This window comes from Micropterus salmoides, unplaced genomic scaffold, assembly GCF_014851395.1.
Source record: "Micropterus salmoides isolate LMB-PRFRI ecotype aquatic unplaced genomic scaffold, ASM1485139v1 Ms_hic_scaffold_6, whole genome shotgun sequence".
Classification (NCBI taxonomy): Eukaryota; Metazoa; Chordata; class Actinopteri; order Centrarchiformes; family Centrarchidae; genus Micropterus; species Micropterus salmoides.
The window spans coordinates 5652994-5797172 of NW_024044348.1; the positions used below are offsets into that span (position 1 = coordinate 5652994).

Below are 144179 nucleotides of genomic sequence, written 5' to 3' on the forward strand. Positions count from 1 at the left end.
CAGTGAAAAAACGTTGCGCTGTGGTTCTACAGCCCTGTCCACTTCCTTATGTAAAGGTCTATCTCCTCCATGCTCTTGAGACTGTGCTAGGAGACTCCTTGGCTGCGGTCAAAGTCTTTTTATCTTATTTATTTTTTTGCTTGGGAAGGTTTCTAACTGAAGTGAACCAGAAGTATTTCTGTGGCAGCCATGATAAGAGCTGGTCACATTAAACTAACTCTAAAAGCTAAGGAAAGGTGCTTCGATGCTTCCTTTCATATCTCCTTTACGATAAAATCCATTGACCACATTTAGCAAAATCCTTGCAGTACAGATGATATACTTGAATAAGATGTTCACAATTTCTTTCCTCCTGGTTTGTTTTCTTGTGGCTTTGCTGTAATCTAATGCTGTTACAACACAATTTTATGTCTCAGATTGTTGTCGAAGTGTTAGAATTTTCTGCAAAAACTATGCCATAACCGAGACCCATGTGAGCTGTTACTAGTAAAATGATCGTGCCCCCCCCCCAGTGTCTACATACAATATTTGGGACTCATGTTGATAAATATGGGTTGGCAGGAGGTACCTATGCCTTTTTAGCTGTCTTGATTATATTTCAGTGTTGTCTACCTTTTTAGGTGGGTAGATTGATTGCGACAGCTGGTATGGATGTGCCGTACTGGAGGAGCTGAACAACATGTGCAACCTGAATGGGTTGCAGGTACCGCCTCAGGCTACCAGTAGTGACAAGGACACTAGCAAAAGGCAAAATTGGAGAACAATCGGTCAGGAAGGATAAGAGGAGAGAGCAATACATTTGTGGCCACCACGTGCAAACCATTCTCTTTTTAGCGGTTGTCTTACTGTTGCCTCTTCAGAGCACCTGTTTTCACTTTCATTTGCACCAAAACAGATGACGTTGATTCACAATCGCTTATCCTTCCTAACTGGACAGATTGACATCCATGAAGTTAAACTGACTTGATGTTATACTGTGATGATTTAGTGTTCCTTTTATTTCTATTAAGCAGTGTATATTTTTCAGTTCGGTAGGTAAATCTCGCTTCATTTGCCAACAGTCAAATAAAAGCTTTCTGGATGGCTCGCAGGGAGTTGATAGTTTGAGTGTGTTTGCTAGTCAAATGATTGTCTTGATGTGTGGAGCTCAAAGTAGTGAGATGTTAAGCTGGATTTTAGCGGCTCCTCAAGCAGCTCCGGGTGTTTTTCACTGAGCACACTGCAGCATAAGACAGCAAAACAATGCATCAGGACAGGTAAGTACACACAACATCAACACTGACGCTGCCACTCAGTCGACTGATTTTAAAGGGGTTGATAAAGTTTTTAGTTTAATCTCCAGTATTGGATTTTCATGGTCCTTCTGAGCCATTTATTTTTAGTAAAAAGTGTCATGTCTGGCATAAAAGCATTCCTTAACGCGGGCTGTAGTCTTTAATCTGCCTATTGTTGATGTCTGTGACCGCATTCATCTGCAGAGCAATAAAAAAGTAAAATTGTTTATTACAACACACAATAGCACAGCATGGTTCAATATGATGCTTTAATGTCTGTACAACAGAATACTGATGACGAACACTGGCACCTCTGGACTTTTCCTCCTCCTCCTCAGTAGTACTGTGTCTGGACTGGGCTCAGTGGTGGTGAGAAATTACCAGTACATCAACATGTCTAAAACCTGGCAAGAGGCTCAAAGCTTCTGCAGGTGGGTTTTACTTTTAATTCCTATCATTTATAGCTGTTAAAAGTTAGATTGTAGTTACAATTATACACAATGAGGACTGACTGTATCATTGGAAATTACACTTGTCTTATCACATTCACCTGAAAGGTGAAATAAAGCTACAGTGTCAAATCTGCCTCACTCAGTGGCACCTGTATAAACCTAAAGAGTTTCACTTCATCAGAACAAGACGAGTAATCCCGATGTTTAGCAGGTAGCATTTGCCACATTGGCATGCTTTACTTAATGGCAAAAGGTACTGATGAAGCTAATGGGATGTTCTCAGTTTAGCAGATATTTGCCTATAAACCAAAGTATTGGACAAAATGAAGTTCTTAGTTAAGTTACTACAATTTATCTTGAGGAAAACATAAGTGCGTGTATCAAATTGCATTATCTATCTAATGTCCAAACATTTCATTTAAAACCATTAATGACAATTGTGACGTATCACTTTGCAAATAAGCTTTTATTTTTAATTTTTTTGTCTTGTCCAAGCAGAGCATATTACACCGACTTGGCCACCATCTACACGCAATCAGATGTAGACAGTTGGAACTTGAAGGGTTATTATGCATGGATCAGCCTCTACAGAAATAGACCTGGCCTATACTGGTTATGGACTAATGGACAAGTTGATGACCAAGTTTTCTGGGCAGACGACGAGCCACGAGCTGATGAAAGTTGTGCTTACGTCATTTACAACAGCAAACAGTAATGGGAGATTGTTCTTACACTGTTCTAAGTACTTTAAAGTGTTTTTTGTTTGTTGTTTTTTTTTGTTTTTTTACATATAAGCAATTAATGATGTGTATTTAATAACATTATTTTTTTTTATATAGCACCTAGCATACATTCAATATTCTGAGTGTTCCTCTTCTACTAATTACAAAGGTGTATGTTAATTCCATTGTTCTCTGTAACTTGCAGCTTTTCTGTATTTGAAGTGTGTTTCTTAATGTTGGCTATGTGTTGTCAAATTGGGTGCATGTGTTTCTAAATTTGCTTGTCTTATGTCTATTTGCATGTGTTTTCATTAGCTACAGTGCACTCAACTCGCTCTGCCACCACGGGATTGATTATTTGATTTGGAAAGTGGTCAGCAGTAGTGCAAGCTTTTGTTTTTTGCAGTAAATAGGCTAAAACATTTTTAAAAAACTGTTTCCTTAATATGGCAAACACATATAAACATTATATATAGTAAGAATAATATGAATGTGTATTTTTCACATTTATGCATTAAATTCTTCCTCTTTTTCATTTTTTTCGTTTCTCTTGAAAGGTTTTATGGCGCCAATTGTGCACGATCTTTCTTCTTCTTCTGTAAGACAGGCAACAATTCCCTATTTATACCACAGTCGAAGATATGGTCTGACGCCCAACAGTACTGCGAGGATAATTACGATGGTCTGGCAACTCCCTACAGCTTGAACGCAGCTGTCATTCCGAATGACTTTCCAGTCTGGATTGGTCTGCACAGAAATGGTAAAGACAAACACAAGTGTATGATATATATTTTGTGAACTACACTGCTGTAATGCTATAATGCTAATAACCACCTTGTATCTCTTGAAACAAACAGAAGGGCAAAAAAACCCATCCCTGGGTGTTCTTTCCTATTTTCTTGTTCTTAATATTCCTGTCTTTAGCCATGAAACTAATAATGGGATCTGACAAACAGGAAACAGACTTTCACCTCCTCTGTGATGATTGCGTTTCAACCTACATTTTTCAGGGGAAACATGGACGTGGGGCACAGGCTTGTCAGAGTACAGAAATTGGACATCAGGGGAGCCAGGGAACAACAGCGACTGTGTTTCCATCTCCTCTTTGACAAAAGAGATGGCCACCCAAAACTGCTCTGCCCAGTTTCCTTTTGTCTGCTTCAAGGACAACCTGGTCCTGGTAAAGGAGAACAAGACCTGGGAGGAGGCACTTGAATACTGCCGAGCCCTCACGTCAAGCAACCCATACAACAGTGACCTGGTCAGCGTGCAGCCTGGAGAAGACCACAACGATGTGATGTACAGGGCCGCGGAGGCCGTCACTGAGAAGGTGGGTTAAAATTCAGTGACACGTAAGAAATGTTGACATGAGAGCTGTTTTAAAGGTGCTATGTGTTAAGGTGGGATTTCTACATCAACCACTGCTCTGCGGTGCAAATTTAGAGGCAAATCTGAATTGCTTTAAAGCAACAAAACAAAACGGGAAGACACTGCTCTGTTTCCAGAGCTAAATAGCCGTGTCCAAAATATTTCACTAGTGCACTATATTTACTATCTGGCCTTTGATGTGTATGAAAAGTACAGTCATGCAATATTACACCTACCATTAGTGATGCAATTACAATACACGTCTCACAATACAGAGTAAAATATTATGTTTTATTATGTAAGCAATAGTACATGGGTAAATGAGGGAATGCTATCAGACTCAACAAACAAATAAAATCTCACTTATGCCTAAACTAACCCTTATTAGAGGTGGTTAAATGGTTCACAACTTTAAATCGATCAGCTTTCATTATTGATATGATATGAAAGTTAAAGGGGGGGCGAGGCTTAGTTAACAGTGCAATAGTAATAGCCTACCTCCCGGTTCGCTTTCTGCAGCTACCAGCAGACGAGACCCATGTGACGAGGTGAGCTAGACATATTTCCCTACCACTATAAAAACTTTCTACGCTTAAGTTTCAAAAATTTACATTTCTCAAACAATATAAACATTAGAGTGACTTAAAAGAGCCAAGCCTGCATTATGCAATAGTTATTTAATATATATATTTAAAGCTGTTAGACTAATAGTCTAGTACTCAACCTCTCACAGTTCTTCAAAAAGAATGAGACTGGCTGGGATTCAAGCTGATTGTTGGGAATGATGTTCCCTCCCCAACCCTTCAGCTGCACTCAAAATCACTCCAGAGAGGCAAGGTGCCCCCAAGACGGTTAGTCAGTTGTACAGATTGAAGGAAAACGAATCTCTCTTACATTTACAGACATTTAGAGTTTCCAGTCATACAAACCAGCATGTTTGTGAACTGTGCGAGGACATCCACGAGGAAACAGGCCATGAAAATAAATAAATCTAAGGATGAAGACGTCACTGTCCCACATACATGGTTTGTTTGACACCATTAAGAATTGTGTTGCAGAAAAACCACAATTTTATTTCTTGCATCTCTATCTTATTTGTATTATAAGCAATGATTCTCAGACTCTGAGACGGTGCACATTTATTTCAATGAAAGCTTCTCATCCAGCACACACACCATAAAAGCCTTTTCTTTGGTTTACTTCTGTGTTGTGTAGCCCGCTGCATATGCTCATTAGCATCTCTCTTTCCCTGTGATCACCAGCCTGGCCCATGAACTTCACATTGAGATTACATCATGCACTAAATTGCTTTTATAGGCCCTCGGAGTTTATAAATATCAAACCTTAATGATTTGAAAATTAATAATACAAAGAGTTATAATTGGCCGTGTTTGCTCTTGAAGGTGTCCTGTGAACAGTTTTTTTATAATGGTGGTCTATGGGGAAAGTGTTTTGTGGACCGCAGGTGATTTATCTGTTGCATCTATGGAGGTTCATTAGTTGTTTCCTCTCCTTAGGTGTGGGTAGGCCTCCGATTCCTGGCCGGTCATTGGCTGTGGGTGAACGGGGCGGATATGTTGTACTCTGACCTGCCTGTCTGCCCCCTTGTGGGGCAGCACTGCGGATCCTTATCCGTGAAGGACAACGGCAGCGTGGAGACCACAGACTGTTTGGAGAAAATTAATTTCCTGTGTTACAGCACATGGTAATGACATCACTACCATCGTCTGAATCAGGGTGGTCCCGACCAGATTCCCATTGCACCTTTTCAAGGTTATTTTTACAGGCTGTTCAACTTGGTACACAGCATCTTCAGATGGTAGATATACAACTATGTGCAAAAGCTTTAAATACATAAATGCAATATGTATCACATTAGGGAATAACTTTGAAAAAGTTTTTTGAAACTATTGAAACATTTTTCTGAAATGTTATCTGTAAACTTTGAATAATGTTCTAACTCAGCTCTGTTTAGACATAGTCGTGTATCAGCTCAGTGAAAGTTATGCACCGTTTTGCTCTCTTTATATAGATTTAAAGGTACAATGTGTAAGATTAGGGCTTAGTTAAATTTTTTTTATGTTTTAAAACTATCATTTTTAACAGAATGTGAAGGAGTAACTGGGCCGGAATTTATCAAGCTTCTCAACGTGCCATCTTAGTGTGCTGAGAATTCATGAAATTTACCCTTACTTTTAAACTTAGGAATAAAAGCAAGTTATCAAATTTCTCAAAGCTAAGAATCACTCTCCTAGTTTTCTCCCAGTCCCAATTTAAAACGGCTCCAGAGGTCTCTCAAGTGGTTAGGAGTTGCCAGTAGGGCTTGTGATGGCACTGTGGAGACAGACATGCGGAGAGGAGAGGAAGAATTCTGACGACGCGCATTTAGGAAGTTTTGCGTGTCTGTAAACAACTATGTCTCTTCATTCTGTCCAGTTAAATATGGTGTGCCTCAGGGGTCGGTCTTAGGACCCATTTTGTTTTCCTTGTATCTGCTTCCCCTTGGACATATTATCCATAAACATGGCATTTCTTTTCATATTTATGCTGATGACACACAAATATACTTGCCCGTCAGATCCACAGACCCTGGAATGCTGAGTTCACTTAACAACTGCCTTTGTGAAGTTAAAAAATGGATGTCAAATAATTTCCTCCAGCTGAACTCAGACAAAACAGAAATCCTGGTCATCGGGTCCCAGCAGATGGCAAGGCGAGAGCTCTTCATGGTCTCTCGCCTTGTTATATTTCTGACCTTTTAGTCCCATACGCACCAGCACGTACCTTGAGATCCTCGGGCAGAGGTCTGTTGTCTGTTCCAGAGTCTCGACTGAAAACTAAAGGGGACAGAGCGTTTGCTGTCAGGGCCCCGAGGCTCTGGAACAGCCTGCCCGAGGAAATCAGGTCGGCTGAGTCAGTGAACTCTTTTAAGTCCCTTCTTAAAACATACTTTTATAGGAGAGCTTTTCCCGATCTTATTTGACTTTATTTTATCCCTTTTATTTTATTGTATTTTACTAATTTTATATTAAATTTTCATGCTCTTATCTTTTTTTTGTATTATTCTTTACACTTGTTAAAGCACTTTGTAACTTGTTTTGAAAAGTGCTCTACAAATAAGGATTATTATTATTATTATTATTAATAAGACGGGGTCGGACAGCGCAGGCGTAAACTTTGTTGGTGAGGGACGTCATGTCACCACTGACTTTACGCAGTCATGTGTTTTCAGTTGAATTGAAGATGGAGATGACTCTTCGTTTCAAACTGTCATGGAAACAGTTTTAGCACTTACAGCTCCACACACTGTCACGCGTTTCATCGACTTCCCAACACCATCCGTAATCTGACATAAGCAAACACAGTTCATGCAAATAGCCGGCAATACAGGAGCACTAGGCATATAAAGAAACTTTTTTTTAATCTTTCATTTATTAATGTGTAGGCCTATATCATAATGTATTATCTTGAAAATTCCTTATTGTTAAATGTGTGGTGAATATAAACTCCTCCTAAATGTGGATATAACACCTGTATGTGAAATTAATGTGTGTACAGAGTAAACTACATATTTGCAAATTGCACTGTATTTTTGTGGATATGACTTTACACAACACAAAAGTAAAAAATACATGTTTTGGGTAGTGAGATATTTGTGTATATTTTTTTTCTTCAGATCTCCGCAGTACACATTGGACAAAATTCCACAAATGTTTAAAAAGGAAGTCACAAATGTAACACGACCCACAAATTGACAGAAAGCAATCTGCAAATGTGCAAAAACTGTTGTGTGTAGAAGTCACTGTAGTTTTGTGGATATGATTTTACACATCACAAATGTAAAAATACATATTTGTAGATGAAAAGAAAATGGATGTAGAGAAATATTTGCTCATCATAGTACACATTTGTGGATTGTTTTCTGTGGGTTACAAATATTCAAGTCCAATAAAATCTTCCGTAGTCCTTGACGTGAAAAAGTTTAAGGACCTCTGGTATAGATTAGGCCTCTCTTATAGCTTTTCTAGTCTAATTATCACACTTTTACAAATTCAAGTTTCTGTTTCACCAAACTAATTGCCTTACAAACTCATCGTAAAACTCCACAGAAACAAAATTAAACTCACCAGAACCATCTTGATTAGTCCAACAGTCAGTTCCAACAATCACCAGCTCTGGTTTGGTGAAAATAAACCCTTAATTTATCGAGTTAGATGTGATCGCTGCCTCTCCGATGCTCGACCTCCGTCTCGCTCCTTTCCCACTTAACACCTGTTCTGTCCCCACCATGTCTTTGTCATCCCCGGAGTAAGAGTCCTGGTCAGCGCCACTGTAGTTCACCTCATACTAAACATCCTGTCATCAAAGACTGTGTTCGGTCTTGATCCTGCCCTGATCTTTCTATACTCTGTTAGCTACGGGACCCTAGTTAGCTCAGTTAGCTGCATGGCTGTACAAAAATCCTTTAAAAAAATCTATAAAGTAACTTTACTACTTTCGAAATGTAGTAAGTTAGTGTATATTATATTGGTGTAGTGCAGACCGAAGCTGCTCATTATATTTGCACAGCCCAACTGCAACTGAGAGGGGGTTTTATGTTAAAGGGTTAATTCACCCAAATAAGAGAAATCATGCACTTTAGTTGACTTTTTTTGCAAAAAACAAGTAATACTAAAGTATTTTCTGTAGTTTATCCAAAGGAGCCGTGACATTGTTTCTGGAAATACATGCTACTGTTCTCAAATTTTCAGTACTTTTACTGCTAACTAAATTCCATTCACTTCCATTATATTTTAGCCGTAGAGGTTTCAGAATAGCATATTAATCTGCTCAGTAAATCAAAACTGCATGTGCACAATGAACCTCTTAATAACGGTGAAAAAGGTAAAAACAACTAATTGGTCACATTAACCAGCAGCTACAAAGGTACAGGCCTCTGCAGATACAGTGGGTACGGAAAGTATTCAGACCCCTTTAAATTTTTCACTCTTTGTTTCATTGCAGCCTTTTTCCAAAAATCAAAAAAGTTCATTTTATTTCTCAGTAATGTACACTCAGCACCCCATCTTGACAGAAAAAAACAGAAATGTAGAAATTTTTGCAAATTTATTAAAAAAGAAAAACTGAAATATCACATGGTCATAAGTATTCAGACCCTTTGCCGTGACACTCATATTTAACTCAGGTGCTGTCTATTTCTTCTGATCATCCTTGAGATGGTTCTACACCTTCATTTGAGTCCAGCTGTGTTTGATTATACTGTTTGGACTTGATTAGGAAAGCCACACACCTGTCTATATAAGACCTTACAGCTCACAGTGCATGTCAGAGCAAATGAGAATCATGAGGTCAAAGGAACTGCCTGAAGAGCTCAGAGACAGAATTGTGGCAAGGCACAGATCTGGCCAAGGTTACAAAAAAATTTCTGCTGCACTTAAGGTTCCTAAGAGTACAGTGGCCTCCATAATCCTCAAATGGAAGACGTTTGGGACGACCAGAACCCTTCCTAGAGCTGGCCGTCCGGCCAAACTGAGCTATCGGGGGAGAAGAGCCTTGGTGAGAGAGGTAAAGAAGAACCCTAAGGTCTCTGTGGCTGAGCTCCAGAGATGCAGTCGGGAGATGGGAGAAAGTTGTAGTAAGTCAACCATCACTGCAGCAATCCACCAGTCGGGGCTTTATGGCAGAGTGGCCCGACGGAAGCCTCTCCTCAGTGCAAGACACATGAAAGCCCGCATGGAGTTTGCTAAAAAACACCTGAAGGACTCCAAGATGGTGATAAATAAGATCCTCTGGTCTGATGAGACCACGATAGAACTTTTTGGCCTTAATTCTAAGCGGTATGTGTGGAAAAAAACAGGCACTGCTCATCACCTGTCCAATACAGTCTCAACAGTGAAGCATGGTGGTGGCAGCATCATGCTGTGGGGGTGTTTTTCAGCTGCAGGGACAGGATGACTGGTTGCAATCGAGGGAAAGATGAATGCGGCCAAGTACAGGGATATCCTGGACGAAAACCTTTTCCAGAGTGCTCTGGACCTCAGACTGGGCCGAAGGTTTACCTTCCAACAAGACAATGACCCTAAGCACACTGCTAAAATAACGAAGGAGTGGCTTCACAACAACTCCGTGGCTGTTCTTGAATGGCCCAGCCAGAGCCCTGACTTAAACCCAATTGAGCATCTCTGGAGAGACCTGAAAATGGCTGTCCACCAACGTTTACCATCCAACCTGACAGAACTGGAGAGGATCTGCAAGGAGGAATGGCAGAGGATACCCAAATCCAGATGTGAAAAACTTGTTGCATCTTTCCCAAAACGACTCATGGCTGTATTAGATCAAAAGGGTGCTTCTACTAAATACTGAGCAAAGGGTCTGAATACTTATGACCATGTGATATTTCAGTTTTTCTTTTTTAATAAATTTGCACAAATTTCTACATTTCTGTTTTTTTCTGTCAAGATGGGGTGCTGAGTGTACATTACTGAGAAATAAAATGAACTTTTTTGATTTTTGGAAAAAGGCTGCAATGAAACAAAGAGTGAAAAATTTAAAGGGGTCTGAATACTTTCCGTACCCACTGTAGATACAGTAGCCAGCAGTTAAAAGGCTCAACTTTTAGGGAGTGCTACTGCTGAATGCTCATAGCATGAGAGAACAAACTCATAAACACAAATTAAATGTAAGAAACACAAATCAAAAAGCAATCGGTGTAACTGATTTTTGATGCATATCCCATTATTGACTGTTCACAACGTTTTGTCATATTTTGTAGTGATAATTTTAGTTGTCATACATTTTATTTGCTTTCCTTATTTGGACAGAATAAATTCCACAAACTGATCCTTAAACAAAAAATAAAATCTGTGTGATTCTTGTTGGCGTGGCTGCACTTTTCACACTGTTTAGCTAAGCATACATGGATAAAGTGATTAATATGAAAACAGGCCACTCCAAAAGCTCATTCATAACTCACTGTGAACCATGTTCATGTTGTAATGGAAACACTGGAGATGAAACTGATTCCTGTTAGTGATCCGAGTGTTGCTGTGCAGAGAAACATACTCTCTGTAAATCACTGTAGTCAGCTGGAAGACTGAGTATCAGTGTTGGCTGAAACACACACACACCCACCCACCCCAGGCGTGTCCAGCATAACAGAAGCGTCAGTCTGCTAAGAAGCTGCTGTGATTACTGTCCTGCTATCTTGGGAGTGAAACATCTGAGACCAAGAAAAGATTCTAATTTTGAAAACGGGTTTAAAAAAATAAGTAAAACAAGCTTGTGGATATTTGGAATGTATTAAAAATTGGATGAAGGATATTGTCATTAGTGTGATTGGATTTTTCTGTTTTTGTCTTTAACAGCTAATGCCTTACTGTATAATGAAGCTGGCAGTTATTCAGTCATGAATGTTTCACAGATGTGTCATGTGCTTGTTATGAGCGATGGCTGGAAACTTTTCCAGGAAGACAGAGTCTTTGAAACCCTGAGCGAGACGATGGCGGGACTTGTGTTTGGGAATGGGCCTATGAACAATGTCCAGAACCAAATGCATCATTTTTGTGTGAAATTGTAGAAAAGGAATGATTTAATGACTTAATTTCTATGCAGTCAGTAATTTTCAGAAATTGTACGAAAGTGTCATTTCTATGAATGTGTTTGGACAAAACAGTTGGTCCTGATGTGCAATTAAAAAAACAGGACTTATTAGTTAGAAAAGAATTCAACATTTCCAAAATATTTCCAATTGATCGTCAGTGCTTTCCAAAATAACACTATGCACATTTTCTGAAGAAAAAACTATTTACAAGTGTCTTTTTTTTAATGAAATGAATCACTTTTTTCCTCTGTGTGTGGGTTTTAACCTCATATGAAAACGATCCACTTGCCGGGTTTTTCTGTTACCTCTGATGGTGAGTTTGCCTTTTGCTATTTGAAGACTCCTTGTCGGATTTTCCGCAAAATCCATTGGCTGTGACTGCATGCCTGCACCTGAGCCCCTTGTCTACTGACTCTGCATTCAAAATCGGCGACACCGCAGCTAACGACATGGAGTTCCGAACATAAAAAAAACGACCGTTTCCCAGCAAAACAAACACAACACAAACTTCCGTGTAAGGATAAAAAACTGTTATATTGGACTGGTATTCTAACATTACTGCAAAGCATGTGAAATATATTGTGATGTTGTATTTTAGTGGCTCAAGTTAGATAACGTTAGCTTGCTGCCAGCTTAACGCCGACCAGTTCCTAACATCTTCCAGTGCCAAATACTATAGCTGGATGACTTTCCACACTACTTCACCAGCTAACGCGATCTATATTACTATTCGGTATTATATCAAAGTGTTGATTTTAACAGATGATGAAAGAAATGATGTAATGGTACTAAGCAACTGCAGAGCAATTTTATTTCAGGGGCAGGGGCCTTCCTCTTAAGTGTTTTGTGTCATCATTTGTCTTTATTCAAAAACATGAACCTGTTTTAGATGTTTATTTTAGAAATCAAGTATTATGTACATTTTCTACATAATATAGAAAGTAGAAACATCACATGAGTGGCATATGGACATGACTGGCTGGAAAGTAAGAAAACACATTGAAACATCTATGACAGGAAGGTGTCGGTAGTCAGTTGTCATTAGAGTACTGTTGAGTATTGTTCTAAATTATTAAGTTTCAAAGTTAAAGTGCTTATTCTGTGTGGCATTGTTGTATCTCAGTTCTTGCGTGCATCCAGTCTTTCATAAATGAATCTCTAAACATCATGTGAAAGTGGTGGATATTCCAGATATGCTGGTTGTGACTACCAATTGGAAAATATGAAATTTGTAAGTGCATTATTTTCAATGACAACATATATTTTATTATTATTCTCAGTAACTTGTAACTACAGGGTTCAGATAAATACAAAAGTACAAAATAGGATTAGAAATGCAGGAGAGTAAAAAAGGGTAAGTACCTTAGTTATTTGCTCCTGAGGTCACTGAGAAAACTGAGGCATATTTGAGAAGAACTAGATAAAAATTCCAACCACAGTTATTATAATTCCTTCTGAGGGGAACATGAATAAGTAAAAACCTGCTGGCAGCCCAATGGGAAAAGTCAGGGACTCACAAAAGTTGTTAGGTTTCATATCTGGACACCATACATTTCTGTACAAAAACATATTGCAAGTTAGCATAACTAAAAAGGATGTTGTGTGGGTGAAAACATATAAACATAAAGGGGGTCTGTGATAAAAGTCAATACAAATCATGTAAACTTAAAGATGCTGCAGGACACCTTTTGATTCCTGAGACTTCTTTTAAACTTAACGCACCTAACAGTGTTTTTTCAACCTTATGTTGCTAAAATGCTTTCCTTCCATCTGGTGAGTTCTTTTTTTCAACACTCTTCCTGTAACAAATTTTATGATTGCCTGAGTACTTTCGTGCATCAATCAATTGTAAATAGTCCTGAGGCAGTGTTTCCTTCCAAGCTGCGTGCCACCTCCAACAAGCTCCATCAACTTTAACTTTCTCAATTAGCTGTTGAATGCTCCTTCTTGACCTCACTCGCTTTGAATCCATTCCCTCATCTGTCTGGATTGGATCTGCAGCGGATGCATCCCTGCTCGTGACGGCATCTTTACAGGACAGCTGGCAACGTTTACTGCAGTGAGAGAGACTGACGGGGTGTTTGGACCCGAGCTGCAGCCATCCGAAACACAAGACGGAAGTTGTGAAATTGTACAGTGAACTTATGAAACAGTAACATGCCAGTTAACCTCACAGTGGACCGTACACAAACGGCAAAAACCTTCAATTGCACAATGAACAGAGATATAATGCAAAGGAAGCATGAAAGCAAACAAAGTCAATGGACAGAGCAGAGCCAGGGTCACTCAAGGTGACATTAACTGAGGAGATACATCTGCTTTGTCAACTTCCAGAGAGAAACTAACATGACGCAAAAAAATTTAAAGTTAGTCAGCCGGTTCGCTGAATATTTACACATTGTGTAAACTGATCCTGACCCTGTTGGTATTGTAATGTGTTGGAAATATATTAACTCGGCCGTGAGACTTAACCAGACCCAGACAATGACGACATTTCAGTAAGGTGAGAAACCTCCGCTAACAAAACCTGAAGACAGCTAAAAATGGGGAGACAATACTAAAGTACAGCTGTAGATCACCTGGAGTTCCACCAAGTAAAGAAAATGTAAAGCTACAGAAGGTTTGTGCTGTAAAGTCTATTTTTATAATGCCAGTTTTGCATTTTACCAGCTACTTGTAAAAATACTGGTAAATAACTATATATACCCAACATTGTTTTGAAAAATAAACCCCCAAAATAGTAAGGCCTAATTACGCTGTGCCATAGACTGCATATAGATACCCCTGATTAATACAGCAACTGTTGGAATACCACCCTTGTTTTATATCAGGTAAACAGGTAACTTGTTTTATGGTCTCTATTTTCTCTGGGTTAATATTGAAATATTTTTGTCCATACACAGTGCATTAACAGGTGAATATCACCTAAAACTGATCAAATCTATATGGATCATCAACATATTAAGGAAATAAGGGGAGCAATCAAAGATCTGTCAGCTAAGAGGTTTTCACAGGACATTAACACAGTGTGTGTGTGTGTGTGTGTGTGTGTGTGTGGTGCTGCTTAAGAGAGCATCATACATAACGAAAAAGGTGGAAATCATCTCATCATATAAATACTTGGGCACTCTTTTTGATGACCATCTTAAATTTGATATAAACACAGAGGCTATTGTGAAGCAGGGGCAACAGAGAATTCATCTTCTCCGCAAACTGAAGTCCTTCTCTGTCACGCCGCTCACAGAGTCTGACAGAAAGACAGGAGCAGCCTGAACAACACTGTAAAATCTGTTCTGAGTGAAACAGAGAGACCTTAATGCTTTCTGTAACCAACAAATCATCTGGAAGGCAGCAAGTACTTTAACCTCTCTGGGACATGACCTGGCAGGTGAATTTGCTGTGTTGCCATCTGGGCATCGTCATACACTACCTGCATGCAAAATGAACCACTACTCCAAATCTTTTATCCCTTCAGTGATCAGACTTTTAAACTCCCTGTAGGTTCCTTTATGGGGTTTCAAATGTGCACATCCTGGCTGGTTGTATGTTGTGTGTTTTGCGTTAGGCACAAACATGTTGCTCTTAAACTAATTGTCTAGTGGGTTGTTTGAATTGAACTGAACTGTGTGCGTGTGGGCGGCACGGTGGTGCGGTGGTTAGCACTGTCGCCTCACAGCAAGAAGGTCGTGGGTTCAAACCCCGGTTGCCCTGGCCTTTCTTTGTGGAGTTTGCATGTTCTCCCCGTGTCTGCGTGGGTTCTCTCCGGGTGCTCCGGCTTCCTCCCACCGTCCAAAGACATGCAGTCTAGGTTAATTGGCAACCCTAAATTGTCCTTAGGTGTGAGTGTGAGCATGAGTGGTTGTTCATCTATGTGTGGCCCTGCGATGGACTGGCGACCTGTCCAGGGTGTACCCTGCCTTGCGCCCGATGTCAGCTGGGATTGGCTCCAGCCCCCGCGCGACCCTGCAGGATAAGCGGTTGACGATGGGTGTGTGTGTGTTTTCATACTTTAAAGGTTCAGTGTGTAAGTTCTAGTGGCATCTCGTGGTGAAGGTTGCAAATTAAAATCCAGAGGCTCACAGTGCGTTCAAGTGCTGCTCAGATGGTCCCATCTTCCAGAGTTGTGAAGTCGTTCTTCCGACTTCAGTGTGTGTTCATTTGCTCTTAAGTCTGAATATGGAATCAACATGGACGCTACAAAGATGTGTTGGATTAGAATGATCAGAGCATATAAACAACACACAGACATCTAGATACAGTACCTCAATGTGGACAGCAAACTAACCGTTATAACCGTATTACAAATAACATGTTTGCAAAATATCTACATGTAATATGTAATTTTGCACCAATCTAAATTCTGCATACTTTGTTATGTCCTATTTACACATTATTTATGTTTTTGGATTAAAGATTTAAGGAGGAAAAAAGATTCTGATTATTCTGACACCACATGAATGCACCGTCCGTCACATCCTCACCCCCCCCCTTTCCAAGTGCCTAGGAGAAGCTACAATGGCCGACACGCTCTGTTGGCTTTTGTGCTAAATAATATGTGTGGGCCTCCATTTGTCCAAATTTCTCTTCTATCCTTACTTCTAATAAACCACTCTAGTAAACTACTAATACTAACATTACTTCTTCTTCTTCTTTGTACATATTCAGCATAGTGACAAAATGCATTCTTGTAGAGTAGTTTGTCCATTTAGAAACATGGCAGCGTCCACGTAAGGGGACCCGCGGTGTATGTAGATAGAAATGGAGATTTTCACAGGACAATAACTCTGTGTGTGTGTGTGTGTGTGTGTGTGTGTGTGTGTGTGTCTTGTGTCTTCATGCTTTAATTCTCTAAACTGAACTCCTCCTTTGGGGCATTATTGGAGAAAGTGTTGAAGCTGGCGGCGCCGTCTGTCACCATCAGCCTCATGCAGAGCTGTTACAACAGTCAGACTCTGTTAAGTGCTGTGGGAGTGTTGCCTTGGCAACCATTTTGTGGAGTGTTTGTGAGCGTTTCAAGCTCCTGCGGGATTTGGGGGAGTGGGCAAGGGAGAAAACTGTGTGTGTGTGTGTAAATGAGCGTTGGCTGGAAATGCCTGTGTGACCTAATGCACATCTGTGAGTGCTGGACTGATAGACGTAGAGTTTGTAAAGAGAAAAGTTACACTTCTGTCTTTGTTTTAAGAAGTAGAGAGCTGAGTGCCTTTTCCAAGTGTCTAAACACAAACAAACAAACAATCGATCAGACAGACAGCAGCCTGGGTGGTACTGAGCCCTGATGTGACGTGAGTATTTGGAGCTGGACAGAACAGATCAGCTTGTCGCCTCCAGCAGCTGCTCCTGTTCTGAGTTGGCATATCTTATTCATAACCTGCTGTAACCGGATCCAACACCCTCATTATTCTTTCAGTCTCATTCGCAGGCTGCTGCTCATATCTGCGTTTTATACAGTCAGAGCAAAGAGAGACGACTTCTTCTCTAATCTAAAGTTCTCATTTCAAGTCAGTTATGTTTATTATGTTTTTATTCATATTTCTATGATGATGTATTTATTTTTAATTTGTGTTTACCAGACTCCAAGATCCATTTCTGGTAGCTAAAATTCTTTTTTTTAATTAAACTGATACTTCTGTACCTACAGTACATAAAGAAAGATGTTGTAGCTGTTTTAATCTTACAAAAAAAAAAATCATATTATACTATTGGATCCTGCAGTTTTGGGGGACTTTTTTTGCAATAAAAAATTCTTAGCTGGACACAAATGTCGCAATTTATGGTTGGCAGTTATGGAAGAAATATTTAGAGCTTTTACTACAGTAAAGGTACCAATACAACAATGTAAAATACTCTATAACAATTAAAAGTATTGCTTAAATTGCAAAATATAAAGTAATCATCAAAAGTAAAAGTACTGGTTTTATATTATTTTTATATTACATATTAGATTGTCGATACTGATGCAATATCAGTGATGTAGTGCAGCATTTTTGAGTTGTAGCTGTTTGATGTGGAGCTAGTTTGAACTATACGTTTAGTGAGTTTAGTCCAATGGGTCCTAACCTAGTAGTTGTCACAAGGTTATAAGATGATTCATGGGAGAGGAAGGAAGAAAGTTCTGCTAGTGTTCAGGATTTTTTTATGGTCTTTGCTTTTTGTGAAATATTGAATAATTTTACCTGTTTAATCCACAAACACTCATTTAGAGGAAGCCATGTCAGATGTTTAGAGGGAAAATGGCAACAACTCATAGGAAACGTGACAAGTAGCTCCAACTAGACACTGTTTTGCTGGGGTCCATTGATTTAATCTGAAAAGTAACTAGTACCATAAAATAAATGTAGAGGAGTAAAAAGTACAAAGATGTTCCTCTGAATTGTGAAGGAGTAGAAGTAGGCCATAAAGTAGCAGAAAATAGAAATGCTCAGAAAAGTAAAGAACAAATAACTTTAAACTGAAGTTACAGGACTAAATGAAGTTAGTCACTGCACATATGCATTCAGCATATATACACATATGTTTTCAGCACTGATGGGCACCGGGCGCCCCATTCTGCAGGATCTTCTTAACATGTATAAGCATGCCACTGTTTTTTTTCTGATTTTGTTTTACAAGAGGATATTTGCTACCTTTCCTTTTTATAGATACTTTTCAAATTAGATATAAAAACACCACAGAGTGTCACCTGAAAAAAATATGTAGAAGAGAGAAACACAAAATAATAAGACACCCCAATCTAGTATGTCATGTGAATATTGAAACTGGTTGTGACCTTAAGTTGTTTTCCAGGTGTTCTCTCTGCTACTTCCACCTGAACAGAAATGTCACAGTGGTTGTTGCATTTTTAAAGGACTTTGACACAAGAAATTATTATTTGTCTTATAGTATGCTTAGCTATTGATAGTCATTAGAAAATAACTATATAAACACAGAACTACACTCACTGCCTCTCACTGTGACACTCCTCACAATATGAATATTTACAATATACATGCATATACTATTATCACCGATCCACTGTTGTGATATCATCTTTTCCCCTTGGGAGAGTCACATGACCCCTCTTAGTGTGGGTGGAGGGGAGGGGGGGGCGTCAAAATGCTTCAATGAAAACCACATGGAGGGAGGAGAGAGCAGCAACTAAACAGAAAGAGAGCGAGAGAGGGAGGCCAACATGAGCCATAGACACAGTTGAAGAACAACAGGAGAGCTGCTGTAGGAAAGCTTCTAGAACCAAGGTCAGATCTAGGACCAGAGGCAACACTGCAACTAGAACCAGAATAAGGACCACAGACCAGGGGCAGCCCAGTCCACCATGTCAGAACCCATCAGAAGAAAAAGCTCCAGCAGACAGCTCCTGCAGAACCTCATCAGGTGAGAGAAATAAGCTTTTAACACATGAGGATCGTCGGTTTGATAGTTTTTTCTTGCACCTGCAGGATGAAATTAGCAATTTGCTAAAGCTGTGTTCTATGAAAATTAGAGACTTTTTCAGGGAATATCAGTTGCTACTAAAGAGTAGAATGATTTAACACTTTCATGCAGTCATGAAAGTACGTTTCGGGGTAGGGATGAAGTTTGTCTGTTTCCAGTAAAAAAAAAAAAACAACACGATCACAGCAACTCTTGTCAAGAAAGATGTTCTTCTCTAGTACTGCAGTAAACAAGCATTATTGCTTGTTTTAATCTGTACTTCAGACTTCAAAGTCCAATCATCAGCTGACTCATCCTGAGCTTGATATGCATGAGCTACATAAATGTAGAGGGACCACAGACTGCAGAAAACACGACGGTAGTGTCGGTGCTGTCAAACATAATTACATCTTCTTACATTCTTTGTAAATCACTAAAGCAAGAAAATCCAAAGTGGTAAAAAAGGAGCTCGGGTGGAGTTTAAAAAATGGCAACCTTGACAGTAGAGTGTGGTGAGCTAAAACCTGTGTCAATCAAGCAAACCTGCACCAAAGCATAAAAAGTTTCAGGCCCCAAATCTTCACCCTGACACATATTATAAAATTAGCTGTTAGAGCTAAACAAAAATGTATTGACTCTTTATTTCTGGAAGAATTTAGGGTTTTCCCGGAGATAATCAGAGATTGGTGTATTGGTTATTAGAAAGTTGTAACTTAAAGCGTTTCTGCACTGGCTTCAGCATTAGCATGCAATGGCTGCTAATTGACAAGAGTATACTGTGTTCTCAAAAGACGTGGCCTTGAAAGTGTTAGTGACCCCGGATCAAACCATGTGGAACACCGGACAAAAGATGGGCAGAGAACAAACAGAAGACCTGACCAGACCATGGTCTACGATTCAGTTGAGACCACTTCAAAGCATGTTGTCATGGTTTTAACTGTTGTCATTTCCTGTGTTATTTTATTAAATCCTTTCTTTTTTTTACCCTTGCCTGCCTCTACACCTCTTAAGCTTATTCACCTTTTGTTTTGTTATTTAATCAACACTTATAACATGTACCTGCTCTACCTGGGGGTCCAAATCTCTTGCTCTCCTGTGTCTGCACTTGGCAAAACATTACAGAGATCAGTTGAGTTTAATAACTGCTGAAATAGGGCAACCCTCAACACAGACAGTTCACCATTACTAAGTAATTATTAACAGGTATGGCTAATATATGATTTGGCTCAGAGCTTCACACCCAGCTCTGATTAAACAAGTTGTTTTGGGTTCACTATCAATGAAAATAAATATTGTAAACAAAGAGTTACCCCCCCCAATATACCGTAGTTTATCTAAAGACTATATCAAACCAGGATGTGCTCTATGGGCAGTTAAGAATGGCCTGATTAAATTGTGCAATTTCATCACGTTAAAAAGCTGATGAATCAGTGAGAATTATTCGTTCTCATACTTTATTAGCACTAAATAACATCTCTCACTCTTTAAACCCAGTTAAGAATAATGGCGGAGGCTCTATAATTGGATCAAAATGTCTTCATGGTCAGTTTCAATTCAATTGCCCTTTGTTCTTTTTTGTCCCCTGTTACTATTTAGCTCTCCGCTTAATACTGTCTATTGTGATTTATCTCCTCTAACAAGCACAAGCGCCTAATTTATTGTGTTGTTTTCTATATTTGCATCTCTCTCCTAGCTACTGTGTTACTGTGTGACTTCACTGAAAATGACACTGAGCTCTGAGTTCAATGGCTTTCTTTATAGCTGCAACTTCCTTAATGACCATGACATCATCTGGCTGAGTCCTGAACCCCCTCCTGCACACACACACACACTCACACAAAGAAAATGCCGTTCCCCAGGCCTCCATTGCCTCATTGTGTAAAGGGTGGAAAAAGTGATGTGTGTCAGACAGAATTCTTCCATAATTTGCTCGTTTCACGTTTATGCTTCACAGCATCCTGTTAAATATCCCAGCAGACTCTGAAGATACCTGGAAGTACAGACTGCCCTGCAGAGACAATATCCTCTAACAGTGTGATTTAATCGGAACAGACATGCCTTATCTACAGTACAACTGCTTCAGTTAGTGATTTCCTACACTTCCCATAATGCCTGTTGAGGACAGTGACTTGTTGCCTTCCGCTATGGGTTTGACATGTAAACTGTCATCACTGTGCAGTAGATGGTTTTCCAGCTTTGTGTTTAGAGATATTTATAGAGCAGCCGTAGTCTAGAAAGATATATTTTTCTCATCTTGCAACCCTTGAGGGTGTACAAAGCTTAGGACTTTAACATCAGAGTCTGGGGTAGTTTGGTTTAAACTACAAAAGCACTGACATGTTAATTAACATGTTGAGTCTTAAGTCACTGGTAATGTTTTTTTGTGTTAAACCAAGACTATCTCACCGAACCTTGATAAAGTGCTTAAACAGAACCATTAAAAACTTTAATGATGCTGTAGTCACAATGACTGTATTGCAAAATCGGATATATTTGGCGGGAAAATAATGAATATTGATACGTTCAGCATGTTTTGCAACTTACCAGATATGTCCATTTGTAAAACAACATTTGCTCATTATGTTAAAAGAAAACAAACAGTTTTTCAGATGTATTTGCTGTTGCAAATTAGTTATAGTATATAAATAAAATTTCTCAGAGACAGGGTTAGCACAAGATATTAAAGGTCCAGTGTGTAATATTGAATACGTATGTTCAGAAAAGAATAAGAAGTATTAATATCTAGCAGGGGTCGGCGAATAAGTTTTGTATCGGAGCAGTTTCTTTTATTATTAGAGAGCATAAGACATACAATAATTAAACTGAATGATAGGGTGTTTGGTTTGCTCAGGTGCTAAAGTGCAAGACTCTCACCTAGAAAGCTGCGTTTTCAATTCCATGTTGGGAGAAAATTTTTTTCCCACCTCTTCAACAAATTGATTATGAAGTGACTGTTTCACATGCTCACAATAAAGCATGTGCAGAAGTGTGTGTGTGTTTCGGTGTTTGATCTGCATCCATCAACCTACGGACGCTTTTCCATTTCCCCTGTATCTCCAGGCAGAGGGGAATCACGTTTACTGACAGCTCTTTCAGAGGTGTGTCAAGCAGGCTACAGACTCTTTTTAATGTCATTCAGAATTTTTAAAAGTTAAAGCTCTGAATTTAACTCGAAATAAAGAATTGCTGTAAAAAAACGCTTTTATTTTGTAGGCAAAACTACTTAAGAGGAACTGATTATGTGAGTAACTGTTGCTGTTATGACAGAGATCTATTTCAGCACCGCTATCAAAGTATTTAGTTATCTTAATTTTTTGCTGCTATAAAAGCACCATAATCTGACCGCGGGCCAGATATTATTGCTGGTGTGCGGTTTTGCCGAGGCTCAGTAATCACAGAGAGAAATAAAGTGTTTTCTGTGTCATCGTTTGTATAAACTTTATTTATTAAGTGGTTTCTAATGGATTGTGGTGCAGAAACAGTGACAATGTTTCACACTTTTGGCTTACATTTTCCATGTTATCTGTCAGTTGCCAAGTCATAATAACATATGGTTTTACTGAATAATTGAGTAAATATAATTTCTTAATAAATAAGAATTAAATAATATTATTAATATATCTACCTAAAGAAACCTCAGCTCCAGACTACACAGTTGGTTGCAACCTCACCGCTAGATGCCACTAAATCTTACACACCTAACCTTTAAGTTTTTATCTTGTTTGTGCAAAATCCCAATATTAGATAATAAGATGAAATGGTTGCTTCAGTTGATTTTCCAGCTGATGTTAGGAATTAGGAGTAAAACATATGTGATATGTAGTTAAAACCTTTAAACATGCTAAACTTATATGGTCCTTCAAGGATTTCATACTCCTTCCCCTTGTTGGATTTTAGGCAGCAGTGACAATCAAACCTCATCCCCAGTTGACCTATTTCACAAACAAAATGGCCTGACTGAGAAGCCAAAGCAGCCCAATCACACATCAAATTGATTTACATCAAACTGAATACTGACTCTGGCCAATATTGCTTCCATTAAATCTCTAGTGAGTATTATCTTATGTAGGTCACTTTCCCACAAAAGTGACTGCAGCACGTTACAAAATCTTACAACTGTTCATGGCCAGTGTCCTCACCAACAGCCATAACCAATGACATTAGCATTATCCTTTTATATTTGATTTTTTTTGCACTTCAAAGACATTTTTTGGTGATGATTTCATTCAGCCAAATGTTTGATGAACCAAGGGGTTGACATGTTGGGGAAATTAATCATATTTTTGGGTGAAGGCCTATGAATTGAGCTGCAACTGGCCAGTACAAAGCTAAAGAGTCTGCATGTATTCTTTTAATGAGGACCAACAAGCTCAAGGCCTTGGACAGTTTTTCTTCCATGATGCTGCTGCAGTGTTGGGACAACATTCACAATCAGTTTTTACTGGCAGATTTCCCCACTCTTCCTTCTGTGCAAAGCTCATATAAGGCCTCTGAGTTAATAAAATTAAGAGATTATGTCTCAAAGTTACAACCGTTTTAATACAAAATTCCCTCTCTCTCTCCAAAGAGGGAATTTTGTACTGAAAAGAGTGTAACTTTGGAGGATATCCACTTGATAACACCAAGTAACACCAAGCAAAACCCGTTTCAGTATTGTGGAAACATTGTGCAGGAAAACCTTGTGCACACAACTACAGAAGTTGAACCAAGAAGTAAGTCTGCAAACGGTGATTGATGTTTCCAACAGACAGGTGGGGTAATAACTTTACCAGCCTTAGTTTTCTCTTTCAAATAGGCAGGGCTAAGTCTATGAGATATCAGCAATTCTTTGGTGAGTACAAAGTAATTACGACCAAATCTCAGAAAATGATCATTTAAAACCAATGACATCAGGCTTTGGAAAACTTGTTTGTACCAAACCAAAGTCCAACAACAGGTGATCTCTGGAGATGGGTGGTTTTAAACTGACATCCAATTAAATGTCTGGCTGAATATTTCCAAAGTTCTTCTTATTCCAATTTTTTGACAAGATTTTCTCCAGACCTCCACAAGTATGACGAGATGGAGCTAAAGGATTAAAGTCTCTCTCCTGCTCCTCCTCCATCTCTTTACCTCCTCCCCCCTCTCTCTCTCTTTGTTTCTCTCCAGAGATTGAAATTAAGTGAAACAGCACAGCAGCTGGCTCAAGCTCCACCAGATGTGCTTGGACAATAAAAAGAGTTATTGTTATCAAGTCCCGCCCACTGGAAACTAAAACAGATCAGACAGATGAACTGGATGAGCTTCCCATGAAATAAAAGACAAGCTACTTCTTACCTGAGAAAATCATCATCATACATAAACAGAAACCTTTCACTGTTAGTATGCCACAGAAAGTATGAATAATGTGTATTTGGGTGCCAAAGGGCCTAGTGGAGCACATAACATGTTTCTCGACTTCTACAGGATCTATCTTCCCAATGTAAACCCGTGTTAAATAGCCCTCTGTCCACAAATGTTTGTGTACTTTTGGACCTGGAGCGATAATAGTAATGTGCTTCCAACTTTGTGGAAACATTTGGGGGAAGGTCCTTTTCAACATGACAATGCCCTTGTGCACAGAGCCAGGTCCACAAAGAGATGACTTTACCAGTTTGGTGTGGAAGAACCCTGACTGGCCTGCTCAGAGCCCTGACATCGACCTCATCCAACACCTTTGGGATAAACCGGAACAAGCCAGACCTGATCACCCAACGTCACCTTTAACTAATGCTCCATCGCTGACTGGGAGCAGATCTCTGCAGCCAGGTTCAACATTTAGCAGAAAACCTGAAACCAAAGAAGTGGAGGCTGTTGTAGCAACTTGCGCAAATTAGAGTTGTTCCAACCACATATGGTTATAATGCTTGGGTGTCCACAGACTTTTAGCCATGAAGCTCATCTGGAACCTTTGAGCCTCTGGGGACTGTGGGTAATTTGGGGCAGATGCCCTCGAAGCAGGGGAGTAGACGAAGGAAAACCAACTTTATCATAGTCATCATACTCAGCATCTCTTTTTAAGTGATCATCAAACAACATAAAGACATTATTTCCATAACCATTGTGAAGGTTACACTTGAGCTTAAACCACTTACCTGCGTATGAGCCAGTTATATCAAACTCATTCTGTGTAACCAACAAAAATGACACCTAGAATGTTTCCATTTGATGGAATTGGCCAAAAGATTATGGGTTTTGAACTTCAAGTTCTAAAGGATTCTAGTGAATTCTTGTACTGAACGGAGTATTTTTGAGGTTTTTGATAGTATTTTTGAGGTGTTGTAGGATTGTGGTGACATTCTGTTGCTGTCCACGTTGGCTGCAGGGTGACGGCCCAGCGGAGCCAGGAGGACGCTGAGGAGGTGGAGCGGGAGCGAAGGAGGAGAGCCAGGGAGAAGGAAAAAGGAGAGAGGAGCCCCTCTTTTCCAGAGCCACCGCAACACAACAATCTCACAAACAACACAGAGTGAGTACAACAAACTGTTACACCACAATTCACTCATCTGTACGGCTGTAAATATCTACCAGCCAGACTAGGAACACAGAGCTACTGTTCAGCTGTAAAAGCTTGTTTTAATGTGGCTGTAGATTAATTACAATCTCAGTAAATCTTCATTTTTCTTTTATGAATCATACATAAACAATGGACAGGGAAACTGGAAAACTGGAACAAAAGACTTTCACATCACAAAGAACTCTGTTTTTATTCTCACCTAAAGTAAAAGAAGAATTTGGACTGTTGATATACTATTTCTACATAACCTTTGAATTGGTTGTAATAGTTTGACATTTTGGAAAATACACTTATTTGCTTTTTTTGCTGAGCATTAGATGACAAAAATCAACACTACTCTCATATGCGTATGGATAATGTGAAGCTAGAACCAGCAGCCACTTAGCTTAGCATAAAGACTAGAAGCATGGGGAAAAAGCTGTCTCTGTCAAAAGCTAAGAAAACAAGATGCATGTTAACACAACATGTTAATGAGCTGTAGAGGTTTCCCCCAGTGCTTCCAATCTTTATACTAAGCTTAACTAACCGGCTTCATATTGACCATATTGTTCTGAGAGTGGCATCAATCTTCTCATCTAACTTTACGAAGAAAGTGATGAGGCAATTTCCCAAAATGTGATAATATGTAATAAGGACAATATTTGGGTTACCAAGTGTAAGAAAATTCCAGTTTGGGACTGAGAGATTTGAGTCCTGTGTTTCTGCAATTGTTTGTGTTTATATCACAGATTTGATGGAAAACTGTCCTTGATGTTTACAGTTGAGTCTCCATTACCTGCAGAGCTGATTACAGTGGAAAAGACGCGTGTGTGCGCGTGTACTCTGTAGGTTCAGTCCAGTGATGCTGCAGGTGAATGAGCTGAGAAAGCTGCTGTCCCGTCTGTCCCATCCAGTTTCTGTTTGATCAGTCAGGGATGCGGTGTCAGAGCAGATCCCTCATGAGGAAATATTCTCCTCAGCTGAGACTGTGAGCTGTGCAGACTCATTTACAGCACAGTCAAGCAAAAGGCAGTTCACTCATCAAATACTGCACTTTTCATTGGTTCACTCATCAGCTTCCTGGAGATTTCCATCCATCCATCGTCAACCGCTTATCCTGCGTACAGGGTTGCGGGGGGGCTGGAGCCAATCCCAGCTGACATCGGGCGCAAGGCAGGGTAGGTCGCCGGTCCATCGCAGGGCCACACATAGTCAAACACCCACTCACGGACAATTTTAGAGACACCAATTGACCTAGCCTGCATGTCTATGGATGGTGGGAGGAAGCCAAAGCACCCGGAGAGAACCCACGCGGACACCATGCAAACTCCACACAGAAAGGCCGGGGCAACCGGCGTTTGGACCCACAACCTTCTTGCTGTGAGGCAGCAGTGCTAACCACTGCACCACCGCGCCGCCCCTTCCTGGAGTTTTGAGCATTGTAAATACTTTTAAAATTGAGTCTCTTGCTAGTTCTCCAACGTTCTCTACCGTAGCTTTAATACTGGACGATGAACTTAATTCTCATAAAGGAATTCAATTATTTGTATTTTGCTTTTGTGTAGCCTCTTGTGTCATCATCACTGATAATGATTCAATTGATTCAGTTGTTGGTGTGGCATATAAAAACCTAATTCAAATATTTTGGGGGCTCGCGTATTTTAAAAACCAAATATGATGATGATAGAAGGGAATTTTATCAAAAGCAAACAAATATTTATGTTGAACCAAGAAATCTATGAAAAAAGGCTTCTCTGCCTCACATTTCATCAATCATAAATGGCCTACTGATGGCTACCAAAAACTAATTATTCCTTCCTCAGCTTATGGCTTTACTTGCCATGAGATTTGTTGAGAACTTTTTGAGACATCCTGCTAACTAACAAACAATATACACAAGCTAACAGGACTGAAAATATTGGTGGAGGTCATCATAAAAAAAGATTGAATAACAATCAGCTATAGATGACATTTAAGACCGGTGGAAATTGTATTTAAACTGTTCAGTCAACAGTGTGATCGTAGGTGACATATTCCCTGTCAGCCTGAATTAAATGAAGGTTAAAAACACACAGCAAACAACTGGGATGTCGCTTGAAAAAATCTTCTTTCAGGTGTTTTGTCAGTGCTGATGAGGTCCAATCTGCAGACCTGGAGCAGGAGGCAACTGTGCCTTTCTGTTTATTGTTTCTATAGACACCGGCTCTGTTTCCATGGAGCCTGAAGCTGCAGGTCCTGTCTGCCACCTGTCGCCTCACTCAAAACGCTGCCCTGTCGGAAACCTTTGGCTGACATCAGAGACACTCGGTTACCTGGGAGGAAAAAAACAAGACAAACCCACATGCATGTAGCAAATTTGTGCAAATGAGATGGAGGAGATGGACAAACAATGAGTCAGACAAAAGATCTGCACACTGTACTGATTTAATTTAACAGAGCAACATCTCGATCTAACAGAGACATAACCATCACAAAGCAAACCAAGCGAAATATAGACACAAACACATTTAGTACTTAGGTGTTTGTGAACTGCCTGACTTAGCATCAATCTACTCTGACTGAACCAATCAGATCTGGATATTATGCATCTATGCATCAAAACTGCAAAGAAAATTTAGAAAACAACAAAAGCAAGAAAACCTATTCATATTAAAGTCTGTAAAAGTAGAGTAGGATCTGTTAATCACACTGAGAGAAAAGTTTTGTACCAACTGTAACCATTTCCAAAAAAATCTAACTTTAAGCCCTACATGCCTTTTCAATGCATCTCAGTGTATATGGATTGTGTTTATACAAATTAAAATGCACCACAAAGGTTATTTTGATGATTAAGTGTGTGATACTTTTATGCTCTGAAATATGTGTTTATTTCCTATGTAAGCCAAGCAAACAATTGCTGCATGGCAGGGTATGATACAGGTTGGGACATCTGTCAATTAAGCAGACATGGGTCCATCTTAAACTGATCTCAGGGTGTTGTTCAGTCACCACAAAACAGGAAAAACAGAAATATGTAAGAAAAAAAAGAAAGGAAACAAGCAAACACGCATTTTTTATTGCACGTTAACGCAGTTTTTATTTTATTATTATTAGTTTGAAAGTCCGTTGCTCACTGGCTCTGTATACATACAGTCAAACCTTGTAACGTCATTTCAAGTTTTTAACCCGTCATTTCGTCCATCCCGATGTTTCAATGTAGTTTTGTAGAAATCGTCCCAACCCTACTGAACAGACTGTTTCTGCTGCTCTCTGATAAAAGATACCTGATGCTGATACCAGTTCAGAAAAAAAAACAAGAAAACTGGACTCTGAAGGTAACTTGTTTTAATGCCCTGGCAGTGGCAAATAGCTTTGGTTTAATATTTGATTTGATTCCATTAATGTTTAAGTTGAGATTTACAAGAAATATTTAATTGCTACTGTGTAAAGGGAATACTGCTGGCAAAAAGCACTTTATTTGTTTAAAGTGTTTGCAAACCACGTTATTACACTTTTGTGTATATAGCAGTACATTTAAATTAAAACTGCGCGATACACTACTTTAGAATTCATTACTCAATTTTACACATAACAATGCGATTAATCGCGATTACTCGCAAGAAAATCATGCGATTAATAACGATTAAAAATTGTAATCGTTGCCCAGCACTACATATAATTACAAATAACATTATAAAACATCTGTTTTGTAGTTGTGCATTTAGAATACAGGTACTTTATGCATTTTGAAGGGAATATGTATAGAACATAAACCTAATGGCTCAAAAATAGAGCTTTGGTCCTACTAACTCAAGCTAGAACTTCTCATTTGGTTCTCAGGTTGGACAAGGAGCTGAAGCCCAGTTGCTGCTTGGTTCTGGAGGAGGACGAGGGCTTCAGCGACTGGAGTCACAGGTTGGAGAATCGTAATGAGCAAGAGGTGCCGGATGACTGCAGGGCTCAGGTGCAGGGACTTTCAACACCGCAGCAGAAACCAGAGCCTGAAGAGGAGAAACAGCAGGAGGATGAAGAGGAGGAGGGATGTGAGCCACAACAAAGTGGATGGTCAGAGGAAGCTTCAACAAGACCTCCAGAGAAGGTACACTGCCTGACAGAGGGATTCAATCAATACTAGGGCTTTCAGGTGGAGCTTGATATTTGGCACAATCTGTATTGTTCTGGATGTGTCGGATGTTCGGCCCAGTCTCACCACATCAGTGTTAAATCAATCTGTTTCCAGATGATATTACAATGCAACTCAGGGAAACTTTTTCTAGCATGCTGCAATGTATTGTTTTAAAAAGTGACATCCAACAGCTCCTCAGACATGTGTCGCTAGATTGTTTTCTGCATATCTATTTTCAGTTATTTCATTGCGGTGCAGATTCAACCACCAGGCCGTGACCATCTCACCTGGTTATTTATACATTTTCAGTCGCACTACCAGCTTGGCTTTTATGACAATGTTGGGCTGCCGGTCTACAAATTTGGTCCAGACTGAACAATGTACAACTATTGATGATTAATGAAATTCTGTGGAGACATTCATGGTTCGCAGATCAGTCAGTTAGCTCTGTCATTTTCAACTACCTTAGGAGGGGTCTTCCATTTTGACCATGGGACTTCCAGCCCATACTCATGGCAGATGTTCCTGTACACTATGACAGCTACCTGGTTATGGCGTTCCATGTACGAACTTCCTGCCTGCTGTTATGTGCTGTACTTTCTCAGGGGCATCCTTGCACAGTCTGCACCTGTGGTCTTGTCTGGTGTGGTAGACCTCTTGTACTGAGTGCCTGTTCTTGTGCTGCCATGTTTAGTGCTTCTGCCATGTTTAGTGCTTCTGGTACTTTGTCACTTAGCCTTGGCAATCTTGGTCGTTGTACTTTGGGCTCCAGCTTGGTTATGATCTTCAATCGTAGGTCAGTCGCCCTTATGTTGAGTGATTCTGTGCCGTAAGGGCTTGTTGTTATTGGGGCTTGGGACCCAATCTCTTAGTGTCGGGCTGATGATGATGACATCTCCCCGCTGACCTGTCGTCCTGGCTCCCCCTTGCCGTAGCATGTTTGTTGTACTTCATCAATCTCTAGTTGTGATAGCAGTTGCCGTTTGCGGATGTTTAGGGATGAGATAGGAGTTGTTGCTTGTATAGTAGCATTACATCGGATCCATATTTTCTGCTTTCAGCAGCCCATTTGACATCAGGTTGCCCTGGTTCCCTAGCACCTGGCGACGTCCGAGCTGGTATGGCTCTTGTATTTACGGTTTCAGTCATGCCTGAGGTAGGCTGGTAGCATTAACCACTGAGCTATCCAGGAGCTATCCAGGAGTTATATATATATAGATAGATTATTTTATTTAATATCATGCACAAACCTGGCATACTGCACATATTTGTTGTTAATTGTTAATCTTTGTTGTTGTATATTTTTATATTGTCAATTTAGATTTATGTACACAATACTCTCTGCCATTGCAATACGTCTTTCCTCTGCAAATAGTTGTATTATTCTTCTCTATTCTCTTATTATTCTTATATAACTTGCATTGTCTAATCCATATTTATATATTTATACATTTATTTATCTCAACTGTATGTTTGTCTACGTGTAGCACCTCATATATATATATATATATATTCGCAATTGTAACAGCATCAGCTAGATAAATAAATGTAATGTAATGTAATGACAACCACTGGATGGATTGTAATAACTGATCTCTTAATTTTTCATCTAGCACAATCATCAGGTCAGTCAACAGTCTGACAGAGCTGCTAGCATGGCTAGTGTCTTAGTGTTGTTTAAGAACATCATCACTAAAGCATTTGCAACTAAAAATGACCCTTGAACTAGTCAATCAAGCTTCAAACTTTGTTATATATGATTCCATGAAGATACTTTCCAACCTCACTTCTGGTGCATTCCTATACTTTCAGAAGCATATTATCTTCACTGCAGAGTGACATGTTATCTGCTTTGCTTCTGCTTCATTTTAGATGTCCAGCAACAGAAAGGAAGTCAGGATGTCATACAGCTCAACGATCTTCTTGCCACAGGACACCAGGCTGCAGCACGCCATGGGCCAACCAGCAGACAGGGCGTCCTATCTGGTGGCGGGGACAATGAGACCACGGTGTGTTTAGTTCATTGTCTAGTTTTATCTCCCTCTTTGTTTTAAGTGATGTATTTTTATAATCCTGACCGTTATCTCTTTTAGTTCAGTGTATGGTGTGTTTGGATCCTGGGATCTGATCGTGCTCATTTCTATAATCCATAAATTTACAGCTTTATTAATCAGTTAAATCATCTTATCCACAGTGGGGGGGCCTGCAGGTTGGATGGGGAGGTGGAGCGGGAGGATCGTAAGGAAGAGGACGATGTGCAGGCTGCTCTGCAGAGGGACTGGAGGCCAGCAGATATACAACAGAACCCCAGAGATGAAGACGATCAGGAGGAAGAAGAACTAAGCTTTACACGTGAGGAGAAAGAAGACTTCCAACTCAGAAGGGCAGAGAGTCATGGGGAGGAGGAGGAGGAGGAGGAGGAGCAAGAGCACAAGATGCCAGACAAGGTTAGCTTTCCAATAATACTACTGCTGTGCTTCTATCAATAGTATTACCTGTCTTTTTTGCCCAACTAGTGAGGAGACCGTCCATCTCACTCCACACCCTGTTGGAAACCACCACCCACATTGTCATGAAACTTGCTGTGCATATTCACGGTCACCTGAAAATAATTCCTAATTATTTTGGAGATTCCCTTTACTTTTTGTCAGGTCAAAATTTTTTCTTGACCAACCAACTTTAGTCCATAGTAAGGTATCTTTATGATGGATTGAGCTGTGGATATTTATGGTCCCCAGGGGATGAACGGTTTTGTTGACTATATGACCAATGCTCCACACCACACTGTCTATTTATGCATCAAATATAACATAATGTAATAGTGATATCTCTATTCTTTTTATTATAATATTTAGAGATAACATTCATGCTCCCCAGAAGAGGAACTGTTTCCTTTTTGTACACTCCTTAAGCATGGAATAAGTGTTATCCTCAGGACTAAGCTAAGTCAGTTCTGCTCAGAAGTTTCCTCATAATCTGTTGGAAAGATTGCCATTATATTTGTTGAGCTCATTCAGACTCCCAAGTCGATAAATGTTTTTGATAATGAAGGTGTCCTGTGGAGTTTTCTTGTAAACATGTGTTGCACACTAAAACACATGTGCATGTATTCTCAACAAAAAAACATGTTGAATCGATTTCCTTTCTCAAAACATTTGCAAAGCTGATTTTGTTAAAGTTTGAAACCCTATTTATATTTGTTTACTAGAAAGCAGTCTTTCTCTTCCCTGCCTTTACTGATGCATTGCTGTGGCACATGTAGATCAGTGGAATAGTGTTAAACCATCGGCAGGAATGTGTTTTACGTCACCTTCATGCACATGTGCGTCATTGTGTGAGTGGACGAGGACAAAAAAAACAGGGACCCACTCTTTAAAACATGGTTCATAGCAGGATACATTTAATGTCCACATGTAATTATCCAGGTGCCACAACTAGGACAAACTTTACATTTTTGCCTTCATGACAGTAGCGTAGGGTAGTAACAACAGGCCCCAGTGCAGGCTCTTATGATGGGCTCCACATTTACGAAGCACACGCGCACACACATTCGTGTCAAGAAGTATTATAGAAATTATAAGGAGCATGGCCACTGCTGTCACTGTCAAAATCCTGAAACGTCACCACGAACAGCTGAGTGCAGGAGGTGTCCACTGTGCTGAAATGACGCTGAATTTTTCAGGCTTTTCAATACAATAACCTCCCAAATTTACCGCAGACACATTCCTCTTCGATAGAGAGGTGAGACATTATGGTGACTAAGAAAGAAAAGTGGCCTACTCGTAAACAACAGCGTGTACTGAAAACAGGCCAGCTAACGTGCACACACGGTTTAATACCCACAAGCACATCCACACAAACAGGTGCTCAGCGGCGACCTGACCCCGAAATGATAACAGCCTTTTAAACAGCAGCACGGCAGCCACACCAAATTCACTTGTAAAGTTACACACCTATTTGAAAGGCATCCGACGGGCCTTGCATTGAGCGCAAATCTTTTACAATGTGCCTAGTAAAAAATCCAAAACAATCTACTATTTGGGAGGCTTTGCTACCCTCTCCTCATGTTCTTTTCTCTCCTGTCTCTTCTTAAAACTACTTTTATGTTTGAATGGCATGACTGCTCCCGCTCCCGTCACGGGCCCCCTGTATAGTGCGGTCCCCAGTGCAGCTGCCTGCACTGTCTGCACTGTCTATACCTACGCCCCTGCTTCATGATCTCTAAACTGCATGTTGTTAGTTATGTCCAACTCTTTTACATTGTGGGGTGTTATGAAGGGCAATTAGTAGCAATTTAGATTTTACTTTTATTACTCATACAATAGTTCTATTAAGCAGTAGAGTGCAAACACAACCCCAAACATGTTTCTCACAGTGTTTCATAAAAATCAAACACATGCTTATTAGAAAACTCACAGCTCATAGAATTTGGCTTCAAATCTGAAAGTAATAAAGTAAAAGAATGCTGCTTTGGCCCACATGGTGTTGAAACTAGGTGTGCAGGCTGAGCTATGATGTAAGATGCTGTAACAAATTCCTACGTTTAGCACCAGTGGTTTGCCAGTGTTTCATTTGTCTTTTGCCACCAAATAAATTATTCAAAGTTTTAACCATTCATCCTGGAAAAAGATGAGAGGAAGAAAATATATGACTTAAAGATGTTCTTGAGTTTATACTTTTTAACACGATAGGATAGTTAAAACACTTTTTATACTTGTTTTTTCTACCATTGATCAGGTTTGATCTGACGTCTGCCTATAAAATGGTGATGTTTGTTAACATTTGTATGTTGGTGTTGTCCTAGAGGTCAGTGGCAGGCAGGAGTGAGGAGGGGAACAGAAGATCTACAGTCTCTCTTTGCAGCAGCATCGAAGGCGAGGAGCCGTTAAACAGTTACGGTCCCATGAGCCCGACATTCAAGGTATCTCATCAAACCAAAGTTGACCTGTACAGAAATGTTTTCCAGACTCAGATACCACTGGAACATGCTATATGTCTCATTTTTGAACACCAGCATCAATAAGTAAAGATGACCGTGGTGGAGATAACTTGCAGTCTCTGTCTCACAAATTTAAGGAATTTTTATCGTAAAAAACATCAGGGTTGTGGTTTCAAACAACAAGGACGTCATTTTAGAGATGCCCATTTGTAGCAACATTAACAGCAAAGTTGGACAGAGTGTCTTTTGGTAATGCACTTAGTCTCTCCATATACAGTAGCTGAAATGCACAGAAAAATTTACTGATGTAGTGACAGATGTCCAGATCTGATCTGCATTTTTGTTGATAACTTAGTTACAGTGCACACTTGAATGTCAGTGAAGTTAGGGAGTTTTCTTCTAAAACTACTTTTCCCATGAACTCCCTTGTTTCCGGTTGCAATGAGGATGTTGCCCCTTGGCTCTGGAAGAACAGCAGCTTCTTACCATTTTATGTGATCTGGGTCAGCTTCAAAGGATGCCAGTCATCAAAGAGATGGTGTCACTAATCTCTCTAAATGAATGTGTTATTTACTTATTTTATTATTAAACCTTTATTTAACCAGGCGGGATACTTAAGAACAACTTCTTATTTACAAGGACGGCCTGGCAAGCGGGGATTAGCCTCTTGAGGGGAGGAGGGACTGGATACAACTGAATCATTGATGAATCACTTATGGTAAAATGATGTAGTGTTGTGTCATGTTAACCATGCTAAAAAGTGTTGTCTCTTTCATGCTCCCTGTGGTTCCACCAGAAACTCCTCATTCAGTTTTACCCAGTAAGTCCTGTGCATGTGTCAGCTGAATGTTTGCACTGAGGTGTGAGGTGTGCATTTGTGTCGCACTCTGCTGCCCTGATTTTACATTTGTTATTTGAAACGGGAGAAACGTGATGCATGTCAAAGTTGTACTGAAACTCATTCAGTTGCTGGAGGCTGTAGTAATCTGTATTTCAGCACACTGTGTCTCTTTACAGGATGAAGTGAACAGCAGAGTCTCAACAGACACTAAATGCATGGTGAGTGCTGCTGTAGACGAGTGTCAGTGACAAAGGTCAGCAGCTGCCATAAGATTAGAAATGTAGCAGGTCAATTTCTTCTACTCTGCTTTTGTTATTGTCTCTGTTTTGTGCATCTTTAAAGTCACTTCTCAAAACAGCACAGTATTGTTTCCCAACTTGTCTTATCTGTTTCATTTGTTTTATCATATATTATTGTTGGGTGTTTTATTCAGTTTGGTTTTGTATTACATTAAACTGTCTGATTGTATTTCTAACTTTGTTAAAAGTGCTGCATGCATAAAGTTTATCATTATACATGCATTTATTAAAATAAACAGGCTCATTTAAAACTCATTTTAATTTAGTCCATGTTCCAGATTTAAGGGTTTATTTCAAACTACCCTTAAAAAACCAAACAGCTTCAATGAAACATTTGTGTTACTGTAAATACGGTAATTTCCCAAGCGAGTGTTATAAGGATCGTAACCACTGATTGTCTTAATTCTTTCCTCAGATCATAGAGAGAACCGAGTCTCTGAGGAAAAGGTGAGTTTGTGTTCTATGAGATAGATTTTAGAAGACTTATTGTTGCTTTTTTATAATGCAACAAAACACTTTGCCTCGCTGACTGCTACAACACATCACAACTGCAGAAAACCTTTGTTCCTCCATGAATATCCACCGAAAGGATATTTATTTTTTATATTTGCAAACTTTTCCTCTGGTGCTCATGTGCAGCAAAACATTTAACACTTTTTTAGCACAACGGTGCTCTGTACTTTGATTTGTAACAGAAATGTATTTTCATCATGACTGACCTGAACATTTATCCATTGTTGTAAAGCACCAGCAACATAAAGAAGACGCTGCCACCTGCAGCTGTTTCCAAGATTGACAAGAAACTTGAGCAGTACGCACATGCTCTTGAGGTAAAACCCCACTGAGTTCCTCTCTTTTTCAGTGGGTTTTTCGTTTACTTGACAGAAGCAATGTAGCATGTATTTTGGTACTTCCACAAACTACATTTTAAGATAATATGAACAACTCTTACATCCATTTTTGGTTATTATAAGAATCCATAATGGATAACAAGCTGGTCAGTAACTTAACCATGACCAGAGAAGACTTGTGTTTTGGTTTTTACTCTAAAATGTGCAGGAATGTGTTGTGAAGCTTTGTAAATAAGCACTAACTGTGTTACTGATCAGAATCACATTTATTCATTTATTGATCAAGTATGTGTTCACATACAAGGAATTTGACTGTGGTTTTAAGTTGGCTTAAGCGTACTTTATTTTTTGCAGATCTCCTCAAAGGAAAGCAGATCAGGCAGCCAGGTGCTGCCGGACATGACGAGTCCCCCTGAACCCGTCTCCTCTAAGAAGAACCTGTTTGAGGCTGGAGAAGCCTGGAACCAAAACGCTATCTCAGTCACACCATCTAAGGTTAACAGATTAACTATGTTAACTTAAACAGTCAGACAATCAAACATTTTACACCATTGCTGATCAATAACTACTCCTCATTTTGCTCGATTCCTATGAGGAAGAGTTCAGAGGTTTGATTTTGCTGTTGTTTAATGGTGACTGTACCCTGGAAGGAAAATGTACAGGTGAAGTCTTCATTATTTATTATATATATCTATAGAACATAGAACGTTTGCACAGTAGTGTTGTGTAAGCAGCACCTGTGAGAGACCTGTATTCATGGTGACTGAAACAGCAGCTGCTCTGCGACTGTTGTCTGAACGTGCCTTAATCCTGTAATTCCCAACCAGGGCTACTTATACCCCAGTGGGTACTACTGACCAAACCTACTGGAAAAAAAGGCTAAGCCTTAACATTGACAAATACTGGATCACAATTGTTCTATTGTGTAAAACATATAACTATTTTTTGAGAGATTAATGCATGTTTTGTTGAGCACAACAGCAACAAAAGTAGCAGCAGCAGCGTGGAAACTAAACAAAACATGAATTCATCACACTCACTGCTGTTTGACATTTGCATGTTCTGCTACCTTGTTCAGGTATTGAAATAAAACAAATATTTAGGGTACATGAAATAAATGTAGGTGGACTTTATTTGCCGAAGAACACAAAACCAGGTATTTATTTTTAAGTAACGATGAATGTTTCTTCTTTTCTGTCTCAGGATGCAGATGGTTTGAAAGTCGGTGTTGCAGATCTCATCAATCAGTGGGTGAAAGGAAGTGAAGATGGAAGCAGGTGTAGCTCTCCCTCCAAACCAGGAGTATGTCAGGATTTTACCCTGAATTACCAGAATTGTATGAAAAAATGTCTCTTTCTTTTGCTATCTTGCTGTACGTTTGTCAACCTCTCCGCTGATCTTTTATCCAACAAGATCCAACAAGTTCTAGCTCTGCGACATGAAATTCATTCAACTTTTACTTCTTCTCAGTTTTCTCCTCAACTCTACCTGTCCGATAACTTCCTTATCTTTACTTTATCTCATGACTCTTTTCAATCAGGTTTTATTCTCTGTTCCTCTCTGCTTCATAATCTACTCAACTTGGAGCAGTTTAACAGAGTAGTCAGTGAAAATCTGCCTCCTTGTGGCTGCAGTGGCGTCATTCAGAGATCATAGATCATCCGAAGGCAGTACATCCCAAACTTTTTGGCTCTCGACCTTTTACAATAAGCCAATGTCTATTAATGACCCGCTGTCACAGATTATGGCCAAAAACAGTTGAAGAGGGAGTTTTCAGTCTCAGATTTTGTCATCTGGAAAAGCATTTGGAGCCCTCGAAAGGTAAAAACATCCACATTTTGCAAAAACTTGCAAACTTACAAAAAGTAGTAGAGAAATTAACATAGTTTTGTGCAGCAGATATATGTTTTTCTCTCTTATACCTTAATTTCCTTGTGATCCCTCAGATTTTCACACACAATTATTATTGATTATAATTATACTTCATTATTTCTCTATAATCTGCTGCTATATTGTAAAATACTGGATACAATCAGCTTTTCAGGACTTTAAAAACACTTATGAAGGATCATTAATTTGGTTTAACTGCTCACAACTCATGTCAGCCTTAAAGTCTTAAGCTCTGATGAAGTAATTTTTTCCCTTTTCCATCCCTTTAATATTTCTTCAGCTGAAAGCTGAAAGCTTGGATGTTTTGAGAAGAGTTCCTTTCATATTGTTATTACAATTGTGCTGCATTCAGTGACACCATGAGAGCTCATAATAAATAATCGGTTGTGATTTTTAGGCAGCAATAATAAATATTTATATTGCTGTTGACATGTTGTTCATAAACCATTGGATGAAGTTACATAGAAAATGTATGTAAATCCTGTTAATACTGTTTTATTCAGGACAGCTCCACGGGTAAAAGATATAAGTTTGTGGTGACAGGCCATGGCAAGTATGAGAAGGTTTCTGTTGACTACGGCTGCAGTGAAGATGCAAACTACCAGTCAGGTAAGACAGTCCTTCAGCTATCCTTCATTCTCATGAAAAGTATAGATGCAAAGAATGTTTTGGGTCTTTAATAATGTTATGCATATTAAAAAATGTATCTGTTGTTTAACTTTTATTATTATTATTATTATTATTATTATTATTATTATTATTAAACATATCAGTGAGCCACACTGTTGCACTGGATGACATGTTCCTTCATCACCATGAACTCACACTGTAGTTTATTTTGTCTCAACCCAACATACACCGTCCTGCTTTTCTGAATACTGACTAGAGCACCACATGTGGATTAATCCGCCTGTGAAAATAGTCCCCAAAAAAAATGTTTGAGTAACTTTTACCAAAAACCAAAGCATTGTGATGAAAAATGAGGCAATACAAGAGTTTCACATTCAAATTTATGCATTTTTGAGAATCACGCAGTAAACAAAAACATTTTATAGTTTAAGCGTCAGTGTAATAAATGGGGCTATGGTTAGCTTACAGGGGTAAAGTCCCCCTCACCTACAATAAATTCCACGTCACGATGGTCATCTTAGGGAAAACAACAATTTCCAAAACCCAATACAGAGACAAAAAGGGTCAAAATACATCAACATGCTTATATCTGCTACGGCAGCAGCAAAATCCTCCGAAGCTGTGAAACATCACACTCATCATCTAACATATTCTTCTTTAGTCCTCCTACAGCAGGTCTTATCATCATCATCATCAACATCATCATCATTCATTGGTCTTCTCTTCTACATCCTAGTTACAATCTAAACTCAGTAATAGTGTTCACAAGTCCTAGAAGATCCACCACAGAGCAGGAAATTACTATCCATCAACAGTGACTATGTTTATGTCTTATAGTGGCTGGAAATTTTGTTATCATATCATCAATGTCGGATGAAAACAATGGCTCTCCAACTTCTTGCAACTAAGGAAAACAGCCTTATACATATATATGCAAACATTTTAAAGTTTATCTTCATAGACTTTCCCCAACTGACAAAGGGCGTTGGAGTACTTAACATCTTTAAAAAATAATAAAAGTCAAGAGTTTTTACACAATATTGCTGATATGAAGAAACAAGAATTTTATTTTGGGATGTATTAGGACTTGGCAATGTATAAAGTGATGGTCTCAAATACTACCAAAAAAATCAATTATAGTCAGTTTTCACCTGATGTTAACAGTCTCACTGTGACAATGCTAGCATGTTAGTGTTTGACTGGTATAAAGTTTACCATCTAATACATGTTAAAACATGTCAGTCAAGACCAAAGTGGAGCAACCGACCAAAAGACACGACATTGCCACGTAGCCCATGTAACCCAGCCCAAGATGTACCAGCCTGTGTGGTTGTAGTTTCCTGCCCCGATCGAAAGCCCAGACATCTGCCGCTTCGTTTCCATCCATACGTGACTTACAGACACCTAAATCTGTTCTGACTGCACCTTCACATTTCATCGATCTCTGTTTTCCTTCTTCCTTCTATCTGCCCTGTTGTTCCAGGAATGTAAAAGCCCTATTTATCACAGATTAAAAACTGCCTACCAGCGCTGCGCACTAAAGGCCTTACTTTGTTTAGAAAAATAGAAAAAGGTAGAGCATGGCAATTGAAACAATCTTTTATCTATCAAAGTATCTACAGCACATGCATTCAACGCTACATCTATCATTAAATGAAAAAAGAACAAATCTAACCAAGTAGAGTTGCGGAGTATATAATGCTTTTTAATTTGCCTTGTCTTTTTTTTGTCAAATCCTTATTTGATTTTGTTAAAAGTACAAAGATGTCACACCTGTATAATCGCTGTATTATTATTTTTGACCATTCTTTGCTTTCTTAGCAGTTTAAATTTAAAGACCATGACAAAAGTTTTTGTTCAGGTAAAATAGATGTTGATAAAGCGGCAATCAATGACACTTATATATATTTTTTCTCCCCTCGAGGATAATTTTCCTCCTCACAGCAGCAACGAGTTATAAAATTAACTTCAGCTATTTTACTGCAGAAATCCATAAATAAACTATTTTCTTCCAGATTCTCTTTGTATGCTTCGTTTTCTCCGATTCTCCCTCACCTACCTGAGATCACTGCATCATTGTGTTTCGTGATGAATTACACAACAGAGAAACCGAACACATCACTTATCATTCATCAGCCCCAAACATACTATTGCATCAGTTCATATCTGTAGTTTTCGTCGAACCAAATCCTCTAGCTTTTCTGTTGAAGTCCTTATGTTCGTCTTCCTGACCTTTGCGTTTAATGAGCCCCCTTTCAAACACTGCTGCTATTTTTGTGAGCGGCTTCTCTGCCGCCTCTTTGAGCTTCCTGGCATCAAAGCGGGGGCTGTAAAGCAAAATCGGCAGCCGATTGACAAAAGAGGGAACTTCTGCTTGACTGTCTTTAGAGGCGTTTTTCTTGTCTGAATCTTTCTTGGTGGCGTTGATCTGGTGCATGATTCGGTCTTTGGTAGAAAACATCTGAAAGAGGAGCGCATCCCACATCTTCAATGCCTTGGGACCTTCTTTGTTCATAACTGCCTCTTGATTACCACACTGGTCTTCTGACAACTTATCACTACCACCATGATCTGTTGTCTCGTTGCTGCCACTAGAATCGACCTTAGATTTGATCTCTGGTTGTGGAAATTCAGGTTCCTCCGGCTCAATGACCATGTGTTTCTTGAGCCGTGTCCATCCACTGAGCTTACCCTTAAGACCTTTCAGTTTCTGGGCTGTTTTGGGCTCATTTGATGAAGGGGATGTCTCTGTCTGCATAATCTTCTTTTCAGTAGTTGAAGATGCAGTTGATGTCGCTGACTTCGTGGAGGGTTTGACTGCCGGAGCTTCCGTCGGTGCAGCTGTAGTTTTGGTCCTCAGAAGGTCCTTGTCTTTGAGTCCAGTTTTTTGCTGAGATGGCGGTGATGTTCCTCTGTTTGGGGATGGAGCTTTGATTGAGACTGAGGCCTGAGGCAGAGAGGCAGGAGTGGCAGAGTCAATCACAGCGGCTTTATTTATGGGTGGTTTCATGACAGTGTCTGTTTCTGGCTTTGCAGGGAAAATGTTCTCTACTTGTGGCTCTGTCGATGACTGAACATTACCAAGGTGCAAGCAATTCTGGACCGGATTAGGGGGAGACTTTGAGAAATCGTTTTTTACATCTGAGAGTTTAGTTTCTACAGCGGCTGAGGATGGTGGTGATTCTACCTGCTTCATGGGAGGTTGTGCTTTTACAATAGGTTTACTGGTTAAAACAGCATCGATAAAATAGATGGGAGAGCTAGTTTCAGTGTTAAGTGAGGCGAGTTTTCCTTCCCTACTGGAATTAGTTGCTAGATTTGTTTTTATCTTGTGTGTTTGGGAATGTACTTTTACCTCAGTATTGTTAGTTAGGACTGAATAATCCTTAGTTGTGGGTGGTTTGATTCCTGGTTTTGAGATATTCTCTTTGATTGAGTTAGCAGAGGGCTGAACATTGTTTGAAGGTGTATTATTCTGAAGAGGTATAAGGGGAGAGTTTGTCTGGTCTTTCATAATAAATGACCAGGGTTTTGTTTCTGTCATATGGTTTAAAAAGACAGGAGTTTGAGAGGACTGGGGTAGGGTTGGAGTATAGGTTTGAATAGGGGTATTACACATTCTTGCCTCGGGTAGAGGGGAGGCTCTTGTTGCTGTCCAAGGTTTAGTTACTGTATGAGGGCTAAGTGGGGCTTTAGCATCTCTGGTGGCTTTATCAAGGGGGTAAATATCTGTTGCTGCATGGTTATTTAAATCAGTGTGTGAAAGGGTTTGAGGATTTACAGTGTGAATATTAGTTTCTATAGATTTCTTTGTTTCAGTGACAGATTGCCTAAATTGTTTACGTCCATTCTGAGAGCTCAGTGAATTCACAGAGGTTTGAACATTATCTCCAGACGATGTGATTTGACTTGACCTTGCAATGGTTTGCTGTTCTAAACTGATACTAGATACATTAGCCATGACATTACCTGAAAAACAGGACATTGTCTCAGTATTAGATGTTACAGATTTTTTGGTTTTTGTAGTGGGACTTGCTAATGATTTGTTGACTATAATTGTCTGGTCTTTTACAGTGGTTTTAGCGGTAATTTGTGGTGCTGATGGCTCAGATGATCTGTGCTCAGCAAGAAGGTTGACGATCTGTTTCCCATCTGCTTTTGAGTTTGTGTAGATTCTTGTTTGAGCAACAGAGCCAGAAGCAGGTTTTGCATCGATGACTGGCTTTGTTGCAGATAGACTATCAGGTCTGTCTGATCTCAGCTGAGGGCTTTTTGCTGTCACATGCCTCATGGTAGGGCTAGATGGCACAGACGTTTTTCTAACCTGTACATTATCAAAATAATGTTCAATGCTCACTGGTGGGTCTGCAACAGATCTGATGTGTTGAGTAGCCTCTATACCTCCTGGTTGTCTAGGTGAGACCATACCTGTGGAAGATTTACTGACAGTTGATAATCCTGCAGACAGTTTGTTATACAGTTTGGTTTCACTTCTAGACATGTTCAGCACTGTGTTTTCTTTTGAAAGGTTAGGTCTTGTTTCAGCAACAGATTTTGTTTGAATGTTTTCTCCACCAATATGTATAGTGGGAAGATGCTCTGTTGGTGTTTTCCCAGTCAATAGGCCTACTCTTTCATTGGTGGGTTGTGGATGCAATTCTGTTGAGTTGCTGTTTCTGTTAGTGTCAACATTATTATAAGCGAGGAGTTTGGCTTCTGTATTAACTTGGCTCGATAGTATTGAATCGTTAGCAGGGATGTTAAAACTGGTTTGAGGTGCGCGTGTGGCCTCTACTGTAGCTCTGCTTGAATTTGCTCCTTGAACAACTTGGCCTCTGGATCCTATGCTACTCTGCATGTTTAGAAGTACATTCTCACTAGTTTTGGTTAGTACTGTGGGTGCACTGGAGGTCATATTTAAAGGGAATTTAACATTTGAAAGGTTGGGTGATGTAGCTGCAGTGGCAGATAGGTCAGGTAGTTTGGTTTCTGTGGTAGATTTGCCCACTAAGTTAATATTAATAGCAGGCGTATTTGGTACACATGGTGCTTGAGAAGATTTTGCAGAGATACCTTCTCCTGGCAAATGGATGTTGTTGTCTATCGTTTTACTATTTCTGAGAATTTTAGTTTCTGTGCTGAGCTGTTGTACTATTTTTTTGCTTTGGATGGCTGCAGATACTGTGCAGATATTGGACTGTGCAAAACATACAGATGCTGTGACAGGCTCATGTGGCAAAATGGATCCTGTGGTAGTGATGATAGAGTCTTTAGAGAATTGAGGCTCAGTATGTATTTTGTCAAGAATAAGTTCTGTATGAGCAGCTGCAGAAGGCAAAATGTTCCCCGTGTTTGTTTTATTGGGTAGAGTGAACCCGCTGTTCGCTTTGATATGCTGTTTAACCTCTTCCCTTTGTTTGTGTAAAACTGCTGCTGTGGCCACTTTACTGGGCAGTGGTGTTTCTGAAACCAGTTTGGTGGCTGGTTGTTTTCCTAGGATGAACTCACCATTTATGATGGCATTCTCTGAGAATTTGTGCTCTAACTCTGTGGCACAAGATTGAACAACCAGATTTTTACAGTCAGCTAGGTCTTTAACAGGCTTGGCAGTGAGTTGGACATTAAGAGTATTGGCTGTTGACGGACTGACTACACTAGCAGTTTGGTAAGACTGAGCCAGAGCTATCTCTGTTTGTTTTGTGACCTTGGATTGTCCTTTTGTAGGAGTTTTCTTAAGATTGTCACCTTTCTCTATGACATCTATCCCTTTTGTGCTATGCTGTGTTTCTGCATTTGAATCTACTTTCACTAAAGGTGAGGAAGAACTTGATAGATCACTGCTCACACTCAGGCATGGAGTCTTTAACGCTGCCTCTACAGAAAATAGTGCCGCACTTTGTGTGTGTACCTCACCTGCTTTAGGTATTGGTATTGGAGCCTCAGAGTATGAGGCTTTTGGTGTGGATACGTCACTTGTGGATTGTTGCATTGTTTTCTGTGCCAAGCCAAGGGAAAGATCAGGTTTTATTGTGTCCACGCTAGATGTTTTAAGTGATTGTATCCCAACACTGTGAGCTTCAGACTGACTTTCTTCAAGAACATCTTTTCTATGTGTGATGTTCTGTTTAGCTGGAAGCTCAGAATCCATTGGAGTTGACAGAGGTTGTAAAATGTGAGCAGTAGAAACTTCCACCAAAGAGGGAAGATCTTGATGTCCATTGAGTTGTTTGGTTGCATCAGACTTTGAGACATGTGATCCATCTACAGCTACATCTGACTGTGTATTATTTGAAGAGGTTTCAATGACGCTGGGGGGTACAGGGCTATGATGCGATGCGATAGTCCTAATCCCACCATAGGCAACATACTCAGCCGGAGTAAGCCCGTAATACATTGAACGTGATTTGGGCTTTGAAGTCCCCAATGACATTTGAGTCTCCAATAGTGACGTCAAAGACTTGCGTGCCTCAACCACAGGGGGATGATAAGTAGACAACAGGGGGCTTGGACTTGGTGGTGCTTGCATTGAAATCACTGGTGTGGGGTTGAGACTTGAGGTCTTTGGTACAGTGGAGAAAAATGATGGAACCTTTGGCAAAGATGAAGCTTCACTTTCTATTAGTGTTGGTTTGACCACAGGAGAATCAGGTGCTGTCATACTTGATGCTAAATTCTCTCCGGGGTACAGCTCAGTATTTATTTTACTCCTTTGTGTATTTTGAATCTCTATCTTTTTGTAATTGCTGGCTTGTTTGACTGAAGGAATGTGATTAACATCAGTCTGCTTCAATTCATCAGTGGCAGCTGGAGGTTTACTTATACCATTAGCTTGAATCAGTGATTTGTGTCTTAAAGCCTCATTGGGAATTGCAGGAGCTTGTAAATCTTGGAAGCAGTTGAAAGCAGGACTTGCTGCAAATAAAAGCGGGTTAGGTTTCGATATTTCAATAAAGGGCGTGGACACTCGAGCAGGTGTACAAGAGGGAGTCTTAGGTCTTCCACAGTGGGGCCAGGACGATTTCGGATCAGTTTTCACCACTGACACAGCTGTTTTCTCTTCGTATTCAGCAGACAATGATGCTTCCTGGTAGGTGGGGTTTATTACTGTGAGGTCCTGGATGGAGGGAGGTTTAGCAATCTCATAAAATTTTGCCTTTGATGTGTAAATCCTGGTTTGTGCAGCATCAGGCCTTGTCTCTTTCACTGCTTGAACAAGTGATATTTTTGAGGCAGTTATCTCAGGGGACATCTGGCTTGGAAAAAAGTTGCCATTACTGGTAGGTCTGGCAGTCCAAGATGATGTCTGGCTCTGAGGGTTGTCCTTTGAACTGCCGTTTGTCTCCCAGTGGCTGAGTGTAAAAGGTTGTGTCTGAGTGTTTGAAACTGAGAGCAGCAGTGGAACAGGAGGTACATTTGAAACTTGAGAAGGTGCCGGGCCTGTGTTACAGTTGGGGGCGGCTGGGGATAGGATCAGGCTGTGAGTTGATATTTTAGTGCTGGACTGCGACTCAGCGACTGGAGGGACTGTTGTGACTGACCCATGGGAATTCGGTGTTGTGTTTAAGCTCAAAGGAGAAGAAAGAGGTGGTGCTGGAACCTGCTCAGGTGGTGAGGGGGGTGGTGAAGCCAAATGTGGCATCATGAAAGGGGTCACGTCATCGAATAAAAAAGAGGAACACTCATATAGCGGAGCCACCTGTTCTTCAGACGTCCTGATCTGAGATATGTAGGATTGAGGGGGTAGGCTGCCAGTTTGGCCATAGGGGCTGCTCCGAGGATGAGGGTATGCAGATGCAGACTGATCGTAGAGGGAGCCAAGCGGGAAATTGGACACTGAGGACTCTGCATTGTAGGCTGAATCAGGTGTCCTTGCTGGGCTGGACTGGTCGCTGTGCTCAAGGTCTGTGCTCGCTTCGTTGACAGGCGACAAACAGGAGCGAAAGGGGACGGGCGTCTGAGAGAGGCTGCCTTTTTTCTTGGCTCTCTTCTTCTTGAGTTTCTGAAGCCTCGCGTTGTCTTTGCCTGGTTTTGGCAGTAAGGGTGGAGGATACTGCTGGGAAAGGTCAGAATCCAGCCCGTTACCGTAGCTGACTTCCATCAGCATTTCAAACTCCTGCAAGACAGATGAGACACGTGTGTGACACAGAAATCTACTAGTCAGAGTATTCATCAAAAGTCGTCATGTAAAAGTTAGTTTAATCATATTTGCTTGAATACAAAATCGATGCTTCGAACATCATTTGTATTCACTACTAATAAGGAGTCAAAGATAATCAGAGCCAACATCTAACAAAATCTCTCATAAAGAGATTAAGACTTCAGAGCAGATATCGATTGCATGGTGTGATTTTCTTAATTAGAGATGCACTAATCGAGTGGCCGGTGACCGAAATCAGACGGTTTTCAGCCCTGACCAGACCGTTCAGTCTCACATATCCAATTCTCTGCCGGTCAAATTTGTGCAAAGAAGACACAAAGCTCACAAGGTATATTAATGGTCACCACAGTAGGCTATATTTGGCGACCTATTTTAGCATTTTGCAGAGAAACTGAGAGACAGAGTGATGCGTTATCTGGTATTATGTTAAAAGATGTGGACACAACTGATAATTTACAAGCACTGAACAGGTAAAGCAACAGTGAACACACCTGTTGGTGCCAATGTCATTCAGTACCAAGTTGGTCTCGATCTTTTTGACAGGGAATGACATTAACCAACAAGCCTCCCTCACACGCAGCGCACCTGCTGCTATGAAAACTATAACGTGAGTGAAAAAAATCCAAAATGCGAGTTGTGGTTTTTGGGCGATTTTATAAAACATACTGTTGACAAATAATGTCAGCAGGTCAGACGCATAGAGATGTCTGAAGGGAAAAGCAAGGTGAGTAGATTAAAGTTGTTTGTGAGTAAACACTAAAATAAGTAGAATTGCCGTAGTGAAATAACCTACTAGAATAGATTTCTTTTTATTTTACATAATATATACAAATGTATCCCCAATAAAAACAGGAAGAAGTTTCCATGAAGTTGTTCGTCTATGCTCTCAAATATAATTCTTAGAAAGATCGGATTTAAATCGGGCAAAATCGGAATGAGCAGGTCCGAAAATCGGAAATTAGATTTTGCTAAGAAAACTGCAGTGGGTCTCTATTCTCAATCAGTAAGCAATTTGAAACGTTGAGGAGTTTTGTTCAAATACAGAATAGACCCGGAAGGTAAATGTTTAACAGTTCGGCAAATTTATTTATTTTTTGTTAATTATATACATAATTAATATTTGATTTAGGTCATTATCTGTGTATACATGCTGATAATACATTGTTTTTCTTCCTTTTCAGCTGGACAGTTCTATGAAGATTTGTGAAACGCAGGCTGGACGTCTGAATTGCGAAATAAATCTTTTATACTTTGATACACAAATTTTAGCCACTATTGCTTCACCATTCTTTGTATTTCAAGCTTTAGGTTGGAAATGTATTTAAATTCTTTTGTAATGATAACATTCCCGGGACATTTTACAAAAGGCAGTGATGCAAACATTGAGTCTTTTTCCTGTTTATACTGGACAAGTATTTCCTTTTATCCTGCAAATAATAATCTCAAGGTATTTCAGCAGTAGTAAATCTTTTTAGACAATAAAATAACTTCAATTACACCGGTGTTGGATTCCTCAGTACATTAGCTGTTTAAGTTCGCCTTCCCTTGTCATTTACTGTGCAGGTGGTCTTCTACCCTGTTCCCAGTATAGTGTATTCAGCTGCTTACCCACTGCACTGATTTAACACATGCTAATGGCTCTGAGACACGTCTGCAGCTGGCTTTAGAAAACTATGAGCTCTTATGACAACAGGCTCATTAGCAGGTTTTAAAACTTTTAATTGGGTCCTGAAGATGCTGCATGGCTACAAGAAACGTCACTATTGGAAATAGAAAGGCATGTAAAGCTGTTGCTTATGGCAAGGCTACTTTGAAATGATGACAAACTACTTATGAAAATAGTCTCTCAAGGAGACTGTCGGATTTAAAAACGACCTCTGCAGGAAATAAAAGTAAACCCAAAGGTGATTGACACATACAGGAGGTGGAGCAGGTTCACGCAGGGAGAAGGGAGTGGAAGCATTTAGCTAATGTTCATAACATAACATAGCAGTAAATTGGGTCCCTAATTCCTTTGTCATTGTCATCACAACCAAGCGATAAGAGGAAGGTCTATACATTCCTCTGCACCCAGATTATATAAGACAAAGATGCTTGAAGACAGCAAATGTGGGAAACTGTAAAGACGGTTGAATTTTGACCCACATATTGTATGGAAGCTTACAGAATATCTCAAAAGATAATTAAAATTCAAATTATTCTAACATTTTATGATAGTTTTGTTTACTGTATGATATAATGTTACTTGGTTGGCTCGAGGGGCAACATGAGTTGAATTGTTTCCTTTCTGTGTGAATACTGGAGTATCTTTGGGTGACACTAGAAAAGGTCCACCGCCTAATTTTAGACGAAGGGAAATAAGAGCAAACATCCTGACGCCAAGCACCTGCTGCCTGCTGTCCTGCACTCACACAAACAGCCTCAGTCTACTGGAAATCAATCCGAGGCCCAAATCCTCTCAGAGCTGCTCTGACTGTGAGATTAGCCTTGTGTTTCAGACCAATGATTATCTTAAATTTTCATTAATGTCAGGGGTCGTAACAGTCATGTTACCACCAGTTTGGTCTGAGAGAAGCTAGATAAATATACCCAATTGGATATTTTCTGCAAGTTTAACTACCTCTGACTTGAACGTTTCAAGTATAGAAGCTGCAGCATAGAAATACCTGTTGTCCATTTCTTGAAATATAAACACTGGGATGTTTGGCTGCTTTTGAGCAAATGAGTTAACATGAATCTCTGTTGTCAAAGTGACTCCGGCACTCACAGTGACAAGGAGGCCTGCTGATACATGAGAAGTCCCCCTTTTAAGGTTCTGGGGTTGGATATCTGAGAGGCTTCCATTGGAGCAGCTCAAAAGGGGAAAGTATAAGATTAGCTTTGCGATAAAACTGTACCATGACCTCAATCTATCATGCTTTAAAGTGCTCTATTGAACAAACTGGAGGGAAAGCTCTTCTTTAATTATCAGGTTGCCACATTATAAATCTGAGCAACACTTACCTGAAGTGGAAATAGGTGTTGCTAGTGTTTTACTGGAGAGGCTGCAAAGTAAACAATACTTCAGTGTAAGAAGGGAGACAGAGACAATTCATTCATTTACCATTTACAATTAAAGGTGGAGATAAAGTCCAAGAAAAGAATCAAAGTATAATCAATGTGGAGGTGTGCAGATTTTGCTGTGTGAGTTTGCTGACTCATGCTTATATTTATCTATCATGGCACAAAATTGTGCAGAAACATACAACATAGTAAAAACTGCACTGCAAGCTCTTCCTCTCATGGATGTCTGATATGCATCATGCATTTAAGATCGTGCATGTGATTCTATCAAATCCTAAGCACCGTCTGCAGGTTAGCACCTGGCTAACAGGTCAGGACCACGCTGCGGTACCACCAGCTTGTCAATCAACAGACACTGAGTTTGACTGGTTTACCTTTGGCGAGCGGCTGTCGGGACAAACTGCTCTCTGCTTGTTAATCCCGGCTCAGAGTGCCACATGGCCGACTCATCCTGAAGTGAACTGAAGCCTTAGGGAGCGAGCCACAGTGCCCGTGGCCACTCCAAAAATATAACTGTTGCTTTCAGTGTGTGCTGCAGGGGCAGATGGGGGTTTCCCAGGCCACCTGAGATGGCTGAGGTGCAGCCCCTGCAGGCGGTCAGCAGACACCTCCACCTGAGGTTAGGTGGTTGTTCTTGTCAGCTCAGCAGACCACGGGTTTGTGAGCAGGATATGATCCTTTATGTGACATCAACAAGGGTGGGTTTACTGTTTTTTAACCCGGCCCTTATTAAATTGTTGTTTACCATTACATCCTTACCTATAAATAATCATTCAGCCTCTCAACTTGTTCAGGCCTTCAAAAACAGTGATATCAGTTTACAAAAAGAGGAGTCTTTAAGGATTCTACAAAAACATTAAGCAGGATTTCTCTCAGGTTTGATTCACTTTATTTTGACCATATTTTGGATTCCTGGTCTACATAAATACTCTACTATACTGGCATACCTACAGAAAGAATGATTTGCAAATGTCTTTTTATTCCTAGAACATGTGTTACTACTAGATTTATCATACTCCCTGATTTGCACTGTTCTGCTTGCATTGGCAGGAGACAGGCAGCATTTCAATTGTATGTATATCTGTAGCTTTTGTATATTCTGTCATCTGTATTTGAATGAAACTATAAAACTCAACATTGTATTTGCTATCTCTATTGCTGGTGCAAAAGCAAAAAGCAGTGATGATCACTGACAATCAGTGTTGTTGCACTAAAGCCTCCGACCACCGATGACAGTATTGTGCAGCAGTCAGCAGCAGCACTCCAGTAAGTGAGCAGGGATGAATTTATGCACTTTGAGGGAGGGATCTGGGTTGGCACCAGATCCCATTTGAGGCCCTTCCACTAAACTGTTGGCAGGTTCCCTAGCTGTTGGTGAACAGTATCTTAAATGCCCCATGGATTGATTTTTGCCACTAGCTAAAATAAGCTTATAGAGAAACAAACACTACCCTGCCACCAGCTTACAAAGTAGTTGTAGGTTACATCGTGTTAGCAAACAATTAGCAACATTAGCATTCATTAGGGATCGTGTTTTTGGCCACCTGGTGAATTTCAGAATCAGTTTTATTGCCAGGTATGTGTACACATACAAGGAATTTGACTCAGGATTGTACATTGCTCACGATGTGCTTACTTATACAATAAAATCAGACACAAACTACAGAGTAGACAACACTAATATACACACTATGAACAAAACAATATAGACATATTGACAAATAATGCAGTGATCAGAGTGCAAAGGATGCAAGAGTAAACTATTCTCATTATGTACATGTTGAAGGTGGATATGATATACAGGTACACATAAATGTACACATGTACACAGTGTGATGGAACATAGTGCAAAGGATGCTGGAAAAAATAAATAAGACCTATGACCTTATGACCTGAGGTAGGTGTATTGGTATACAGTATATACAATATGACATAGTATGAACATAGTATGAACAGCACTGAAATAGAATGGTGAATAAATAAATAATAGGTGGAAACCAGTGAACAGGTGCTGATTAGAGACAGAGTTACTGGGTTATTGCACATGAATTGTTCCTGACACTGTGAGTCAGAAATCAGCTGTTCATCAGAGTGATGGCTTGTGGGAAGAAACTGTTCCTGAGTCTGTTGGTTTTGGCGTACAGTGCTCTGTAGCGCCTACCAGAGGGGAGGAGCTGGAACAGGTTGTGTCCGGGGTGAGATGGATCTGCAGTGATGTTTCCTGCCCGTTTCCTGACTCTGGAAATGTATAAGTCCTGAATGGAGGGCAGGTTGGCACCGATTATTTTTTCTGCAGTCCTGACTGTCCGTTTTAGTCTGCTCCTGTCCTTTTTGGTGGAAGATCCAAACCAGATAGTGATGGAGGTGCAGAGGACAGACTGGATGATGGCTGTGTAGAACTGGATCAGCAGCTCCTTGGGCAGGTTGAGCTTCCTGAGCTGACGCAGGAAGTACATCCTCTGGTGGGCCTTCTTGATGATGGTGTCAGTGTTGGGCTCCTACTTCAGGTCCTGGGATATAGTGGATCCCAGAAACCTGAAGGATTCCACAGCAGACACAGGGCTGTTGATTATGGTGATGGGGGGCAGAGTGGGGGGCTCCTCCTGAAGTCCACGGTCATCTCCACAGTTTTGAGTTTAAGTTATTGAAGTTAAGTTATTTAAGTGCAATATTCACAGTCCTTTACCTCTGGTTTGGTCTTAATATGAACAGGACCGTCTGATAGTTGCAGATAGGGATGAGAACTCAACTCCGGATAGTTGGCTGTTTAACCAATTTCCGAATGGAGATTTTCTATTTCACTTAACAGCTTGGCTATAATGACCTGACACTTCCCACCATCACACTACTGATGTATCTAATGTTTATGTCTATTGATGGGGATTAGCTCTCTTGGATTCATTAAGAGCGCCCTCAAAGAGCAAAGCCTTTCCAGCCAAATTTTACCACTTACTATGAATGGTCAATCCCAGAGACACCAGAGACATATTAGTAGTTTTAGGCAACAGAAACACTATGGTTTTGGTTAAATGTCCTGTCTCATGCTTCAAGACAATGTTGAGTTTTTCAATATTAAACCAGGACCACCATCTTCCCTTAACATTTACCAAGTGCTATGAGTGTGTAAACATAACCATAACCATAAGAATGAATCATACTTTTTTGCTATGAGCAGATATTATATTTCTTGAGTGGATATTTTAGGGGGAAAAAGAAATACACTGTCATTTAACATTTTGCAATTTTGTTCAGTATAAGCATTTTGCAACTCTGCAGGTATGTTTATTACAAACATTTTCTTCAAAAACACAAGTCAGATTGAATTATGTTACTCACACAAAGTATTTGCTGTTGCCAAACACTATAGTACTTACCTAATTTCTAGGAGACGGGGTTGGATGTGGTGTTGAAGGAAGTATTTAGATACTTTACTTATTAGCACTCATGCCACACTGTAAAGTGCTCCGTTAAAAGTAAAAGTCTTGAATTGAAAATGTTATTTAAGTTAAATTATGTTAGTATAATCAGGAAAATGTACTCAGTAAAAGTACTCAAAGCAGTAAAATGTCCTTTGTGACTGTTATACTATTATCTATTGTATCATCAGATTATTATTCTTCATGCATTAATGTAAAAGCAGGATTTTACTGCTGTAGTTGTTGAGGTGGAGCTCATTTTGAACTATTTTGTATCGGACTGCAACTAATTTATTTTTATTATGGATTAATCTGCTGATTATTTTCTCTATTAAATTGATTGATTGTTTTGTTTTGTAAAGATTCTGAAAATAGTGAGAAATACCGTCACATTAGCCCAAAGTGACACTTTCACAATGCCTGTTGTGTCCAACCAACAGTCCAAACCTCAACATTATTAGCAATAAATTAGAATTATGTAAAGGAAAAGCAGCAACCTAACTGATTAATCAACTAATTGTTTCAGCTGTACTTGTATAAACTATTGGGTAGTTTAATTTACAACAAAACATCATATTTTAGATTTCAAAGTTTTGTCTGTAAAAGGTGTAAAATAAAAATCATAATTAGTAATAATTCCTACAGCCACCAGAGGGCTTTGTCATTTAAAGGTTAACATTTGTCAATCTTGCAGCAAAGCCTTCTGCTGAAGTGAAGTAAAATCCTCCCTGCAGCAGTTCTCATGGGGTGAATTAGTTCTGCAGGGACCACTTAACCTACCAGACTGAATTTTAGAGCCATTGGGTTGGATGAACAGAAACAGAAAACTACTACAGGAAACCTAAAAGTGCGAACCAGGCAGACTAAGTCTGATTGTTTGTTTTTTGTTTTTACAAACATAAACAGGCTTGTGAGCTATGAACCTACAATTCACAAGCTAGTAAAGCTTTCTCTGAGGAATAAAAGGTCATAAACACATTATATTCTATTTATATTGCTCCACAATTCGCATTTTAGCTTTCCAGTTCTATTATTATTCTATTCTTCTGTTACTACTGATTGAGTGTCTGACTGATTGACTGGTTGATGAAGTGTCTGGTGCGCACACAAACACACACACACTTTCCCTCCATTGTCTGGATGCCAGGCTGATGTGTAACCGCCCCCTCTCAGCCTTCTATCACTGTAAATTTAGCAACAGAAGCTTCTCAGCTGCTCCTTTCCAAAACCTGAGCCCTCCTCTTCCATCCATAGTATTTCATCCATCTCCTTCTCCAGGGTCATGACTGCCCGCCCCCTCCTCTCCCCACCTTTTCCACACATAAACATACATATACTACACACACACCTCACTCTCATCCCACAGCCAATAAGGGCCTGATGAGCTCAAGTATCAATATAACACAAGGACTTATTCTCTGAGCGGAGGCTGAAGATTCTTACAGACCTCGATCTTCATCGTCGGAGGACCTTCTCTTCCTCTCTGAGGTAAGACTGAAACCGACAGGCAGTGGCTCTGAAATCACTCATCACTACTAAACTTAATGTAAATGTTTCTATTTGTTTCTCCTTTTAAGCCAAAATCTGCTGGTTATAGATTTTGTTTGTAATCATGTGCAGCAGGTTGCCTCAGGTGTTGTATGACAGAGAAAAAACACAGATGATCGTCCGTCCTCTGGCACTGCAGGCTGTAACCTCAGGAGGGATGTTTGAAATAGACCTAGACATGTTCTGCTGCATGTCAAATGTGTGTAGTTTATGTTTGGGATAGTTAACAATCTGGCTCTGGAGCAGGAGTCCAGTTTCCTGAGACCACGTTGATTTAACAAGTTAATAAAAATGTCATTTTATGTAATTTAATCACTGCGCTTAAATCAAAATAACAACTTGAATTTATGTTTGGGTTCCTCTTAAGGACATAAATCATCATTTCAAATGATGGAGTAAAACTTAAGAGCTCTGGAAGGAAACAGATGAATGTATTTCATTTTTACACATTGGCAGTGAAGTTTAGCATTATATGTAAACTGTGACCTACTGAATTGTCTAACTTGAAGATAACTCCTGGAGATACGGTGCTGGAAGTTTGGAGAGGCTTGCATATAGGCAGTTGACATACACACTCACACTCCACCAAAATCCCGACTACTAGTAGCGTTTCTCTGCAGCCGCATGTCTAAAAACACATGCTGATGATTCTGAACGCCAAACCTTGAAAACACACAGAGTGTACTTAAATTTGTTTTCCAAATTACTTTTGTTATATTTATTACTCTGTTTGGGTTGACAATTGGCATAAATGTGTGTGAATATCTGCACATGAGACACGTGTTCACAGACTTTAGAGATTTCGCATCACGGTTCAGGTTTTTATTTGAGCAAATTGAGGAAACATTCTCCTCATGTAACCTCTTGTCATTATGTTGAAATTGCACTCACATAGCCACTATAAACGACCTATAACCAGGCCGACATTTTAGAGATATGAGGTTTTGAGATAGTGATGACAAGTAAGGTCTGTTTTCTGTCAGAAGCAAAATACACATCCTTCATCTAGCCATCACTTTCTCTTTATCTCTGGGTCAAACTGATGTATTGGTCCATGAATGCATCTCATACTGCCATTTCAATCTAAATCTTGATTGGCTCAGGATCAGGAGTTTCCTCTGCAGTCTCATCTGTTTCATCAAGACTCAGAAACACTTCTCAGCATTCGGTTTGTTCTCATACCGAAGAAATGAAGTGGCCATCCACTAAATATAAGGAGTGTTGAAGTGTCGATATATACTGAGTGAATGCTGGACACACAGAGGTGAGGCCACTGACAGCTGTAAGTCGATCAAAGAGCTCGTTTGTTATTGGAGGATGCTGATTGGCTGTTTGAGTGCAGAGGATCCTCCCGCTGGACCAAGCCGAGGGATTAAAGCAGCTATTTGGACACCGTTCCTCAGCTGATGGGTAGAAATATGATCCAGAACTAATCCCCCGAGTCCTCTGCAGCTGTGTCCACTGCTAAGTGTGAAGGAGTCATCCAAAGATACTTTTTATATATCAAATATGATATTGTTGTATTTAGAATATTTAGTTAGCTGACATCCTCCAACAATTGCTTCAACAGAGCTGCTCCTCGCCTCCCTTGGGCCTGAAATGATGTTGGGACTCCAGCTGACTTTCACAGGGAGGCCTGTAGGAACATTTTTACTCTTGGCCTGATTAGTGGGGTATTTCCTATATATATAGGACTGGAAATTGGCATTTTTTATGAGCAGTGAAAGCTGTTGTGGAATCCAGGAAAGCAGTCATAGTTTATTACATTTGCTCTATACAGTGTGCCTGCAGTTGAATAGTGTAATAGTTTGACCGTGTCACATTTACGAGTTTGTTCTCCCAAATTACAAAAAAACAGAACAGCATATTTTTTCTTACCTCTGGTGGTATCTAATCATACAACCATTTTTGGTTTAATTGATCTATGTGCTGAGATGAATAGAATTTCATTTGAGGAGCGCACAGCCTTTAAAATGCCTTTAAAAAAGACTCTGGCGCTGTGTCCAAAATCATTCTCTACTTACTATACACTGCATCATATTTACCCTCAGCCATTTATTTGAGTATCTTTGAATGTGAAATTTATGCTCAGGATGGTGCGCTTAAGATTTTCCAAAATGGAACATAAAAAGTACTTTCTGTAAACAATACCTTTTGTGGCGCCGAAGTTGAACTCAAAAAGTGAAGTCAAAAAGGGTAGAAGTTGCTGTTGACTTGAACAAGCAAAAAAGAGACAGATATTTTTCGGCAAATGAATCTGAAACAACCTGCATGGCAAGATTCCAATAGAGGTACAGTGAGGGAGGAAAAAACTTTGGCTATTTGGGTAAACTGACCCTAATACCAAATTTCTAATTGAAACAAAAGTTTAAAGTAACAGCACCAAATCAATGGGAAATAAGCATTAAATATTCTTTTAGTCAAAAATGGCACCTATGACATAAGTGGTGATGATGTGTGGTGTTCAGTGGACTTGGATTGGATTCTCATGAGTGAAAACAAACCTGCAAAGAACATAACACCTCCCAACCAGCTGAGTAAACGGTTCTGGACAAGGTGTTTGTGTCAAGTATGAAAATAATGCAACTCTGTGACCTTATACTGTAAGTGGCTGGAGCCCAGAGGTGCAAGAAGTACTGAGATCCTTTACTTAAGCAAGAGGAGCAATACCACAATGAAAAAATACTACATTTAAAACGAGAAAACAACACTGAACAACACTGAAAAATGTACTTTGAGCATCAAAAGTAATGCAAAATGGCTCCATTCTGTGTTATATTTATAATATAAAGTATATATCAGTAAAGGAGCTAATAGTAATAGTAACTATTGCTGAAAGATAAATATAGTGGAGTAGAAGTATAAATAAAATACAATAAAAAGGAAATACATAAAGGCATAATGTGTATTTGTCAATTGCAGTTTGTAAAAACACTGTCACGGGTTTGGTTTGGTGTGTTTTGTGTTTGTTTCCATTCCTTCCCTGCCCTTGTGTTTGCTTTTCTCTGTAGTATATGTTACTTTGGTCATTTATTAGTAAGGTTTACTTATGAATTCATTAGTATTTTTCAGTCTTGTTTCTGTGTTCTTTACTTCTGTAGGGTTTTTTTTCAAAAAGTCTGTGTTATGTTTCATTTTGTGACATAGCTCCTTGTGTGTTTCAATTGGCTTTACTTCCTGTTTTAGTTTGTAGTTATTCTGCCCTAGTGTCTCTTGTCTTGTTTTACTTCCTGCCTGTCCTTGACTGTCCTAGTGGTTTCACCTGTGTGTAATTAGTGTCTCACTCACCAGTGTATTTAAGTGGTTGTCTGTCTATCGGGGAATGAACAGAAACAAACACAAAACACACTTAACCAACCCAAACCCGTGACACACACACAATTCAAAGTTGTCCCCTCCTCCCCGCCTCAACAAGGAGGAGAGAGAGAGGGAGAGCAGTGATGGTCGAGCTAGCTAGAAAGTGACTAAAGAGAGGGACAAATGTCTCGGTGGGGATCAAACTCTTAACCTTTTACCTTTTCATATCAGCGCAGTGTCTCTGCTGCTGTTTCAACCCTGACAACTCATCAGGCTCTTTGTCTTTTCCCTCAGGCGTGAAGTCTGCTGTCACCATGTCTGACACTGAGGAACTGTGAGTGAATCCCACACTGTCAATAAAAACACACACACTGCAGTCTGAAAAAAACAGTTTTAACTTTATCAAAACAAAGTGATGTAGATGCTAACTTGGATTTCATGTTTGATTTTTGAACGTCTTCTCTTTTTTATTTCAGGGATCAGGTCGAGGGTAAGTGACAACCACTTAGGTTGTTTTGTTTCTTATGTAAGTTATACATAAGAAACAAAATAAACAAGTTATATGACTCACACCTTTATTAATTGTATTAATAAAACAAAATGAACAATGTTTTTTTTTATTTACTGACTTTACTGTTACTGACTTCTGTCATGAGATTATGATAAGATGTCTCAAAATATACTGGAATATCTCTCAATTGCCCTGCAAATATACGCTAAGTTATTGTTTGACCATATATTTTATATGCATTTGAAACCACATATTGTAAATGTACTGTATAAGTAAAACATTTATGTAAAGTTAAAATGTAAATTGAAATGACACCATGTTATATTTGTTTCTTTTGTCCCACCTTATTTGCCTTATTTTTCCAAAATCGAAGACGAAGAAGGTAAAGACGACTGATTCGATACGATTTTCCAGACCTTTCTCTACTGTACTAATTTATCAGCTGCCTGATTTCACCCTTATTTAGAAGTGTTTGACAGTGACACCTGCACTTTATACAAGTTATACTAACATCTGATTTTATTTGCGTCGTCTCAGAATTTCCTTTTTCCAAAGTAGAAATGTGAAGCCTTGTTTTAGTTTAATAGGTGAGGAGTATCATTTAATTCCTTATTTTCATGAAGATAGAGATTTTGATGATCATTTCATGTAAAATATTTAATTGTCTGTACAAAAAAAGAGGCGTAGGATGTTTATTTTCTGGCAGGTAGAAAGCTAACTAACAGCTGTCAGTCAAACACTTTCAATTTAAGGGTGACTTTTTCTGACTGAGTGATGTTTTGAGTCACATGGTTGAGAAAAAAATGCAATTGAGCTTCCAGGCTCTACATTTATTTTCTTGACATGTGACATGTTTACACTGTTGTCTGTTAATGTCACATCAGTGCAACTGTCATTGACCTCATTCACACAACGGCCATATTTTCAACAGTGGAGGTGGAAAAATACCTGGAAAAATCAAACTGGCAGCAAACTCAGAGAAAACAGTAACATCACAATACATATATTAAATATATGAATTTGATTTTAAAATGTTAATAACAGTACAGTCATTGTATACACCTCATGTTTACCTATGTTACTGTAATCGTTTTCGCCTATATCATAATATCCATAGATGATATCTTCTAATGTAATCTTTCTAATTTTTTTGGAAAAGATTAATTTAGTTAAATGCTAAAAACAGATAAACGACAATATTATCATCCACTATTATCTAGATGTACTGACCGCACCACACAACATAGGCTACATTTGAATGAAGTTAAATCCAAGCCTAGGTTTCCAGTAATTTGAGTAAGTATTAACATCAACGTCAATTTAAATGTGTTTTTTACGCTTCTGTTTCTCTTTGGCTCTCTGAGGGACAAATGTAATATATTTGTAATACAATGCTAACATTTAAGGCTTGTGTCAATATTCTTTATATTTTCACAGTTATTAAAATATAAAACATTTTGCCATTTGATTAATCAAGTTTTCTGATTTACTTTTATGACACGGTGTCCCTAAACAACTGTAGTCCTGCTAATATTGATATGTTATTATATATATATATATAGTATAATCGCTTTTTTTTTCTCACTGGAATTTGTGTTGCAGAATTTCTGGAAATGTGCCTCTGCATGTTTTTTTTACCCTGTAATTTAAGTTTAGTAAGTGATAGATGACAATATGATTAGAATAACAAAGTTTACATAAAGCATTTGATTTTGATAATCTGGAGATAATAGGAGAAATAAAAAACATTAGCCTCCATGGTCCTCATAAGGGCAGTTGTTCTAAAAAGGTTTTCAAACTGAATTTATTAAATATGTGAACGATCAGCACAAAACCAGCTGTTCTTCAGGTAATTTTCCACCTCAACAGTTAAATACGGCTTCTGTGTGAAAGGTCAACTGACTTTCTCTCATCATCCTGTGTTTCTCTCTCTCCAGCAGCTCTGTCCATCGCTCACCCATCCGTCCTCTCTGTAACTAAAGTAATCTCTCACTATTGGTTTCTAATGGCTCTGTCATGTCTGTGGTCTTCATTAACGGCCTTCTCCGACACCCTCCCTCTTCCCGGCGGTTTGGTGCATGCTGCGTGCCCGTAGCCCAGGAGGAGGTAGTAGAAGTAGAAGTAGCCCCTGAGGCGGAGGCCCAGGTAGAAGCAGAGCCAGAGGTAGAGCCTGAACCAGAACCAGAGCCAGAGCCACAGGAGGTGGTGCAGCAGGTGGTTCATGAGGAGGAAGGTACGTGGCATGGGCAGTCTGTTCACCCTTCTCCTGTAGGACATTTAGCACTCTGCTCTGTAGGATAGCCAGTCCAGTCAACATCAACACGCTGCAAAACATATCCTGCCTGACAAGTCAAAGCGTTGAGTCTTAAACGACAAGCAGGCATTATTTTAGTTTTTGCTCATCTTTTACACTCCTCTCGTGTTAATTCAATTTTTACCTTTTAAAAGATATTTTATAAAAGATAAGCTTTGTTTTTTTTTTATCAAAATACAATTTCCAAGATTCAGAAATGAATGTTCAAGCTCAAGATTAGAATCGTTTCAAGAAAACAACCCGCCTCTTCCAATTCAGTCAGTAAAGGTAACAGAAGACAACAATTACGTTTAGCAGACGCATTTATGATATAAATGTTCAGCAATGCATTCTTTATGTTAGGCACTTCCTCAGAATTCCAACTACAGTCTGTAAAAAATATCTTAATATGTAGATTTAAATAAGTGCCCAGTCATGTCTTCAGTCATCACTTCTTGGTTCAACAGTAGCTGCAAACCCTACTTTTGGGAGGAATACGGTTCTATGGCGGTATTTTAAACTCAGTAATTAGTAATTTATGCAGAAATTAATGAAGTTGCTGGGGGGGGGGTCTTTTCTGCAATCAAAACACAGCTGGTGTTTAAAAATTACACACATCAGAAATTTAAAATCAACAGAAAACTGACAATAAAGAATTGCTGATTATTAGATTCTAACAGTGTCGACTGAAAACCTGCTGAAATTATAATATTTGGCAATGCTTTCTTACAATGCCATTGCTACTACAGTAAAGCATGTTTAGCTAGCAAAATGATTTGAATCACATAGGTGATAAAAGTATTTTGGCATTTTGTGACTTTGTAAATATGAGCAAAAGGTTCCTAAGTAAAAATTGTATATTGAAAGATTGCATTTAAATCAGCAAAGGTATTCTAATCTGATCTTATCAGCTCTTATCTGAGATGGATTCTTTTTTCCCCCCAATAAATACCTATTAATATATGCATATTTTTTTATATTACTAAAATATGTTGCTTTTCTTTTGGGGAGGAACTCCTAATATTTAGTATATTTTTATGCAGTGAGAGAAATCTGCCAGTGTGTAGAGATATTTTCTCATGTCCAGTTTAGAGTCATGTTATCTGTTCTCTGGTGGAGTGCTCTGTAGATAGTAGACATTATACCACACACTGCTATATCACACACTGCTGGTAGATCTTTTTCCTAGAACATTTGAAGACTCAAGGGTCAATTGTCTTGTTGGGTTTGATATTTCTGCAGTTCACTAATCTAGTTCCCCATGAGCCCTTTCCACTGGAGTTACCTCCTCTTCATTACTGCTCACAAAAATTGTGAATCTGCAGCGTGAGTTAAGAATTTGTCTGGATGCATTCCCAGCAGGAACTTATAGTATTAATTCTCTGTAAACCCCATGCTGTTTAGCTAAATTTAGTTGCGGCATGCTAGATAGCAGCTGCACATCTCCAAATTTTGGAGCGGTTTGACCTTGTTGGGTTTTCCTAAACATACATAAACATACAATCCATCTGATTTAACCAACTTAAAGGTTCAGAGTTACATTAACCCCAGTGGTGGAATGTAACTAACTACATTCACTATAGTACTGTACTTAAGTACAATTTTGACATACTTTTATTTCCATTTTATACTAATTTATACTTCTTCTCTACTACTTTTCAGAAGTATATTTTGTACTTTTTACTCCGCTCCATTTATTTTACACGTATAGTTACTAGTTACTTAATAGTATAGTAGTTACATAGCATACTTCTAATCTACCCAGTAGTATACCAAGTATCTAAAATTGTATTTGTTAAAGATAAAAGCAGAATGTAATATTCTATAATATTAAAACACTTAATACTCACTGCATAATGACTGCTTTTACTTTTAACAGTTTAAGTAAATTTAGCTGATAATAACATTTTGAATGCTTTTCTAGACTACGGTGTTTAAACTTATACTTAAGTAAAGGATAGCGTACTTCTTTCAACATTCAGGTAACTGTATAGTAATCATATAATTACCTGAAAAACCCATGTTCAAGCATACCCATGTTAAAATAAGGTTAGAAGGCTGCAAAGTTAGACAAACCTCAGACGCGATTAATTCCAGGTCACTGTCAGTCTGAAAAGTTAGTTACACTCACTGCTGGGGCTTGTGTTTGAGCAGGTAATCATGGCCTTACTGCAAAGAGAGGAATAGCGTATCTGACATCATGACCCGGGAAAGCATGGCGATGAGAGTTAATGCTCCAGTCCTACAAACTGGCTTTTTCCATAATCATGTATTCGTCCATCAGAAAAATACACTCTAAAAAATGAGGGATTAAAGAAAACTTAAGGTGTTCTTTAGATACCAAACACAAAGTTTTCTTAGTAAAGCCTGACACTGAGGTCTCATGAACCTTAACAGTAATTACAAAATCATTTAGCAATATGACCTACGAATGGTGATGTCAGATGGTCTGTCTGTCCATCCATCTGTCCTACACATTCATGGTCAGTGGATAATTCCTCATGATTTGCTGAACTTTGAGCCACATTCTTGTCAAAGTTTCTCCTCGAGAAACACTTTGATCCATAGCGAGATACGTTTAAAATAATTATTCCACAAGATTTTCTATAGATATTCATGGTGCCCAGAAAACAAATTACGATATTTTTGGTGCTCCCTGGCCTTTTCTACACCATAGACCATCAAGCCACCAAAACATTGTTGCCAAGTTGCCATTAAAATTTACTGAGCACATTCAGGCTCCCCAGAGGTTGAGGCCTTTCCATTTTAAACACTACATGACCTTTCTTCGAGTGCCACCCAATATTTTTACTATACACATATGTCTTTATCTAGTCTGCATGTAGCCATGAGTTATTTGTTGCTCACATCCATGCTTCCAACATGATAAACTATTTTGATTTTGAATCCCGAGCCTTTCCTGTAGCACCACTACTGAAGGAAAATCATCAACTTGTTTATTCATTCTGGCGTCATGAACACTGCAGCCACTAGGGGCCACTAGCGGGGCAAACACACACCAGCAGTGTATAACACGTTTAAACACTTGTACCCATTGTTTTCTATGTTTAGCATACACACCTGCTGCATCAATATAGGGATACTGCCCTGTTCCCAATGTGTGAACTCTTCAGAAAAGCAGGAGTTTTATCACATTCGCTTCCCTAATCAGTGTGGCATGACAAGGCTAGTGTGTTGCACTTTAGACTTGAGTGACTAAAGTGCCTTTTGGTGTTTTCGGGCTCTTCGAGAAACCCCCATGAACCCTTGTTTTTTAGAGTGCACTGCAGAAAAAAATCTGGGCTTCACTTTATAAAATGTTGTTTTATATCACATCACATCCTCATCAGTGTTAGCTGTTTCCAGCATTACTGCTCAGTGTCAGATGTGTGTTTTGAATGTGCACATAAATGTTGAAAGGGAAAAAAAAGAAATTCAGCTGCCTTTACATGTCTCATACATTGCCTTCTATCCATGCGTATGTCTCATTTTGCTCTTAATGACTATTGGCGAATCCATCTTCTAGGCAAAAGCAAAAAGGATGATGGGTAATTTCAGTCATGTAAAAGCTATTTCTTTTCCTCCCTTCAGTCCATGTTTAGCGCCTTTCTTTATCTGTGTGTAAAAGAAGAGTGAGACTGGCAAACTGCTCTAAAGCATTTACACTGGGGTGTTTTAATGCAAAGCAAGCATCCTCATTATTTATGTCTTCCATGAATTTTTTTTGTTTAAATGCTTTCATGATCTATGCAAACTTTTCACGCAGATGGAGTTACTGCAGAAGTCTCAGGCTTTACTCTATGCTTGCTAAACTAATACTTTGATTTCGCTGCTTGAGCAGTAGCGGTTTAGAAATATCAAGTTTCAGGAAGGAACAGTTGACTGACTATAAATCTGCAAGAAACAATTGCTGACCACTTATATGATAGATTTACTATACCAATCAAACAAGGAAAAAACTACTGTTAGGAAAGTGAGAACTGTCTGCAGCATTAATACATGACATGACATGGGTCTTCTGCAGTGGCTGCCACTGCTGTACATTAGAATTGTGAACACCCCAATTTGGTAAATGTGCTTTATAAGCTGTGCACTGTAAATAGGACAGAATCAGCCTGCCCAGTCCAACCACTAATGATTTCTGTTCTGCTCTTGCTTTCAACGCTTGCTGCATGCAGACGCCTACGAAGAAGAAGGTATGTTGATTTGTATTCTTCTCTGTTCTTCTGATTGGACCAGAGGCCAGAGGTGTGAAGACTCTTTCACACCTTTCACACATGAATAAATGCTTGTTTCACTGATCTTCCTTGAGGGAAAGGCAGAATTTATCTGTTCGCTTCAGTCAGAGCTGATGTGGAGGAACAGGGTGAAGGATTCAGAAATGCCGAGTCATGGTTACGGGCCCCATTGCTCATCTCTGCTTCTTCTCTTTTTTGCATGAATGTGTCCTGCCAGGGGAGGAGGGAGATCAAGATGGTAGTTTGTATTTCCTGCTGAGTCGCTATTCCTTTGCCTGCGTTTTCCTCCCATGTTGTCTGTCTTTTTTTAGTGTGAGGGTCCCGTAAAAAAAACATAAAGCTAATCACAAACTTGGTTATTTGTTTCTGTTAAAAATCATAGTTGTGTTTTTACCATGCGCATCAATTAACAGTAACTTCCAAACTCCCTGTTGTGAAAAGTGTGCAATGAAGTATGTTCAGACAATTTGATTTATAGCACACAACGTACTGATTCTGATTAGCACTTCAAATGTCTCAGATTACATTGGTTTGATTTATACACTAACGCACAACAGATTAACACTGTGAATTGAAAATAAAAACAGAGGAATTGGTCCACTGATCATGAAAAGTGTTGCTACATTGACTCACTCAAATGACTTTGATCTGTTGGAGGTGTGAAACAACTTGCAGCCCTCAGATGTAACTCAGCTTGTCCACATGGATCTTCCCCCTGATTAACCAGCAGATCTTTAGTCTTTGTCTTTCTCCCTAGCTGTGTCATATTTCTAACAGTTTGATTTCTCCCCTTTCTCCATGTTGGTGTATTGATGCTGAAAACCCAGAGGAGAAGCCTAAGTTCAAGTGAGAACATTGATTGTCTTTCGTGCATTACTGCCAGCTTCAAGTTACTTATTGTTATAACTCAAAAGTTATTTCCTTTAACAGACCCAGTGCTCCAAAGATCCCTGATGGCGAGAAAGTGGACTTTGATGTAAGTCAACATGTGATAATATACAACTGATATGTGATCTCAGCGGCACTCTTGTGGTATCAAGGCCCCTTACACACGGGTAGTCGAAATCCAGCCTAATAATGGTCCACGCTAACTCCACTTAAACAAGGGGGTCAAGTCAAATTGTGGTGCGGTCCGTCGTGCAGTCAGAATGCATACCATCCTCCTACACAACAGCTTTGCCCTTTAAAAAAAAAGCTTAAATTGAGGTGTAAACGGCAGTTCCCCCTTGGGTTGCGTGAAGGAGTGTATGTCTATCTAAGACCTTTAGTTTTATTTTAAGAGAATTGAAAGGTAAAGTAGAAAATGATTTAAAACTGTGCATCCAAATCCAAGATTTTTGAAAACATGTGAAACAAGATGAAAAGTCAAATTATTACCTTTGTATCTGCAGAGTGTCCCTAACACAGAGCTCACATGGTCTTCAGAATCAGAAGCTCTATTGCCAATTAGTATTTTATACGTACAAGGAATTTGCTTTGGTAATAAGGTGCCATGTGTAGACTAACATACAGTTGACTTAAATAAATGTAGAAATATATAATATGGAATAAACAAATGCTAAAGTTATATAAGAATAATAAGAGATTCTAAAAAATAATACAACTATTTGCAGAGAAAGAACAACGTTACATGTGCATTATTCCGGGTTTGTGTTGTGCAGACGTATTGCAACGGGAGAGGATTAATATATATATGACAAAATAAAATATAGAATAACAACAATTAACAACAAAATGCCAGGTTTGTGCATGATATAAAATGAAATAGAGAACTGGAAAAGTTCTCATAAAGTTCTCACACTCATAAATCCACATCATCGCAAATTCAAGTGACTGCACGTTAGAATAAGTTCATGAACCTTGGAGAATAAAATTTGCTTTTAACTTAAAGGACAGAAAGAACAGAATTGTTAAACATTTAAGGTAACAGAACCAGAGCAAGTCAGGAGGAGAGAACCTGGGACCAGGTAAGATGGGAAGATGGTATTTAATTAGTGGCACCTATTAAACAAATGTCATGGTTGTCATGAGAAATTTGTATTTTGACCAATGGTTTGTTAGTGTGCTCTACATACTGTATAATTACAATACACATGTCCACATGTCTGTGAAGGCAGTGCCAGCTTACTGAGCAGGTCATCCACTAATCACAGGTAAACCAATAAGTGCTTTGGATAAAGGCGCTACTTATAAATGCAGCCAGAGACCAAATATTTTCCAGTAAAGAAAGTCTTTTGCAAGAAGCTGTCGGGGACAACTACAAGTTATGTGATTTTCTTACTGGTTATTTTGTTCATGTTTACTAAAAGCAACAAAAAAAAAAAAACAATGAATGAAAAACCTGCTAAAAAACTCATCCTCTCCTGCTTCTTCTGAGTGTTTCTTATTAACTTTGCGAGGCCATGGTATTTTTCTAAGTGTAGGTTTGGAGCCGCCAACCTCTCTCCTGTTTGTTAGTGACTGCGGTCTCCTGTACATCTCCTACAGGACATCCACAAGAAACGTCAAAACAAAGACTTGATGGAGCTGCAGTCACTGATCGACGCTCATTTCGAGTGCAGGAAGAAGGAAGAGGAGGAGCTCATTGCACTCAAAGGAAGAATTGTGAGATTTTATCTAAATAAACCATATTTAGTTTATTTTTAGTATTAAACCAACCATATACTTGTATATGATTGGTTTGGCTATGGGTGGTGATGGCGCATAGATAAGATGCTTGCCTTTGGTGCGAATCCCACTGTGAGACATCCACCATTGTGTCCCTGAGCAAGACACTTAACCCCTAGTTGCTCCAGAGGTGTGCGACCTCTGACATGTATAGCAATTGTAAGTCGCTTTGGATAAAAGCGTCAGATAAATGTATATAGTCTATTTGACACACATATATCTGTAGTTTAAGGATCGGGTTAAATATCACAACAGTCAAAGATATGTGGAAATAAACCAGAAAATAAAGCATTAGAATTAATTTCTTGGCATGTTTTGATCCTCAGGAGAAGCGTCGCGCTGAGCGTGCCGAGCAGCAGAGGATTCGTTCGGATAAAGATAAAGAGCGGCAGGCAAGGCGGGAGGTACGCAGCTTCTGCTGAATTGGCACAGTTTTTTTTTCACAGCACACCTCAACTTGTAACCTCATGCTTCTAAGTTTTTCAACAGTATTGCACTGTTTAAAATACATTAACTCAGAATAGATTCACCTTTACAAATATCAATCAGTTACTATTTGCATGAAGAGAATCTGACTGTGGAGAGGAATTTAACACCACACTGAAAAGCAGTGTCACACTGATGTCTCCTGGTTAAGAGTTTCAAGTATATTTTCCATCTCATCACACCTAGCAGTACAGTGTTCACCCAAAGTTTATTTCTACATCACTGCATCAAGACGATAATTTCAGTTACTGGAGGTCAGCAAAAACAGGATTTTCAGATGCTGTTAAGATGCACTTTTCATTGACATATCAGGCAAAAGGAAAAAATTTTCTTTCCACTTGTTATGCTGTGGAATCGTGATCTTTAAAAATGTATTTTACAGGCTGAGCGACAGAGAAAGGAGGAGGCTGATGCCCACAGGAAGGCTGAGGATGATGCCAAGAAGAAGATCGCGCTGAGCAACATGGGATCAGGCTTCAGCAGCAGCCTGCAGAGGGTACTTTTTTCACTTCACTTCTTTTGGTTGTCTTTTTTGTTAGTGTGAATTCAGATTTTTGTAGCAACATGTGTGTTTGTGAAGACATGGAGCTTTAACTAGTTGGACTTTTCTAGGTTGAACATAAGAGAGGCAAGAAGCAGACTGAAAGAGAAAAGAAGAAGAAGATTATGGCAGAAAGATGCAAACCTCTCAACATTGACAATTTCAGCGAGGACAAACTGAGGTAACCCACAGGAGGAAACAAGAAGACGAGGCACAGTCTAGATTATACTGCAATGACACCACAGAGAGCCTTCATTTCACTGTGCTTTGGGGTACAATCATAATTTTTATATGCATGATCAATTTTACGTAACATATAACAACCCAAAACTCGCTATACATGAGCACCCCTGGACATGTTTTCTCCACATGTGCCAAATCAGTCACTCATAAAAAAAATTTAGCTGTTTATATACAAAATATTTACATATTGTCTCTGAAATCTGCGGCCTATAGCCTAGTACAAGGCAGGATTTGATGTTGCAGGTTAACTCAGGTTTAATCCTGGGTTTTCAGTCCTTACGGTGGTTCACTTCTTAACAGGGTACATTGACATGGTAACTTATGCAGACCAATCAGTTCTTTTGGAAAATGACATGTCAGACTGTTTGACGCTTTTATGTTTGCTGTGGGTGATGCAGAGATGCTTTTGTATACCAATATCATCCTTAACGCCTTGTAGTTGTTGTACTTTTAAGAAAGAACAGTAACCCTACTTAGCACTTTGAATTATGTTTTTAGATATATATTTATTTTTTTGTTCCCAAGTCTGTTTCCCACATGACATTAATTAAGAACAACGTTTGGAACACATGTTTCCCTGTGTGGACCAAACTCTTCAACCCATTGTGTCAGATTGCCGCAGTTTGAAAATCATATATCTCCTTCTCCAAGTCATAACTAGGTCAAATCTAAACAGACATAATACACACAATTTTAGATTTATTACGAGAATATCATTACCTATGTGAATTAACATCCATACCCTCACTCAGAAATCAGAAAAAAAGATGCTCCCTATAACTCTTGCTTGAGATTCAGTTTTCTTCATAATCAAAGTAATCCAGTCATACTTGTCTGTATATCCATTGGTACATTGCAAACAAGAACTGCTAATAGCTTATTCTGCACCATTTAATTTAGATTTGCCAAAATATAAACAAATTTAGACCAAAAAGAAAACGGGCTTCAAAATGTTGTGCATAGCATAACTCAACATTATACTTCCTGTTTACAAAGCATTGTGGGAACTGTAGTTTATAAACATAGCACATGATTATCCCACAAACAGAAATAAGGCATAGAATAATATCAAGCGGGACAAAATCCATTAATATACATTTTTTTCACTATATATTTTGTATAAATTACAAAGCCTCAGAAGGTCCCATTAACATGGTTCCTATATGTTTGGTACACTGATACACTTTTTATCCATTTAAATACAGATATTTACCCTGTGATGAAAACCAGCAGATGTATAAACAAAATTCTCTTTATAGTTTATATGCAAATTGAGTAGCATTCATTCAATATCATGACAAATACCTTGATATAGAGTGAACAGCAACACAGCAAGTAATGTAGCTAACGATAGCTAAGTTGGGGGTTAGCACATTAAAGTCAACAAAAAAAAGCAGTTATGGGTTAAAATGAGGTGATTTTCTGATCGCCACATTCGCAGGGAGCAACATATTATTTTTAGCTGCTTTAGAGGATTGTTGGTTGATTGGATGTTTGGTTCCTGGTTTGTGTTTGTCAGGGAAAAGGCAAAGGAGCTGTGGGAGTGGCTGCACAACCTGGAGGCAATTAAATACGACCACGGCGAGGCACTCAAGAGACAGAGATATGAGGTCAGTGAGGAAACGTGGTATATTTGTGCATGCTGCAAAACATTCAATCTCCTTTTTGGTTTGTCTGTTTTTATCTGAAGTTCAGTGTGAATAATATCTTTATATTCAAACACCACCTATTTAAATGTGCAAAATGTTTCATTAGTATTCTGTGGGATTTTTATTAGCACAGCAAATACTACTGTAGAGTTCAAAAAGACATGCTTTTGTAGAATGTGTGAGTACTTTACTATGACATTTATCAGCTGTGACACATATTCTTTGATGTCAGGTGTGCAGGTGAGATTCCTACCTGATTCAAACCCAGCTGTTTGTCTTTCAGGTGATCTCTCTAAGAAACCGCATCGACGAGCTTCAGAAACAGTAAGTAACTCCCATCATCATCAACTAAATGGGGGAAAATAGGACTACATCAAAGTGACAAAACACTCAAACTTCAAATTCAAACTTACACACCCTTTTTGTGTGTGTGTGTGTGTGTGTGTGATGTGATGCGAATTATCAGTCAAAACACTGGAAATAAATTTAATGAAAACTAAAATATAAATTAATAAATCATATATGAGATAATCATAATTTATATTTATTTTATTTGTGGTCAACAGTAGGCTACATTATAATATAATTTTTTGTTTATACTTTTCCACATTCAATTTAAGTGTTTGTCATGGTGTGACTTTCAGTAAATTTACCTGGTCAGTCATATGATCTAATTTTTAATAAATAAATATGATATAATACAATAGCCTATGTGTTATTAATAAAGATTAGCCCGTTTGGGTGGGTTAACAAGGCCTAGTCTGGGCACTAGAGGGGGATGTAGCTTCAAAGGAAAAATCTGTTCCTCTCATGTCTAAGTTTGTATAGTAGTTAGTTTGTATATGTATAGCCTGTGTGTGTGTGTGTGTGTGTGTCTACATAATAATCATCTTAAAGCCACCATGAAGGATCACTGTACAGATCTGACTCTGTTTTTGCACTTTGCGCTTTGCAGCAGCAAGAAGGGAGCCGCTTCACGCCGCAGGAAGTGAGCGGCTCCTGAGTGACGGTCAGCCCGGACACGAGGCGCGTCCTCTCGGCTACAGTAGCTGCTCAGACCCCGTAGACACCCGCAGCTCCGGAACAATGGCAACAAATGGCAACAGTCTTACCGCCTGTGGCTGCTTGAGTGAAATGGTTTTCTGGATGAATTTAGCTCCAACAAATGTTATTAAAAGATTCAGAGAATAAAATGAAAGAATTATTAACCCTCCAGTCTGCAGCCTATGTTTAAGTTTGTAGCTATCAAGCTATCGGTTTGATCGATCTAATTGATTAGCTGTGAATAAACAATAGGTTCATGCAACTACAACACAAAACATTAAAAGTCTGAGTTTTATAAGCCTAATATTACGATATAATATGTTTTAATTATATCATTGTAATTTTTTTGGAAATACAATAATTGGGGAAATTTGTTTATACTCTGATTTTCAGTTTAAATGTATACTTTTTCTTCTACATAGAACTTCGTATTGTGGCTTAGGCCACCTTTGATGCAAAAGATCTTATATGAATTTACTGAGATATAATTTGTGGCTGCACCATTACATCAAATGAGAAACATTTTACACACAAATTTTGCATCTTAAGAAATATTTTAATCACCACTACAACTTATGTTTGAATGCTTTGGAGCTGCTATAATCAGTATTTTCATAATAACAATGGATCAAATGTGTACCTGAAAGAGGTTAGTCCCACTGAGAATTATCATCAGACTCCACACTTCCTCTCAGCAAGAGCAATTTATTGTTTGGCAGCTTTGCTGTTTTGGTCTCAGCGATGTCATCAACGCTGTTTTGAGCAGAAAAGCTCTCATAAATCCATCAAAACGAAGTTAATGACTAGCTGGGGAACATACAGCGGAGTATTTGGCAGCTAAAGCGACAGATATGCAAAGCAGAGCTAAAAGGTGAGTGAATATTGGACATATTGGACAGGTCCAAATGAATGATCATGTTGCTTTGCGTCTTCTGGTTGTGCAAATAAGCAACTGTTTGCCAAGATCGCCATATAGACTTAATGAATGTCAATGATGTGTTTACAGCTAGTTATCAGTTAATGATGGTTTAAATAAATAATGTTTGGCTGCATGTTTGTAATAAAGGAGGAAAAGACTCAAACATACATAGAGCTCATTATGCCAGCAGAATTAAGCATCTATTTGTATATATTTATAATGGATGCAAATATTGGAACAGATGAAAACCATTTTACTGAGGAGAAGAAGTCAGAATATAAATATTTCTTTATTAAAATGTCATTCACTCATAAATAATATATAGAAATCTATGACACAACAATCCCACCATCCCTTGTGTCTGTATATGTGTGCATGTGTGTGTGTTTGTGTGAGAGGGTACTGTGAACAAATAGCTCTTATTTACAAACAAAATGGTCCTCGTTCTGCTGAGATTAATGGAACACAGTCTTCAGTTTGTTCGGGAGGATAAAAACCAAAGCAGCAGTCTGAAGAAACTTCAGGAAAAAGTCTGTATAAGTTTGTGGAATACGAGTCCTCGGCTCCATCACGTTCAGAGCGGTTCGTAGATGCTGTTGGGTTCAGCAGAGGGACAGGAGCCTGCAGGGCTGCTCTGAGGCGATCCAGGGCCGCGGGGAACCACGCTGTCGCCCGGGGGGGGCACCGCTGGATCTGTGCTTATTCGCTCTACAATGCTGGACAAACAGTCCAGACTGGAAACGAGCGACCGTTTACCGCTGCAGGAATCTGTTAGAAAGAAACAGGAAAATATAGTTTAGTCAGATTAGGAGGAGTTGGTCAAATTCAAGATCAACCAGGCCATAATAAAAATCAGACTGTTTAAAGAAGCAATTATCATAATAAAAGAGTAAATGGTCATATTTAAAGACAAATCATACCAAAAACTGGTCATATTAAGGGTGAAACTGGTCAGAATAAACAAAGAGCAAGTTATATTAAATGACAGATTGATCATATTAAAAGACAAATCTGTTATTACTTTAAGTAAAGAGGGGGCCGTATGTTTATTTTTAAGAATTAAGTCATAAATTAGTTACATTAAAGCAGAAAGCAGGTCATATTAAACAAGCTGGGCTTTTTAAAAGATTAGTGTGGTCGTATTAAAAACCTAATCTGTTATATTAATGCTGACACTTCGGACATTAGAGGACAAATTGGTTGTATTACAGAAGCTGGTTACAAAAAAAGAGAAAGCAGACATATTTAAGTACAAACACACTATGAGTCTCATTAAAAACTAGTAAAACTACTTGTATTAAATGAGGGGAGCAACTAAAGTAGAAACACGTCATATTCAAACTGACCGTCTGCTGTCTGGCTGCAGTAGGAGCCATCACTGTTTTCGCTCCTGGACGAACACGGGGATATTAAATCCATCTGGAAACACAAATCAATCAAGACAATTTCACTCAACGAACTAAACTTCAGTGACCAATTGTCAAACACAAGTAAAACACACAAAAATGAAAAGGACTAAGGTCAAACAATTGTTTACATTAAAATGTGAAATGAACAAATCAGTAAATAATCATAAATAAGTTTAAGTTTTTGAAACTGGCTGATTTTAAAGTTGATTTAAAGAGCTCCGTCATTCAAAATGTGTCGAGGCACTGTGGCCAAAAATAAATATCCCAAACACATTCCAAACATTTCATGAGGCAGCACATGAACTGTTCAGCTGTTCTTGGACTCACCATGCCATCAGAGCAGCTGGAGCCAGGACTGGAGGCGTCTGAATCCCCGCTGTAGTGTTCCAGCGGCGGGTAGAAGCCGTTGTCTCGGCCGGCCCTCAGCAGCGCCTGTAGAGATTCGATGTAGCTGATTGCATTGCGCAGGATCTCCACTTTGGGCAGCCGTTGGTTTGGATTGGACGCCGTGCAGCGCTTTAGGGTCTCAAAGGCATTGTTGACCTTACTGAGCCGTCGCCTTTCCCGCATTGTTGCCGCTTTCCTCCGGTCTTCATGTGTTGTTTTCTTCTTGCAGGCCTTGCAGGCCCAAAGCAGGCAATGTCCTGCCTGGTGGGGGCCCCCAGGAGCCCTCACATGCTCATCCTCCTCCTCTGTGAGGGGGACGTCATGGTGGTGATGGTGATGAAGATGGTCCTCTGACTTTAGCAAGCTGGCGTGCGTCAGGCGAGCGTCCAGGTCGTCAAAAAAGTTAATGTCGCTGGTGCTGAAGCAGGGGTCATTGTAGAAGTCATCAGCAGAGGAGAGAGGGAAGGGAAGGTCGGACAGATCCATCTTTCCCTCTGCAGAAGATTCTCTGAGAACGACAAGAGGGTGAAGAGGAGGAAAAGTCCCTTGAAAAGTTCCTCTGATGACTGAAAAAGTCCCCACAAAGTGTCTTCTATTTGTCAAACTAAAGAGCGTCAAAGAAAGGAAGAAAAAGGGAAAAAGAAAAGAAAAGTCTCTCCTCAAAGTCTCCTGTCAAAGTTAGTTGACCTGAACTGAAGTGGAGAACGCTCGTGTTTTTAAAGGGCCAGTCTGTGTAACTTCAGCTACTTTGGCTCGGTTTGTCTTTATAAAGGAGTCAATGTGTGGGCAGGGCTGTGGTTTAAGTGACCAATGTTCTGAGGGGGTGTGGTGTGTGTGTGTGTGTGTGTGCGGAGGATGGGTGGGTCACTGAGGTGAAACTCAGCAACAAAAAGGTAGCAATAAAAAAGCAATGGAGTCCATCTTAAGAATCAAAGAAAAATCTCTACTAGAGGTCAAAAACTATATATGTTTCCTATATTTTAACTAAGATCTGTCAGTTTGCAAGTTTATTTTCAAGAAAGATATTTGGAAATGTTCACAACAAAAGTGAAAGTGAAACATCTTCTTAGAGACTGAACTCTTCTGTTCATTCTGCATCATCAGACAGTGAGCTCTGGCAGCATTAACGTTTGCGATTTACTTGTTTTTACACTTACTTATTATCGTAATTGTCACACCACACCATCATCACACCATACAGATATTTGACAGTTTAAGACACTTTGACTTTCTGGTCATTTAGTGTCTTTAATTGTGAAATTAATAAAACACATTTTTGTTAATTATTCAGACAAGTGTAAGTGTGCTTAAGGTTACTTTTATTACATTTTGAAAAAGTTGAATCCCTCAAAGTTGAGAAAGAAAGACTAAAACTTTCCAACAATCATAATGTTGACATGAAAATAAAAGTAAAAGTAAATGTACCAGTGACATTATCAGGGTGTAAAGTAATATCACAGAGATGTGACTGCTGTCCTGCTGAGGAGGTCATAATGTCACACAGTTGTCCGGTCTCTGATCTGAAGTGGACGTTGCCATGCCCACTCAAAGTTTGTGTGTGTGTGTGTGTGTTTGTGTGTCTGAGAGACAGAGAGAGAGAGAGAGAGAGAGAGAGAGAGAGAGTCACTAGACAACAGTTTAAGACAATTTGGTAAAAAGCTCTCATTCACAGACTGATTTTCATTTTTTTAAGTTTGTTTGATCGTCTGTTTTTGAGTCTTATAGATTTTGTCTCTGTGTCTTTAAAACGCTGCTGAAATCACAATGGTGTACACCGTAGGTGTGATGGCATTGTGATTAGATGAAAATCCAAATGTTTTGTATTATTTATTTTTGTATATAGTTTTTTTCAATCTGAAAATTGTGGTTAATCTAAGTTTCACACTAAATTCCGACTATCATTTCAGATTGAACAGGTCATTTCATTTGATATTTATTATATTATGTGTTCTGTTTATTTATTTATTTATTGTCTTGTAAGTGTGTTTTGTGTTTTTATGTTGTCTTGTAAATGTGAGATTTTTCACAGCTTCAGAGATATAAAGTTGTGTTGTGTGACACAACAGCTCACATCACAGACTCCTCACAGCTTAATGGGAAGGCAGCACGTTAAATTTAGCAGCTTGTGAAATCTAAGACAAGTGCCCTTTTAACTGAGGCTGGTATCATTTTGGAATATCCCCCAACTCTCACACGCCCTCCTCTCCTTGGGACACATTCAAATAAACCAAACATGAACCTGATGGCAGCAGAATCAAATGCTGCGACCAAGGTGCCAGCTCTGTTAAAATTTAAAATACTGCACACAAATGTACAAGACAAAGTTCATAATGTGACATAAACTAACAAATAAATAATAACAAACAAGCAGTTCAAAGTTCTCAAAAAATCTCCCAAGATTTTGTTTAGTGTATGAAATCAGTTATGAAAGTGTGACACATCTACAGCAGTCAGATGAATGAAAAACTCACCAGGCACTAAGAAAATATAAACAAACTACATATTGTGCAAGAAACACAGCAGGTGACACTACATGCTTGATTTGGAAAGTAATATTGAGACACAGTGAGACACTTAGCTGTTAGTCCATTATGGGCTAGAAATCATTCAGGCAGACAAGGTTACTGTTTATCTAATTAAATTCTGCTGTGATCTCCAGTCAGTATAAAACACTTAAAGGATATGACTGGTGTTACTTGGCAATCAACAAATCCCATAAAAAAATCTAGCCACTAACCTATTATTCCCACTGAAGACTAATCTTTAAAAACACCTCACTTATATCTAGTATCACTTTTTAGTATAATTTTTTTTAAGGCTCAGTAATTTTGTAAAACAGCTGTTCACTGTAGTTATTTAAACTGTTACTCTAACAGGAGGATATAGTGCATTTTTTGGGGACTATTTCAGCGGAGGATTAATCCACATTTGGTGCTCTAATGAATAATTAGGTGTATGTGTGATTGCAGCCTGTCCTCACCAGAAAAATAGCTGTATAGGTTGATTGTGCTGCAGCTTCTTGGATAACTATGACGGAAAGGCCGAGAATCTCCACAGACAGACAGTAAGAGTGCCTCGATTTCAAATGTGAAGAGCTGTAGACTTGAATTTGCTAGCTTTACCTCTTACCTTTTCCAAGTTTTTGGGCCCAAACCATTGTTGGGACGCACTGGTTTCTTGGACTAATTTAGCCTTGCTCCTAGCTGGTAACGTATGGACAGACGTATCTCTACACTTTGTTAGAGAGAGCAGTAAAATATGTAGCCGGTAACTAGAGGTCCGGACCACTCTGCTGATGAAGAAAAGTGGTGACATTCATACTGCAAACAGGAACTATATGTCCTCTGCAGCAGCAAACACAATCCACAACTGTAACACTATTACGCTGCAACCTGAGCATCTAGCCCATCCCGCAGCGCTGGAGCCAAACTAAACGTGCCACGCACACATTTCACCAACATCTATTTTTTTTAAATAAGATCACAGTGGCTTTAACTAGTGTGTTTTATAAAAATTAGAATCTCTATTCAGAAATTTGAAAATCATGACCCATCCCTATACAGTAGAGATTTGTTTACTACAAGTAAAACATAGAACATGACCAGACTTAGGCCATGCTTTGATTGAACTTATTAGTTAGTTTCAGTTTAGAGGGAGTGAGTGAGCAACTCTTTGCAGCTGGAACACTGCCTTGAGGCTTTGGACTCCACATGTTGAAGACATCTGAGCATCATTTCATAAACTCACATCTATATAAAGTTAAATAACTACTGCTGTATAACTTCATACACACAGATACATATCAAAGCACATTCACTTTGATTATGTACTTGCTGTCATCTTGATTTGGAGGGAGGAACCCATTTTAATAACTTATTTTAATACATATTTCCTTAAAAAATTATATTCTACATATCTGTTTCCACTTTTACACATTCACTGTATATATTCACAATGAACCAACTTAATGCAAAACATGGGAAAAATCTATCTTAACCTTCAACCAAACTTTCTGTCCAAGTTTCTCTTGTTGAATAACAGCCTTACCACCCCTCCCTACTTCCTCAAAATCCTGATCATAAACTGTATGTATGAGTGTGATGCCTGGAAACAATGCTCCTCCACACTCCTCCTCTCCATTTTATGTGTAGGAGGTTTGGTGTGTGTGGCTGTGTGTGAGTCAACAAAATGTATCATTAGAGTTATAAACAGTTTCCCTAGAAACACAAATATTAATAACATCTAAACAATGTGAGATTTTAATGATGGCAACAATAGAATGCTGGGCAGAATATACATGTGATTTTGTCTGTATAAAAAGAAAAGTTTTTATCCAGCAATCAGGTTTCTTGCTGCAGAGCTATGAGAGTCCAGTCTAATAGTAAATTATCCTTGTGCTTAACTCACAGGACTGCACTCAAACTTGAACAATGATGTAGTCATTTTATTCTAAAAATAAACAGCTTTGAAATATTTTTGTTGGTACACTGACTTGTAATAAGGTGAATGGCATCTCTGTCATTGCCACTCCAGCCCGGAGCTAAAAGAGCTGAAAGGATACAAGACAGACGCCGAGCTGGCCTACTGTTAGACTCGTACGTGATATTCGCTTACTTGCTGCGCCTCTTGTTGTTGCACTTGCTTGATGTTCAGGCTGTGTTAGCAAAGTTGTCGACTCGCCAGTTTTTGGTCACAAGCAATGTAATCGTAACAAATGCATGTGTACATTTATGACAGCAGTACATAAGTGAATTGTACTTCTAAACTGGGGGCGCCAAATCTGAAAAAATACCAATTCTTGCATAATGTAGCTTTAAATTGTGGTGTTCATTCACTTGCTCTGACACAGCAACAACAGTGGTTGTCTGTCACAGCGCTTGACAACCACATTCACACACACATTCACATCTACAGGTAATCAGGGTCTCCAGTTCCAAACAGACACTCAAGGTACCGTTTACTGTATGAGACGCCGAGGGCCGTGACAAAGTGTTGGCGTTTGACGACCTGGGAATGAGACCGGGCTGCGAGTTCATCCCTTCACCTACATGTATTTGGACTGTGGAAGGAAACTGAAGAAACAGCACAATGCTGTCCACGGGGTCAGATGCCACCCCAGCCCTCTGGGCACAACAATGTTTTCTATTATATATTACTTGTTAAGTGATGTCTTGAGTCAGTTACAGGACTAACTTTCTCAAAAGTCTGAAATCCCATTTTAGAACGTTTTGACTAAAAAGTAACAGAAAGAAACTGGATTGTTAGTTCTGCAGTTCTGCACTCCAGATTTTCTCTGCTTTTTGAGTTTTGCTGGAGCTCTTAATCCCATTTCCGTCTTCTGGAGTTACAGTAAAGGTCTCATGTTTCATAAGGACCCTTGATATCCCACCAGGGACTGATACCAGATCAGTTTATATTGTCTGGTACCAGGCTAGGATATTTTTATCAGGCTGTTAAGGTGTGTGTGTGTGTGTGTGTGTGTGTGTGTGTGTGTGTGTGTGTGTGTGTGTGTAGTTCAGGTGGGTAGCACCTTCTGCTGTAATGTTACATGTGTTTTCTGTTTATGGATTGTGTTCTGTAAACTGTGATGTTTGAGAGATTTATAGTGTCTCATGATAAGAAGCTCCCATGTTGTCATGAGACACAAACATTTCATTTAAACTTTATTAATACTTACTTACAACATGGCTTTGATTCTAAAGAGTCCCTTATTTTGATAACAGCCCAGAGGAATGATTATTTTCATCAATGCTTTAAAATCCTTTCTCAGTTTCTCCTTTTAATCATTTAGTCCATAATAATTTGATGCCCAGCATTTTCCAGAGTCGAATTTTTCATCAGTAGCCACAAAAGAAGTAGCTAAACTAATAAAAATCAAAAAAGATTATATAAACAAAATAAGGCATCCAAATCATAAAATTTTTTTATGTTGTAGCTGTTTGATATTCTTATGTGACAAATGACGTCTTATGTGACGTTATCGATTAATCAACTAGTCATTTTCAGCTCCAATGTTTTGTCAATGTCTACCTTTATCAAGCGCTGCTGTTTCTCTTTCTAATGAAAACAAACAGACAGTAAATCTTCAGTCCCGTCACCTGTCGTCAAAATCATCATCAAAGCTCAAACGAGGAAACCATGAAACCTCAATCTGATCTCATGTGCCGTGAACGGGCATGTCGGGACACGCAGAGGAGGACAGGGTGACAGCCGGCTGGACCTGGACGTGGATTCCAGATGGATCGGAGCTCAGAGGGACTCGCTAAACACACACACACACACACACCACTGTACCCCCACCTCACTTTTATGACTCCTGCTAAAAGTCAAAGCAAACTGACCGTCGTCTGGCTAATGAGTTGTTTCACTCCTCCTGATTCCCAGCCCCCTCTGTTACTCTCCTTCTCCCATTGTTTTCAACGGAGAGATGACACAACGCCACAAGCTTGCTAATGGATTCCAGGGTGTGCTTCAAATTAAGTACTTGCCAGAGTGTGTCAGAGTGGAACAGAAAATCTAACAATCACACCAATTTGTACGATTCCTTGTGTCTCGCCACTCTCTAAAAGTGCATTTCCATCCACATGTTTTAATACAAAATATTGCAAAAAATATTTTCATTTTTATTGGCTGTGGTGACAATGTGACAAAGTTTAATAGAAACAAAGTGAATAAATAATGACGTACATGAAGCTTATCAATTAGACATCACTGATGCTTCCGCTGAAGATAAGGAATATAGCCAAATGAATACACCTACATGAAACAACAATGCCATATTTTCATCACATTTTGCACATGGTTTTTCAACATTTGAGGGTTTTAATAACATCACCTCAGTGTGCCCTCTTCTTCTGCAATGATTTAATGGCACCAAAATGGAGAATTAGCGCATGCTAGTGTTTAATTTCATGTGCCCAACTCTTGATTTGCATAACATTAGCAGATGGAAACAAGCATAAATTATCATTTTGTTTAAAGCCATGCTATTAAATGTAGAGTCTTGTGCTTCTGTGCAAGTTTCACTTGTCTTAAAACAGTGGGAGCCACAACCAGGCCTACAACCTACTTTCAAAAGCTACAATATTTTAAATGTTTGATTAAATGTTCAGTAGTAAAAACAAGAAACCAGATTCTTAAATGTTATGAGAGTTAGGAGACTGAGAGAAACCCACTCAGTGCAGATACTGTATATTGATGTTATTAACCTGGTTAATCTGGTTACTCCCAATAAGTCAAAATATATCCAAAAATCTAAATTCAAATGGTAGGGTTATCATGGTGCATGATGACACAAAATTGGTAAAAAAATAAAACAATTTAAGCTCAAAATGTCTCAAAATATGCCACTACTGGTTCAAACACATAGTAGACTGGAAATCAGTAAACAACTAGAAAAGCATGCAGAGCAGTTCATTCTCAACACACGGAAATGGTGGGAAATAAACAAAAAGGTTAAAAAGGTATCCATTCGGAAGCATTCACATGCAGACCTGTCACTGCCACTGATATAGTCCAAAGGAAAACAAAACCCAGGCAGCTGCTGTGTGTCGCAGTGAGAGAGGAGGTGGAGGTGGAGGTGGAGTTGGACAGGTGTACCACTTCTCTGTGGACAAACTGAGTGACGCTGGCACTGGCTGACCGTGAATTACTACTTCCTGTTGCATGGAGAGGTGGTTGACCTCTAGACACACTGTGATGGCCATGACTAACTGTTCTAAGTAGCCTGCTGGGATGCACACAGCACAAACACACACAGACACACACACACACACACAGACACGTTAACCAGGCTGTTCCCTCCTGCAGCCTTCATTGGATCAGTTCATCTAAATAAATCCTTCTGTACTGTAGTGTATGTATCCATGCATTACTGCCGTTATCACACGGCAACCTTGTGTTTGCAAGAACTATAAAATAAAAGATTCATCTTTAGCTTTTGACACACACACACATATATATATATGTGTGTGTGTGTGTGTGTTTTATATATATATATATATAAAACATATATATGACATATTTGGTGATCAAGTGCTTCAAGTTATCTCAACGCTGTTGTTACCTGACTGATGATAAACAACAGCAATGTTTGGTCCTTTTCTCAAAAATGATGAATGATTTTGATTACTTCATTTCAGCGTCACGGAAAAGTTTGAAGACACAATCAAACAACACGATCAAATATGTGCTTGTCATGTTGTTAAAAAGAATATGTTTTGTAGGAAACATACCATTTCCTACTAAACATGTTGACCAATGCAACCAAGCTTCCAAACATAAACTTGCTTTTAAGAGGTTACAGCCATGCTAGCTACTCTCTGCACAGTGGCTAACATTTGCTAATCAGCATTAAACACGAAGTACAGTTGAGGCTGGTGGGAATGTCATTAGTTTTGCATTACTAAGAATATGTTTTGTAGAAAATGTAATTAGGTTAAATTCCTAGAGCATCTATTTGCCAGTGCAAATTTGTTTAATCAGCTGTTTTAGGAAACAGTCCAACAGTACTCAGTGTGTTATGTCACAATCTCTGCTGCCACTGCTACTTCTAGTAAGTCAGATTTAATAACATCAGAGATTTGATCATGTGGACTGTGTGTAACTGTGGTCTAAATGTACTAATATTGCAATTATAACAGTATGTTCACTGTAGCAGTAATATAGTCCATGTAGCTGTATTGTAACTACACACTACAAGTACTATGCATTCAGTGAAGAGGCAGTAACAGTGAGCTGTTCGCTCTGATCTGAATTCCAGCTCTGATTACTCATGTGTGACTCCTCCTCTGTAAGAAAATAAAGGAGAAACCAACACTGTGTTTTCAGTCATTGTTAGTGAGAATTCTCGTGGTTTTCCCCTCTGTTACGAAGCAACACAAGTAATGAATCACCGCTGAGAGAAAACCACAGAAATGTTTTCTTCACAGATTTTGGTCGATAAGTGCTGATTTTGAAAATTATTTCTGCAGATACAGAGAAAAAGGGAAGGTCTGTAATTTCAGGATTTACAAAGCAACAAAACATTCCTTGCATATTTAGTAGTGATCATTTCAGTGGCAGAGAGAGAGATACATTTCAGAGGTACGATTATCTGTCAGCTATGGTTATAGTTACTCTACAAATTCAGATTTTGCATATGAAACTTTCAAAAATTAGCTCTACTTTGATCAGCTACAACCGTAACACGTTCCTCATATGTTAAGTTATCAATCATTCAAATCCAACAACATCAAACATATAATAGCCCTGAAAGATGCAGTTCTTCATAATGAGTACTTTTGATACTTTCAGTATATCTAATATTTCTGTGCTTTTCCTTATATTTCCAATGCAAGAAATTTACTTGTAACAGAGGATTTTTACAGTGGGGTGTTGCTGCTTTTACTTAATAGAATATCTGAACACTTCTTCCACCATTACAGAACTCATAACAACTTCTAAATCAAACTGAAAATTCACATACAGCCTTTCTTATATATATATTGTCAGTGTACTTGCTGGCTTATTCTTGACACTTCTCTCTTTTACGATGTAGGCTATAAACTGTATTACCTGTTTTTGGGTGACTTGAAAAGCGCTGACAAATAAAATGCATTATTATTATTATTATTATTGAAACATTTACTGTTTAAGGAAGCAGCACCATCTATCTTTCTGTCCCCACATTCCTCCACTGTGCTTTGGTCTTGAGAACAGATCAGATCCACCTCTGTCTTCACTCTTCCAAAGGGTCAAAGGTTAAATCAATTCAACCTGTTCTCTCTATCTGCTCCTGCTGTGACAAAGCCATCAGGTCACTTCCTGTAGAGGGGACAAATGTCCTGCGCTCCCTCTCTTTCTGTCCCAGGACGTCACCTGATGGCCGGGGTCTGGCCTTGTCATCAGCTGCCTCTGACATCGGGATGTTTTTTTTCTCCTCCCCTCCTCCTGGATGTAAATCAGAGCAACGCTGCTGTCCTGTTCAAAGACAGGGTGACAAAAGGGGCAGTGATTGAAGTGGTGACAATGTGTTTTATGAGCTACTGGCCTGAACAGGAAGGACTCAATAACATGTCAAAGTCAAAGTCTGAAGGGTTTTTGTTTTGTTTTGTTTTGTTTTGGTCAACGTTTTATAAATATCAAGAACGTTTACTTACTGACTTGACTTGTTGAAATGTAAGAAAATAATGCATTTCCCAGAGTACCATTTTCAAATAGCTAATTAATTAATATTTTGTAATTCAAATTGCTATTTTTTTTCGTCCAAAACAAACAATGGCTAAAACAATTAATCAATTACAATTTACTTTTTTTAGAAATTGCCGCAATTATCTCAGCATGTGTAATTTTTTTATTCATAAATGGGAGAAATCAAATAAAAACCAACTGTTGACAAACGCTAATGAATTTTGTTAATATTTTGTAATTCAAATGTATTTATATTAACTGAATTATATCAGTTATCATCTTTTATACCTAGTTTGACACAATATGCATTTACCAGGACCCTTTAATTCCACAAATAATTAGATAAAAAATTATTCTCACTCGCAACTGGATGAGCTCATTCTGAAAGATATTTTTTTCAATGAAAAAACAAATACAACTGGTAAAAAGCTCTTGAAGACTAATATATCCTCATATAGCCGTCTCCTGTTCAATAACTGTCAGAATAATAAAACTGTTATACATTGGTGAGCCAATAATTTTGCCAGGAACTTAATGTGCCTCTGTCTCTCTCACATTTAATAGAGTTTACCTTTCACATGTCAGAATCCTTGGAGCATGGATACAGGACACGTGAGAGCAAGTGACCAACACCTCGGTAGGAATTCTCATTCAGATTCATTGCAGTCACTGTAGAACATATATCATGTTACTGTAAGTGTGTGCAGCAGACTGGAAAACAGCATGATGGAGAGAAGTGCAGCAGAGCTTCAGTGCAGCACACATAAGCAGGTTTTACTAAAACAAAATTACACGCATTAGGCAATGACTAAAAAACGTAAAAAGAATCACAAATTAAATAGAAAAATGGTTTACTACTTATTAAGCTGCTTAATAAGCACTGATGTGACACTTGTGTCCTTTCATTATTAAGAAAGGTTTGTTTTAAGGTTCAGAAGGAAGTTATAGAGAAATCTTAAAGATTATCAAAGCAGGAAAATCCTGTTAGGAGTTCCTGAATACTTATGTAATAAAATAATTCAGTTTTTGATAATTGATAAATATTTAAAATGTGTTTTTGCTTTGTTACATGGGTTACTTTAGGAAGAATTAATTGCCCGTTGAGTAAATCAAATCAATTTTAAATTAAATCCTTAACATGCATGCTGTGTCATTTTATATTTTCAGATGTTCAAATGCAACCATTGGTTTCCATTCATTTCCTCATGGTATTAAATCAAATAGCAGACTCTTGAATCTTGACGCTTGAGCCAAAGTTCATGTGAAAGTAAATAAACAAAGACATACAAAACCCCTGGTCCTTTAATCTTTTACATAAATGTGATCAAAAGTGCAGAAAATACAGCATAATATAGTAGAGATCATGACAATGGTTCCCTCAGCCCTTCTTCACCTCATGTCCAACACTTGCACTCAAAAACCTTTGTGTGTATTTGCGTGTGTGTGTGTGTGTGTGTGTGTGTGTGTACTTCTGCAGCTGCTTTGAGCTTGTCAAAATGACAGCCATTTTCCAGTGATGTCACTGTGAGAATTGACCCACAGTGCATTTCTCTCTGCCTGGAACTCTGCTGGCCAGCTCAGTGCTTGGCTGAGGAGAAGTTTTGGGATATGACAGCTGCTGATTGGCATGTTGGCAGTTGGCATCACTTCTTGGGTTGAATTTTCATGTTCATCTCAGGGGATCAACATGAGCTTTTTAGCCTGGTTTGCCTTTTTCTTTTAGTCTGTTATCTCTCTTTCATTACTGTTTTTTTGTATTTTATAACTCTATCTGACTTTGTTTGAAGCCACAGTAAGAAGGAAGTAGTTACTGAAAGGAATCACGAGTCATCTGAGGCCAGTTCCTATAGTGTAATTCCTGCAGCTGGTATATTCTCAACATGTTATCATCCCAGGGCATCAAATATTGACGCTTTGACAAAGTTTCGGTATTTGAACAACACGGTGTGGCATCCGTATGAAATGCATTTTGAAGATGTGGACAACATTATGAAATGGTTGCACTTTGGTTAGGTTTTGGCACCAAACTACAGGTTTAGGAAAAGATCATGGTTTGGGTTGAAAAAAGTATTGTACATTATGTGACACATGTGACGTATGTAACTTTAAGCCCATACCAGTGTATTTGGTGTAGTTCCTTACCTCAGCTACAAAGAGTGTACAATTAACATTTTTGCAAAACATGGAGAAGCACCGTCTGGAACAAACTCCCAAAAAACCATACTACTCTCAGTTCTTTTAATTTGAGACTTTTTAATCATGCACTGCCCTCTAGCACAGTAATTATGTTTTACATTTCTCTGTTTAATTCTGTTTAATTCCAGTTAAGCTTTCCCCCCTCTATTTTTATCTCAGCCAGGTGTAGGGATCTTGAAATAAAAATTGTCATCCATACACAAGTTTGGTCTCATCTTGAACTAGAGCATCTGCAGATTAATTCCATACCATTATGTTATTATCCACTAAAGTATTTTGTACAGTGTGTTACAACAAAATGTTCTAAATGAATAACAATGTTTAAATTCAGAAGTGTATTGTTTACTTATTAAGTTTATGCAGTTAGGTGAACCCAAGACTCTCAGTCACAATGCCATTGCACTATTCTTAAAGAAGACTATGCTTTACAAAAAGACTATTAAAAATATTGCATATAAACTATACTATACGAAAAAAACGTTGTCCCCTTCATTCCACTACTCTTATACATACATGCTGGAGACACTAACTTCCCTGCACTCCCTGTTCCTACAGATGTGCCCTCAGACACACTGCTAGTTTTATTTTTTAATCCTATGTATTTCTATTTTATATATTGCCTTGTGCTTCTTTTATACATTTTATGTCTCATGAAAATCACTTTAAAGTGCCTCGTTGTTGAAAGGTAGTCTAGAAAATAAACTTGCTTTGCCTTTTGCCATCTCATCTCACGCACCCACTGGCTTCTATTTATTTCTGTGTCAAAAACAGACTCTTGAAGGTCACTTGAGTTGCATGGTTGCTGTCCGGTAATGCATTTGATTAGTGAACACCTCATACCAGTATAGTCAATAAAAAAATAAATAAATACACCCATGCAAACTTCAGGTTCACTGTTATGGATTCACAACTCTCAAGAATCTGCAGATTAATCTTTACACTGATGATGGCAATTCATGGAAACCACAGAAAGTCTGGAACAGCAAAAAGTAAATACAACAAACTTGTATGTCTAAAACACAACAGCATGGTTGACAAACTGATTAGCTGTGATGTGAAATTTGTTTATTTATGTGCCATTAATTAATGATACACATATCATAAAAATGTGCCCAAAAGCAACCAAAATCTACTACTACTTAAAGTTTTCTGCACTCTAACATGCACATTATACAGATTAAGGTACAATAAAAATAGAAAATAATAATAAAAAGCTGAACCTTGAACCTTGAAATAAGCAATAATGAACACTAATAAACTTTCAGAGTGGTCATCCAGCAGCATCTTATTCGGTACAGTCGTCTCACATTCTCCTCATGTGACGTTTTTGTTTAGATTCCTAGTAAGAAAATCTCCCTCACTTCAGAGCTGTAACTATAGTTCGTTGACAGAATTAATACAAACATGCAGCTCTTAAACAGTGGGAGGGTGGGAGGTTTGGAGTAAGCGGAGTGCAGCTGTTGTAGCAGGCTTACCAGGCCCCACAACAACACCCTGCCAAACCCTTCATGCCAGCACACACAAAAAATGGAAAATGTACCTGGTACCTGAAAGCATCGACTGCAGGTTTAAAACATTTTTCTGTCTCATCCACCGTAAATTCAGGTGCACATATGTCATATTTCAGTGTTTAAAAAACGTTTCGGACTCTGTACTCCCCAAGGTCTACACTTTTCCTTCGTGGGTTGTTTTCTTTGATAATTGAAAAGTCTACCTGGAGATCAAATGTGTGTTTTTCTTTCATTAACATGGCCAGAATTAAACTGTTTGATGGTGTGTTGAAGAGAACAAAAACAGAACACGAAATTCAGCGAACAGGGCACTGCAGCTGCATGAACATGATACTAATTCCTCGCACCTTCCTGACACTGACTGAACACACGACAATCAGTCAGTAAGTTCCTTTGCTGCTGCAGATGCTAGATTGGCACTCAGCAGTTAGATGTTTGGTGACATCAGTGAGAGTTTTGTGCTGCGGTCCAGGCAGTGATCAGATGATCACTATGTGCCCTCAATCCCACAGTGCAGGCTTACAGGGGGAGGTGTCATGCCAACGGCAGCCAACTTTTAGTTGAACATTCCTATATCTGCTTTGTTGTCCTGCCATACAGTAACTTTCCTGTCATCTCAGATCCTGCCAGTCCCTCCTGCTCTGCAGTAACCCCTTTTACCACCATTCCCTATCACCTGATCGCCCCTGCATACCTGCACACATGTTCCCATTTTTCCCATCAGTCCTGCAGTACATAAGTACCAGCACATTCCAGTTCACTCTTTGGCAGATTGTCTATTGTGCTTCTGCCATTGCTGTTCTACCTGTATCTTCTGTCTGTACTGTGGTACTTTTGCCCCTCAGCCTGACCACTTTTGGATGTGTTTCCCTTTATTCATCTGTCTGCCTGGTTTTGACTTTTGCCTGTTTTGGACCACCAATGAACTTGAACTTTTACTTGTCTTGTCTGTCTCTGAGTCATGCAAACCTGTTCTCTGCTAAGCCATTACATTAGTGTCAGTGGATGAAATCACGTCAGGCATCCTTGTGGACTGACATCATCGGCTGAGATTTGGGGCCTCATTTATGAAATGGACAGAATAGATTTTGAAGTATGATTTACCCATAGTAGTAGTTATTTACAAAGCCTTACTTTGATGGGGAAATATCTTATCTCTAAGCAAAGTCTAGCTTTGCTTCTGGTCATGTAGGGGTTTTTGCCATTTAGGGTGCATATTTAGTCCACCAAATAATAAATGTTGCCTTACTTCAAGCTAATCCACCTTTGCCATGATCCCTTCTTCCAAAAAGTTTGCTTTTCTGCATGGCTATTCCTGACAAAATTGTCATTTGTGCTAACATTATAGTGAAACTCAACTTTATTGTCAAAATGCTGTTTCTCACAGTCCTCCAGTGTAGAAAAACAGTAACACACAAACAGAGTATAAAAAACTTAAAATAACTAATTAAGCACTAAAATAACACACAAATGTGAAACTGGATAGTATATATAATGAGTAAGAACTGCAATATAAAAGGACAAATCACTGATTGTAAGGCAGGTGCCAATTTTAAGTTAATGTGAGCTTTATTGGTCACAGGTGCTCAAGTTACAAATGGGCCTCTTACAATCTGCGTATGCAAGGTTTTTTATACTCAGTATCTTTTAGAAATTGAATGTAAGCATGCGGTCAGAAATGGTCTTAAGACTAAGTTCAAGTATAAATCTAAAAACACTTAAAATAAATGAGGCCCTTGTTGTCATGAGAGGATGATCAGGTTCAAACAAAGACCATATAGACACCTGACATTTTCCACAAGAAAAATGTAAATTAACGTGTGTTTTCATCCTATTAATATTAGGAGTTGAGTGTATTGAAATTTACAGTTGGTGGTCATTCTTGAGTCAGGTGTTGTTAAACCACTGCAGTAGAGGAGTGCAAAGAGATGACATAACAAAAAGAGCTCCAGCATTTAAGTTTGTGGGAGTTGAAGGCTTATCAGATGTCAAAACACTGCACTGCATGGTGCATTATGAGACAGGATTTCCTTACTGGAAATGTTCTGGAGCTTTAAACCATCTTGTGGCCTTCATTAGCAGACAGTTTGCTCTTGATGATATGGAAGTTCAGTTGATACCATGTGTTAAATTTTGGACATGTTCGCTCACATGACCAAAAGTCCATACTTAGGCCGGGCGATGACTGAACTATATCCACTGAAGTGAAGGCGACTAAAAGCTTGAGAACATAAACATTTTGTGTAAAACTTCTAAAGCTCAATTATTTGATTCTCCGTTTTACGATGATCATTAAATGGTAATTTTTCTTCAGGAGAAAAAAAGGTAATTACACTACAAATTCATTACAAAAGCAAGTATGAGTACAATTAAATAATTAGTTGAGTAATTTACACTGTAATAATACAATTAATAAATCATTACAAATATTAATGAAATGAGTTAAAATACAAACAGCATAAAACATGTGCACATTTGCACTTCTATTAAAGAGAAGAAGAGAAATCTTCTTCTCAAACAGGCCATGATTTTTCCACAGTCATGTGACACGGGCCAGCTAAATTTGCCAGGGCTGTTTATTCCTACAGACAGTCTGAAAAAGCACTGAAAGGTGTGGAAGTGATACAGCCACCTACATTTTTTAAGGGAATTGATACCAAATGAGTAGCTTGAGAGTACTGAAGTATTGATCTGCCCATCCCTAACTTTCAGGTCAAAAGGGATCCACATTTAATGGGCTGCATGTTAAATTACAAAAGCAGATTCAAACAACATGTTAAAATGTAGTCAAGGAAATGCAGTTGAAGTCATATGTAACCCATCTCAAAAGCTTAAACCTGAAATTCAAATTTTGCTCAGTTTTAAATATATGTCTTGGTTAGATTTCTAATTAAACTTACAAATCTCTACTTGGTGGGAAAGGATGTGAACCTTTAAGGGTCAGGTTAGGCTTGACCAGAACTAGTTTGTACGACATGTTGTCCAATTGTGTGGGAAATCAGAGCTGGCTATTCAACCATTCGACTAGCATACTGATTGCTTAAGTTCTTTGAGTTCCCAGGCCATCATGTGACCTGCACCTCTGACTACAACCACAACACCTGAGTGTCTTTAAAACTCAGCACTGGTGTCGCAGATCTGCACTCTGGTCACCATCTGAGCTCTGTGTGAGATCTCGCCTGGTCTTGTCAGCCTGTAGGATATAAACGGAGGTGGGCCAGCTTATACGTCTGCTAAAAATCCCTGGATTGTGTGGGTTCATGGCTCAGTATCATTTTCCCGTCTGCCCGTGCCAACATGCTGCAGCATGTAATCAGCCGTGCGTTCAGACCAGCCAGCCTGTCTGGAGTCTGAGCAGGCTGTGAAATGCCAATACGAGAGGAGGAGCAGATTTACTGGTCTTACTTCCTCTGAATATCCATCCTCACACATCTGGTTTAGTAGTTGATTGATATTGGACACTGATTCTCTGAAATTAAAGAAGCGAGTGCAACTTTTTTATTCTGTCTGAACAGTCCCAAATGTTGCTCTCTTACATCTGCTCAAGAGTCTCGAATACAGAAATCAGTTTCAGTGTAGAGACAGACAGAGAGAAACGTCTGAGAAACACAGAGTATCTAAAATCAAAGACTAATGTACACACAGTGTACAGATTAATCCCAAAACAAAACTTTCATTGTTAACAAACATTATTTTCCTGATTACGTATGTCTTACACTGCTGATGGGGTAACAGACAGGATGTCTGCAGATACTTAAAATGTCCTAAGTCATTACTTATATTAAAATATAAATCCATGATATCTAACTTTAAAAGCAAGCTTATTGTCTGATTTACTCTTAAAACAAATAGTATTCATACATCCTTCTGCAGCCGTGTGCTCAGGCATGTGTAACATGAACTCTGATATTACAACTTTCCCCAATAATTCTCGTGTTTTTCTTTATTCTTAATGACTCATCACTCATAAAGCTTTAAAGCTACATTTATTAATTTCTTTACCACTAGAGGGCAGAAAAACTCATGCCTACAATAAATTATATCAATAGGTGCGTTTGACTTCATGCGGCGCTGCACAGCTCTGACTTAACGTGATGCATTCTGGACTTAAAACAAGGCATGCTGGTTAGAAATTTTGTCTGACTTTCACCGGCGCCGTTTTTATTCCCCGCCCCTGCAGTCACCTGCAGCTCATATTAGACCGTCAAGTCGGCGAAAGTCAGCCGCCGTCATCTCGAACGCACCTATTGTGATACTGGTTCTTAACTTGGGGGTTGGGAACCCCATGGGGGTTGCGACCTGGTCCCAGGGGGGTCGTGAGAATGCTACTATAGACACAAAAATAGAAAGAAAATACCTTTAAAATAACTAGACTGACTATACCTTTGAATGGAACCACTTTGGGTATTTTGCTCTGCTTAATCCAGTAGGTGGCGGTAATGCCAACCGCTATAAAAAGCCAAAGAAGAATATGAATTTTAAAAAGGCAACGTTAACCTAGCTAACGTTGATCCCATTAAGTGAGTAGGATGAAGCTGTATGTGTGGGTGTCGTGTTTGGCCAAATATTTTCTACCTTAAAAAGGGGTCGGACTGCTAGAAAGGTTAAGAACGCATTATGAGAATGGCAATCCCACTCTTCATAGGCTGCACTCTAACATGTAAAACAGTAATGACTAAACGCTGTTTAGTTTTTCAAAAGAAATATTTATTGAAAATGCAAATGTACATTTGTATGATACAAATCCTCTTTAACTCGACTATCCAGGTGGGTCTGCTTGATATGAACAAACACATAAAACAAATTTAGTCCACAGAGAAACACGCATCTATAACGCACCAATATTTTCTTTGCCTTCACGGTGCAATCGGGAATAAAAGCAAATCAAAGTTTAGGATCCTGTTGGGTTTGTTTGTTTTCCAGTTGGGCCAAATGCTTCTCTTCTCTTCATGTTGTCGTCCACAAAATCAGAACTGTGCTCTGTCGAACTCCAATAAATAAATAAAGTGCTCCACATACAGCTGGATTTAATTCAGTTAATACACCTCACTAGTGTTGATTATATAAAGTATATTTCATATCACCAAATAAACAGTTTATTGTTGTCTTTCTAATGAAATGAAATCTAAGAATTTGATATTGAAACTTGAGTTATTTACAAAAACAAGGCATAACATGAGGAATTCTGGGTAAAATATGACTCTTCAAAGGATGATGATGACAATGATGATGATGATGGACTGAACCAAGCTGAGAAGGTGTTTGGGATCACACTTCAGGGCTCGTTTCCTGATTATCTGGATCAAACCTCTTTTTAAAAAAGGTTTTAATTTATATATTTTTATATTTTCCTTTCAGCCATGGCAGCACAGTAGCGCTCTGAGAAGATGAGCAGAGAAACGACTTCCCACTCCAGAACAAAAGATCAACTTACTTATTCCTTTGCTAACATTTTCTTTTCTCTGCAGGCTGGCAGGGAGGTGGCAGTGCAGCAGTGTGGTAAAGCAGGAACTTTTAGCACCTTATTGTGTGTTTTTAAAGGTGTGAATGTATCATCTTTATATCAGTTATTATCAGAACCGTATTTAGAGACATGAAACAACTTCAATGAACTGTGTCTACTTTGTATTTCACATCATAGGAAAAAAATCTCAACAGGAAGAGAGCAAACTTGCTGTTGCTTACAGCAAAACACCAAGTGAGGTAAAATTATAAAAGGGACTGACTTCTATTTCTGTGCTCTGATCATTTATTTTCAAAAATATATAGCATGGAATTTTGCCCATGGCAATCAATTTTCAATAAAGGCCACATGAATAGTCTTAATTTAGGTTTCCTTGAAAGTTAAAAATGCTGAAAAACTTCACTGCCAGAATGCCACAGTTTGCATTATTTGAAGTCTTTATAAATTTTAAATTACTCATTTCATGTCATATATTAAGATATACTGGTGAGTATTAGATGCCCCGCTATGTTATCTGTCTTAAAACAATAGCCGGGTGCCCATATGAACATTGAAAGAGGCGTTGTTTGATTTATTCATTCCTCCTCTTCATTCTGGCTTTTAAGAAATTTCCTAATGTGATTCCAGTGTAAGAGATGGAGGACAAAAACACGTTCACGTAAAGTTTATTTGACGTTAATATGAGGCGTCAAAAGTCTGAGTTACACAAATCCAGGGAGTATCTTCCAAAGTTCCTTTGTTTTTAATATAAACATCGCTCTTTTAGTTACTGTCCCTCCTTCACAGCTCAGAACAGAAACACTTGCCGGGAAAGAGAGACAGGGAACTTTGTACTAAAGAGATTTTATAATAATACATCTTTACAGAATGAGGACTGTGGATTTTGTGGACACTGAATGCACATAAGGGAGGGATTTTTAATGTCCAATATAAACAGGAGGAATGATTCCAGCAAGCAAGCCTGTTTCAATGTACATAACCTATCCTTAAAGACATCTTTACTGATGTTAAAGCAAAGTTTAATACTAGAACAACTAGCAATACATGTACGTTTATGTAATAAAAAATGTAAAATCTAATTTTTATTTGATCCTATCAAAATTTAGTGACAAATTCATCATGAGGTGTCACACTTGTCTTTTTGAGATGTTTTTTTGCTTACCTCTGATGGTAAGTAGCAGAGGTCAAAGGTCCCCTTCCTGCCCTGTGGTTGCATACAACCTGCTTGGCTGCTATGCAGTACCGCCTCCCTGCCAGCAGAGACACCAAGACACCAACTAACTGGAAGTCATGCAGTGATGCGGTCCTGCCAATCAGAGTTCAGCATTCCACTCTCCCACCATCTTTAAACAACATGGCTGAGGTTTCTTTTTCCTCTTCTTCTATTTCTTGTGGTTTTAGAGAGTGTGTTTCTAAACACTGTGTGTCTGTGGGTGAGTGTAATGAGTGTGTGTTTAGGACCACTGGCAGGAGCAGTCTGTGGGCTCCTGGATGGTGTAGCTGACCCAGGTTGCGTTGCTGCTGCAGTAGAGCTGTACAGATCGCCGCTGCAGCCCTGTCTCTCTGCAGCACTTGCAGAAACGAGCGTATGTGTTGATGTTGTAGTTGTAGATGCTGGCGGATGGACACTTCCCGTCACATGACACAATGTTCACCTGCAGGACACAGAGAGTTAGTACAGAAGGTAGCAGGGCTGCAAAAAGAACCAGCGAATTCGAAAAGTCAAGGTAAATCTCTTTAGCCCAAGCGCCCTCAATATCAGCAAGTGCCTCTTGCAACAAGTGGCATTAAGTGGCGTGCTAAACATTTAACATTAGCAACTTATTTATGCTGCACACCCACTTTATTCGGCCACTAAAGCTCAGCTAAAAGCTTCATGGTCATGTTACCTGTCTCTACCTAAATGAAACACGTCAAACACCAAGCAACTAACAGAGCGTGTAGCAAAATGCATTTTCTGTCTGAACAAGGTGCAGTCACAGCACTGTGTGTATATCTCATTTCCCGCCATCCACGCAATGGACCCGTCAAATTAATATTGAGACTTCATTGTGTTTATTAATTGATTTATGGAAATAAATTGTGTTTTGAAGTAAGCTCCCAGTAGAGTCAATATTCATGGAGAACTGTAGAGACGTATAAGTACTTAGGAACCATGTTTGACTCCAACCTCAAGTTTGATAAAAACACAGAGTCAATCGCTAAGGAGGGACAACAAATCTTTCACTTCCACTTTATGTGGAAGCTAAATTCTTTTAATGTTTCACGGAGTATCTTATGTAACTTTTATCATTCATTTATTGAAAGTCTTTTAACATTATCTTTTATCTGCTGGTTTTAAGGATTGACTGTGAAGGACAAGAATAGCCTCAGCAGCATTGTTAAAATCTGCTCCAAGATTATTGGAGTTCAGCTGACAGACCTGAGCCCCCCCAAGAAAAACTAACAGATACGCAAATTATTTAATTCCTTCTGCCACCAGGCTTTTAAATACTGCTGCAACTAGACATGTGCCAATCATTGTAAACCTCTGTATTTAATTATTTATTATCTATTTGTTTATTTTCTTGAATTATGGTCCCTGCATTGTGACCTGTGTATTCACTGCTTTGCTCTGGTGCCCAAATGCTTACATGTTGTCACTGAAAGGGTTTCTGAATGTTTGATTGATTGTAGTTGTTGTTTTTGTTTTTGTTCGATACGACTTGCAGACTGAAACTGAACAGCCCTACGGGGATAAATTTAAGTTGATTGAATTGAATTGAATAAACAGTAAACATGAACAAAACATGGATACCTCCAGAGGATAGGTTTACTTACAATGGATTCATGTTCCTTAGCTTAGCTGACCTATATAAGGAGACCAGAAATTTGCATTTAGGTCTTCTGGTTCAGGAGCTATACTTGATTCATTTTGGGTGTGTGATTTTAGGTGCTTTTTCCTGGGGATAGGGTTAGAGTTTAAGAGGATAAAAGAGTAACATCAACAAGTCTCTGCTTTTAGAGCAACTTTTAGAGCATTGTTGCCGTCAATGGTAATTCAGTATTAATATCAAAGACAACATATGACTCGTGTAAAAACATGCAGATCCATTTTTTTTCTGCGTAGAATTTCTTACGAACTCTCCAGACTTGTGATTCTCCAACCGTCCCCTATCTGCCCTCAGACATCCCCACCCGTCCCAGTCACCTGACTGCTACATCTACCTGCTCACGTGTTCCTCGTTCACCAATCATTCCCCTACAGTATTTATAACAGCCCATCTTCACTTTCTCCTTGCCAGATTGCTTTTCAGCCACCTGAACCTTTAACCTGCCCTGTTCATGTGGATTCTTGGGTACTTCTGTTTGGACTTGATGCCTTTACCTGTAAACTCACTGAACTGTTCCTGGCTGCCTGGTTGTCTACATTTGGGTCTTTTTCCTTGCTGCCTCGTACACACCCTCTTGACAGAATGAAATGTTATAACAGATAGAAAAGAAAAATACTGCAAAAATATAATCCGGAAAGTAAAATAATAGCAGAATATTTCATATTGAATATTAAAGAAAACACTCAAGTTCCACAATATCAGATTTTTGATTTTTCGCCTCAGAATTCATTAAAAAGTTCAGGTACCTTAAACAGCATCATCATCACAACAGACACAAAACATACCGGCCTGTTGCTGCGACAGTCATTCTTCCGGATCGTCATCCTCACCGTCACCTTCTGACAGGACTTCCCGTCTTCTTTGCCTGTTCGCGCGACAACAAACCAAATCAGTTGGAACAAAGTTAACGTGAAATATCCAAAACACAGCATCTGACCTGCTGCATGTCGAGACGCAGCAGGAAGGAATGTCGGAGAAGAAACAGTCCTGGGAAGCACAGAGGCTGTAGGTCATGCGCAAGCTGTTTTAGTGGATGGATGAGTTAGATGAAGGAAGGGAAGAAATAACGCCAAGAAATCATATATAAAAGCTTTGTAGTTAGATAGAAACAAAGGAGGAAGTAAGCAAAACAAATGAAGCTTCTTCCAAATGAGACAAAACAAAAATATTAATAAAATATATATATAATATATATAATGAGTAAGAGTAATGAGATCCTTCATGCATTTATAGGTTAGACAAAATGGTTTTAAACAAATCTTCTGAAACATTTTAATCTTTAAAAATTGGTAAATTAATGAATGAAACAAAAGACAGTTTCCATAAACACACTCTGTCAGACATTGTGCCATTTGGCATACAAAAAATAAATAAATAAACAAAATGAAAGACTGAGCATAAACTTAAAGCTGCTGTGTGGGCATTTAGTTTTGTTTAAAAATTTGGTAAGATGATTCTTAGGTTCTTAATACTACGGTACACATCAGCCTCAGAGACCATTTCTATGGCAAAGAAGGCAACCAGGCGCCTGTTTCACAAAAGCTATTTGCAACTGCTGATTGTCACGTGTCGCTCACAAACTGCAGATAGATTTGTCAGTCCTATGGAGCTCTTACGTGAGAATGTATGGGTTACATCCTGCAGGTGTCCTGTTTGTTTTGATTGGTGAAATTGGTGACATCATCCTGTGTTGCAAATAATTTGGTGAAACATGCCCCACAGCTGCAGCAAATTCAGAGCACTTTGTGCAATTGTAATCTCCATAAACAGATATATGAATGCAGAATATCTTCAGACCATCATGATCACTATCAAAAACAGAATTTTAAGAGAAATTTCTGTATGTTCTGCCATGCTCCTTGAGAGTCTTTATGCCCACAGGCTTGTACATTTGAACCAAATATAGAAAACTTTGTTCTTTTACATCAAGAACACTGGATGCTCAAAAGAACTTCTCCGGCTTCACTTCACAGATGATTGTTTGATGGTAAAATGCCTCACATAGTAGCTTCAGTTTTCCACACAGCTCCCCCTGGTGGTGTAGCAGCATGCAGATCTTCTACAGCAGCTACATATTCCTCGGAAAGAGCCCAGACACCAACCAACATCAGAATCTACTGATACATGCAGACGTCTAAGCCCGACTACTGGGCCACTACCAACAGTACATTGTTGGCAATCAACAATGCACTGCCCAGACAGTGCTAAATGGGGAAAGAGTTTAGATGTCTTGAACATGTACGTGATCCACAGGGAGGGGCGGGGGTAAATACTGTCCTCTCAAGTGTGACATCATTTTTGACCTACATAAAGGATTGTGTCCCCGCCTCCTTTTAAGGTGTGAAATTATCTGGACACCTTTAATTACATTACTACAACATCGTTTTTTAAGATGAAAAACAGCTTCATGAAGCAAGGACAATGCAGCATATGCATATATATGTATATATATATATATATTTGTGATTTCAGTGGCATGTTTTGGATTTGTTGCATGTAGACCTGAAATGAGACAGCAGTTGAGAGGACTGTTCTGCAGAGGGGGGTAAGTTTGCAGTCAGACTTCCTGTGTGTTTTATAATAATTTTTTTGGAGGGAGTACATTGTTGAATATCAACAATGGCACTGACAAGCCTTGTTGTTTTGGTACCTCGTTCACAGTTTGTGTTAACTGTGGGAGTCAAGGGGCTAACGGGGAAAGGGAACAGAGGGGATCCAGTACCTGGTGGGATTGGTACATGATGGTAAGCTGTAGCACATAAACCACAAACCCACTTGCATGTGCTCAGATGCTTTTCAGTGACAGCTACTTCTTTTTGGAACTTTCTGTTGCCATTTTTACTGACAAGACTGAATTCACTGAAAAGCACACTGACAGATCTCTCTAATCTGAATAAACAGCAAGACAAATGTTATGGGAAAACAACCGCAGGGATCCAGACATGAGCCAATTCAGACAACGTGGTTGACGATTTTAGACTTAAATGGACAAACTGAAGGGCAAACATGTTGGAAACATGTTGAGCGGCAGGTGAAGGCACTCTTCAGTGTCAGCTGTAGCCTACAACTCTACACTAACTACAGAACTGCAGCTACACTCAAATCAGATACTCACATGTCTTGCAGCATCCGTCCATGTAACTTATGACAGTTCCACCGATCTGAGTGGAGATAACATATAAGGGCATTAGTGAAATGTCAATTTCATTTTGTGTGAAACCCAATGTCTTTGCATGAGAGTTTGGCCACAGTGGAAGAAGTGTTATGATCTTAATTTAGCAATATCACAATTTAAAAATACCTGTTTTCAAAAACTTTTGACACTTGAGCGCTTTGCAAGCATCAGTGCACACTCGTGTGGTTGTTGTTCCTTCATGAATCATAGTCTTTCAACACCATATTCTCTGAGAACTTTGAGAACCACTGTTTCAGACAACTGAACGGTCCTATGAGCTGCATACAATAAAAATTTGCCATCCATCAAACGATGGACAAGAATAATGATTTAAAAGTGTTTTAATTTAAACTTCACAAATCTATTTAATTAGATTTGTGACTCTGGTCAAGATGATACATGGTTGAACTCTGCTCTATACACATGCATGTATGTCTGTGTCTATTTGCAGTGGTGTGTGTGTGTGTGTGTGTGTGTGTGTGTGTGTGTTGCTGCATGCTGACCTTTATGCACTCAGTTTCGTTGAATGGTGGGCAGCTGTAGGAGTAGGTGATGAGCGTGGGTCCGGACAGAGTATCTGAGCAGTCAAACTTCACGCAGTTTGATACCCAGGACTTCCCCGGCTGGAAAGACACCATCAGTGTCAACATCAGCTGCTTCACAACATTAGCGGCATAGTAGCTCTGATCACTAATCTGACTCAGGCTGAGTTACACCAACAAACAGCAGCAGAAGTGCAGTGTGACAGGTGTATTGGGGTTTAAGTAAATACTGCACATGCTCCAATGATGGCAGCACATCTAATGGTAATTAATGATAAATTGCTAAACTGCTAACATGCTATTATGATGTATATCACATTGTTGTGAAACAGCAGGTTCCTTGAGCATGAAAGTGAAGTCTTTGTCATTATTCTTTATTGTTTCCACAAAAACAAAAACAGTCCCAACCAAGTCAGAAGAAATAAAAAAGTTGTTTGTTAAAAATTGTTAAATAATGGCTGCCAAATTCAGGCCCATATCGACAATGGGCCTTCGACAATCGACCCTACAAACTATTATTGTCACCATCACATCAGTTCATTCTTTACCATTAAAAGAGAAGTTTGTAAAAAAGAAATCTTAACTCAAGGTCTTACTGGGTTTTTTTCCTGCCACACAATCGCATCTCGTGGTCTTTGTCAACAGATACAACACATCGCTGATGTTTCATACTTAGGTCACATGATAACAACTGAGCAATGTGTCTGCTGATGAAGACTGTGAGATGTGATAGAAAATTCCGGAAAAAGCTAATACAGTTTTTCTTCAAACTAATTACTTGAATGACTTCAAATTGTTCTTTGTACCAGACAGGTTATACGTAATATTTAAAAAAATGTATCGAAACTATTAAGTTCATTCGTAATATGTAATGTATAATTAGTCAACTACCTTATAGAGAACTGTTGTCCCATTTTCATGTTGGTAGAGGCAGGAAATATTCTTACAAACACCGCAGCACGACGACTGGTCCTTTGGAGGGACGTAGATCTGATTCTGAAACACACAATCATTCATCAAGATTTTGTAAAATAATGAAAGAAATCTAAAATTAGAAAAAGGCAGATTTTTTTGGCAGGAAAATATGAAAATATGTTTATGTTTACTTAAACTAGATATGTGCGTGTGTTTCTTCCTGTTGAAATGTGCTCCTGGAGAGATACTAGTAGGTGGTATGTTTGTTCAGAGCGACAGATGCAGACTGAAGTGAATCAAAGTAAAACATGACATCATGTTGCGGTGGCCAATAGAATTTTTGTAATTTTGGGACATCAGTTTGATTTGGAATAAATTATTTGAAAATTATGGAGCAGGTATTAAAAATAGAAACGAAATAAAAAGAATGCAGATTCATTTTCTATCTTCCATGAAGAGATTTACTTGAGATTAAAGCTTCAACTAACAAATAGTATGAATTAAATTAATCTCTCATTTATAAAACGTCACAGAACTGAAGGTGACATCCGAACAAAAGTTCAAAACTCAAAAATATTCTGTTTACGATCATAGAGGACCAAGAAAACCAGTAAATATTCCCATTTAAGAAGTCAGAACCAGTGACTTTGTTGTGCTTCTGCAGTAAAAATTGCTTAAATAATGACTTGATTATCAAAATAATTGTCGATTCATTCTATCAACTAATTTGTAAATTCACCAATTGCTTCAGCTCTTTTTGAGATAACCAATCATGCCTCTGGTTGAATAGTGAACTCTTTGTTGTCTGCATAGTAGGTGAGAGTTTACCTGTGTGTCTGGGAGGTTTGGCTTCTGTGATTCTTTTCTACATTCATATATTTTTATGGGAAAAGAAAAGGAAGAAGGAGGAAAAGAAGATGAGGAGGAATCAGTTCAAGATCAAGATCAGGAACACGTACAGGAAAAAGAAAAGTCTTAGAGTTGAAGCAGACTTTGTTGTCCATGTCTCGGTGTGCAGGAATGTGTGTTGTGGTCTTACTGGTTGGCAGTGGGCGGAGCAGTTGATGCTGCTGGTGCGGAGCAGGTGGAATCCGCTAGCCGGGTCGAGGCTGCGGCTGCACTGCCTGCTGTGACACAAGCCGTCGTCGTCGTGCTCCACCAGTGTCTGGCCCGGGCGCAACACGCCTCGCTCGCCGAACACACACACCGCCTCGCGCACTGAACACACACACACACACACACAGGTCAGAGTGTACAAGGTCGCAGTTTCTGCCCTTGAATCATAGTTTTTAGAAGCTGGCAAAAATATTCTTTAATTAAAAAGTGTTTTTCTGCATCTTGTTACTCTCCATATAAGATGTATGCCTGTTTTTATCCTTTTGTTATTTATTTGCGTGTTTTTTCATTCAATCAATTTCCATGATTTGGGAAATAGGAATTGTTTGTTTGATTGATTGTTGTTATGAAAGAAAATGTGCAGTAGCTGTCGCAGGATGTGGAGTCTGTCTAAGTCACTTGTTTGAGTTTCTCCAGCTTGAATTTAAACCAGCAACCCTCCCCAGCATTACTCACCACACTTGTATCGTTTGCAGGCACACTGGTTCTGTGGGTCGGACAGGAAAGCCCGGTCCAGCTGGGCGGCTTCTCCCTGCAGAACACAAAGAGAACCGAAAATGAGTAGAAAATGCAATTAAAACACAAAGTTAAAGAGAACATTTATTGCATACAATGCACACTACATATAGAGTCAGCTTTATGCTGCATTTCCTGGTATAGTATCTTCAAGATGTCAACTTTTCTGGAGCTAAAGCTTTGTTTTTAAGTAGTAAATTGTTTAAGAAAGCTAACACTCTCATCTTGCATACATACATACAACATGACTCATATATACACCATATAAAATATGTATATATAGATTATTAAATATAAGGACGTACCAGGCCACATTTTGGGGAGGCGATCTTTTCACAGGAACACTCTGAAAACAAGAAAAACATGGCCTTTTTATTAATGAAGCAGAATGGTCATCTTCACATTTCAGCTGTGTTAGGGCTTTAAGCTGACAATACACTGACAGCAACAAATAACAAAAACATAAACCGCATAAACCAAATTCTGGCTCCAGAAAACCAAACCTAAAACTATTTAAAAAACATTTTTATGTTGAAGTGGATCTTATAACAAAATAAGAACAGCTGTGACTTTGAACTCATTTAAAAATGTTCCTGTTGTGTGTGGTTTAACGAGTCGTACCGCATGTTTGGTTGGGACAGCAGCGACCTGGACTGGACACGGACACCACCGACATCCCAACAGGACAATTAAGCTGAGGACACCTGTAGGGTTCACACACTACACACAGACACACACACACACACAGCAAGAATATGACTGTTTTCAGGTGCATGTATTAGTATCAGCAAATTTTCTCACGGGTATTTTGTTATCAGCATATTTTAACGAGAAATTGCTGAATTGCTAAGTATGTGTTTAAGGTACTTTAGAAAATGTCCCATTCAAATATGTTGGTTTATGTTATGAATCTAAAATCTTATTTTTTAAATGTTTAAATTTATTAAAAGGGAAATAAATTAATAAATAAGTGGGGTGTGTTTACTGACCACATTGGTAGGCGGGGCAGCAGCGGTCTGTGGTGTTACTGTCCACCGTCAGGATCTCGCCGTCCAGGCAGAGAGGAGGCGTCTCGGGACACAAAGAACACACTGCAGAAAACAAACACTTCATTCATCACACTGGGGAGTTTAAGTTAACCAGCTGAATAACAGTGGTGGCTGAATGTGAGACAGAAGATAGAAGTGGATTTGTTTTAACTGACTGCAGATGTGAGCGAGACAGCAGCTGCCGTCGGCCCTGGTGGCGATCATAGTCTGGTCCTCTCTGCAGGTGGGAACATCCGACTCACAGAGTTCAGGATCACACTCTGTAATACACAGGATCTAAAACATTAAAGGAATAGTTCCACATTTGTGGAGAGTTAATGTGCCGGACATTTTCTTGGCCAGACGCAGTTCCTTCCTGGAGTCTTGTTGTCACTGTGAAGCAACCAGCAGAGGCTTCAGGGAGTTACTGCTGCTCTTGGCCAAGAAAAAGAAAGACACATAACCTCCTCCTGTAAAAGCAAAATGTTTTGTTTTTTTCAAAAAACATTTTGTTGTTTGTGTACATTTTAAACACATGAAGTATAATGTGTTAATAAGTGACGTTTAGATGTGCTGGTAATCAAAAAATGTTTGTTTGTTTTCTGTACAGTTAAGCTTACCATAAACTGGTGGTAAAAATCTATGTTGGTATCAGTTGATCCACATGGTGACGGAAATGATATTGGAATAGATCTCAATATAGTGCATCTCTAGTACAATAAAGGGAAGCCACCGCTCTATTGATCTGATCAGAGAGGAACCTTACCACAGGCAAAACTTGGACAGCAGGAGTCCTGTCTGTAGTACGACACCAGCTTTTCCCCATATTTACACTCAGGAGGGAGCAGGTCACACAAGCTCTGGTTACATACTGCAGAGTCAGAAATTACATCACATTAACAGCTTTAATTTTAGAAAAGACAAGTAATGAGCCACAGATTTGACAAATAAAGCTTTTTGATTTAGATGCTGATCTCTGGCAGATTTTAAAGAGGTCATATTATGCTAATTGTCAGGTTCATAATCTTATTTAGGGGTTGTACCAGAACAAGTTTACATAGTTTGATTTTCAAAAAACACCTTATTTTTTGTCATACTGCACATTGCTGCAGCTCCTCTTTTCACCCGGTGTGCTGAATGCTCCGTTTTAGCTACCAGGTGAAGCATTGCTCTTCTAAAAGAAGCCGGTAAACATGGCTTCGGTTCAGCTGTATATGTTGTCCTTACCAGCTTAGCAACACGGACTGCAGCAAGAATTTCAGAGCAGTGAGTTATTAATCTGTAAGAAACGTATCTTTTATCCATAAAGTTTTAACTGTGGACCGTCTCTGACTGCCGGGAGGGTAGCTAATGTTTGGAAGGGAGAGGAGATGCAGCAGGCGGACATCTTGTCACTGAGTGCTGCAGCTCAGACGCTGCATCCGAAAAGTCAAAAAAAGGGTTGTCACATTGAGAATGCTTGCTCACACTCACATCAATCCCAATTGTATGTGAATACAGTGTTTCCCAAAGAATGACAGCGTAACTGTGGCGAGAGAGAAAGCGCGACGGGGCAAGAGGAGATGCTGAGAGAATATATGCGCTGAACGGAGCTCTGTCATTAAATACGATTTTACCCATTTTAAATAGTAACAAAATTTAGGCCTATTGTTGACAGTTTAAGATATATATTATAGATATACTTATAAGTTATGGCATAAGAGAGAAAAGGCTTAATAGCCAATGGTAACCATCTTCCAATGGTAACCTTTATCCATCAAGGTTGAACACAACCCAAAACATAAAATGGTGTTGACACAATTTAGATTACAAAAAAGCCAAAATAAAACAAACCAAAAGAAAGAAGGTAATTGTGAGTCTTATTAAAGTATCATAATGTGCGTCTGTATTGCAAGGATTTTGCTTAATGTGGTCAATGGATTTTATCGTTGGAGATTGAGGACGTGAGTCGCTTTAAATGGTGCCGCCACAAAGAATTGTGGGACGGCATTTTCTCCTTTCCTTTCATAAAGGATGATCTGGTGTACCCTATGCTAAAGGAGATATGAAAGGAAGCATTGAGGCTCCTTTCCTTTGCTTTTAGAGAATTCGAACAGCTCTGGCACTGAAATACAGTGTTTTTCCACTGGTGTTTTTGAGGGCGTGTCTGACTAGGTGCTAGGCGACCATTATGACGCATATTTACTTGTGACGTCACCAGAAAGTGGAAGAAATGGCTGGACTACAAACAAGCTGTTTTCAGGCAGTTCAGAGCAGAGTTTTCTGCGGGAGATGGGAACTTTTCACTTAGCAAACCTATTACAGGCACAAAAAAGATACATAACTAAATAAAGGAGAGGGAAAAAGCCAAAAGGTATAATATGACCTCTTTAAACTAAAACACATAGCATGTTCAGGAACCCTCGTGGCCTCACCGCACACTTTCTGAGGGCAGCAGCTGGTGTCGTCGGCCAGACTGATGATCATCTCCCCTGCGCGATGGCACACCGGCGACACCACGTTGGAGCAGTTGTACTCCACGGGAACGATGGTGTCATTGTCGCAGCGGTACATGCAGCAGGCGTCCTTCGAGGCTTTCCATAACTCGCCGTGTGCGTGAGGAATGCCGGCGCTGTCAGTGCAGGCTGGAGACACAAACACACCATGCACACATACAGAAATGATCTGCACTTCATTGGTCATGAGGTGACAGTACTGAAGCCGATTCAGGCACTAAGACCGTGTTATCTAGTGCACCATTTTCAAAATAAGTTCAAGCAACATTAGGTTTCAAGAATCTACTATTCAAGCTCAGGTTCTCTGAGAAAAAGTTGAGGCCTCCATTTCGAGACCTCCTCCTCTTGTTTTACAGACAGGCATGGGGTCTTGGGTCTTACCACACTTCTCAGGTGAGATGCAGAGGGCGGAGTAAGGCCGGTGGAGGAGCGTTCCCTCAGGGCACACGCAGCCCTCAGTCAGGCCTGAACACTGGTCCGGGTCCGAGTCGAAGTCGTGGTTGGGGCAGGACTGAGACGTGCAGGCCGGCAGACAGGCCTGATACCGCAGAGTGTCGGGACACATAAAGGCTGTAGGGAGAGACATAAACTTGTCAGCGCCTCAAACACATTAGTATAATTTAGACTTCACACCTGGACAGTGGGTTTATAGGGTCTTTAACTCTGTTTACATTTTTATCAGGTTCTGTCTTGACTGAATTATTTTGCATTTCTAATGTTTAGTGATACGGCCTCTATCTACACCTACAGCACCTATTACATACAAATACAAAACGTATTTGATTACAGTACATTGGGGTATCTAAGAGGCCTTTTCCACAGAAAACATTTCGAAATGTCACAGTAGGAAAAGCACTGGTGTAAATAATACAGTTAACAACAGCTGAATTCTGTTCCATTTCCAGTCTTGGAATAGTCTCTTTAAGCTAATTAAGATATTTAACCACATCATATAACTGCAGAGTTTGTATGGTTTCCTGGTAGAGTCACCCAGTGTGCAGTAACTTTTGCTTTTCTCTTAAGGTATACACCGAAGTGTTTCCGTCCTGCTCTAATAGCAGCTGTAAGCATTTGAATGTTTTAACAGCAGATAGAAATCTTACGGCAGTAATCTGGACTCCTCCACTCAATGCAGATGTTGAATTTGTGGCAAGAAGCCACGTAGGCTGCCAGTGCCACACACTGGTTGTTGACGTACTCAGCATCTCGTACCCAAACCTCACAGAATGTGCTTGGTGGGACCTGGAAACAAAGAAATAATCAAATAAATTTTATTAAAAGCTCTTTTTATTATTACTATATGCTAACCTAGAAGAAACTTTCCAACGTTAGCAGTTCTTCCCCACTCGTGAGTCCTCATAAGTCATCATTAATCTTTCAGATTTATGGTATACCAGTCATTTAAAATTCTTCAATCCACATTTATTTGTCAAACAAATATTTTACTAGGCATTCAATTTTTTCTTTCCGCCTGTCAAGAAATACAACTTTAACAGAACCCTTTCTGTGTTTCACAGAGCCAGAGTTTAGTTCAGAACCAGGCTAAGAAACTGCTAATCTACTGGTTCCTGTGTAAGTCGAGGAACCTGGAAGTGAGTTCACAGATGGGTTAACGTACAAAGGCGTGGCATGGGGAGAAGGCTTGGTTCTGCAGCATGGCCAGGCAAGTGGAGCAGTCGCTTGTGGAGCAGTTGTGCTCCCGTCGGCGGATGTGGCTGATGTAGCTGGTGGTGTTGGGAACCTGCCAGCTGTCAATGAACAGGGCTGGATCCTCGCTGGCGCCCAATATGGTGCCGTTGGCCAAAGTCAGGTCATTTGTTGGGTCTCCATCACAGAAACCTGAGGCGGGTGTGAGAGTGGGTTCACAAAAACACAACATTTACTCCATATGTCACATTCAGGGATATATGTCCCTGAATGTGACGCTTAAGATCAGTTAAGTTCAACCATAGTCAGTTCTTGTAAAGGTCACCACATTTGCACACGACTGTGCCCTATCAAGCTGCCAGTTTCACAAAGCCACATGTTGCACACTTATCAGCATGTGCCCATATTCCAGTTCTTGCTGATCTTTCTGAACCAATAGCACAAACCTGTAGAAATTATTACTTGTCTTTCTTCATAAATAAAATTACTGACATAATTGCTGAACTTTTGCGCCATCCTAAAGTGAACATTGATCCTCATATAACTGAAAAAATGTAAAAATAATAATAAAGTTTCATGTGAAGTACTATTGCAGGAGTGAGACTACTCTTACCACAGAGGCCCATGGTGGGAAGCTTGTTGCTGGAGCTGTCGCTGTCGATCACCATCATGCCGGTGCTGTGGTACCACTGCAGCTTGAGACCAGCCGGGCTGCGGATCAGGTACATGTTGCCTGTGTCGTAGATCTCAAAACCAAACTTTTTGAACCGAGGCTTGGCATACCGCGAGTTGACGTAGAGCTAAAAGAAAACAGCGTAATCTAGTCATGTGACAGTTCATATACAAAGTAAAGAAAGGACAAGAAAGGAGCGCCTCTTACCCTCCTCTGCAGCCTGTTGATGATGATGTGGTTGGATTTGTGGGTGATGTTGAGCGCCACCAGACACAGGTTTGTGAAATTCCAGAGGAGCTTAAGAGAGGAGAAGAAAATCAGGTAAAAATCAATGCCAAATCAAATGAGTGACTTCTGTAGAGAAGTTGGTAAGTCTGAAGTGTGATGTTGATTTACTGGTGAGTCGGAATCAGCGGGACACTCCTGAACCAGGACGCTGATGGTCTCATTGGGCAGTTGGGTCACTATGTATGAGGCTGCCTTGTAGATGGCAACGCTGTTCCCATCAAATGTGATCACATTCAGATCCGGAAACATCGAGCAGCGACCTGGAACACACAGGAGAGGTGACAATGAAAAGCTGACAACAGCTAGACAAGAAAACAATAATCTGCCGCAGTCATTCGTTTGAGGGAAAGAGAGGAGTCTGAAAAGTGAGTTTCATTTTATTGTGAGTGACTCAAGATTACGAATTTAAAAATGCAACTTAGTGTCATATTTTTTTTATGCGTGTCCATTTTCCTCACATGGACAGTCCCACTGAGGGCAGCATTTGTCTCCATTGACCAGTATGGCAAAGCCAAGCAGGCCGCAGTTCGGAGGGTCGGCAGCGAACGGGCAGCTCTGGGATTTGTTGAACAGGATGAGCTGGTTGTTGACACAGATGTACTTTGTGCACTCGTCAACGATCTCTGCATATGGAGGCTGCATGGAAACAAATTAAACACTAAAAACCTAGAAGTCACACAACAAAAAAAATAAAGCACGGTGTGTACGGTGCTCTCCCCCTACACGAACACTTGTTAACATGCGACCAAAGTGTCCATTTGGTGAAGAGGGCCATGGATACGGAAGGACGCTCCAGAAAAAAACTAGTAAGTGAACCTTGGTCTAAAAATATTTGATCACAAATAAACTATGTGTGAAATATGCTGCTTTTACTTCTGTTTAATATAAACAAATGTGTCCTCTGATCTAAAGCAGGAAGAACACAATTGTACATCTACAACATTGGCTGCTGCTGTATACATTTGCCTAATTAAAAAAATATATTCTTGTGTGGTTTTTCTTGGAACACATGTGCTACACAATGTAAATCAGTCAGAATTAACATCAAAGGCACATTAACCATTTAGAAATTGGAAATAAAGTAATTATAAAACTGCATTACTTCTAATAGTAAGTTCATGTGTGTGAAGATGTATAATAACTGAACCCACAGTGCACATCCTTGTAGGAGATACAGCCATGGACGTTGTGTGTCTGGTCGTTTCCAGGGGTGTGTAAGGTGTCGCCGGTGCAGGAGGCGTCGTTGCACCCGGACTGGTATGTTCGACTCCGTCCTGCTCAGTAGTTTGGACTGAGGTGGCTGCTGGGAGTGAAGTCGAAACAGAAGTGGGAACACTGGGTTTCTGGGTGGAGATCAGTGTATCAGGTGGAATTGTCACCGGTTGGGATGTGGATGGTAATATGTCAGTCTCTTTGGTAGTCAGAGTTTTCTCGGATGTGACGGATTCTCTGGTGGTCATCGTGGGGACAGCAGTAGATACTGTGGCTATTGATATAGTGGGAACAGGCGCTGCAGCGGTTATGGTGGTCATGCCGGAAACTGCTGCGGTTGTGTCGGCCACTTGGGTCGTGCTCGCTGTAATGACGGACTCTGCCGATGTTGCGATGGTTGTAGTTGGCACTCCTGACATGGTTGTTGTGCCAGAGATTGGTGTGACAGTCGGTGGCCCGAGAGTGGTTGATCTGGTGGTTACAGCTGGGGGTCTTGTTGCTATTGTAACCCTTGCAGTGACTGGCCTGACCGTTGACCTTTGAGTCGACGTGATTCTGGGGGTAACTCTTGTTGTCACAGGAACCCTGGGTGTCGTTCTGACAGTGGTCGTCTGTGTGATGGTGGTTGGTGTAGCAGGTGTAGCTCTAGTAGTGGACACCAGCCGGGTGGTGACTTTGTCCAGAACAGTTGTTGGCCTTGGAGCTGCAGTGGAAGAAGCTGTGTGCAGCTGAGACCAAGACGGAGGGGGTAAGGATGTAGCTCTCGTTGAAACCTCCACTCTGCCAGTCACTGGATGTGTCGTCTCTGTAATTGGCTGTACAATGACGGGTCTGAGAGTGGTGGTAAGAACACCTGGTGGGGCTCTTGTGGAGAATGTAGTAAGGGGTGTCTCAGGAATACCAGATACAGGTGGAGAAGGGGGTGTAACCAGTGTCCTTGTTGTGGTGGCTGCAATTTCTGTAGTTAAGATTTCAGGAGACGTAGTTTTGGCTGTGGTAGCTGTGGCAGCAGCTGATGTCGCAGAGGTGACGATTGGTGTTATGGGACGGTGAGGCACTTCGGTAGTTTCAGTGGAAGTGACCATGTGGATGCCAGTTTCAGAAGTGACCTCTGGTGTAGTCTTCACTGTGGGGCTGTAGACCAGGGTGGAGGAGGTCTCCCGATAGGGGGGACGCCACGGCTCAGAGGTCCGCACGGTAGATGCAAGATGGGTGGATCTCTCTATTGTTGGTAAAAGTGGTACAGTAGTTGTTTCTGTAGGAGACACGGGTGGTACAGTTGGACCTGTGGACACGGTGGACGTTTCTGGAACTTCTGGAGGTGTGGTCTGAGTGGTTTTCTCTGTTGTTGGGATGGCAGCAGACCAGGAGGTTCTCTCAGAATAGATTGTGGATGTGGACACAGGAGAAGTTGTGGTGTCAGTAATTTTCAGAGGTGGAGGTGCAGCTGTGGTAGCTGCAGGTATTTCAGACACAGTGGATTCAAGTATTGTCACTTTCTTTGTTGTTGTTCTCCAGTCTGTAGTAGCCAAGGCTGGAGCAGATGGTATAGTTGTAGCTGGTGCAACATGCGTTGGGGTTGATGTAGGTAACTTAGGAGCAGTTGTAGAAGTCGTCAGTTCAGTAGGAGTAATATGGAGAATCTTCTTTGTGGTAACAGGAGATGTTGTTGTCTCTGGACCTATGTACGGTGTTGTTTTACTGGTGGTGAACAGTGCAACTGGTGTGACTGATTCTGTGGTTTTAGCTGAAGTGACTACGGGCAGAGATACAGTTCCTGTTTCTAGAGGAGGTGAGGTCGGGACAGGTGAAGAGGTTGTGGAGGCTGTGCTTGGTAAACCAGGAGGGGAGGGTATAGTTGTTGTTGTTGGGGGAAGTCGCTCCATTGTTACAAGCTTTGTGCTGGGGCCTGTGTATTCAGTGGTAGCTGTACTGGGTACAGTAGTCCTGTCTATAACTATAGATGTCTCTGAAACTGGAGCAGGACTTGGTTTAGAAGTGGTTATAATTGGAGTAAATGCTGCTGAATGTGTTGTAGCCCCTGTGGTCGCTTTGGTTGGAACAACAGGAGGAGGGGTACTGATGGTGGTCGGCCCTTCGACAGAGCTTGTTGTCGGTGCTGCAGTGGTAGATGGCTGCAGGGTCACAGCAGTAGTGGTGAAGAGCGGCTGCACAAAGTCGGTGGGTTTGATGGAGGGGGTGAGCAAAAATGGAGCTGTGATGGTGAAGGGAGAGCCAGTAGTCCTGGATGTGCTGGGACCAAAGGGGCTGATAGTAGAGCTCAAATCTCTGGGCGTCAATGCTGTTGTACTCGATACAGTGGTGGGCAAGACTTCAGTCACTCTGACAGTAGACAGCGGCTCCACCACCTCTGGCCTGACAGCAGGGGGCTCTGTAGAAGGGGCTGGGGCTCCTGTTGTTCTGGAAAGTTCAGGAGCTGCAGAAGGAGAGACGGTGGCCGGACGGGTCGGCTCATCAGGGGCGGGTGTTGCCTCAGACGAGGTCGTCTGTGTGCTCACGGCAGTAGTGGTGGAACCAGTGTGTGGAGGGGTGGAGGACTCAGTGGTGGTGGTGGTGATGGTGGTTTTGAGGGGGGTGGTGGAGGCAGCAGTGCTTGTGGTGGTTGCAGAAGTGACAGCTGCAGAGGTCAGCTGAGCAGTGGACGGTGTTACAGGATGCACAGTAACTGGTACCTTAATGCCTGAAACCAAACAATAAAAGGTGTGTTAGTTGAAGCGCAGAGCTCGACAGAGAAATACAGGTTATGAGACGGACTGAGAAGAGTGTTCTTGTTTCATGGAGGGTTAGCAGCCATGTAATTACATAATTTGGCCGAATCCAAGAAAATTGTAAATTCTATAATAGATGACACTCTCTGTTCTTTTCTCATTTCAAGGATTTGATATTGTTATCTGTTTTTAGCATTGTTTTATGTTTGAATTGTTTAGCCTGAAAAGCTTTATGCATATATATCATGGCCAGGTCTCCATAGCGAAAGAGTCCAACGTCAATGGGACTTACATGCTTCAATAAAGGTTAAATAGATTTAAATATTTAAAAAAATATTGTTGATTTAAAAAAAAATCTAATTTTTAATAAAACAAGCAGATAGAATAGTGGAGAAGAGTTGTGCGATTTGATGATATACTCTGCTTTTAAAGTATGATGTCAGAAGAGTTGGATATTTTTGTTTTTAAATGTACAATAACCACAGTGAACAAATTGTTCCATTTCTTGTGTTCAATTCCCTTACTGGGTGTATTTTAGTGCTTACTTTAGCGCACAGAGTAGGTGGAAGTAAAGATTTCAACTCAAACCACATAACATCCTGTTCCAAATCACTTTCGTATCTGGAGAAAAACACCACTGAAATCAATCTGGGGAAACTCACAGTCTTCAACATAGACACACCGACGAGTGACCTCATCCAGGACCATGTGTGGGGGGCAGACAGGAAGGCAGCCCTCCACTCTGCATAGAGAGCAACACACAGCCATGAAAAAATCTGTCCACTGGACAATTAAGGTCATGTTTCTTCTATTTCTCAGGTTACGACTGAATCACACTTGGATTTGGAAATCAAGAATATAAACGCAGGTCTTAATCATTTCAAACATAGAAAAACTACAATAAATATGATGCATCGAATGTTTCTGTGAGCAACAATGTCACTTCAGATCTGAGGTGGGTGACATCAGATATTTAATTAAAGGTCTGTACAGGCCTGATGCATCCTTCTAAGTCCAGCTGTAGTGTGTCAAATGTCTCACTGTGGGATGGTGATGCAGGCTTCAGCTGACGGGTCACTGCAGGTCTTAAAGCAGGGGATGGCGCAGGAATCGTACCGCCACTGACAGCGAGGACCAGACGGGGCTTCTGGGCTGGGGCCTGATGAAAACACACAACACTTAAGCTTAAGCTTTTTTCATTTAAGGTCACAAAGATCAAAACTGTACCTTGTTGAACAGTTAAAGTATAAAACTCTTTGAGGAACAAGTCCAGCTCTGCTGCTCAGATATGCTTCAATAAAGTTGTATCATGATTACTTTGATTAAAAGATTGAAATTCATGATCTTTTTAATTACATCAAATGGAAATCTTGTGGATGTTACTTTGTGAACTTAACTGATAGTTACAATAAAGTTCTGTGGGTTTGAACAATGCTTTGCCACAATACATGAGTGATGCAGCAGGGTCAAAAGTGTTAAAATATACCTTATAGTGTCAATTAAACAGCTCATACAGTACTGTCCAAAATCCAAAAATAAATCCTAAATAAAAATCACTCTGATGTTGCATAGGAACCATGTTAATAATCTAGACTAGCTAAAAATGATCCACAAATGTTTTCACAGACCAGTAATGTGATGAACTTAGAAAGCCATTAGTGTCCGTCTTCTCTCGCTATTAATATGTGGGGCATTCACTGCTGTCAGCAGGAAATCCAGTCTGTTATTGGCTCCTATGCCTTTTAACTATAACAAATGCTGCTGTATTTTTAGCATCAGAGATTAGCCTGGCTGCTCTCTGAGTGGAGTATGCAGGCAGAGGAGTCACTAGTCTTGACCTTTGAGCCCAGAGAGAAGTGCTAATGGCCAACTGAACCCTGAGCAAAGCATCCTGAATCCTCATTGATGGCGTGGTGAGGCTTATAAATATAGGCACAGAATTTAACCCACTTCACAGATGAATAGTAAAACTGAAAATGGGCTCACATAAAGTTCGAAAGTACTTGTGGCAGTGTCATTACAACACAATCTTTTTGTCGCTGTCACTATTGGAAAAATGTACTTTTAGTGTGACCGCAGCCTCAGTAACCCTGAATTTTGGTGAGCGGTGTGTGATGTGCTGCACGCTGTTCATTTCAGCACTGCTGACCTGTCAGTCTGAACAGCGTAGCCTTGCGGAAGCTGTCCATGTGTCTGTATTTAAGCAAGTGGAGGCGGGTCAGCGTGGCGTACAGGAAGAAGCCGGGTTTTGCGTGGGACTCCAGCGAGTCGAAGCCGGGGATCCAGGTGTTCCTGTGGAGGACGAAGGTGGCTCCGTCCCAGAAGGCTTCGCTCTCCTCCCACTTGGCCAGCCTCACCTGCCCTTTGGGGTTCGCATACAGGAAGTAGTTCGGTCTGTCGGCTGACTCAAAGGAAACCCGCGATGTGTCTGTGAAGACAAAAATAAAATGATTCATCAGTACACCAGGAACCAGAGGAAGCAGGGCAGTGTACAGAAGGCAGAGGCTGAAGATACACAAACGTTATCTGCTTGGATGGATTTATATAGTATATAGTATACTGTTCAACCTGAGAGCTTTACAACCTCTTTCATTCAACCACACAGACACCAATGGTGGCAGAACGAACTGTCTTGCTCAAAGACACTGAAAGCAGCTGCCAGCTGAGACGGGAAAGACAAGGTCAATAAGATCACTTTGACTACCATAAAACCAAAACAATGAGCCTAAAGACAATCAAAAGCTCCATAGAGCTGAGGGGAACTGCAGAGTTGGGTAATAATTCTCAGTGGGTTCATCACTTTGAGTGACACCTTTCTCATTCATTCATTTTTCCCATTATTAATATAAATATTGATTAGTGCAGTTTTATAATTGCTTTTCTACCTCTTCAAGACCACAGTCCATTTATTTGAACCACCCGCCTATTTCTTGTTACTAACCATTCACAAGGGAAGCTGAAATATTGTTATGTCCGTAAATGAATAGATGATGACCTGCATAAACTGAATATAAAAATCCATCCATCCATCGTCAACCACATATCCTGTGTACAGGGTCGCGGGTGAATATAAAAATCAAATTACTAAAAACTATTTAATAAGAAAACCATACAGACGTTAAGGCCCCACAACACCTTACTGGAGAAAATCTGTATTGAAGTGGCTGAGAATTCACTGACAGAATTCACCTGGTTGCCACTTCTTGGCTTATTATAAGATAACAGAATGTTTTCGATGGAGGCGATGTGTTAAACATCTGTTGCAAAAGCAGACCATTAATGCATTTCTGTGTGTCCACAGTACAGCAGCATTGAGGCTCACATGCAGTAAAGAGTGAGACCAGCTTGTTCCAGTCTTGGCTTGCTGACCAGCCCGGAGCTCGGGTTGCCATATTAGCATTTGGCAATCTGATCTCTGAACCCTTCTGCCACTGGCCGTTAATGGAAGTCCATCTCTTCCATCAGTGTTTGCACTGTTTACACTGCTGTTCAGGAATCCTGTTCTCACCAGGAAAACTAATTCAAGGGCTCTTCAAAGACTTTTCAAGTCTGACTGGCTTCACCAGAGAATCACAGATTGTGAGAGTCAGTTCTGTGTTTTATTATGGAGATAAGTGTTTACCACTTTACCAGTTGAGAACAAGTTTCAACATTGGACCCTGGTCCAACAACCCTGGTCATTTCTTCTACAACTACAAATTGTAAACAAAACTACTTACCATGAACCAACAAACTGTTAATTAAACTTTAAAATTTAGAGATTTGGTCAAATCATGTATACAGTTAAAAATCAATTATTATTTTAAAGTAACCAAATGTTTAAATTGAAAGAACGTCAATATGAATTGCATGTTTTAGGGACTAATGTAAAACAGTATTTTCATTATGGCTGTGACTTTATGGAACATCCAAGGAGGGTTAAATTGAGGGCAACTTCAATATTTGAAGACGTTTGAAGAAGCCTCTTGGATGAGAGGCAAAACATCTTCAAGCATCATCAGTCAAGTCCAGCTGGCCTTGATTTAACCCTCCTTGAACAGCTATAAAAACATTTAAACAATTTAGTGGACGTATATAAAAATGCATTTCCAGGTCAAGTGTTTTTGCTTTATGTCAAATAGGTGTGTCTATTGTAAAAAAGATTCAGCACAGTCATTATGTTTTATTGTTTTCTACTGTGGCATTTGTTGTCTTGCCTTTTTTGTTACTGTTTAATAGTTTCTTGTCTTATTGTCTCTGTTTCTGATTGCAGACTAAAATAAATTTCTATATTAACAATGAATCAGTGTTTTGTGAAAGGTGTCGCTGTTAGTGACGCACCCACAGTGAATTAAAAACACTAAACACTCCACGGTCCAGGGAGAGTTTTAGTATCTTCCAGCTCATCATTTTCGGTTTTGCGACTTGCAAGTGTTCTGGTTCACTCTCACCGCTCTCATTAACATCCTTACAGTGTAAACAAGTGTCTGTAGACTACCTGCAAAAACACCAAATGGCTGGAAGACAAAGTGCTTAGCTGGTGAACATAGAAAAACATCTAGCAACACAAGAGTCAGATACTGTATGACCTTAAGGAGTTGGAGACTGAAACGGAGCCAAAAGCAGAGAGAATAGATTGACATCCATCAGGTCACCAGAAACACGACTCCAAATGGATGATAATGTTTCCCCAACTGCTGAATGTGTAAATAAGCAGCTGTTTGCTACCTTGTAGACCATAACAACTATATAAGGTGACATAATATCAGTGTTGTGTCTTGAGTTTGTTCCTCTGCCCGGAGGCACCCAAAAAAATACATTACCACTTTGCTTTGTGTTTTCTTGACAAGCAACCTTGTTGTTTTACCACAGCAGAACGTCTCACAGGGAAGGTGAGCGTGCATGGTTGAATGTATAAACAGTCCAAAAACCTGACACAGTTCCCTGTTTCATCATTTCTTATAACAATGAAGACAATCTTTCTGTTAGCTAACCAAGTAGTTTAATTTGAGTAACCAGAGCGTAACTCTAAGCAGGCAGATCAGAAAACTCTTATATGAGTCATTTTCAAGTAATATGGGTGAATTTTGAAGGAAACAACCTATTTTGTCTTTAAGGTTATAGGACTTGTGGTCAAATAGCTTCCTAATGATTTCTCACAGTCCGCAGAAATACATTCAAATTGCCTGGAGGCCAAAAAATGTCTTTTTAATCCAGCAGCTCTCTGTATTCTGCTGACATGAAAACATATCACTGTGGTATCTACACACCGATCAAACTTTCCCAAACTCCACTACAGAAGTTCCCTTTCATGCACTGATAATGCATCTACTGTATCCTGCATTAGTAAAGCAGACACTAAAAGAGTGTAAAATAAAACTATAAAGCTTCTCAACTAACTAAGGTTCCCACACTAGAAGCTAAAATGAATAAAAACAACTAACTTTTAAGGAGCATGTCTTTTTTTTACATTATCTCAGTCAGATAAACAGTTTTGACTTCTGGCAGCTGAAAATATATATATTTTCCATAGCTCAAACGATGGAGAAGGCTGCAGAGAGAGGAGGGAGAGGGCTGCGCAAAGGAAATAAATCACCTCAGAGTCAGACCTTGTAGTAACTTGGATCCTGCTCCGTAAATAAAGTCGCACCCTGCAGTCTGACTACTACAATGAACTCACCGTGTGGTCGGGCTCTGCTGAGGCCCGGCGTCATCATGAACTGTGAGAGGACTCCAGGGTCTGCGGTGGCGCTGAGGTTGCCCCGCTGCAGGAACACAGAGCCACTGGACTTGCTGGCAGCCAACAGCATTGTCCGATCCCTGAAGGTGATAAGCCTGAAAGGACCTTTACCCAGAACTGCAGACAGGAGGCCATGTTAGTGCAGCAGTGATTAATGTTAGAGAGTAATCATGTAGGTTTAGCTCATTTATAACAAACCCCATATACTTTACTTTGTATGTATTTTTTCACATGTTTCTGTTTGTTTCTGCAGACAGTCAAAACTTGTTTGAGTAGCGTAAAGTTGGACACAATCCTGTTTAACATTTGACGAGAAAGAGATTCACTCTTTCTTTATTCTAACAGAATCCACCAACAAACCTAAAACAGCTGCTGTAACATTTCACAATTGTGAATGCATCAAGTCAGATTTCTGTATCTCACCGTGGTACCTAAACAAAAAGCTTACACTCACACATCTGTAAATATTTCCTCTGACGCCATATCTCTGTGAAAAGCTTCTGTTATTCAATATTTTTATATTTCTGTGTGCTGTACACACATCACTTATAGACCTCATGTAAATGTAGGTGTGTTGTGTGTGTGTATTTGTGTGTCACTCATTAATCAATCTATTAGACTGTCATACCTTTGTTGTAGAATTCACAATCATACGCTGCAGAGAGAAGCACAGAGACAGTTAACAGGGGCGTCGCACAAAAATTTGGACCCTGTACATGGTCATTTTCTGTATGGTGCATGCATGCTGCATTCACAGCAGGGAGGGACACTTGCTGCGTTCCGACTTACGGCACAGAGACGGAGAGCGCCAGTCCACAGGAACACCCTGGTGGCAGCAGCGTTGGGCGTATGCCGCCACGCTGGTGCAGAAACACTCGCAGTCGCCTCCACGACTGCAGGCACAAGTATCTGCCAGGCAGTTCATGTAGAACCAGGTAACATCCACCTGAAAAACGTAGGAAAACAAACACTTTTCAGCAATTTATCGAGAATAAAAATTCTCAATTAGTTTTACAACTCATCATTCTTACAAAAACCTCAAGGACGGGTAAGTACAAAATACTGCATTCTATTCAATTAATCTATTTTATTTTACACCTATCTATGGCATAAGTGTTTGATACTCAAAAACATTATAAATACATGACATGCAGAATTTCACTATTACACATATTTGGGTCATATTAGATTGAAAGTCATGTATCAGCTGTAATACACAATCAGACGGCGATGACCTGTTTGACACGTGGGTTTTCAGAACTTCACGAGAGAAGCAGCAGCGGGACAAAGGGCTGTTGCATTGTTACTCACCACTGGATGGCAGGCCTGGAAGACCTCACTGAGCAGGACGGCACACTGCCGCTTTGCAAAAGGCTCTCTGAGCGGACTGAGGCTGCAGGGGTGTCTGATATCTGGACTGTTCACACACTGAACACATAAACAAACATACACAGTGGTGCTGAATTACAACTTTAAGTAAGTAAGTTCTGAAAAGCCTAGTATAGTCATTTGTTGGTTAAGGACGTTTGTAGGTAATTTCTCATTACCATTTTCTCTTATTTTGTCATTAACATCATATCACACCATTCTTCAGTGAAGTGTTGGAAAAACTAGAATTTTTTTTCTAACTTTGAAGCTACAACACTCAGTTGTACAATTTAAAAGGTGTCACACGGTTGATGATGACACAGGGGACGTTTCACTCACCTCTGCTGCAGTCCAGCTGTTTCCAAACTCCTGTGGAGTTGGGGAGTCGATATTGTCGGGTGTCCGCATCTCGTTCACCGTCTTCATGTCAAAGTTCCCGCACAGCCCGCTTAGCTTTCCCTGAACACATCACCAACATCACTCCTTAAAATGGATATTAATATCCACTTCATATCTTTATATCCTGAATATGATATCATCTTAAAAATGTCCCACTCTTATGATCAGAGTTTACTGTCTGTTATTCTTCTTTGAGACAGTGAATAAAAAGGCATCAGTATACTGCTGAAATGTTGCAATACAGGCTCTGACCACCAGTGGCAGCACTGTGTGCACTGCTGCTAAGAAGCGCTCCAGTTGGTGAGTAAGGAAGAAATTATCCGCCACATTTATTTTTTTCGTACAGTCTACGTTGAATTGTTTATGAAGTGTTAATTTTTTTCTGTCAGAGTTTTCACACCAGTTTTGCGTCGAGTCCTCTGCCTCTGATTGGCTAATCCTAACCCTAAATCCACCCTAACCCTAACCTTAACCAACTCTCACTAATGGAGGCAACGAGTAACATTACTAACCAATTAGAGGCAAACAAAAAAATGTCTGCTTGACTAAACCATTCCTCACACTCCATCTGCTTATAATGATCATGTGATATGGTCGAAAGCTCCCAAACAAGCGAGCAAGAGGAGCTTGAGTTAATTGTTTCGCTGTTTCCAAAGTCAAGATTGAACTGTAAAGCTCAACTTCACGTGTTATTTGTCTTCTTCAGGGGAGACAGGAAGAAACCGAGGTGTTGTTAAAAGTAGTCTTAATGTAAGCTCATCTCAAAATTCCAGCAGACCAGCTGACAACAGCCCATGTCAAAATCAGTCCACATCAGCCGGCAGCTCAGCTGATTTCCCGCTCAGCATTCATTGGCAAAAGCCATTCAAGGCGCTTTATCTAAGCTGCTTTAGCCTGCCTACCCTTGCAGAGAGGTGTGCTTTCCCTGCCTCATGGCTCATGAGCAAATAAGTTGTTTGATAAAGTTGTCTTTACTGAACTGTAGATATTTTCACTTAGTCACTCTAGATTAGAGCATCAGCCAAATGCTCTAAATGCATCATAAAATCACTACCCTGCACACTCCACTGAGTCAGATGTAGGCACTGAACCAGCATCCTACCTGCCAGCGAGGTCCGACCTGGATGTGGACGGTGGTCTTACGGTCCCAGAGGACGGTGATGTCTTCCTCTGGGAAATTAACCACTGTGAAGTATCCGGCTGGCCAGATGAACATCCTCTGCTTCCTGTCAATCACACTGGATGGATTCTGCAAGGGACAGAGTGTTTAATTTTACTGAAACATCCACAAATGTGATTCGAGTTGACTTAAATTTGCCAACAAAATTTGTCTCAGTAGTGTCAATGAAAAAAATTTAAATTCCTAGGAGGTATGCTCATTTCATGATTCATTTTATAAAATTTGTAGTATTATACCTTACAAAATGTGCTACTGGTAACTTGCATCATACTTTAACAAACATAGAAAACTTATTTAAGTTGCTCTTACTGGCTTCCCAGTATCATCATCGAATGCTACAAAGGATCTGCCAATGTTGATCAGCAGAGATTTCCTGCAGATGACTCCGCTGTCGAAACAGTCGACGTTCTCAGCTGCTACACTGGCAATCACATCAGCACTGCTCTGTGGAGGACAGAAAACCCAATCACAGACACTACCAAGTCTTAATAGCTACCAAATGCTGTTTAATATGATATATTATACATATATATATATATATATATTTTTTTTTTTTAAAGAGATAGCAGTGTTTGTAACTGTATCAGTATCACCTTTTGCTCGCTGCACATCCCTAAACTTCCTTACACTTTAATGCTTGATTAAATGCTTGAAATTAGTTTACTGCTGTTGCACTTAAAGGTTCCCTGTGGAGTTAGGGTTAGTACTCTGTATCAAGTTCAATCACGCTGTTTTCAATGGAAAATGCACATTGATTACACCAGCGATTCTCAAACTTTTTCACATCAAGGTTCCCTAAACTGTCACGAGTTAGACCACGGACCCCCATTTGATGCTTTGCTTTTAGATGTTTATTACAGTAAGTGTATGAAACCCTTTACCCAAGTAGTCATACATTCTGTCATTGTGTTACTTATGGATGGAATTAAAACAAAAATATGTTTTCCCTTTTTTTTTTGCTGAGGACCCCTTGGAACCCTCTCAAGGACACCTGGGGGTCCTCGGATCCCTATTTGAGAACCACTGGATTACACAATAAAATTTCCTATTAATGGCAAATTGCAGGGAAGAAGAAGACTGCAAGGAAGTTAACATGGACGTAAACATGCTGGATTTACACAAATTGGCTTTGCAAATGTTTGAGGAAGGAAATGCATTAGATAGATTTATTAGAGGTCATGGACAAAATGCATTTCAGCAAGTAACACTAAATATAAACTACACGGGGCACCTGTCCAATTGCAAATGAAATGACTATGGCTGCAGACCAGAATGATTTCCCCATTTCCAGGTGGTTCAAGTCAGTAATGTATGAAAATCTGTGTTTAAACCAAAAACAAACCCAAATTAAAAAAATATACAAAAATTCAAAACCTCAGTTTTGGTTCTTTCACTGTAAATCACTACTTTCAGTACCTTTAGAAGATAGACTTTACATGCACCAACGTAGTCAAACTGTAGACCATCAAACGTCCTGTAGTGGCGATCACCGTAAGCCATGCACATGGATGGACACGGATGAAACACACACTGGAACGTCCCGTGCTGGCAAACACTACAAAGACAGCAAAGCTTCAGTGGTTCAGCATCAACTTGTTCCCACTTAGTGAGAGGAAATTTTTTTCATGTCTAATGGCCTTCTTTTGTCGAGATCCTCAGGTTTACAGAAGGCAGAAAAGTGGCCGGTGAATTGTCAAAGGCTGAATCACCGCTCATTGCGCTATTAGGCTGTCATCTACATCTTCTTCCCTGGCTATGGCTTGAAGAAGAAATGGAAGGATGGGAGAATGACTGAGATCACTGGGAGAGTGTTTCCTTTCACCAGCTATGAACAGTCTGAAGCAGAGGGAATCAAAGAGTCGTACAAGGGCCCGCTCTGTTTTCCAGGCCGTTTTCTGTCCTGTGATAAGAGGGAATTATGGATATCAGGTGGCCACTTTTGCAGCTCTGACAATCTCAGGACTCGATGCTTTCAGGCTAAATCTGACTTTGAAAAATTAGCGATGTTGTTGGAGATTTGTCATTTCTCTGACAGATATTGTTTGGGGATGATTGGTTAGGGTAATACAAATTTGTACTCCATGACAAAATGGATGAAGACCCACTGAAGGAAGGAAGTTAAAGATCATGTGGAAACACCAGACATTTAATTTTATGAGTAAAGTTTTCTATAAAATATAATATAATCTGTTTTTTTTAATATGGCCTGGTCTCCACAAATTTAACGAACTTACCACTGATGGCAGGGGGAGGAGACTCTGTCACCGGGGTAATACTCCTTTCCTTTCCATAGACAGGGACAGGATGCAGGTTCAAAGCACTCGTCTCCATGTTTCAGCAAGCTGGGGGCAAACACAAACTTCTTTAAGGGCAAATCATTCGAAATATCTGTATTTACTGATATGGAAAATTGAGCTTGGATGTAGATCTGCAGTGAGGTCTTTAATCCAAAAAACGATGATGAAATGAAAGTCTTATTTATCTCATATCATGTATTCTTAACTGGTCTGAGCTAAAATTAAAAAGACTAAATCCATCACAGGCATATTTTCTACGCAGGGTCACACTCAGTATTGCCAAAACAGGTCTTTTAAAGGAAAGGAGAATGTACTGGACATTCAAAGCAGTGGGACTTTCCCAGAGTGTCTCGTTTTAACGCCACCTTATGAGAACAAATAGTCATAGGTTGCTGCAAAGTGCTGCAAACCATTTAGTATAAACATTTGTTAAATAAAAAAACATTTCAACCAGTGCAAAATGTTTCCACATTGAACGCAACCATTAACTGTATAAAATATGGAGATTGTCTCCATGAAGCTCATATGGGCGGCTGCCGGCAGCTCCAGCCGTCGCAATCTTGGCAGTTCCTGACACTGGCTAATTAAAAAATGCGCAAAAAGGTGGAACTGAGGCAGGCCGAATGAAGCCTGGTTGCTTAATGACCTAGCTCTTGAAAACTCATCTCTTCCAAGAACACTTCCTCTTATAACACCTCTAACTCCAAACATCTAACATGCACTTCCTGTGCTCTTCTTCTTCTATCCACTTACAATTATCTTGTATTGTTTGCACTTTTTGTTAAGTCTAACTTCTTTCCCTAGGTATTTTCCCCATTGATGCGATATGTGCCATTAGCGATATGTGCCATTAGCGCTTACTTGTATTTATTGCTGCTTTTGTTAATATGTATTGTCAGTTGTAGATTTCACGCTGTATTTGATGCTCTGTTGATGGTTGTATGTTCTTCCTCAAATGTAAGTCGCTTTTGGATAAAAGCGTCTGCCAAATGAGTAAATGTAAATGTAAATGTAGGTGGCCACCTGGCACTCTTAAATATCAACTTAAATATAGTACAGTTGTCATGAACGGTGAAATTAGCTATAAAGATCAAAACCGTCTTTTTGTACCAGAAAGAATTTGAGCTACCCCTAATAGTCGACCAAACCGTTCTAGTCAAACAAGTTCTCTGTGGTTAGTCGCAGAAAAAACATCTTCGGGAGCTACACCAAAGTGTCGGATTGCTGCAACACAGACCTTTTCTGTTGTAACACAGAAGTCACTAACTGGCACGCAGTGCTCATGGATGTATTCATGGAGGTATAAAGATGTTTTAAGAAGTATTATTTTATATCCACAGCACTGCTGCTAACTGTAGGCTCTGCCATTAGCTAGTTAGCTTAGTTAGTGGTCCCATTAGCGGACTGGGAGCTCGGAGTACCAGGGAGTGTTGTTGTTTGTTTACACTACTAGCAAGGAGGTTTGCTCTCTGGAAGGAAGATGTTTTCAGGCCCGGGATGCGGCGCTGGAATGAGCACTGCAACCAGAGCCGTGCAAATGGGCAGCCTCCCGGTGAACACGGCCCAACACAGCCTCCGAAACTAGCGGAGGCCGTTTTGACAACAGGGAATACAGTGCTGAGGTGATATATGGTGGCTCCGCCCAGCACTCTGACTCCGGGTTCAGGCGGGAACAAGAGAGACGTCAAGCGGGAGAGGAGCGAATTTATAGCAAGTTCATTTGTAAGTGAGATCATACATCATCCATCTTGTTGATAAGTCCACAAGTATTTGTTTTTGTGAAGAACAACAAGACTTGTGTGATGTTAAACTGTGTTGAAACAAATAAATTAAATGCTTAGTCTCCTTGCTGGTTGGTCCAACACATTCAGAATCATTACCATCTCATCGATGGATCAAAGACAACCAGTGGCTCCTACCTGAAGATCTGTGATTGCATTGTTGAATCATCAACAATATGAAAGAGCATCATACCTCAGTACAGTCTAATTTGGAGCAATGTTGGCTATTATTCAACAACTGTGGGCTAGCAGGATGTTATCATGTTATAGCATAATCATCATTTGGAGCTCCTGTGTTCTTCTCTAATCCAGATATGAGGACTGCCCTTTGCCAAGAGAAAGTCAAAAGCAGAGCCAAAGCAGGTTGGCCTCCAGGGCGAAGCCATGCCAGGAAACAAAAGGGAGAGAGTTTCAGGGGTGGGCGACTGTGGATGAAAAGCGGTAACACTCGTTAACTACATGAGAAAACCAGACAATTAGGATTCTCAGAGATAGAGAGAGAAACAGTCTTTGTCTGGATGCCTCCATTTGCTTTCCACTCTGCGAGACGAAGCTGATAAGTATCTTGTAATATCCAGGGTTGAGCTATATCCACTGGCGAGGCTGCAGACAATGAAGTGACATACTGAATGGTCCCGCCACAAACCTCAGGTTCATCTGAGTAGAGTTACACCCCAGATAGAACAGTGTTAACAGCTTCCTTTATCCGCCCGCCAAGCTGCTATATCAATTACTCTGATCAAAGATTCTAAAATCATTCATTCTCCCGAACTACGTGCACATTATGAATAAATCCTCATAAACATAGCCCTCATTTTGAATTTGATTCTATCAGACGATGTAAAAGTGACCGATAAAGATGTAGATGCATAGAGTGGCGACATGCGGGCCAGACGGCACATTGGGTCGACTGCAGTCTGTGATGCATCGAGTGTTGTGACAGGATTTGCACACCTAGTGAAGATCACAGGTTTATGATTCCAGATAAAAGAAGTGGAAACCATCATACATACTGTTTATAACCATTTGTGTTTGGCGTATCAGTGATGTTGGTTTTGGCCTTTGTTATGAATATCAAATCTACTTAATCACATCATTTCCATGTACTGCAAGGCAGTGGTGTTGCTCATTTCAGATTTTCTTTTACGTTGACATGAACATGAGGTACAAATTTTCCCTGCAGTCTTTGGCTGTGTGTGTAATCCCCATTTCTGCAGATGTTAAGAAATCTTATGGTGCACCTTTTCCTTTCTATCTACTGACTCCAGCTCCCTCTGATTGCCCCTACTTCTTTTTTAAAGTATTAGTTGTCTTGGTTGTCAGAGCGCAGCTGTAAAATGTTAATTACCGTTGTGTCTCTTGTGGTCCTGCTTGCTGGGATGTGACAACGCAGCTGCTTGACCAATCATGCTTGACCAATCATGATCATCAGTCGAAAGTAGTTCAAACTTTATTTACATCCCACCTACTGATCAGTGCCGAAGTTTAGTTTTAGGAACTTGTTCCCAAAGCAAGAGAATAACAGTGGAATGAACATGTAGAACCCATGACTATGACTAGTTCATGCATGGGTAAACTCAGTTTCAACCACAATTGGTTGAAATCGAAATGACTCAAGAAGAGATTAGTTCATTTTAATGAACGAGATTTGAATGAACTTGCCATCACTGATGTCGAGTAGTGATGGCGAGATGAAGCTTTATGAAGCATTGAAGCTTTCCATCCAATTGGTTCACTCATGGGCCGAAGCTTCACGGTGCTTCATTTGCTCTACTGTGCCATAAAGTGGACAATAAATGTAAAACAGGCAGAGTGATTATAACGGCAACACGGCTTTGGTGTGTGAAGCTTTGAATTGAATAAATTAATGAATGATGTTCGTGATGCCAATACATGACTGATTAGCTTTTTAATAAGGTGTCTGTCTTTAAGATACAATGACAGAGTCAGAAGGAAGGTGGAGACAAGGGAGAGGGTTATGATAACTTGGTTTGTGACTTTAGATAATAGAGACAACATTTTATTCATCTTTATTTAAAAATAACCCTTCCACAGTGCTTCAGGCGGTTTCTTTTTTGGAGATGATTTTACCTGCTTTAGAAAATTATTATTAGGGTAATATGGGGTAAGAGTTTAATTCTTACCAAAGCCACAAAATGTAAAACAAAAAACATGTCAACACTTTCTTTTCCTCTGTTTCATCACAATTTTTGAGGTTATTTGATGAAAGCAATTCTGACATAAGTTGATCAACTTTTTTAGTCATTTAAAATGAGCTATCCAACGAAGGTTAAAGTCAAGGGCAACTGGACTTGGTTGAAAAAATGAGAATCTAATCGTTTTCAAGTTCAAGTCCACAAAATGTTGAGGAGGGTCCATTGCATTTTGCTGCTCCTTTCGAATCGCACACCAAACCCGCAAACCATCTCCTGAATCGGTCACGTACAGCCGGCTCGCGAGGCTTCGAACGTCACCACATACGTCATCAACACAAGCCTCGATACGCGCTTCACAAAAATCATCCTGTATTACTCGACACACGCTTCGAAGCATCGATACAGACGGACACATGACTGATGTTGAATAAGAACATAGTGAGCATTAGTAATGCTGCAGAAACACAGAGAAAGTCACGTTAGCTTGCAGGCTAACGCCGAGCAGTTGCTAGTGTTATCCGGTGCAAAGTTATATAACGTTAGCTTTCCATGTTACTTAACCAACTAACGCCACCCATGTTACTATCCTGTGTACCACTGTTGAATATTGTCTACAATGCTGCATTCAGTTTAATGTACACTTCGAGTCAAGGACATGTAACGTTGAGGCGAGCAAAGTGTTAAACTAATGGCTTATGTAGGAGCAGCTTACTTTAAAAAGGTGACAGTCTGTCTGAATCTAGCTTCTAAACAGTAACATGGATGACAGATGACAAAGTGATGGACTACTTGCTGGTTTGCTTTACGAGTGAAACTAAATGCTCGTCTTGTGTAGACATTCTCAATTGAGTGCAAACGTGCAAAAGTGCTAGCCTGCTCTACACAAACCTCGTTAATAAAAAAATACTAAAACGATAGATTAAACAATCCACATGGTGTATTTTTCATTCACTTTGATGAAGTCGAAGGTCCGCCCTCACCACTGAATGCACGCGCGCTCCCTCGGCAGGGGAAACACTTTCTGTCGGGGATAACTACCTTGGCACGACACCTGTGTTGATCTGCCTCTGAGACGGGAACGTTGAAGTAACAGAGCCGGAACATGTCTCAGTGAAAAGCCACAGCCCGCGTGCTGGTGTTCCTGCGTTTATTGTGGTATTTTTGTATGAAAGCGGTTGTGTTTCGGATTCTGCTCGCTCATGAGTTCAAGCGAGCACGCGTATGACCACACGCCTGGTTGCAATCTTAAAACCGCACCGCCAGTGGCCGCTGGAAACTACATAATGCCCCTTTAAACACAAAAAATACATACGTTGCTCAAGATTTACCTCAATGCCTAAATACTGTATCTCTTAGGTTACCCCTGCACTGGAAATGTGAAACAGAAACCATCCAGTATCCAAAGACAGATGCAAAGTGGCAGATCTAAGTCAGGCACACATCAACCATCGTGCTCCGTACAGGTTAAGGATGACGTACCTAATCAGATTTATGTTCTCAGTTAAGTTTTGCCAGAAAGTTCTTCTCACAATTTTTTATAATAATTTTTATAATTAGAAAAGATGTAAAGATGTACTAGGTTTTGTTGCAGCACCTAAAATCATCCTCAAATACATAAAAATGCTCTTCTAGGTAACTACTGATGTTTCAAAAGTCAACATGATTCACAGTAGTGTCACGTCACCTTATCACCTCCCGAACTGCATCTTCACTAGCAGTGTTTCCATCAATGTTTTTTACACTCATTTTTAGGTGTCACATTGGAAAAGGTTAATGGAAATGACACAATTCAATTGACTTCCTTAATTTTGCCAAAAAAAAGTTTTTTACGCTCCCTTGAGGTGGTTTTTGCCTTTTTTGAAAAAAAAGTTAATGCGCTAACTGGTAGACGAATTTTTGCCAGTTAAGTTCTCACGTTGCGAACATGTAAATCAGGACTGATCAGTCTTCTCGGATGTTCTCATAGTGTGCGGAAACATGGCTGGTAGCCCACTTGAAACACATTCCTGAGGACCTTTCTCCATTTTTCTCAGATCCTTGGTCCATGCATCTGGTTTTGTTCCTGGTTTGAAACCCATACTTCTTGTTTTTTAGCCATGTGTAATGTCAACATCTGGCATAACAACGCTTGCAGTAGCCTGGTTTATTTGCTCCAAACCAGTTGATGGAAACTTTTTTGTGGCATTTCAAAGGTTCGCATGACAATCAGATGGCTAGTGAGAGGTCTGCGGTCATTTTTGCGTATGTCTTCATTCCGTACTTTATCACTACATATTTGTTTATAACACCCCAAACCTCTTGAGGATAGTCTACAGGCAAATAACAGGTTTTTACAGTTGAATGTATGTACGTACTGTAATCTAAACCAGATTCTGGTATGCTGCATGGTCCTGAGTTGCACCTGAAAGTTCAGGTTCATATGAGTTCAGCTGGGCTAATTGTCACAGAATGAGGAATGAATGAATGGTCTACATTTTGATCATAAACAAAGTGTGCCATTGTGAATGAAAACACAATGGATTCTTCTGTCAGCACCTCAGCTAATTATTTCCCATTAGAGGTTTTTAAGTCTTGCTGCAGATGAATACCTTGCACTTGACTGTGAGTTGCGATTTTTTTTGTTTTCAAGATAATCATCTAAGCATAGTATTAATATGACAGATGGAACACCTGCTTATCATCTGCGGTCTGGTTTAGAAAAGAAAACCAAAGCCAGCAAGCTGTTGCCATATGACTGATGAGTAGCAGGCCAACAAATGCAATGGGTAAAAAAAAAAAAGAAAAATGTACTGTAATGTAATGGCATAAGACTGAGGTCTCTGCTTTAATTGTTTGTGATTGTATTGATTTTCGATTAAAGGGAGAGTGAAGTGATTTTCTGCTGCCAAACAAATAAAACCTTCAGAAGCTGAGAAGTTTTCTCCAGCATTGAAACACTTTCGCCCTTAACTGGTCATTTAACTTTCTTCTCTGTTTATACTCTTCAAACCTTTTCCTCTTTGGTTGTTTCTCGATCATCTCTCCTTCTTCACAGTGCCTAGAGTATAAAACTCTTCCACTGCCTACTCCTGTGCACAAGCATTAACTGCTGCTGATTGGCTGTAACAATGTTGTGGGGAAGGTCCACACCATTTTCTTTGTTTTCCATTTACAGAGTCATGGCTGTGTAGGAAAACCGATTTCCACTCAAAATGGAGAGCTAGCAAACCGTGAGGAAATATTTGCTGAATTTGACTAAAAATATATTGGATTACAGTCACGTACTATCCCTTTAAAAGGTTCCCTTATGTGTTTTGACCGGTAGCAGCTGAATGTTGATAAGAGTGGGTCCCCATTTTGTTTGTATCGTGCACACACAAGAGGATGCGGGCAAGGCGCATTTCTGCAACTGGCTGTTCCTCTGATCGTCAGGGGGGTCGCAGACTTTTAAATACTTAAATAATTAGCTTTACAAATGTTTTATGTGGAAGGAAATGCATACAGCACATTTGTTTTTAGACCTGAAGAACTACAGCAAGCTAAAGGTTCATATGGCAGGGAAAAAACTGGCAAACTGTGCCTGTATGTAAGCTAGGAGGAGGGCGAAAAATATTAAGCGATAAATTATTAACACGTACAGTAACGTTAGCTACTTGTAGGTATAATTGAATCCACAAATGAATGCCAGGTTTCCAAATCACACTCTGTTTAGCAGTCAGTGTGCTCGGTTTAGTAATCAGTTTGCACGGATTTCATGTTTTTTCTACCATATGTCCTAAGAAACAGTTGAGACCTTTGTTGACAAGAAAATTCCTCAAGGTACCTTTAATGTTTTTTTTAGATTGAACTACACACAAACATTACACATTAAACATCTGCATACACAACCTCCAGCCCAATGCCCTGACATTTATGATTCTTAAGTTATAGACTGACTTTATCATTTTAAAAAGTCCAGTGTCTTTGCATCTTTAAATCTTTCTGTGTCTAACAGCATGTATGTGTCATGTAATACTTCAAATTCTGACTGAATGAGTTGTTAATGCACATTGCTGTGTGTTAGATTCACTGTTTTCAGACATGGATCTTTCTACATGTTCTTTCCTATTTTCTATAGCATATTTATGTATAGCAAATCCTTTCTGATAGAAAATTAAGACAACTTACAGCTCAAGAGACTGAACTGCCGCTGTTCAATGGGCTTTTCAGCTGGGAAATCATTTAAGCCTTCAAACACTGATAAATCCCATTTTCAAGAGTACAATTTGGCATTTAGTCTTAGTCTTCATCTATTCTGCTTAAATAAATGGTCACAGAGCTTTCTTACCGGTTTTAAATAACTATTTTCACACAACTTCCTGCTACTGGTGTGGATATAGCCAACGAGAAATAAAATCAATAACAATTCGACAAAAACAAAACACTGCAGCTGTCATCTGAGAGCTGAATGAGATCTCTTTGTGTCCATATTTACCACAAAATTAGCTCACAACCTATCAGGTTTCAGGAGTTATTAAACACTTGCGCTATGACTTGCATTCCGGGACTGGGATTTAGAGAAGATTCTCGTCACCATAAAGGTCATATTGCTTAAAATGGCGAGAAGGAATAAATGAATCCTCTTTGTTTGTCATGCATATGTGTCGATATATTCAGACTGGCTTTTTTAAATATGCAGATCAGTATCATTCAGTCTCTGGTGCTGACAGACATTAAATTAAATAACTTAGATTTAATTGTTGTCGGGTATTAGTAAATTCATGGACCTGTCAATCATTTTGAGATGTTATCATTAGAGAGCAACATTTGTGTTTTCTTTGTTTGTATGTTTTGTGGCTCTTTTGTTGAGTCTTTGGTTACCTGTGTTACAAAATAAACCTATTGAGGCGATCGTTGATTATTTTATAGGATCTCAAGCTAATATAATCCAACATGATTTGAATCTAAATCTAAATTTATGTTTAGCAGTGTATAAATATTCTTGTCTTTAATTTTGTGTTCTCTGTTATGTATAAAGCACTTCAGTATTACTCAGTTTCATATTTTTCTAGTTGTGTTTACACTTCATTTTATTTATCGTCTGCATTTAGGTGAAAGAGAAAGGTTACAGATGGGGCTTCTGTTGCCACCATTAGTCAGCTATATAATCCGTGCCAAGTGTCGTAAGCTAGGATATGTTTTGCTAACCCCTGTGCCTGTGCATATTGTAATCAGGATGACTCTTGGTTGATGTCACAGAATGAAACCACTTAACCCTCCTTTCAGGCCGACAGCCAGAAGAGATTACAGGGATCAGATTACTGTAATCTACTCCCAGATGTCTGTCATCTCTTGGTTGTAAGGACTTTTGTCTTCTACAGATGATCTAAGATTCACCAAAATATGGCTCCTGGAAGAAATGAACATTACTGCAGTGGGGTACAAAAGAAAATACCATTACCTCACAAGGCAGTGGGACTTGAATGTTTTTTTGCCATTATCAGATCAACATATGAAGAATTCTTTAAACTCTTGTTTCAGTTGGGTCAAGTGAATTTTCAAAACATTCAAAAGCTAATGGTTTCATCACTTTTGGCCTGACCTGTTTGCTATATTTCAGGTTAATCTTATTATGCTCATTTTCAGGTTCAAAATCCTATTTAGGGGTTGTACCAGAACAGGTTTACATGGTTTCATTTTCAAAAAACACCATATTTTTGTATTTTGCTGCAGCTCCTCTTTTCGCCCTGTGTGTTGAACGCTCTGTTTTAGCTATGGCGTGATACATCTCACTTCTACAACATCTTTGTTGGGAGTTGCACATGTGCAGTACCTAGTTTAGGACTACTAGCTAATCAGAAGCAGAGTAGTGCGGGCCCTGAGAAGCCGGTAAACATGGCTTCGATTCAGCTGTATATGTTCCCCTTAACAGATTAGCAACATAGACTGGAGCAAGAGTTTCAGAGTGGTGAGTTATTAATCTGTAACAAATGTACCTTTCATCCATAAAGTTTTAACTGAGCTCTGTCTCTACATCACAGTAACAACTTTATGTCCATTGACTGCCAGGAGGGTAGTTAGTGTTTGCAAGGGAGAGGAGAGGTGTTTGCTGCAGCTCAGTGTTTTTCCACCGGTGATTTTGAGGGCGTGTCGGACTAGCCGCTAGGCGAGCATTATGATGTGTGTTTTGGGGTGACATCCCAAGAAAGCAGAAGAAACGGCTGGACTACAAACAAGCTGCAAACAGTTCAGAGCAGAGTTTTCTGACGAAGATGGGAACACGCTTGCACAAGAGCTCAATAAAGGAGAGGGGGGAAAGCCAAAACGCATAATATGACCTCTTTAATGAACCTGACAGACTTTGTATTACCATGACCAGCAGTCAATAACAATTACAATAACAAATCTAAATCACAGAAAACTTCATGGAAGACCTCATGGGTCTTGGTAAGCCCCCAGGGTCAGTGCTGAACTGTGAGGCCATTTTGGCCACAGCTGGAGTTGCAACCAAAAATACTTTTTTCCACAATCATAAAGCTGTAAAACACAAATTTTTCTGGAAGATACAAACACTCTAACATGGCTCTTTGTGAGAATTATCAAAGTCCTCAGTGGTTGGAGTTGTCCTGTCTATACCAATCGTGGTCATCATCAACAGTGATCAATGCCAGTATGAAGACACCCAGCCTCCTCCAGGCAATGAGCGTCACCAGATACAGGGATTTTTTTTTATCCTTGACCCGGTGCCATCCTCCTGCAGAGGTAGGAGGAGGAGGAAGAGGATTATTCCTGGCTTGTGTGACATTTTTAGAGTCTTTAACCAGTCCGCAGTCCGACCCCCCTACTGACCCCAGCTTCAGTGACATAGTCAGACTGGTACACTCAGAGCTTTAGATTTCACCAAGCCTACACAGTCATTTCTTAACCTTTATCTATGAAGAAAAAGGCCACGCTCTTTAGCAGCATCACCCTGAGTCACCTTCAAAGCTGACAGCTGACCAAGACAACTATCCACAAAGGAACATTTCAAGGTTCACAACCACATTAGCAGTGGGACCCTTTGAGTTTCTGTAACAACATTCTTCCAATAGCTATGAGGACTCAAACCATCCAGTCACTACCTCTCAGGTCACAAACACGTCAAGAGTAAACATGTCCACCCCTTCAAAATTCAACCTCAGGGCCGGTCAGCATCAAGGAGGGAGAAAATGAAAATAATTTGCAAAGTATTGAAAAGGTGATAATGTATGAGATGTGATAAAGATTATCAAAGAAATCAATGGTTCTGTATGATGCAATAGATTGTTTGCTGATTTAAAAAAAAACCAAAGGTTAAATGTGAAATGGACTTAAAGCAACAGCCCAGTTTGCATTTTCATTTTAAAATGCAAAGTACATTTCACATTCACGTTTATTATAATTATGGCATTTTTAAAATATGAAAACTAATAATTGTTTTTTAAATCCAAATTGTGTCACACATCATTTGCTCAAATACATTTTACTTTTAAGTGATTTAGTGATTTGTGGTTCCATAAAGTTGGAAGTGAACTTCTATGCTTTTTTGTGCAAGGTGTCACTCACCCAGGGGGGCAGGTACATCCGGGCACACAGGGCTCATGTGTGGAGCAGGTGAGGTTGAGCAAGTAGGATTCACAGGTGCGCTCGCAGGCCACGCCACTTCCTGACAGGAGGCCACCTTCTCCATCTGAGCAGTTCTGGTAGAGCTGACCAGCTGGACACAGCCTGTCTGTTTGAAGAGAAGAAGAAATCACAGGTTAGTAAGGTGCTGTAATGTTCAAAGCACCTTCAAGAAACAATATAAGATCCAGGAGCTCCAGTATTACTGTATACCAGGCTGGCTCCATTTCCATTCTTTTTCACTCTTTCATCCCATTCCTCTTATGTTTTGAGTTCCACAACAATTAAGGCTTATAATTAATGTCGGGTAAACAGAACAAAAACTGGTATCATTTTTATTTTTTATGTCCACCTCAGTAAGTGTGCTCTGGTGTAAGAGTGGGAGAGAGAGGGAGGGTGACACCGATGACTGGCACGACTACCTCACATTCACCCAGTGAGCCACAAAAAAACAAAACACCTGCTTACTTAAGAATAGATTAAAAAATATAACAAAAATGAAGTGAAAAACATAAAAGTTACTCACCACTGTCTGTTGTTTGGGACATCAGTTTACCGTTTAGACAGAGTCTGCAAGAGAACACAGAGAGGACGGGACCGTGATGATACAGAATGAAGGTAGAGACAGAAACTACATGGAGGTTAATAGATTAATAAACATGAAATTAAATACAAGGATCTCTTGAGGGCAATGCCAGTGTGATTGATTATTCTTTGTCAAGCACCATATGAGAGAACCCAGACAAGCACTTTGTCTGCTTGTCTGGGTCGTGACTGACAGGAGTTATTGTCAGTTTTATTGAATGAACAGAAATCTGACCCACATCAAAGTGGAAACTTTAGCTTTAGACAGCTTTGTCTCTGTCCTGTGTTCTGGTTGTAGCTTCTCATCCACGATAAAGGATTATTTTGACTGACTCCAGTTATTATCTCTGCTTTCTCTAACTGTTTGCTACCTGAATTGCCTGAACTTAAAAGTGTTAAAAAAGAAACAGCTGAAATATTTTTTTTTTAAATGTAGAAATGTTTTGAGGGTTAAGATAAGGAGGACGTTGACGGACGACAGGATCTTACTGAACACCTGCTGACGTCATGATCACATCTCCTGGTTCATAATCGGCTCCGAGGAAACTGCATGGACACTCACTCCTGAAAAAACACAAAAGTAAATTAGGGAGGAAAAACATCAATATTCATGTAACAGATGCAATTCTTTGTTGAGTGCAACAGGAAGTGAGTATATTGAAGCTTTTAATTAGATGTCCAAAGATCTTCAGAAACCTCCTAAATTGAAAATTACACATCAGGGTTTGAGTGACGTAAACCAGACCCTGCTCAGTTTGCTCGTTATTGTGTAAAGAACTATGTTAAAGAGGGCTCTGTGTTACCTTAAACAGAGTATTACAGGTAATTGGATAGGAGACAGAAAAGCTTTAGGAGTTGAAATCAGAGCTCAAGATGTCGAATCAAATCCACAACCAAACCTCCTTTCAAAAACATAATCTACTAAGACAAAATTCTTCTTATAAAAACATCAAAAAATTACAGTGGATCTACGTTGTGGTGAACTGTGTTTAGCGGAGTCTGAAAGCTGTGTAACATATAGGCCAGCGCCACACATCGGCCTCTGTACTACAAATTCTTTCTCACTGGTTATCAGATATCTGTGTCGTCCCCAGATCGAGTGGGAATGAAAGGGGGGTTTCACGGTGAATTCCTTGATGTAACTCTATCACATGGTAAGTAAGGCACCGCGCTGCACTAGGATGTAAAAACCTGGGACATTTAAGAGGAATTAAGCTGCATGTCTTCTAGGGCAGAGCAGGCTGAAAGGGAGAGCACAATTACTGAGGTCCTCTGGCTCTATAACTACTGCAGGAAAGATACAAGGCTTTCCACTTAAAGGCTGACCTAAACTTCAGAGCAGATACAAATATCACTTTGAGAGGATTTGTTTGGTGGAGTGACTCCAGCCAGTTAGCCGTTTAAGGGCCTTCACAACCCTCCACAACACGGCAGCAGGCAGAGCTGGAGCTGCTCCGACACACAACAAGGACAATCGGCCACTGATTTCCTTCTGAACTTAACGCTAAAATGACGCCATGGATATTAGAATTTTATCTTCTAAATGCAGTAAAAAATATATTTTACTGACTGATAATTATTCTCGTGTTGCTATTTTGCCCCAAAAAAAAGAAGACTCCACCCCCTCAGCCTCACCTGTGCACACAGGTTTGTGTTCGATGATTGTAGAAGGACCCCTGAGGGCAGACGCAGCCCTCCTCACACTCCTCCCCGCAGTGCTGCGGGACAGAGAGGGCGGAGCAACGGCGCTGGCAGGACGACATGCAGGTGCCATACTGCATGGTGGCAGGACAGGTGACCGCTGCAGAGAGACACGAGGTTAACTGAAGGATTGAGATTGAGATTTTCACATTACCTCATCAATTAAGTCAGCAGGAAGCTGCTCAGTGTGATTTTTCCATACTTTGTCTCACAACACAGTATCTTTTGGATATTGCTGTTCTAATGTCATCGCATTAAAACCTGTGATAACTGACTTTCTGGGGCAGCGGAAACAATTTCTGAACACAACATTAACATATCATAACCATTTAAATTGATATGGCGAACATGTTAACTGCTAAATGCTCCACTATGTTCTTTTTCAAATCTTATTTATTATTAAAAATATTGATTATATTTGCTTTTTAATATACTTTAGATATCAATTATTAATTATTACTGGTAAGTTAATCAAAGAAAGAAACATCTCTCACAAACAAACATATATAGCTCTCTAAGATATACAACTCTAACCCAATTTATGAGTTGCATTTAGTACATATTTTGCACAACCTTAACCACCTGCATAACCCACAATGCAACTCAACAGCTGACAGTTCAGTTCATATAGTATACATATAGTGACATCAGTTGAGGCAATTTATCAGATTTCACACAGCTCCCTCTGGACAATAAACTAAATACAATTATTTCATGAATGCAGTACTACTCTCCAAGATCTGTAAATAGACTTTGATGTGTGAAATCGGTGGAGTTTCCCTTTAAAAGCTGTAACCTTTAAGTAGCTACTGTAATTTGCATCAGTAAGGCAAGGGATGAAATATTTTTTTAACATTTTGGTCTCAATAACGAGAAGGAAATAAAGAAAGGTCTGCAAAGATTTCAGGCATAGCATTTTGTGGTGCTGTGCCTTCCTTCAATGCATCATTATAATTAATTCATAAATTCAGCTGCCTGTAACAAAAGATGAATCCAGAGACAAGCCAGACTCTTTGATCTGTATACATATTTACTCACCACAGTCGGGTATCTGCGATCGAAAGTCGATGATGATAGAGAATCTGCGGCAGTGACGAGCGTAGTGGGCCAGCGCAGAGCAGAAGCAAGGCGTCCCGCACTTACAGGTATCTGAGCGACACTGCTGAAAGAAGGATGTCGGGCTGAGGTACTCATGGCAAGCGGAGAACAGCTCCTGGTTCAGGACATCACACATCTCTGAGGCATAGGCCACTAAGCAGGGGAAGGAGCAGATTGACATCACGTCACACACATGAAGGCAGAAATTCACAAGGGTAGTAGCTGAAAATGTACAGATACAGTATATACAAACAATCTGTGGACAAGCCTTATGTTACATTGACTTTTGTGTGATTCAAACACATCCATGTAAATGAATGCGTCTTGAGCTGCTTCACAGCCCGACAGCAATCTGATGAGAGCATGAACCTATAATATGTTTGCTGTGAAGCAGCTGCAGACACGTGACAAGCACAGTTTAGCCTTGAGTGCTAACTTTTTGCTTCAAAGATTACACGATGACATTATTAAAATATAGACCTTGAATAAAAATGTCTTAACTTTTTTTGTTTATGCAGAATTAAATGTCAACAACATCTGAATTCTTTATTACTTAGGATTGTAAAAACAAATTATCTGTCTACAATAAAGTAATACACTCTTACCTGATAAATAAGACACTGAATATTTATGTGGATAATATATAACATTGTGGAAGAAGATGGACTGACCGGCCTGCTGGTGTGTGTCACAGGGGTCGAGCTGAGGCGTACTCAGGCTGGGCAAGCAGGCTGACGAGACTCTCCAGGCGTTTCCAAACAGCTGCGGAGTGCTTTCTATCATACCTGATGGGGATCTGCAGGTAAACGAGAGCACAGATTCATTACAACAACATAGACGAACTAGATGGATGGATAGTGATGGCTAGTGCTACAACAGATTCCTAGCCCACATGGGAATCAACACAAGCATTCAAAAGAAAGGCCCTATTTCTCCAGATGAGAAAACGGAGGTACCATCTTTTCAGATTGAACAGATTCATATATGTTGCAAATTATAAATTCTTGAAATGTTCATCATCCATTTTCCAACAAAGAAAGAAAAGACAGGACTTAAAGCAACTGTCTGTCAAACTGGATGCAGTGACAGATAAATATATATTTTTAAACCTTTAAAGAGACATTTGCCACCCAAATGTGAAATTTTATTTGGATGTCTCAACAGCCCTCTCTGCAGTCTGCTGGTATTCAGGGATTGGCATGACATGAGTCCCTCCTCTGCCTCAGCCTCTCACACGATTAGGACCCACTTTACTTTTGAATTCAGAGTACCAGAGGAAAAGAGAAATGACTGTTTCTGACTTACTGTGCTGTTTGTTTTGGCCCCTAAATGTCTAAACAGATGTTAATCAGTCAAATTTAACTAGTGTAGCTTTAAAGCAACATTATGTTGTACTTTTATCTTAAAATAACAGCTTCAAAATCATTTTCATGTTACACTGACTTGTAAAAGGGAGAATGGCCTCTCCTGTCATTACTGCTTCATGCCCATAACATTTGAATTCTGTGCTCAAAATGTATTGTGTTGTTGCGCTTGCTTGATATTTGACTGTGTTAGCAAAGTTGTCAACTCGAGCAAAATCAGCCAGAAGTTTAGCCGCAAGCTCTAAATCTTGAGTTGATGTTAGCAAACTTACTACATAACAACACTCAGACATCTGCGATATTACTGTAAGTGCTCTTGTGTCTGTTGCTTTCTGGCTTTGCTGTTTCCACCAAAGTTTCAAGTTGCTTTGCGTAACTGTTTTTTCCAACATTACTCAGCAGTGAACAGCTATCCTTATTTACGGGGAATTACACTCTGAAATGGTGCGCGCGCTAAATCGCACAGAAAAACGAATCTAACATCATGTTGCTTTAAGCATAGTAAAACCAAAACAGCATTTTAAAAAGACAACATAAGTCAGTGCTTAGAACTAAAGACAAAATATAAAATAGAAGATCCTGCAAGTCATCATTTTAAGTGTCCTCTAGTGTTTTCTGGAGAGCTTCTGGAGAGCTTCGGGCAAAGTGAGTTCCAGTTTTCTTTCAAGTAGCATACGACCACTTCAGTAACCAACTGTGATGTATATCCATTTACAGCTGTTAGACAACATCCGCCCTTTATGGTCAGCCATTACGATACGGTACAGTGGAGCCCCTATTCCACTAACAGTAAATTCCTTGTTGAAGCGGCGTGTCCAGTTGGGTGCTCATCTGGCCCGCCTAAAAGAGCTGATCAGAGAGCGAGGCTTTTGATGCCGAGCCGCAGAGCCAGTGTGCATTACAGAGAGGGAGTGTGAGAGAGAGAGAGCACTTCAACATCACCTCCCTCTCTGCCTCTGAAACAGGAGTATGCTCTCTCTTTTTATCATTGGAGGGGGGGGGGGGGTTGGCAGAGGGCGCGGGAGGGGTCAAAGGCCAGCAGGCACACACTTACAGGAAGTCATCTTGAATGTTGCCGTTGAAGGTGCCACACAGGCCCACCGTGTTGTCCTTCCACAGCTCCTCGGCCTGCAGGTAAAGGCGAAACTCATTCCAGCTGTACTGCAGACGCAGGCCGAACGCCGTCTTCACCTGGAGGAACATGGACGACAACTCCTGGATGTGGAAGGTGTCTGTGGGTGATGTGGGAGGAGAAGATGGGGTTAACATAATTACATATGCATTCAACTTCTGCATAAAACACTTGCAAAGTTTGCTTTTAATTCTTTTTTTTTTAAACCCGCATTCTTTACCTCCATATTCGCAAGCTACCAATCTTCTTCTTCCCTGCTTTTTGCTGGTGCAGTGCTACGTCTCAGGTAGCATATTACCGCTACCTGTTGATCAGTGTGTACTCCGTGTGCATGATACAAACAAAAAGGAGAACTGGTCATAAAACCATTACTCCATTGCTAGTGTTGGGAGTAATGCACTACAAAAGTAACGCAATTACAGTAATGTATTGCTTTTTGCTGTAATGCAGTAATATAACGCATTGCTAAAAATAAATCATTAACATTATACCCAATCTCGGTAACGCTTGCTACAACGCATTTTAACCCACAAGTAAGTTGTGTTTTTTTCTTTTTTTTTATAATTCACCAACACCGAGAAACATTTCAGCACCAGAAAAACAAATCCAGAGTAAAAGAGAAACAGTATTTCCTGTTGCGGGAATCCAATGGTCGACATTGTACGCATGTTGCACACTCCAGGTATCTGGGTCCTCTTAACAAAATCGGTAGCTTCCCTGATGGATCATGCGTAAATAGATTTCTATAGGTTTGTGCTTTAACAAATTACTTTCATGATTTAAGAGGCTGCTGACCGATTCTGTCAGAGTGTCGGGAGATTCAAATAATCAATGACGTTTTGCTGCTGTACCTCGTGCGTAAATGCGCACAGCGTCTTTCTTAACGGGGCGACGATTCATCCTATTTCACCCAGTTTATTGCTGACCTCCATTTGTTTAACCTGTGGCCTTGCAGTGAGGTAACAATGTACTCCTGGGTGTGCCAGTACACTGTGACATCACTGTTGGGTACTCGCACCCACAAACTCTGGGTACTCGCACCCACAAACTCCTCTTTAAGAGATAATGAACACTGGCAGTACTGACAATCTGACGGACAGTGATTTCTACCGATACTAGTGTTGGATGTAAGTGCAGAATGGTAACTTTATAAACAAACCTAAAGAAAAACCCGAAGTTTAATGTTTCAGAGAAACATTTTCTGCTTTCAAAATATTAAAATGCCTGTGACATCGCCGTGTCTTTAGCTTAGCAATTAATTAATACAGACAATTCCAACTGAGGAAATGTATTCTTCCTACTCTGTCTTTATTGTGACTTTCATTATGCTTTGAGTTGGGCTTCAACTAATTGTTATTTTCATCAATAATTTGGTCAATTAATCAATTAATTGTTTAGTTCATAAAATATCAAATAATCATAAAAAATGTCCTTGAAATTGTTCTAGAGCCCAAGATGATGTCATGAAATATCTTGTTTTGTTCAGTTTTTACTATGATACAAAACAAAGAGGTCCTGACATTGAGACACTCTTGATAAATTGGATAAAAGTATTGAATATCAAAAGCGTTGTTGATTAATTTTCTGTTGAAAAATGAATCGAAAAATTGGCTAATCATTTCAGCAGTAGTTTTGGATCTGTTTGGGGTTGTACTTTAAGATTTAAATCCTCCTTTTCCTTTATATCTGGAATTTATTGTGTTTCAATTGTACATGAAAGGTTCCACATAAAGATAGACTGATTGATTGAATTGACTGGTTGATTGATTCAAGTATTCTGTTAGTACCTCTTTGTAACAGAACATAAAGTGTTGTCTCTACACAAAACATACAAAAGGCTGTTGACTCGATCTACATAATGCCGCAGTCATGAACAGGCTGCTGTGAAAAAGGAGTAATACTCAGAGGGAAGGCATTCTGGGCAACACAATGCAAGCACCAACCAAGTAAAGTATTATAACATTTCTGTTCAATAGCGGAGCTGTCATTCAATCTGTCTCTGCCGTGACCGCCAGAGTTCTGAAAAAAGTCTGGTGCTGGATGTGAACAATGTTGGAAGGTGATAAAAGATGAGGGAGTTACCGTCAGAATAGGGCAAGGAGATGCGGTACTGTCCAGCCATGAAGACCTCTCCGATGTGACTCAGTGTAATCTCTGTTCTTGGATCCTCGTCAATAACCAGGTTAACTGATTGGATGCAGGCCCCATCCAAATTCTGCAAATGAGACAAGATGGCTTGATAAAGCATGCTGGCATTATCCCAAACAGCAGCAATTCAGATACATAACAGGACACACAATGAGACTGACATAATGGGAAGAGAGGGAAAAAAGAAAACAAGAAGTTTTTACTCTCAAATCACCGGCTCCATGACACATAATGAAATGTGAGTGCTTAATTTGATGATTAAAAACATCTGGAAAATGTCCAGAATTCACTGTTTTCAACTCCTTAGGGAAATACAGTATCTGCCTCTTTAGCTGCTAAACGCT

At 39.7% G+C, this 144179-nt stretch overlaps 5 protein-coding genes across 10 annotated transcripts in view; 2 read left to right on the plus strand and 3 right to left on the minus strand.

Moving 5' to 3' along the window:
* The first annotated feature begins 18561 nt into the window (after positions 1-18561).
* On the plus strand, positions 18562-48545 carry LOC119890088 (lymphocyte-specific protein 1-like). Its single transcript, XM_038701127.1, has 14 exons — positions 18562-18784; positions 25167-25307; positions 29154-29412; positions 31312-31448; positions 31634-31886; positions 34244-34360; positions 35175-35198; positions 35396-35437; positions 35934-35965; positions 36264-36348; positions 36724-36864; positions 37573-37671; positions 38763-38868; positions 48229-48545. The coding sequence occupies exons 1-14, from the start codon at positions 18726-18728 to the stop codon at positions 48252-48254; spliced, it is 1521 nt and encodes a 506-aa protein (XP_038557055.1). The 5' UTR covers positions 18562-18725; the 3' UTR covers positions 48255-48545.
* LOC119890087 (mucin-17-like) lies at positions 39256-50726 on the minus strand. Of its 2 annotated transcripts, XM_038701126.1 has the most exons (4): positions 50485-50726; positions 50051-50091; positions 44803-47002; positions 41527-41836 (listed from the first exon to the last, which is right to left on the minus strand). In XM_038701126.1, exons 3-4 carry the CDS (start codon positions 46991-46993, stop codon positions 41658-41660), a joined length of 2370 nt encoding a protein of 789 aa, XP_038557054.1. In that variant the 5' UTR covers positions 46994-47002; positions 50051-50091; positions 50485-50726; the 3' UTR covers positions 41527-41657. The 2 variants fall into 2 exon arrangements, with proteins under 2 accessions (XP_038557053.1, XP_038557054.1); XM_038701125.1 differs by having other exon boundaries at positions 39256-47002; positions 50485-50725.
* Positions 50727-54869: 4143 nt separating this feature from the next.
* Positions 54870-72214, plus strand: LOC119890556 (troponin T, fast skeletal muscle isoforms-like). 5 transcript variants are annotated; one of them, XM_038701871.1, is made up of 16 exons: positions 54870-55014; positions 58666-58705; positions 58848-58861; positions 59256-59264; positions 60978-61115; positions 65354-65371; positions 65631-65651; positions 66241-66259; positions 66344-66389; positions 67901-68017; positions 68407-68484; positions 68949-69062; positions 69179-69288; positions 70870-70960; positions 71283-71323; positions 71955-72214. In XM_038701871.1, exons 2-16 carry the CDS (start codon positions 58686-58688, stop codon positions 71989-71991), a joined length of 873 nt encoding a protein of 290 aa, XP_038557799.1. In that variant the 5' UTR covers positions 54870-55014; positions 58666-58685; the 3' UTR covers positions 71992-72214. The 5 variants fall into 5 exon arrangements, with proteins under 5 accessions (XP_038557799.1, XP_038557800.1, XP_038557802.1 ...); XM_038701872.1 differs by lacking the exon at positions 59256-59264; XM_038701873.1 differs by lacking the exon at positions 65631-65651 and having other exon boundaries at positions 54871-55014.
* A 1018-nt stretch (positions 72215-73232) lies between these two features.
* Positions 73233-75508, minus strand: LOC119890557 (myoblast determination protein 1 homolog). The gene is made up of 3 exons (XM_038701877.1): positions 74699-75508; positions 74309-74381; positions 73233-73730 (listed from the first exon to the last, which is right to left on the minus strand). Exons 1-3 carry the CDS (start codon positions 75242-75244, stop codon positions 73537-73539), a joined length of 813 nt encoding a protein of 270 aa, XP_038557805.1. The 5' UTR covers positions 75245-75508; the 3' UTR covers positions 73233-73536.
* Positions 75509-93389: 17881 nt separating this feature from the next.
* otog (otogelin) overlaps positions 93390-144179 on the minus strand; it is a 63701-nt gene continuing 12911 nt past the window's right edge. Inside the window, 42 exon segments of the mRNA XM_038701931.1 lie at positions 93390-95754; positions 97758-97837; positions 100088-100133; positions 100651-100770; positions 101581-101685; positions 102644-102822; positions 103177-103252; positions 103542-103582; positions 103858-103956; positions 104226-104327; positions 104441-104545; positions 105031-105135; positions 106679-106888; positions 107141-107329; positions 107863-108001; positions 108378-108598; positions 109020-109206; positions 109287-109376; positions 109476-109627; positions 109826-110003; positions 110519-113280; positions 113971-114050; positions 114350-114467; positions 115458-115736; positions 118968-119144; positions 119656-119682; positions 119817-119973; positions 120339-120455; positions 120735-120854; positions 121897-122043; positions 122284-122418; positions 123391-123529; positions 124209-124316; positions 135751-135916; positions 136334-136377; positions 136882-136956; positions 138028-138193; positions 139132-139344; positions 139863-139987; positions 141020-141031; positions 141604-141787; positions 143770-143902. Coding sequence (XP_038557859.1) covers positions 95554-95754; positions 97758-97837; positions 100088-100133; positions 100651-100770; positions 101581-101685; positions 102644-102822; positions 103177-103252; positions 103542-103582; positions 103858-103956; positions 104226-104327; positions 104441-104545; positions 105031-105135; positions 106679-106888; positions 107141-107329; positions 107863-108001; positions 108378-108598; positions 109020-109206; positions 109287-109376; positions 109476-109627; positions 109826-110003; positions 110519-113280; positions 113971-114050; positions 114350-114467; positions 115458-115736; positions 118968-119144; positions 119656-119682; positions 119817-119973; positions 120339-120455; positions 120735-120854; positions 121897-122043; positions 122284-122418; positions 123391-123529; positions 124209-124316; positions 135751-135916; positions 136334-136377; positions 136882-136956; positions 138028-138193; positions 139132-139344; positions 139863-139987; positions 141020-141031; positions 141604-141787; positions 143770-143902 — 8109 coding nt within the window. The 3' untranslated portion in view covers positions 93390-95553.

What these genes read in the sequence shown, in the direction of transcription:
- LOC119890088 (XM_038701127.1), top strand. Translation starts at nt 18,726, where the DNA reads ATGTCAGAACCCATCAGAAGAAAAAGCTCCAGCAGACAGCTCCTGCAG. An exon ending in CAACAGACACTAAATGCATG is followed by an intron (nt 35,438 to 35,933) that starts GTGAGTGCTGCT and finishes TTCTTTCCTCAG; the next exon opens with ATCATAGAGAGAACCGAGTC. An exon ending in ACCGAGTCTCTGAGGAAAAG is followed by an intron (nt 35,966 to 36,263) that starts GTGAGTTTGTGT and finishes ATTGTTGTAAAG; the next exon opens with CACCAGCAACATAAAGAAGA.
- LOC119890087 (XM_038701125.1), bottom strand. Translation starts at nt 46,993, where the DNA reads ATGCTGATGGAAGTCAGCTACGGTAACGGGCTGGATTCTGACCTTTCC.
- LOC119890556 (XM_038701871.1), top strand. Translation starts at nt 58,686, where the DNA reads ATGTCTGACACTGAGGAACT. An exon ending in TTGCACTCAAAGGAAGAATT is followed by an intron (nt 68,018 to 68,406) that starts GTGAGATTTTAT and finishes TTTGATCCTCAG; the next exon opens with GAGAAGCGTCGCGCTGAGCG. An exon ending in TCAAGAGACAGAGATATGAG is followed by an intron (nt 70,961 to 71,282) that starts GTCAGTGAGGAA and finishes TTTGTCTTTCAG; the next exon opens with GTGATCTCTCTAAGAAACCG.
- LOC119890557 (XM_038701877.1), bottom strand. Translation starts at nt 75,244, where the DNA reads ATGGATCTGTCCGACCTTCCCTTCCCTCTCTCCTCTGCTGATGACTTC. An exon ending in CCAGCTGCTCTGATGGCATG is followed by an intron (nt 74,382 to 74,698) that starts GTGAGTCCAAGA and finishes TTGTGTTTCCAG; the next exon opens with ATGGATTTAATATCCCCGTG. An exon ending in CTGCAGCCAGACAGCAGACG is followed by an intron (nt 73,731 to 74,308) that starts GTCAGTTTGAAT and finishes TCTTTCTAACAG; the next exon opens with ATTCCTGCAGCGGTAAACGG.